Source organism: Populus trichocarpa, chromosome 5 (genome assembly GCF_000002775.5).
Source record: "Populus trichocarpa isolate Nisqually-1 chromosome 5, P.trichocarpa_v4.1, whole genome shotgun sequence".
Classification (NCBI taxonomy): Eukaryota; Viridiplantae; Streptophyta; class Magnoliopsida; order Malpighiales; family Salicaceae; genus Populus; species Populus trichocarpa.
In genome coordinates, this window is record NC_037289.2 from 875,992 (window position 1) to 1,016,032 (window position 140,041).

The 140,041-nt window shown below is 33.8% G+C and overlaps 17 protein-coding genes across 40 annotated transcripts in view; 9 read left to right on the plus strand and 8 right to left on the minus strand.

Moving 5' to 3' along the window:
• Positions 1-9,308: 9,308 nt before the first annotated feature.
• LOC18098553 (chloroplast stem-loop binding protein of 41 kDa b, chloroplastic-like) lies at positions 9,309-12,339 on the minus strand. Its single transcript, XM_052452786.1, has 10 exons — positions 12,090-12,339; positions 11,866-12,000; positions 11,697-11,783; positions 11,485-11,575; positions 11,338-11,392; positions 10,478-10,538; positions 10,181-10,402; positions 9,958-10,074; positions 9,747-9,836; positions 9,309-9,657 (listed from the first exon to the last, which is right to left on the minus strand). The coding sequence occupies exons 1-10, from the start codon at positions 12,192-12,194 to the stop codon at positions 9,478-9,480; spliced, it is 1,143 nt and encodes a 380-aa protein (XP_052308746.1). The 5' UTR covers positions 12,195-12,339; the 3' UTR covers positions 9,309-9,477.
• A 720-nt stretch (positions 12,340-13,059) lies between these two features.
• On the plus strand, positions 13,060-16,605 carry LOC18098554 (Golgi apparatus membrane protein-like protein ECHIDNA). Its single transcript, XM_006382295.3, has 6 exons — positions 13,060-13,168; positions 14,321-14,377; positions 14,473-14,676; positions 14,801-14,860; positions 15,189-15,315; positions 16,233-16,605. Exons 1-6 carry the CDS (start codon positions 13,154-13,156, stop codon positions 16,319-16,321), a joined length of 552 nt encoding a protein of 183 aa, XP_006382357.1. The 5' UTR covers positions 13,060-13,153; the 3' UTR covers positions 16,322-16,605.
• A 10,682-nt stretch (positions 16,606-27,287) lies between these two features.
• On the plus strand, positions 27,288-31,227 carry LOC18098558 (AP-3 complex subunit mu). Of its 2 annotated transcripts, none has more exons than XM_006382299.3 (8): positions 27,288-27,455; positions 27,581-27,680; positions 28,212-28,322; positions 28,418-28,507; positions 29,080-29,327; positions 29,825-30,034; positions 30,268-30,475; positions 30,765-31,227. In XM_006382299.3, the coding sequence occupies exons 1-8, from the start codon at positions 27,421-27,423 to the stop codon at positions 31,008-31,010; spliced, it is 1,248 nt and encodes a 415-aa protein (XP_006382361.2). In that variant the 5' UTR covers positions 27,288-27,420; the 3' UTR covers positions 31,011-31,227. The 2 variants fall into 2 exon arrangements, with proteins under 2 accessions (XP_006382361.2, XP_024456589.2); XM_024600821.2 differs by having other exon boundaries at positions 27,410-27,455; positions 27,581-27,666.
• A 727-nt stretch (positions 31,228-31,954) lies between these two features.
• LOC18098559 (psbP domain-containing protein 1, chloroplastic) lies at positions 31,955-33,852 on the minus strand. The gene is made up of 3 exons (XM_006382300.3): positions 33,605-33,852; positions 32,449-32,883; positions 31,955-32,318 (listed from the first exon to the last, which is right to left on the minus strand). The coding sequence occupies exons 1-3, from the start codon at positions 33,743-33,745 to the stop codon at positions 32,097-32,099; spliced, it is 798 nt and encodes a 265-aa protein (XP_006382362.1). The 5' UTR covers positions 33,746-33,852; the 3' UTR covers positions 31,955-32,096.
• Positions 33,853-36,585: 2,733 nt separating this feature from the next.
• LOC112327625 (alkaline/neutral invertase A, mitochondrial) lies at positions 36,586-41,049 on the plus strand. Its single transcript, XM_024601847.2, has 6 exons — positions 36,586-37,693; positions 38,165-38,324; positions 38,539-38,750; positions 39,507-40,000; positions 40,105-40,153; positions 40,429-41,049. The coding sequence occupies exons 1-6, from the start codon at positions 36,962-36,964 to the stop codon at positions 40,753-40,755; spliced, it is 1,974 nt and encodes a 657-aa protein (XP_024457615.1). The 5' UTR covers positions 36,586-36,961; the 3' UTR covers positions 40,756-41,049.
• Positions 41,050-41,299: 250 nt separating this feature from the next.
• LOC18098560 (putative pentatricopeptide repeat-containing protein At1g56570) lies at positions 41,300-43,860 on the plus strand. The gene is made up of 2 exons (XM_024600341.2): positions 41,300-42,210; positions 42,394-43,860. The coding sequence occupies exons 1-2, from the start codon at positions 41,590-41,592 to the stop codon at positions 43,486-43,488; spliced, it is 1,716 nt and encodes a 571-aa protein (XP_024456109.1). The 5' UTR covers positions 41,300-41,589; the 3' UTR covers positions 43,489-43,860.
• A 377-nt stretch (positions 43,861-44,237) lies between these two features.
• On the minus strand, positions 44,238-48,035 carry LOC18098561 (pentatricopeptide repeat-containing protein At3g62890). 2 transcript variants are annotated; one of them, XM_006382302.3, is made up of 3 exons: positions 45,390-48,035; positions 45,239-45,288; positions 44,238-44,676 (listed from the first exon to the last, which is right to left on the minus strand). In XM_006382302.3, the coding sequence occupies exon 1, from the start codon at positions 47,963-47,965 to the stop codon at positions 45,584-45,586; it is 2,382 nt and encodes a 793-aa protein (XP_006382364.2). In that variant the 5' UTR covers positions 47,966-48,035; the 3' UTR covers positions 44,238-44,676; positions 45,239-45,288; positions 45,390-45,583. The 2 variants fall into 2 exon arrangements, with proteins under 2 accessions (XP_006382364.2, XP_024456108.1); XM_024600340.2 differs by having other exon boundaries at positions 45,239-45,291.
• A 1,056-nt stretch (positions 48,036-49,091) lies between these two features.
• LOC18098562 (protein AGENET DOMAIN (AGD)-CONTAINING P1) lies at positions 49,092-52,414 on the plus strand. 2 transcript variants are annotated; one of them, XM_024601699.2, is made up of 4 exons: positions 49,092-49,728; positions 49,982-50,053; positions 51,454-51,909; positions 52,086-52,414. In XM_024601699.2, the coding sequence occupies exons 1-4, from the start codon at positions 49,240-49,242 to the stop codon at positions 52,098-52,100; spliced, it is 1,032 nt and encodes a 343-aa protein (XP_024457467.2). In that variant the 5' UTR covers positions 49,092-49,239; the 3' UTR covers positions 52,101-52,414. The 2 variants fall into 2 exon arrangements, with proteins under 2 accessions (XP_024457467.2, XP_006382365.3); XM_006382303.3 differs by having other exon boundaries at positions 49,094-49,728; positions 49,985-50,053.
• A 991-nt stretch (positions 52,415-53,405) lies between these two features.
• On the minus strand, positions 53,406-54,277 carry LOC7455188 (uncharacterized). Its single transcript, XM_002307033.4, has one exon. It carries the CDS (start codon positions 54,194-54,196, stop codon positions 53,669-53,671), a length of 528 nt encoding a protein of 175 aa, XP_002307069.2. The 5' UTR covers positions 54,197-54,277; the 3' UTR covers positions 53,406-53,668.
• A 5,720-nt stretch (positions 54,278-59,997) lies between these two features.
• On the minus strand, positions 59,998-66,357 carry LOC112323257 (rhodanese-like domain-containing protein 6). 3 transcript variants are annotated; one of them, XR_008059145.1, is made up of 10 exons: positions 66,042-66,356; positions 65,644-65,805; positions 65,394-65,499; positions 65,007-65,205; positions 64,752-64,833; positions 64,547-64,629; positions 64,243-64,375; positions 63,772-63,934; positions 62,769-63,583; positions 59,998-60,067 (listed from the first exon to the last, which is right to left on the minus strand). XR_008059145.1 is itself a non-coding variant. In XM_052452696.1 (10 exons), the coding sequence occupies exons 1-10, from the start codon at positions 66,237-66,239 to the stop codon at positions 60,129-60,131; spliced, it is 1,878 nt and encodes a 625-aa protein (XP_052308656.1). In that variant the 5' UTR covers positions 66,240-66,357; the 3' UTR covers positions 59,998-60,128. The 3 variants fall into 3 exon arrangements, 2 of the variants coding, with proteins under 2 accessions (XP_052308656.1, XP_024456683.1); XM_052452696.1 differs by having other exon boundaries at positions 59,998-60,151; positions 62,855-63,583; positions 66,042-66,357; XM_024600915.2 differs by lacking the exon at positions 59,998-60,067 and having other exon boundaries at positions 62,721-63,583.
• A 14,846-nt stretch (positions 66,358-81,203) lies between these two features.
• LOC18098541 (receptor-like protein 13) lies at positions 81,204-88,762 on the minus strand. Of its 4 annotated transcripts, XM_024601997.2 has the most exons (10): positions 88,338-88,762; positions 88,047-88,199; positions 87,775-87,921; positions 87,503-87,649; positions 87,216-87,377; positions 85,749-85,907; positions 85,259-85,396; positions 84,764-84,898; positions 84,541-84,687; positions 81,204-83,731 (listed from the first exon to the last, which is right to left on the minus strand). In XM_024601997.2, exons 1-10 carry the CDS (start codon positions 88,696-88,698, stop codon positions 81,507-81,509), a joined length of 3,774 nt encoding a protein of 1,257 aa, XP_024457765.1. In that variant the 5' UTR covers positions 88,699-88,762; the 3' UTR covers positions 81,204-81,506. The 4 variants fall into 4 exon arrangements, with proteins under 4 accessions (XP_024457765.1, XP_024457766.1, XP_052308716.1 ...); XM_024601998.2 differs by lacking the exon at positions 85,749-85,907; XM_052452756.1 differs by lacking the exon at positions 87,775-87,921 and having other exon boundaries at positions 88,338-88,761.
• Positions 88,763-99,096: 10,334 nt separating this feature from the next.
• On the plus strand, positions 99,097-101,725 carry LOC18098568 (uncharacterized). The gene is made up of 4 exons (XM_006382310.3): positions 99,097-99,303; positions 99,752-99,900; positions 101,345-101,452; positions 101,494-101,725. The coding sequence occupies exons 1-3, from the start codon at positions 99,180-99,182 to the stop codon at positions 101,423-101,425; spliced, it is 354 nt and encodes a 117-aa protein (XP_006382372.1). The 5' UTR covers positions 99,097-99,179; the 3' UTR covers positions 101,426-101,452; positions 101,494-101,725.
• A 7,632-nt stretch (positions 101,726-109,357) lies between these two features.
• Positions 109,358-110,957, minus strand: LOC18098569 (transcription factor bHLH149). Its single transcript, XM_006382311.3, has 2 exons — positions 110,601-110,957; positions 109,358-110,134 (listed from the first exon to the last, which is right to left on the minus strand). Exon 2 carries the CDS (start codon positions 110,103-110,105, stop codon positions 109,488-109,490), a length of 618 nt encoding a protein of 205 aa, XP_006382373.1. The 5' UTR covers positions 110,106-110,134; positions 110,601-110,957; the 3' UTR covers positions 109,358-109,487.
• Positions 110,958-120,008: 9,051 nt separating this feature from the next.
• LOC18098570 (pentatricopeptide repeat-containing protein At5g66520) lies at positions 120,009-127,950 on the minus strand. Of its 15 annotated transcripts, XM_052453160.1 has the most exons (7): positions 122,813-127,950; positions 122,667-122,723; positions 122,490-122,586; positions 121,866-122,333; positions 121,391-121,620; positions 120,611-120,715; positions 120,009-120,427 (listed from the first exon to the last, which is right to left on the minus strand). In XM_052453160.1, the coding sequence occupies exon 1, from the start codon at positions 127,936-127,938 to the stop codon at positions 125,941-125,943; it is 1,998 nt and encodes a 665-aa protein (XP_052309120.1). In that variant the 5' UTR covers positions 127,939-127,950; the 3' UTR covers positions 120,009-120,427; positions 120,611-120,715; positions 121,391-121,620; positions 121,866-122,333; positions 122,490-122,586; positions 122,667-122,723; positions 122,813-125,940. The 15 variants fall into 15 exon arrangements, with proteins under 15 accessions (XP_052309120.1, XP_052309122.1, XP_052309117.1 ...); XM_052453162.1 differs by lacking the exon at positions 122,490-122,586; XM_052453157.1 differs by having other exon boundaries at positions 122,490-122,723.
• A 1,244-nt stretch (positions 127,951-129,194) lies between these two features.
• LOC18098572 (B3 domain-containing protein At5g26805) lies at positions 129,195-129,877 on the plus strand. Its single transcript, XM_006382314.2, has one exon. The coding sequence runs from the start codon at positions 129,258-129,260 to the stop codon at positions 129,789-129,791; it is 534 nt and encodes a 177-aa protein (XP_006382376.1). The 5' UTR covers positions 129,195-129,257; the 3' UTR covers positions 129,792-129,877.
• A 2,794-nt stretch (positions 129,878-132,671) lies between these two features.
• Positions 132,672-134,416, plus strand: LOC18098573 (probable pectinesterase 55). The gene is made up of 5 exons (XM_006382315.3): positions 132,672-132,901; positions 133,107-133,266; positions 133,420-133,611; positions 133,918-134,150; positions 134,257-134,416. Exons 1-5 carry the CDS (start codon positions 132,672-132,674, stop codon positions 134,414-134,416), a joined length of 975 nt encoding a protein of 324 aa, XP_006382377.2.
• Positions 134,417-137,045: 2,629 nt separating this feature from the next.
• The window catches only part of LOC18098574 (solute carrier family 40 member 3, chloroplastic), a 5,756-nt gene continuing 2,760 nt past the window's right edge, over positions 137,046-140,041 (plus strand). The window contains exons 1-8 of one of the 2 annotated variants that reach the window (XM_024600332.2): positions 137,046-137,550; positions 138,133-138,346; positions 138,468-138,531; positions 139,049-139,173; positions 139,256-139,345; positions 139,428-139,604; positions 139,710-139,784; positions 139,979-140,041. The exon at positions 139,979-140,041 is cut by the window's right edge and continues 39 nt beyond it. In XM_024600332.2, coding sequence (XP_024456100.2) covers positions 137,402-137,550; positions 138,133-138,346; positions 138,468-138,531; positions 139,049-139,173; positions 139,256-139,345; positions 139,428-139,604; positions 139,710-139,784; positions 139,979-140,041 — 957 coding nt within the window. In that variant the 5' untranslated portion in view covers positions 137,046-137,401. The remainder of the gene's footprint in view (positions 137,551-138,132; positions 138,347-138,467; positions 138,532-139,048; positions 139,174-139,255; positions 139,346-139,427; positions 139,605-139,709; positions 139,785-139,978) is intronic. The other variant, XM_006382317.3, reaches the window with a different exon arrangement.

Here is a 140,041-nt window from a genome sequence, read left to right on the forward strand (position 1 = left end):
AAAATAAGTTTAGAAAAATCATTTTTAGTTATAATTATTTTAATTAAAATATATGTTTGGTTAAAATTATGGCTGAAGTAATTGTTTAACAAAAAATATATTAAAAATATTTTATTAAAATAATGGTTGAAATTGATGTTGATAATAAAATGATGTGAAACAAAATTTAAACTAGCTATGGTGTGTGTATTGATTAAACAAAAAATTTTAAATTTGTGGCGGGGACAAAACAGAGGCTTACCACATAAGCTACATCAGACTGCACTGTAATACCAAATAGATCCTGAAACCTTCAAATAAAAAACTAAAATGAAGACAAGTTGCGGGACTAAATTTTAACACAGAAACCACCAGCATTAAGCTCCCGTACCAGGGTCCATTTAACTGAATGTTAAGTTTGATGCCTAAAATATAGTCTGACGGAATTGTAATTAAAAGCCGCCACATATAGAGGGCTAAAAATGATGAGATTTATAGTTGGAGCACTAAGACGTATTTTGTCTTCTAAAATATCCATCTACGAAACTCATTAGCTTTAGGGGATTTATGATTCTGGTGGTCATGAACACATTGATTTGATTTATTTTGAGGATTCATGTGAGCTGACGTTAAATATTTTTAGGTAATTCACGTGAGTGATCAATCTGCAGGTTGAAGCTTACAGGTTTTGAAGTAGGTAGCACCTCTTTGTTACACATTCTATCGTGTGAACTTGATTAAAGACACTGAGTGCTATGAAGCACCCTTGATTGGCTGCTGCATTGAATCTGATATCTTTATAGCTTCAATATCTTGCTGTTTCCTTGCTCTTTGCTCAGCATTAAAATCTAAGGGAGAAACATTATTTTGACTGTTGGTGCAACAGAGGCAGCTTTCCCTGAGTTATCATTATGAAGATGAAAAGGAAGAATAAACTGCTTTTGTTAGGCCTTTCTGGAGACCTGGGACTCCAGGCCATACTGATGAAGGGTCTAATCCTCCGCTGCCTTGGTCCCAGCATTGAGTCTTGTTCTTCTTCTTTTTTAACTCTTGTTAAGACTGCTTTGGTTGTTGTGTGTTGCTTGTTATGATCAATCCAATGCTACTATCTCATTGTTCGGACTGCTATTGTTCTGTTGCAGCGGTGGAGAGCTGTTGCAGAAGCTTCACTTGCAGTAGTTGTTGATTAGTCCCTAGATCTTTCAGTTTATACTACACTCAAAGAAATATGTGCTGATATATGTGTGACTCTGCCTAAACCTTAATGGCGTATTCCTGACTATATACTTGCGAAATAAAACGAGTTCGAATGTAAAACCTTGCATGTTCTTGGAGGTTTTGATGAATTCGCTGTAAGAGATTTGTTTTAACAATAACATGAAACTTACTCATAATTAAAACAAACCGTGGATGACTCAGAAATTGATCTCATTAAACCCTCGACTCATATTCACCTAATAGAGATTATTCACCTAATTGTATGTGCTTGGTGAAATGGAAGGTAAATTCAAAATGACAGGCAATGGTGTCAATGTGAGCCGTATTTGTTAAATATGAGTGTGTTAGGTTAATGATATGAAATGCGCGCGCGCTAGGATTTAACAAAGAAATCCAAATGACATATGCCATGATATAAATTAAGGGTTTGTCTTCCTATAAATAGGTGGTGAAGAAGTGAAGGAGAGAACTAGCGTGAAGTGGAGAGTGAAGAAGAGGAAAGAAAGAGCTATTATATTAACATTTGAGTTAGCACTCTTGTGTAAGAAAAGTGTTGGTACTTTTATGTAAGGAATATAAGAAATAGATCTCTTGTTTTCTCTGTCTTTCTTCCCCTTTGTCTCCATACTAGAGCTTAGAAGATTTGTAGAAATTTTGAGCTCACAGTACTTTGGTTCGTAGACTCTCACAGAAAGTGTATTATTTGAAAGTAAGGTTGTTAGAATCGCGAGAGATTATTTGCACCAAGTGATAAGCATTCAAATCTTAAGAAGAAAAGGTTTATTTCTTGACAACACCACCATATTTTTGGACTAATATCTTTACCAAGTGTCTAATAAAAAAATTATATTAGTTTATATTTCATACTAATTAATTTCATATATAAGTACTTTAATTTGATTTATAAGAATGCATGCTATGTAATAGTGATCATGTTTTTGTATTAAACTAAACAATTGCATAATTTTTAGGAGCAGAAAAGCCAACATCAGTATGTATCTATTGTACTTGGATTATAAGGAAAGCGTATAGCATACATATATATTTGGATTAGATTAACAGGTTCAAGCCCAATTAGAGGTTTGCTCATGTCTATATGATAAAAACAGGTATAATTTTTTATCTAACTATTATTTTAAGCTCAATCAGTCCTAGTGTTATAATAGGCTGGTTAATTGTAATCAGTTAAGATCGGAAAAACCTTCAAATTAGGTCTAGAAATTTTTTTTATTAGTTTTCTATTTAATTTTGAATTTTAATTTTGGGTTTTCTTTATTTCTAAAATCTGTGTAGAGATTTTGATTTTTCTTTCTTGTTAGGATTGGCTTCAAGCCTATTGTAAAAGAGTTGTAATCCTTTTTGGAAGAGCAGACTACTAGAGAGGAATAATTTGTTAGGATATTGTTATTTAGTGGCAATACCCCACCACTAAGCAAATGGTTGCTCCATTAATGCCACAAATGGTGGCATGCTTTAAGGCTATTGGCCCCTCCATGTTGACCATGAAATGCCTATAAAGGAGGCTATATTTGAGAGCAAAGATGAGAGAGTGCAGAGAGAATTGTAGAGAGTGCAGAGAGTGAGAACGTAAGAGTGGAGAGAAAGAGAGAGCTGCAATGGCAGCAGCCTTGCTGCCATTGCAGCAGCTGCAAGTGCAGCAAAAGAGCTGGGAGTTGAGTTTGAATGAAGTGATCCTCCTCCTCCATATATGTTGTTGTAACCCATTTTTGGGTCCCCCCACAAAAATAAAATTATATAGCCGGATGAAATTAGAAAAATAATAAGAGGTGGGAGCGCTCAGAAAGAATCAGAAAAAATTGATTGAGGAGGTTCAGAAATGCAAGGAGTGAAATTTTACAGTATATATTTGACTGAGGAGAGCCCTGTTGGAAGAGAAAATTTAATTTGAAGAGAAAAGGGCCAAAATTGGATGTTTATGGACTCAATTGGATTTTATTGAAGGTTTATTTGAATTTATAGAGGTTTTGATTGCAAGGAAAATTGAGTTTTAAGTCAATTTAGGCTTTAATTGGAAGAAATTAAAGTTCTGGGGTCAAATTATAATTTTTGAGAGTTGATTTGGTTAAATCAAGGGCTTAATTGCATAAATATTGAAGTTTAAGGGCCAATTAGGGACTTAATTGAAGAAATCCAAAACCAAGGACCACATTGGAAAAGGCGCGCAAGTATAGGGGCTGCAATTAACAAAATCCGGGGGCCAAATTGAAGAAATTGAAAGTTTAATGGTCAAGTAGGGATGAGATTGAACGAAACTGAAAGTCGGAGGACTAAATTGAGAATTGGCAAAGAAATCCCTATTTTTATCAAAAACGGCGCCGTTTTGCATTTAAAAAAAAAAAGAAAAAAGAACCAGTTACTGTTCATTTTCTTCCCCACCAAGCTGCCCGAGTGGCCGACTTCCAGGCGCATTTTCCGGCTCGTCTGGCCTTCAAATCCGACAAAACATGCACCAACATGTTCACCTGAAACCCCTTTATCCCGGAGAATGGTCCGGTCGGGTCGAAAAATTTAGAAACGGCTCCGTTGAGTGGCTCTAAGTGGCCACCTCGGGCAGTTCACAGCCTTGAGCTGCCAAATTTGGCAGCTCGAGGTGCACACTTTGAACCAACGGTTTTGATTCCTCGAGTCGAATCAAGGGCTGAAAATTTTCCCCAATGTAGAAAATATGGCCCTCTTACACCGCCTATAAATAGAATCTCTGTTGAAGACCTGGGAGAGGAGAAAATCGGGTCCAAAGTCAGCCAAAAAACCAGCATTTTCACCCAATTTCTGCAGATTTCTTCCTTTACTTCCAACGCCGGCCTCCACCGCTGCAATCACCGGAAGCACACCGTCATCCTCAGCCACCGACCACCGTCACAGCCAGCCGCCGCGACACCAACACTACCAGGAACAGAGCACTTCCTCTCCACCGCCACCAGGTTTGCCCCCTTCGTCGCTGTACATTTCCTTGCATTTCACTGTTCAAGTGAAATATAATTCACTTGAACAGTGAAATGCTATTTCACTGTTCACTTCAAAAATAATTCAGTGAAATGTTATTTCACTGTTCACGTGAGGCCTGCTGGGTTCAGCCCAGCCACGTGGGCCCAGCTGGGTCCAGCCCAAAAAAACAATAATAATAAAAAATAAAAATTCTTCAAAAATTATTTCAAAGAATTTGTGATTTTTCTGTAATTTTATTACTGTATTTTGGTCAATATCGGTTTGTATTTTTATACTGTAAATATACAAATCCGGTATTAAAATACCCGGTTTTCGTCAACAAAAAAAATGTTTATTAAAAAAAATGTTTTGTTTTCATGCATACGGCCAATACCCTAACATTGTTTTTACGTTTGTTTTATCTAAAAAACAAATATTTGAAGTTTCAAAAATATGTTTTCGCATGGATTTCTTAAACACAACAAAAATCATTTTTCTTGCATTTCTGGATTTTACAACATGTTTGTAAAACTCCAAAGGGTATTGGCCAATATTCCAAAAAATATAAAAATCTTATTTTTGGGGAATTCATCTATTATTCACCACTAATGTTTGGATAAAGAAATCCCTAAAGGACGAATATCCAAAATATTATTGGGGATAATTTGTTATTATTCACCACTAATGTTTGGATAAAGAAATCCCTAAAGGACGAATATCCAAAATATTATTGGGGATAATTTGTTATTATTCACCACTAATGTTTGGATAAAGAAATCCTTAAAGGACGAATATCCAAAATATTATTGGGGATAATTTGTTATTATTCACTGTTAATATTTGGATAAAGAAACCCGGAGTGGTAAATATCCAAAATAATTTTCTAGGAATAATAAATCCGCACACATCCTTGAAAGAAGCTTTGATTATAATCGAGGACATTTCAAATTTTTTTACTCCATGGTTTGCGAGCCTAACAAAAATAGGTTTTTAAAGCACCCTAGATTTCGTTCATCAGAGCAGACTTATCCTAGGAAACTGATGGGATTAGAGAACATCAACACCATGACAGTTATAAGGCAAATCAAACACCAAGCAGCTTACCTTAGGTAGGGCGTACTAGGGGTGCTAAAACCTTCCCTTTACGCAACCAGTCCCTTGCCTTAGAATCTCTGAAAGACCAGTTAGGTTTCCTAGTGACCTTAATACTAGGTGGCGACTCCCTTTTTTCACAACAGAAAGACCCCAACAATCAATCTCTGCTACGAGGACGGGTCGCCGCGACGTCGAGCTCTCGGGAGGGTGCGACATATGTTGTAATCATTTCTCTATATATCTCTAATAATATGGACTCTCCCGTGGATGTAGGCGGTTTTGCCGAACCACGTAAAATATTGTGTCAGTGTGCTTTACCCTCCGTTGAGCAACTATCAGTACACCCCCGGTCCGCGCATGGGGGAGCCGGAATCCCCAACAATTGGTATCAGAGCACATGGTTTAAAGGGGTGTTTGATTTTTGCTCAAAAATGAAAGTTCTCAAAATGGTGTTTTGACTATACCACCGTGTAGAGGAGGCCGAGACGAAGCCACTGGTGAAAACGGCGTCAAAATCAGACGTCGGACATGGCCGCACTCTCCATCACTCTCCGGCAAGGCGTCTGCCCACGCGCGCAGACGCGCCCCACACGTCTTCTTCGCCCGGATGGGCTGACCCTACCCGAATACCAGTTGACCCGACCCACATGGCTGACCCGGATATGAATGACGTCAGCATGACATAATTGTGATGTCAGCATGCACAGTAGGCATGCCAGGGATGACATCAGCCTGATGTAAGTGTGATGTCAGCATGCACAGTAGGCATGCCATGTCATCAGCCACATCATCGACCAGTCAGCAGACACGTCAGCAACGTGGGACCCACGAGCCGAGCCGTTTTGAAGCCGAGCCGAGGGATAAGATTCTGTGCAGCAGAGTCTACGTGCAACCGGATCTGAGATTGAATCTGGGCCGTTCATCAGGCCAGAATTGTTTTGATCAAATCTTAGCCGTCTGAAATGCGATTTGGACGATTTCAGACTTGTTTCCAGCTAATTTGATCGTTCCGGATGCAATGGTACGGTCCGATCGTTGAGATTTGAGACCGAAAGTGGTGGTGGTTAATTAACAAAAGAGATTGCCCGATTAGGAGGCATCTGAAGGTCATAATGGTGGTCGATGGAGATGAAGGTGCACATGTTTGCCCAATTACATGTGCTGAACTGCTAAGTGGGGAGAATTTTAACTGCCTTGAAGGAAGGCGAAATTGGGACACTTTGTACACCCGATCATGTGGACAATTTGAGGTGAAGAGTGGAAATTGACCAAAACCAATCTTGACGAATCTAAGAATTGGTAGTCTTGCCAGATGTTGAGAAATCAGGTATAAAACCAGGATACCCCAGATCACTTGTAAAGGAAAGCCGGGACAAAGCTAGCAAATGGTTGTATATACGGAAAGACAGTACGATGGATAGATATGGCCTAAGAAGTTCTGGCTAGGAGATTGGATTTTAAGCGGGACCAGTGTGACCCCTCCAATCTTTCCTGGGAACTTGCTTAGTGGAAGGATTATCCATACGGTACTATTTTCGTATATATAGCAGTTTGTAATGAAACGGTGGAAGACTAGCAAGACGACGGCACAAGGGAACAGTTGGGTTCCGTATGATCAAGGATATGATGAAGTGGTGATTTCTCCAAAGAAGTTAGATTCGGTGACTGTGATTTCTTGAGGGAGAATTGATGAAGACCCTGATAATGGAAGAGAAATACAGCAAGGGATAAAGATTGGCACCCTATTTTGACTTGGACAGGTGTTGTGACAGGATGAGCTGCTGTCAAACATAAGCAAGGAATAGGGGAAAATCTGGAGAACAGAAATTGCACGAGGGCACACGGAGATTGTGCAGGAGTACTCGTAGGATCCAACGAGGTACTGTAAAGAGACAACAGGTGCAAGGAGAAGAAGTGTTCCTAGATGAAGCTCAGAGCAGAGACTATGTAGAAGTTGTACAACAGGAAGTCTCTTGTGCTCTTGATGAAGACAACAAGTGAAGACCTTTCCAATGCATGCAAGGATGGAAAGAGAGCTGTTGTGTAGGCACCTAATTGAGGGGGTGCAAAAGTCTGTGATAAAAAGCGACCGCCTATGATGAAAGGCGAAGACACCAAAGATAGTTGGTGTAGGTGGAGCTGTCAAGCAGAAAAGCACAGAAGCTCCAAACATAGAAATCGAGGTGGAGGATTGCGAGGAGTATACCGCAAGTTTCTCTTTCTATGTAATCAGTGGCAGTGATCTCCCATGGTCCACATGGTGGTAGAGAATTTTGGAGCCACTTTGAAGCATCTCAGCTGAAGGAGGATGCGACCACCTATGAAAGGTGAAGACACCTTAGATTGGAGGTGTATGAGGGCTGTGATAGGAGCCCCAGTTCAGACCGCCCCATGACAACGGGCGAAGACACCTTAGAGAAGGTGTGAGGGCCGTGATAGGAGCCCCATTTCAGACCGCCGCATGGCGACGAGCGGAGACACCTAAGGAGAAGGTGTGTGGGCCACGATATGAGCCCAGTTCAGAACAACCCCAGAGCCAATGTGATGGCTAGATACAAGTGGACAGGTGTATGGATAACCAATGAAGTGGCTATGATGAGTATGGAGACAAATGCAGGATTGACTTTCATGGATATTGCCCCCATGCTAAAGATCAATGAGCTAGAAGACATTTGCCTTGGACAATAAGTGTGTGACTTGTGGAGCATTAAGACGCGGCTGCTATGAAGAAGCAGAAGGGCATGCGCAGGTTCCGAGAATGAGTTGACTCTTGTCAAGGTGGTGAGCTCGGTAATGGCATTGTAATACTCAGAGTATGAAGATAGATATGGATCAACCTTTATGGGCTGCCCCCATGGTGAAAGGTGGAGAGCTACCTGGACTCTTACGACTAAGAGCGAGAGACTCACGGAGAAGTAAGGCGTGGTTCCTAGGGTGGAACAGAGGGCAGGCGCAACTCCTGGATGAGTAGACTCTTGGAAGAGTGGTGAGCTTGTGATCACATTGAAATACTCAATGATTGTCGCACTTGAGAATATTCGTTTGAGGGGGTGTTGGAAGCCTTGGTGTAAGGCTTGAAAAATCATTCCGGACCGAGCATGGTTGATACGCTTGAAGGGGAATGTTGTGTTGAAGATGCTCTCAGAATGGTAAGCTTGGAAGAACTGCAGAATGCAAACTTGTGCTGAAGAAGCAAGAGGACAATTGTCCACATAAATGGCAAAGGGGGTGATTGTTAGGATATTGCCATTTAGTGGCAATACCCCACCACTAAGCAAGTGGTTGCTCCATTAATGCCACAAATGGTGGCATGCTTTAAGGCTATTGGCCCCTCCATGTTGACCATGAAATGCCTATAAAGGAGGCTATATTTGAGAGCAAAGATGAGAGAGTGCAGAGAGAATTGTAGAGAGTGCAGAGAGTGAGAACGTAAGAGTGGAGAGAAAGAGAGAGCTGCAATAGCAGCAGCCTTGCTGCCATTGCAGCAGCTGCAAGTGCAGCAAAAGAGCTGGGAGTTGAGTTTGAGTGAAGTGATCCTCCTCCTCCATATATGTTGTAATCCTTTCTCTATATATCTCTAATAATATGGACTCTCCCGTGGATGTAGGCGGTTTTGCCGAACCACGTAAAATATTGTGTCAGTGTGCTTTACCCTCCGTTGAGCAACTATCAGTACACCCCCGGGCCGCGCATGGGGGAGCCGGAATCCCCAACATAATTCAGCAATTAAACTATGAATATGATTCTTGTGTTGAGATTCTTTTCTAAAATCTTTGTTCTTTGAATCATAATCTCCTTAGCTTCGGATGTGTCGTTATGCAATGGTCCAACGTTTCTGTTGTTTAACCTTCAGGTAGTCCAATGTTTCTGTTGTTTAAGCTTCCGGTAGTTGAATCTGTTTGAGAATTTCAGGTAATTGATTCTTGCAATCATGGATTATGGTGACATTTGAGGATTCTCAAACCACTAATCAACTTATTAAGAACACATGGAATCTTCTTAGCTTTCACTCTTTATTAATTCCTCGAAGGGAGTGGAAGAAAATTGGCTGGACAAAAACAAAAACAAGATTGAGAATTGGTCCGATTCTCATTTACAAGAAGCCTCTAATGGTAAAATTTGATGAATAATTGTTGAACTAGCGTGTGAATTTTGGAAACAAATAAAATACATAAAGGATGAAAGAAAAAAATTATAACAAAAGGAAAAGCAAAAGGTGAAGAAAATAGGATGAATGATCTAGGCCTGAAGAACAAGGCTCTTGCCTAGAATCAAGTCATCAGTGGAGAAATCAGCCTCTTTCCTGTATGTTCCCGTGCCAAAGTCAAGGTTGTAAGAATCTGCAAGACCTTCCACGAGGTCGAATTCAGGTTCCCATCCAAGAACATGCCTTGCTTTGTCGATCGATGCAAAGAAATGCTGCATGAAACACAAAAGAAATTAGTTTTTAACATGTTTTAATCTACTGATGTTAATTGGTGGTTGCAGCAAATTCTATCAGAAATTACCTGGTCTCGGAATGGAAAAGCCTTTTTTTTCCCGAAGTCGAACTCTTTGGGGTTATAGTGGACGATAACAGGTTCTGGGAACCCAGCAGCCTGAGAGAGAAAAAGATCGGAAGATACAGTCGGATATGTTAATTCAGAGAAAAAGTTACCGAAAGAGCTATAAAACTTCAACTGTCTAGCATATATCCAGCAATACATAATCCAGAATCACCTTTGCACAAGCCCTTGCTAATCCATCAAAAGTGACATACTTCTCTCCTGATATGTTAAATACTTGCTGGCTGGCTTTGTCATTACCAAGAACCTCAACGAAAGCCTTTGCCAAATCCTGGGAATTTCAAACTCATCATGCCAGAAACTTGCTTTCATGTTACTCATGCCAAAGTTGCTTTCAGAAATACTGAGACTCATGATGGAATCAAAGATTTGCTCACCTTTACATGACCAAGTTGGGTTATTTGAATTCCTGAGTTGGGAATTGGAATCGGGCGGCCTGCTTTCAACCGGTGAAAGAACCACTCTTCAACAGGGTTGTAGTTTAAGGGCCCATAGATGTAGACAGGTCTTATAGAAGTCCAGTTAACACCCTTTGATTCTAATAAGCTCTCTGTCTCAAGCTTTCCCTTGTGCCTGCTCTTTGGATCAACTGCATCTTTCTGTAACCAGACATTATATGGTTAGAAGAGATAGTTACCAGAAGATTGAGAAAAAGAAAATGCTACAAGGCATACCTCGCTGTGTGGTAAAAGATCAGATTTGAGGTAAACCCCAGCTGAAGAGCAGTATATGAACCTGAGAATCAACAGAACTTCAGATTATCAAAGACAGCAGCAATTATTGAAAGGCTAGATAGACTGCGGAGTTTCCTGATTTCTTGTAAACTAACCATAATTGATCAAATCTCGCACGCATGATGTTTAAATAGAAAAGGGAAAAGCCATGGTTTAAGCATGTTTCTCGACAACAGTTTCTCTGTTGGATTTCTGCAGAAGAACCGTAATGCGTGCAGCATCGCAACATAAAACAATATTATTAAACCTAGCTTGGCCCACGACCCGGTTCAAGGCATTGATCACGGGTTGACGTAGATGAATTCAAAATAGCATTATTTGAAGTTTTTTGTTTTAAAAAAATAAAATTCCAAACGACATCGTTTTTTTATTTAAAATCAATCTAAGTCTAATCCAGGTTTTAAGCCGTATCGAATGGGTTTGACAATTCAACTCCTATCTGGTTTAATATAAAACCTGACTTATATCATGTTTTAGGTCGATAGGTCACGGATTGACCCATTATGTCAGACCAATTTTAAGGACTCTTCTCTGAAAAACTGCATTTCCTCTGTGTTGCATTAGAGATAAGCTGAATCAACTAATTGCATTGATGAAAAAAAAAAATGTGGTTTTGATTGAGAAGCATGGAAGCTATCAAGATTTGAGGAATTTAATCAACAATAACAAGAATCAAACGCACAACGAAATTCGAAAAAAGTGCCACAGAAACAGCTAAAGGCAAAGCTAACAATGAAATGATCATACACATGGATATTAGAATTATAAACCAAAACATCAATACACTGTTGAGTGCTTACTGTTCTAGCTTTGGCAGAGCATCCAGTATAGGTTCAACTTCAACTGCTTCACGGCCTAAAAATATATCGAAAAGGGAAGATCAGCATCAGATGAATAGAGCAAAATATTGTGCCAGAAAGGGATGCAGTCATAAGACATTTGCATACCATTTATATCATAGATAACATCAAAGCCTTTTGCAGCAAGACTAGTTTTCACAAATTCAAAATCTTTCCTGTCTCCTTTCAAATGCAAGACCTAGAAAATCATGATCAACAATAAAAATTTTAGCCTACTGAGTCCAACACTAGTACTTCATTTCTTTATAGAAATCTAATAAGAAGCAAGAATCTCATACCCATTTGGCTCATATATATACCTTGGAAGAAAAATCAGCATAATCCTGGTCTGATTCACCTGGCAATTGTTGTGTAATTGGTGCTTTACCTCTAGTAAACAAGGTCACCTGCCAAGATTTTAAAGCACCTCTGCAGTTATTCCATTCAAAGAAGTGACAAAATAAGAGAAAATGGTAATAGTAAGTCTACCTGATGACCCTCTTTGACAAGAAGTCTAGACAAAAACACACCAATAAATCTAGTGCCTCCCATTATAAGAATGTTCTTGGAACTTGATGCTGAAACTTGTAATGCTCGCTTTGTCTGCCATGCCCTTCTCTTACACTGCAAGAAAGTACACAACTATTGACACATGGACTAACTATAAGCAAATAAAGAGACGGACTGCCATGCAGAAAGACTGGAAGACAGACCTGGACTTGAGAGTGGAGTCTAGTGCCATTGAAGTCAGAAAGAGAGGAAAGTAGAAGAGATAAAGAAGGCTGAGTTTGTTGCTGCATAGCCACCAACCTAGCCATGTTGTGCTTACCTCTCTAGTCTCAACCACTATCCTCTCTTTGCCTTTTCAAGTATTTTCAAACAGAAATTTGAAAGTTTCTGGCTCTGCTTCATCTTTGTTTTATTTTTCTCATTTTTTTTCTTGGTTTCTAACAATTTAGGATAAGACAATGACCCCATCATCCACCTCACTTTTGCTTATACTTATATCCATATTCCATAGCCTCTCATTCATGCACAACATTACCACCTCCTGTTTCCTCTTTGAGTGAACTATTACTGTTCTTTAGACCCTAGATTCTGAACCTATTTACAACAGTCTTTTTTTGTTTGAAAACGTATAAGTTAGTCCCTAAATTGACTCTTGTTGGGAATTAAAATTATTAAAATTTTTGTAGTTTTTTTTTTAAATTCAAATTGTAACAATGTAAAATTCAAAGTTCTTAGATAGAAATGGAACCAAAGATGTTTTAATAAGACGAGAGTCAACAAGAACTAAGAATTATATTATAGGTTTTTAAAACATGAAGGATTAAGTTGTAATTAGCTTTACAATCCAAGGACTAAATAAATAAGTTACTCTTTCTCTGTAACTTCATAGTCGGCATATTAGTCAGACTAGATCGAGATCTGGCTCGGCTTAAAGCTTAGGTTATTGTCATCGGGTTAACTCAGATGAATTCTTAAATGATGTTTTTTTGAGAAAAAAAAAATTGGATGTCCATTTGAGATTTTTCCAAAACTAATGGTATGAAAAAACTTTCATAAAATATTTTGACTGTTAAAATAAAATGAAGAAGAAGAAAAAAAAGATTTTGGGGTGGATAGAGTAACTTTGTAAGACTAAAAGGACCAATTCATAAATATGAGGAATTAACTCTATACGAATACATTAACAAAAAGGTCCCTAAAAGAAAATTTCTCCTTAAATCAACAAAACCAATAGAAAGCAAAAGAAAAGAAGAAGAGAAGCTCTAAAATGGATCCTAGCCAGGTGAGTCAAGTCGCCGTCTTTCTCTTCAATTTCTCAAAAAAAAAAAAAATTGCTTTCTGTTGAATATAATTATGGGGCTCGATTAATTTTGTAATTTATCCATGAATTTGGACTGCTTATTAGATCTGCTTTTTGGTTGGAGATTTTGAGCTTGGATTGGTTTTTTAGAAATATGATAATCTTTATAATTAATTGGACTATTAAGTACCTATGTGATTGGTTTTGAGTTGTCAAGCCAAGATTTTTTATGGGGAGGCAATGTTAGTCTCATGTGGGTCGGTTTCGAGGAAGAAAAAGGCAATGTCAAGGTGCAATTTTTGTTGCATTTAATGAAAAACAAATTGGGATATTGGGTTTGTTTTTTCATGGTTTATTCGGTTTTATGGAAACCCATTTGGGATTTTTAGCTTGTTTTTGTTGCATTGAATTGTTTTGATTGAAACCTGAATGAGATGTTGCTTCTTCTTCTTTTTCACGTGTTGAATCGTTTTAGTCGCATGGTTGCGATACTGGTTGCTTTTTTTCATTTTAATAGAAGCTGAGTTGGGATTTTGAGCTTTCCTTTTGTTACATTAAGTGATTTTGTTGGAAATCCAAACGAGATGTTGTGCTTGTTTTCAATGTACTGGGTCATGTTGAGCTTGTTTACCATGGTTGCGGTATTTGTTTTCATTGCTTTTAGTCATTTTAATAGATGTTCGATTGGGATTTTGAGTTTGTTTTTAATGCATTAAATCATTTTAATGGAAACCCAGATGAGATATTTAGTATGTTTTCAATCTACTGAATCATTTCAGTAGAAACTCAGTGGCGATGTTGCTTTTGTTTTCCTTGTGTTCATGAAGGATATATAGTATGCAGTAGAGACAATGATTAAGAGATTCAATTTATGCAGACAGTTCAAAGTTTATAGAATATATTTTCTATCTAATTTTTGAATCCTGAGATTCCTTTTGGTGTCTAATGATAAGGAGTGAATTTATGAAGTTTGGAATGAGAGAGTATAGCACTTCTTTAAGCATGTTATCCCTTTGTTGTTTAAGTTCTATTAGATAGGAATAGTGTTAAATATAAGCAGTGGAAATCCTGAATGGCATTTGATTGAATTTTTTTTTTCTGCACGAATAATTTATGTTTAACCCTTCTTGACAGCCCCCTGGTGAAAATTACGCCAATCCAAAGACATGTTTCTTTCATGTTCTCTTCAAGGTATGTGACATATCCAATTTGTGTTTACAAGTTTAGTTCTTTTGATTTAACTTAAATAGAACAAGATAATATTCTTATGTTTCTTTTTTCTGCAGGCAGGAGCTTTGGCATTTTACATACTCTCTGCTCTTTTTTTTAATAGCTTTGTCATTATTTTTGTGGTGACTGTGCTTCTTGCTGCTCTTGATTTTTGGGTGGTCAAGAATGTGAGTGGTCGGATTTTAGTTGGCCTTAGGTGGTGGAATGAGATAAATGATCTGGGTGAGAGTGTGTGGAAATTTGAATCCCTTGACCAAGAGGTCAGTTTCAAAACTCTTGCTTGATTGTATATGTACTCATTGTGCACTGGCCCTTCTCAATTTCACAAGGATGTTTGATATTGAAATTGAATCTCATCCATTTTTATATTTGTTTTGGCATTAGTCATTAGCCCGAATGAACAAGAAAGACTCATGGCTGTTCTGGTGGACTCTTTACATAACAGTAAGTACATAGGATTTGATTTTCTTTTGTTACTGACTAAATCATATCCTCAGCATATCATATTTGTAAAAAAGTTGGGTCTTGGGTGTATACAAGTATGTCAGGAACTAAAGAAATGCAATATAGTTTGCAGCTAATGTTAAGTGAACTGCTCATTTCTATTTTTTAAGATCCTGATTGAAGAATGTCTGTAAATTGATGTGGAATGGTCTTTTTTGGTTGTTGTTTGCACTCCTTCTGATGTTCAAATTCAGATATAAGCTTTTCTTCTGTTTTCCTCTCTTTTCTACATTTGAATGTTATTTATTATTTGCCTTTAACTTTGTAGGCGGTCGCCTGGATTGTGCTTGGAATTTTCTCTCTCATAAGGTTCCAAGCAGATTACTGCCTCATTGTTGGAGTATGTTTGACCCTCAGCATTGCGAACATTGTTGGCTTCACCAAATGTCGCAAAGGTGAGCAAACAACATTTTATTGGTTTTCTGAGATTGTCATTTGCTTAAATGTTGTCCTGGAGACTGTCCATTAGATTGGGGATTCTTCTTATCCATATATTTCCAGTGGTAGGAAGTAGACATGGATAATGAAAACTTAGGTTTCAGTTTGTGTCAAATAAATCAGATTCAGCCTTAAAGGACTATGTTGAGCCTGTGATACATCACGCTATGGTTTGATTAATCAGTAGCGTATTCTATATAAAATGCCATGATAGACAGCAACGCTCTAGTGGGTTCCCACCAAGTAACAGCTCCGCTGCAAAACACAGTACTAGATAAGCCTATCAGTTTCCCAATAAAGACATGGTGATGCCATTGGCCTTGTAAACTGTTCTGGCATGGACGATTCAAAATCAATTAAGTTAAGAGTTTGAGTTGAAAAAGTTTTTAATTCTTTTGCTATTCAGATAATATAACCTCCTTTAATATTCTAGGCAAGTGTGTGAGGGATGAGAAAACAAAACAAGTGGAATGATTGCAGATTCATTGCATTTTTAGTAGTAACCTTACTAATTGCTGCAAGTCTGGATAATTTTACTTTGTACTTGAACTTATACTATAGAATTATTATGCAAACTCTATTGCATTTGCTGCTATAAGTATTTCTCGCAACTTAACTGTCTGCACAACATTGATTAACCTTACTAATTGCTGTAAGTCTGGATAAATTTACTCTGTGCATGTGCTGATACTGTAGAATTTTTATCGCAAACTCTATTTCATTTGCTGCTAAAAGCCTAAAAGTATTCCTCACAACTTAACTGTTTACATAGCATTGATCACTTGGGTCTATTGCCTAATCCTCCTTAGGTCATTCTATTTATTATTTTGATAAATATGAGAAAAGGATGTGAAATTATTCTTCCTTCTTTTAGATGCTAAGAAGCAGTTCCAGCAGTTCGCATCGCAGACCATTGCATCTCGAGTGTCATCTACCATACAGTCAGCATTCAGTGTTGTGTGATTCATTCATTACAGAAGGTGGGCCATATAACCGAAGTCGTGCACTTGTGCAAGAGATGTTGAAAATTGGTGGGGGAAGCATACAGACATGGTGGTGTTGCATCGGTTGATTTTTTGAACTTCCAGTAGGATACAGTTTAGATGTTTTGTTGACCTCTCAGACACCTAATCATTTGTGCAATGAATTAAGAAAAACGATAGTGTTACAGAAATAATTTTGCTGTTGAGTGTAATTATTGCCATGTTTTTAGCTCTCTTCAGTAAAGCAGTCTTAACAGCCTTCAATATCCGCAGCTCGATATCTACAGAAATCAATAGTTCAATAATTGTGTTCGTCTGGGGTTCTGATATGAACTTTTCAGATAAACTCCCCTCGTTTTCTCATCGATCAAGGGAGCTTGCTAGCTAGATTTGAAGACTTTGCCCAACAGTATGCTTATTGGATTTCTCATTGTCATTCGAGCTAGAAAATAGAGAGCCCAAATATGCAAGTGGGGTCTTTAGAATGGTTGTCATATAATTTTATGGCGTAGCGTGGGTCGATGTTTGGCCTCGAGAATATGATTGTGGATTTGGGAATATAATAGGGATTATGGTTTGAAATGTTTTTTTATTTAAAAATATATTAAAATAATATTTTTTATTTTTAAAAAGTTATTTTTAATATTAATATATCAAAATAATTTAAAAATTCTGATTACATTCCTAAATACCCTAGCAAAACAATAAGGTGATGACTTTACTTTACACTGTCTTATAAATTACTATCCTTCAATAATTTTCTTATATATATTTCAACTTCATTTTTATTATTTGACATTTAGTTTAGGAATTTATAGCTTTGTAATTTATTTCAAGTTATTTTTTATGAGTTGATTTAGGTTGTTATTTAATTTGTTTTTTAAGAGGTTATCATGTTATAAGTTTTACATGTTAACTCAGGTTGTCTTTAATTATTTTTTTGTCTTTTCTTAATTGAATTGTTTTGAAAATTCATTATTCTATTTTTGATTTATTAAGAATTGAGTTACATAATTTGTTTAGATTTATTTTCTATATAGTTATGTTGATCTCATGATTTAATTAACTGGATTAACAAGTTAACTGGAGTTAATTCGAGTTCTTTTTTTAATTGATTTTTTTTCAATTTCATCATTCAATATTAGACTATTTAAAAATTATATTTTATAATTTATTTTATATTTTTATGTGGAGTTATTATAGTATTATGATCTTGGTTGTAGATTTAGTATGTATTTGGCTCCGAGGTATGATGTTTTTTTTCAAAGATACAATTTTTTCAAAGTACAAATCACATCTCAAAAAACAAAAAAATACATGCTTTTTAGATAAATTCTAAAAAAAAAAACAACTATACTTTTAAATCAAACACCCCCTTAGCATATCAATCTAAGTAAATTTAATATATTATTATCTTAATATTTTTTAAAATATATTTTCTTGATTTTTTAATAAGATTAAGTTAGTAAACCTTGGTAGCATAGTGAATATCAATAATCCGGTCCGTAGCTTTCTAGTAAGAAATTTGTGAAAAATGTAAATAAATAAAAAGCTACAAAAAGGTGCCCTAAATACGATGCCGACAAACTTGACAAATTGTCTGTTGTGGTTTCGTGGAAGATGGCAAGATGCTGCCGCTGCCATCAATCAATTAATTATTATAGGGACACTCATTCAACTACGCGCAGATATTCCAAAGCACACTTCATTTTATCTTTAACATTTCAGAGCATATTTCTCTTTCTGGTGGCCAATATTTCTTCTTTGATTTCCCAAAGAAAACAAGAAAAAATGGCTGCAGAGTTTCTTTTTACGTTTGCCATGGAGGAGACTTTGACAAGGGTGAGTTCCATAGCTGCTGAAGGGATCAGATTTGCTTGGGGATTGGAGGGACATCTGCAAAAGCTCAACCAGTCCTCAACCATGATCAAAGCTGTGCTCCAAGGTGTAGCCAGAAGGCCAGTAACAGACGAGTCTGTGAATCTTTGGCTGGAGATGCTACAAGATGTAGCTTATGATGTTGAAGATGTTCTAGATGAGTTTGCTTGTGATGTTCTTCGCAAAGACCAGCAGAAGGGAGGGGTACGTGAATTTGTTTCACTCCACAACTCTGTTGCTTTCCGTTTGAATATGGGTCAAAAAGTTAAGAAGATCAATGGAGCCCTGGATGAAATTCAGAAACTTGCAACTGGATATGGGCTTGGAAATACATCTCTACAACATGTAGATAGAGCTCCTGAAATCAGCTGGGACAGAGAGACAGACTCCTCCCTTGACAGCCCAGTAGTTGTGATAGGAAGGGAGGATGATGTCACTAAAGTCATGAAATTGTTGATTGGCTCGATTGATCAACAAGTTCTGTCTGTTGTTTCCACTGTGGGTATGGTAGGTCTTGGAAAGATTAATATAGCAGAAATGGATTGTGAAGAGGTTAAGGAGACAAACGTTTTTTATGTAACAATATGGGTTTGTGTTTCTAATGATTTTATTAAAGTTAGGGTTTTAGGAGAAATGTTGCAAAAGATTGATAAAACTACTGGTGGGTTGAACAATCTTGATGCAGTTGAAAACCTTAAGAAACAGCTGCAAAATAAAACACTTCTTCTAGTACTAGATGATGTGTGGAATGAAGATGCTCAAAAGTGGGATGGTTTGAAGGAGGGATTGTTCAAAATTTATGGCAAGAATGGGAATGTTGTTCTTTTTGTTACAACCCGCAGTGAGGATGTAGCAAGCATGATGGAGACTTCTCTTGGGAGTCAGCACGAGCCGAGGAGACTATCAGATGATCAATGTTGGTCCATTATCAACCGAAATGAGAGTGGGGGTGGAGGAACATCAATAGATTGAGACTTGGAGTCTATTGGAAAAGAGATTGCAAAGAGATGTAGAGGGATTTCATTGCTTGCTAATTTTCTGGGAGGAACTCTGCGCAGAAAGGAGACACAGGAGTGGCAGTCAATTCTAAGCAGTAGAATTTGGGATTCCCTGGATGGAAATAAAGCTTTGTGTGTACTGAAGTTAAGTTTTGATTACTTGTCATCGCCAACATTGAAAAAATATTTTGCGTGCTGTTACATTTTTCCTAAAGATTTTGACATTGAAAAGGAAGAGTTGATTCAACTTTAGACGGGTGAAGGTTTTTTTGGCCATCAAATGGGAGGATGGAAGACATGGGCAACAAGTATTTCAATTACTTGCTTGCAAATTCCTTTTTCCAAGATGTTCAAAGGAATGAGTATAAGATCGTAACAAGTTGCAAGATGCATGATCTTACATTACCGGTCTCAAAATCAAAAACGTTAACTTTGGAGGTTGATTTGGTTGTTGATGGTGCATCTCATATTCGTCATCTAAATCTCATTTCTTGTACAGATGTTGAATTAGCATTTTCAGAGGTTGAAGCTAGAGAATTGCATACTGTTATTGATGTATTAAATCGGTATTGGAAATTCAAAAGCTTGAGAGCTCTGAAATCGCGACAATCTATTGAGTTACCAGATTCAATTTGCAAGATGAAACATTTAAGATATCTTGATGTCTCAAGTACGGAAATCAAAGAGTTACCCGAATCCATCACAAAGCTCTGCTGTTTGGAAACATTAAGGTTCAGTTATTGTTACTCGCTACAAAAGCTTCTTCAAACGTTGTCAATTTTTGTTTTGGGCATGTTAAATAACTATTGTATCTTCATAGCTTAAATTGTATATAATAGTTAAGCTGTTAGGTGAGGTTTTGATATATAATTTATAATTTATATTATTTTTTAATATATTTTTTTAAATGAAAGTATTTTGGGTTTTAAACTTGTATAGATTTATATTATTTTTTGTTTAATTTTTATTAAATAAACAAGGATGGTGAGATTTAAATTTGTAACTACTTAGTTATCAAAACTCTGATATCATATTAAAAAACCATCTTAGCCTAATAGCTTAAGCTGTTAGGTGAAGTTTTAAAATATAATTTATATTATTTTTTAATATATCCTTTTAAATAAAAAGATTTTTGGGCTTAAAATTTACACGAATTTATATTACTTTGTGTTTAATTTTTATCATATAAATAAGGACGGTAAAATTTAAACTTGTATCTGTTTGATTATTAAAGTTTTGATGTTAAAAAATTATTTTAATTTAATAATTTAAATTATTAAATAAAATTTTAAAATAAAATTTATATTATTTTTTAATATACAGATATCATAAAATGAAAGTGATGGGATGTTTGAATGAAGTAAGAGGAGAATTGAAGATAAACGAACTTGAGTATGTGAGAGACAGAAGATGCTGAAAGGGCAAAATTGCGTGAAAACGAATAAACAAATTGGTATTTGAATAGAGTGATGAAAATAACAAGAAGAATGTGCTGACAGGCTTGCAGCCTCATTTAGGCATAAGAAGCTGAACAGTTGAGGGTTATGGTGGTGGAAATTTCCCTTCATGGATGTCTATATTGCCACTCAATAATCTGATGGAGTTGAGATTGAAAGATTGCAGCAAATGAAGACAGCTCCTGACACTAGGACGTTTTCCTTGCCTTAAATCCCTAGATATAAGAAGAATGCCTCGTGTGAAATTTAGGCATTGAGTTCTATAGTAGTAATGGCATTGTAGCAGTACAGTTTCCAACACTAAAAGAATTTACTCTGTTCAATATGGTCTTGAACAGTGGATGGTACCAGGTGAAGAAACTGTTCAAGTTGCTGTAGTATTTCCTTGTCTTGAAAATTTGACCATTGACTAGTTTTACAAGTTGAAAAGTATTTCGGTATTTCATTTTCATCTCTTGTAGAATTTTGAAATTAAATATTGTGATAAATTGAAATATTTATCTAGTGAATTTCATGGCTTAACATCTCTTCAATTTTTAAGGATATGGAATTGTAAAGAGGTGGCATCTATTCCAGGCCTACAACACAGCACAGCTCTATGGCACTGCCCTGATTTGATCTCAATTCCTGGTGATTTTTGAGATTTGAGATGTCCATTGAAAATTTGAGGTTGTAAATTGGGAGCTCTTCCAAGCGGACTATAATATTGTACATCTCTAAAGGAATTGTGGATAGAGAATTGCAGAGAACTTAACCATATTAATGATGATTTTTTAGAAGAACTGTATTTGCTTCGAAGATTAACCATTGAATCATGTGATAAGCTAATCATTGTTCCATATGGCTTACGACAATTGCGTTCTCTTGTTCAGTTAACAATCACTCAGTGTCAGAGTTTGACTCAATTCCCAAAGGATTGCTTCGGCTGCTACATCACTCAACTGAAGGTATTAAGCATCAGAGGTTTTTCAAAGGAGCTGGAGGCTTTTCATGCAGGGGTTATAAATTCAATACAACACTTGAGTAGGTCATTTGAAATCCCAAGGATATATGGATGGGATAAATTGAGTGTACCACGTCAACTTCAACACCTCGCTGCCCTTGAAAAATTATTTGTAGAGAACTTCAGAGGAAAGGAATTTGAGGAAGCTTTGTCAGATTGGTTGGCCAATCTTTCATCTCTTCAATATCTTCAGATTGTGAATTGCAAGAATGTGAAGCATTTAGTAAGTTCAACTCCAAATTAAAGGAATTGTGTATTTGGGGATGCCCTCTTCTTGAGGAAAATTGTAGCAAGGAGTAAGGACAATGACCATTGAATGTTTTTATTTGCATATATGTATAGATTTATGTATTTGTTTGATAACCTATCATTTGTACTCAAACTCTTTTAAAAGAATCGTTCCTTCATGCTTAATTACTGCTATATATTTGTTTGATACATGCATCCATCCATGTGTGTGTGTGTGTGTGTGTGTGTTGAATGCTTTAGGGACAAATATTCCATCTGCAATCTCTTTCATCTGCTTGAAGCAGCTTAATTACTCAACCTGCAAAAGTATCACGGTAATCGTATAAGAGCTGGAGAACAGGACAAAAGAAATGAGAGGCAAAACATTAGAGCAGGCAAGGCAGTCTTAACAAAATATATGAAGTCTCTAGAACAAGGTCAAACAGATCTAAACTCTCTGAAGTATCGAAACATATTGCTTAGTCTAGTTTACTCTTCCTTTCCATCTTCAAAATGCTTAATGGAAGGGATGCTGCCTCTACTGTGCAATCCATGCATGGAATCTGGTTCGTGATGGTTGATTGGCAATGATATGAAGACTAGGGTTTGGGAGCATAGATGGTTGCCTATGAAATCATAAGGTGGAAGGGTATTGTTGATAGATGCAGCTATGCATCAATGAAGGTAAATCAGAAAAAGAAAAGGCCACCTTGTGTAGGAGTTTATAAACACAGATGCAGAAATTCACAGTTCAAGCAAGGTGAGGGGTCTGAACTGATCATCTGCAATTTAGCTCTTGATGAAATTTCATCCCATTATCAAAAAAGAATTCTTATAGTGATTTCCTAGGAACAGTTACGCCTTTTCTACACAAAAATTAAAAAGAAAGACTGAAAAAAACAAAGCAACAAGTCAAGCTATATGAATGACCTAGTCTAACTTGTGGCTCCTAATGGTCTTCACAATGCTTAATGGAGGGATGTTGCCTCTATTGCGCTGGAAGTCACAACCAAGACTGGTTGAACTATTTGCATATGTTGCGATTAATCTCAAATCTTTCAGCTGTTCTTCAAATCTCAGAAGACTCTTAAATGAATCATCTTCCAAATCGTTGATGTATAATTCCTCATTGTCGACTGCTATTATAATTTCACCTTCCTTTGTAAATGCCAATGGGTTCCTGCAGTATCCATTCATACGGATGCTACATAATTGCGTCCAGGATTCTTTCACTCCATATTGCTTCATTTCTGCCACCGTACAAATGAACTCAAGCAATAACAATAAGCACAAAGATTCCCTCTCAAGGAAGCCAAACTAAAAGGATGACCAACAAGATCTTCAGGAGGTTTTGGTGTTGGGGATTCCGGCTCCCCCATGCGCGGACCGGGGGTGTACTGATATTTTTCTATTGGAGGCTTAAGCACACTGACACAATATTTTACGTGGTTCGGCAAAACCGCCTACATCCACGGGAGAGTCCATATTATTAGAGATATATAGAGAAAGGATTACAACATACATGAAGATGGAAGCCTTAAAACATTGCAGCTCTCTCTTTCTCTCCACTCTCTTGCACACACTCACGTTTTCTCACTCTCTCAACCCTCTCATTTTGCTCTCACAAATATGCCTCTTTTATAGGCAAATATGGTCAACATTGGTGGGACAAGGAAGCCTTAAAACATGCCACCATTTGTGGCATTAATGGAGCAACCACTTGCTTAGTAGTGGGGTATTGCCACCAAATAGCAATATCCTAACATTTGGCACTTCCTTAAATCCATCCCTGATCAAATCAAACCGTAATACAGCATGTACGCTAAGAAAATTAGGACGATTGGAGCGATAGAAAACCCAATGTACGGAGCTCCATTCAGTGCATTTCCAAGAATTATTTTTGAAGGAAAAAACTGTGAAGAATGGCTTAAAACCCCTACTCCCCCAAACACACAACTTTATAGTTTATAGTCATTATCAGAATAATCATAGCAGATTCCAAAGTGTTGGCTGTAAGTCATGCTAGTACTACTACAACATGGAAACACCTTGTAATATCCAGAGAATGGATTGAAGAGAAGTAGTTTTCCACTTTCATTATGACTCAGATAAAAGCAACAAACTATCACAGGAAGTAAGTTTCTCAGCACTGGCTAATAGTGATGGCATTAGAGACTCATTGAACTGACATTCAACTGTGACAATTGCGGCGTTGGCATCCGAATCAGAAGTTGCTTCATAGCAGTCTAAAATGGAGCAATGTTCCTTAAACAAGAGAAAAAGCTTTTGGTTCTTGTTATTTATATGGGAGCATATCAAATCAGACCATAACTTGCAAACACAACGAAACCTGTACAAAGACTTGTCTGGTAATCTAGAGAAAATATCCAGTATCACATCATCAGGAATATCTTGCACCATTTTCCCCCATTTGTTCCTTCTCTCCATTGCAAAGTTCCCTGAAGTATCCCTTCAGCATGCCCCTTTCCTCCTTTGAGAAAGCTATATCCCTGGCAGGAAATTAGGTTTTCTAGTTTATACACTATGTTAGACACCTTAACTTTAGAATATGCAAATCTTTCATCTTCTATTTGCACTAGGATTCTTTCAGTTACTTTTCCTAAGTAATGTAGATTTCTACTTCCTATCTACTTGTTAACTTGGAATTAAACCTAAGCTAGCCCTTTTTTTTATTTTCTTTTCTAAGGTATGGTTTTTCTTTTTATTTACATCAATTTTCAATGTGGGATTTACAATTACACAACATGTCAATTTAGCGTGGTATGGTTAAAACTATATTTTTTCTTGACCATAATTTTAAAAGTGTTTACGTTATAATTTTATATATTTTCATTGAAAATTCTCTTGAAATCTACAATTTATAATTTTTCTTTAACTTATTTTTTTTAACCATAACCACATAAGTTACAATAAAGCCAAGCACACACTTGCATCAAATCCTTGGAATTCAAACATTAAAATATTATTGCATGTTTTTAGTTATAGGATTAAATCATTACATATTTGAAACATTTGACTCTATTCTTAATTTGTTTTCTTGGAATATTCTATTATTTGTTTCATTCTAAAATATTTTTAAATAAAAAAAATTTTAGTTTAAAATTTACATAAATCCACAACTATTTATATTTAATTTTTATTAATTAAGTTGATAAGATGAGTTTGGAACTTCAAACTCTTTACCACTTAATTGGCTATTAAAATTGTAATATCATATCAAATAAACATGACGAGAACCAGGCTGGAAGAAGCAAAGGCAGCAACAAAGAACTTCCAACAAAGTCACTGAAGCAGAAATCTAGCAATTGGACTGGAAGAATGCGGAACAATTCTGCAAGGAAGCGTAGAAGAGAAATCTAGAAATAGGAGGCATTCTATGTAGCAGAAACACCTCTGACATCAGCAACTCGGTCAGCCAGGCTTAGTTTTCTGAGTTGATTTCTAAGTTCTGGTTTGTATTAACTATCTTAGATTAGATTAGGATTAACCTTATTAGCTATTTTTGAGCAATTTGAGTCATTATTAGGCTAGGATAAAAAATCTAAATAAATAGCCAAAGGTGTATGAATCAGGCATAAAAAAGTAAAAAATAAAATAACAAGCACCTTTCAGAACTTATCTCTCTCTCTTCTCTTTTTGAGTTTCCACATAATCATATTAACTCAACAACGTAGGCGATTCCAAGAATAATTCTACATTACTCTCTAACAATATATACCTTGAATTGCAAAAACAGTAGAGAAAAATTCGAGTTAACTTCTTTGTTAGACCGACAATCTGACGATCCAATCTTATATGAAATACTGTAAACAACATCGGAGTAGACTTTGTTTGCCTGCACTTTGTGCATCAGGACAGAAGAAGAAGATAAATTATGCCAGTTGCAAGCCTAATAAACAGTCTTAAGTCTTAACAGTTTTTTGTTGCATAATGAAGTAAACCTTGTCAGCATAAATCTAAATCATGAATGTATGGAAGATATTCTTCAGACAACTATTCCTTGTAGATTTTACAGGGAATGAGGCCAACAGCTGCGTAGATACTTGCAGTTCTACCATAGCCACATGAAAAACGATACCGAAAGAAGAGGTCTAGTTATGGGCTTCATCCGACCGAGGTGTGGTTACAGGCTTCATCCGAGGTCTGGTTACAGGCTTCATCCGACAAAATTGAATTCTTCGGCACTGTAGCTGAAAAGTTTCTTGCTGGTTGCCATTGTAACCTCATCATTCTCTCTAAACTCCAGTGGCTTCATAAGGCAGCTGAACTGCAGCTGTGATAATGGTCCATATAGGTTGGCGCCATGTAGTTTGCACACTTGAGCCCAAGATTCTGCCACTCCATATTGCTTCATTTCCCAGAAATGCTTCAGAACTGGTAAAAGCATATGCAGAATGGCAATTTCCCCTCATGGAAGCAAAACTAAGATTGTGTTTGGATAGTGTTACAAGATAGAAAAGACAAAAACATGTTTTGTTGAAGGGAGAAGATAAAAGATATAAAATAAATTTGTTTATTGAACAATTTTGAAATGATTCCTATCCTTTCAAAACAATTTTATTATCTCTATCTCATCTATTTTAAAATAGTAATTAGACGCTACCTAAAAAAATGAAGAACCATGTATATATAATTCAGAAAGTTCCCTTTCTTGATATGCTAGCATCCTTAGAAAGTTAAGGACTCCTTAATTTTGCCATAGAAAACCCAACGCAGAGCTCCATTCCCTGATTAGACTCCATGCCAGTAAACAGTACCGATCCAATCAGGCATATAATTGTTCCTCCATGAATTAGTTTGGAAGGGAAAAAAGAGTTGAAAATGATTATGTCCCTTGTACCTCACATTCACAGATTTATAGTCAGATCAATCATAACGAAGTCCATAACATTTACATAGCTGATTATCATACTCCCTCGACATGGAACTCTTCTGAGAATTGGATTCAAAAGCAATAATCTCTCATTTTCTCGATCTTACAATGACAAAAGCAACCAAATATCACAAGAAGAAATTCAGCTTTGCCAAGTGATGACTGGAATTGTTAATCCTTGAATCAGGACTCAACTTTCACCGTTGCAGAATTGGCCTCACAATAATAAGTTGCTCCATAGCATTGCAGAATGTAAGGAGAAAAAAAAGGCAAAAACGTGTTAGATTAAAAAAATATAAACAGATAAAATAAATTTTTCTTTAAATCTGAAATACTCTTGAATTGAGTTTTTATACTGTAAGGGGATTGTAAGAGGAAAAAAAAACTCCATTCAGAATTTCTAAATACTTAAAGGACCTATGTGAGAAAAAAAGGTTATCGGAGGACCAAAATGATATTTATCTTATAACTAGTAGCCCACTTTGATGTTTGTCCTATTGTTCTTACCGAACTCATCCCTGAAAACCGTCCTCAATAAACTTTTTGCCTGCCACCTCCACTACTCTTCTCCACCTCCATCCTCCGAAGGATTGAGAAAATTATATCGAAGCAAAGAGAGAGATGTTGCAGTGTATATTTCTACTTTCAGATTCTGGGTAAGTCTCAAAATCTCTTCAGAACAAATCTTTCAAATCCCAAAACAGTATAGACTGCATCTTTATCTGATCTGATTAATATCACCAACTGAATTTTGTGTGTTTTGTGTGATATTTTTTGACAGAGAGGTAATGCTAGAGAAACAGTTAACTGGGCATAGAGTAGATAGATCCATTTGTGCTTGGTTTTGGGATCAAATTGTTTCTCAAGGTGATTCCTTTAAGGTACTTTGAAGCTTCGACATTGTTTGTTGGACTTTTTTTGCAATTTTGGAATCTGGGTTTGATTTTAATCTGAATTGTTTTTTAATATTTCATGATTATATTAGCTTTTTTTGGCTTGTGTAGTTTCAAGCTTTGATCTTTTCTGAGTCTGGCTTTTGACAATGTTGTTCAGCTAAGCGTTTCAACTTCGGGGTTTGATTTTGTTCTTATTTTTGTGTAATTGAGTTTATATTAGCTGTTTTTGGGTTTTGCCTGTTCAAGTTTTGATCTTTTTGGGTTTCGTTTGGTACCTTAGTGGCTTTAGGCAAAGCTGTTTGGCTTCATTTTGGAATTTCCAATTCTGGATTGGATTTGAATCTCATTTTCTGTCTATAATTCAGGTTTATGCTAGCTGGTTTTGCTTTATTTATTCTAAAGATTTGAATTTTTTTGCCTCTCATTTGATATTTTGATTTTATTTTAGTTTGTTTCTGTCGTTGATGCTATTCTCATTTGTTGTATCTTTCATTTGCTTTGCTGTTGTTTTGATAGCAACAACCGGTTATTGCATCACCAACACATTACTTGTTCCAAATTGTCCGGGAGGGGATCACTTTTTTAGCTTGCACCCAAGTTGAAATGCCACCTTTGATGGGCATTGAGGTAGATTTTGTTAGCTTATGTGCTTTGTGATTGGATGTGATTATGTATGGGTTGATGGTGTTCAAGTCCTTGACTTTTACCTACTAGATTTTCAGTTCCTTTGCAGAGTAGCTGATGTTCTCTCAGATTATCTAGAAGGGTTGAATGAAGATGTAATAAAGGATAACTTTGTCATTGTGTATGAGGTACTTTTATGAATCATTTTCATTTTTGATCATTATGCTAGTTTCTTTTTGTGAATTATGAGAATAGCATACATACAGTATTTTGGGATTGTGGAAATTATTGGTCTAAAAAGTGGCCATGACTCATGTATAGGATCCAATTACTAGTAACTAAACGTTGTTTCGGGACTTCAGAGAAAGGTCTCAAATCAACCTGATAATATGTTTAAAAATAATAAGTCAGTCTTTCAATACATTGTATCTCTAATTACTTATAATTACACTGGTTTTTCAAGTGACCTTTCCATATTTTATGGTATTAAAACCAAAAGATGATACGTTTCACCTTGTATTAAACAATACAAAAACTGTATTTGCAGCTTGTATGTTTTATGATTTTTACAGAAACAAAAAATCTGTTTAATATATTGACAATAGAAGGTGCTTTTCTTTTGTTATTATTTCATTGGTTGAGATTGAAAGGGATAAATTCAAAATCTAAAAGTTCTCCTTTGGTTCAAGATTTTCCTCCTTTCCCTAGTCTTTTTCCCTATTTTGTGTACACAAACCAACATTTTAATTAAAATTTGCAGCTTTTGGATGAGATGATAGACAATGGCTTCCCCCTGACCACAGAACCTAATATACTGAGGGAGATGATAGCTCCACCAAATATTGTGAGCAAAATGCTGAGTGTTGTGACTGGTAACAGTTCAAATATGAGCGACACTCTTCCAGGTGCTACAGCATCTTGTGTTCCATGGAGAACGACAGACATAAAATATGCTAACAATGAGGTGTATGTTGATCTTGTTGAAGAAATGGATGCAATTATAAATAGGTATTTCTCTATTCTTAAAATTTTCTTAGAACTTAATTGTTTGCATTAGGTACATCTCCCTTCCAATTGGTTATTTGAATTTCTCGGTCTACATGATTATGATTCAACATAGGTAATTTTGTATTTTCCTATAGACACTTTCACAGATGATTTGACTTTCTGAAGAATCTCCAGTACAAATTATTTGCCACTATTACATAACAAATGGGGAATGGGACCATCTCAGTAGTGTGATTAGCTGCCTTGATAGGTTTTTGTATTCAATACAGATCTGCAGTGTCACTTGCCATTATTTGGTGTTGTGCATATTATGTTACTATTTTGATTTTTCACCTTCACGTGAACTATTTTACTTTAGATGCTCTTAGAAAATGCATTTCAAGTTAAAGGTCTATGAAATTTCCTTCTTTGGTTGATATCATTGAATGTCATATATTTATCCTGTGTGGTTTCATACTTATGGCTAAGCAATTTTCTTTTTCAAATGCATTTTTCAGGGATGGGGTCTTGGTAAAGTGTGAGGTTTATGGTGAAGTTCAAGTAAACTCCCATATAACAGGTGTTCCTGACTTGACTCTATCATTTACAAACCCATCTATTATGGATGATGTCAGATTTCATCCATGTGTTCGGTTCCGGCCTTGGGAATCCCATCATATCCTATCATTTGTGCCTCCTGATGGACTATTTAAGCTCATGAGTTACAGGTCCATATTGTGCAGTGCACATCCTAAATGTTTTGGTTCTTTTATTGTCAATGTCAGTTTCTGATCATTTAGTTTACTTATCTGAGGTATTCCTATTATGAAGTATATATGCAAGATAACTACTTGGGGAAGATGTAGAGAGAATATGTATAGTCTTATGCCTCTTGTTAGTCACTTTGTTCACATGTATGCTGTAGTTTTTTCATTTTCAATAACTTTTATCCTTTATTCAGGGTTAAAAAGTTGAAAAGTACCCCAATATATGTAAAGCCACAGATTACATCCGATGATGGGACATGCCGTGTCAATGTGATGGTTGGTATACGAAATGACCCTGGAAAGATGATTGACTCAATAACAGTGCAATTTCAACTGCCTTCGTGTGTTTTGTCAGCTGATCTGACTGCAAATCATGGAGCAGTGACCATCTTCTCAAACAAGGTATCTGTGCTGAACTTGTCTTGATACCTTTAATGTATATCTTTAATGTTTGGTGAGAAAAATTATATTGATACCTTTCGTTATTCAGCGCACACAAAAGAAAAAAGGAAAAACAAGATGCATGTTCCATGTATCTCTGTTTGGAAAGATGACAAAAATGCTAGTTCTGTGCCTCTCTTTTGAACAATTGTTTCATCACATGACAAAAATCGTTCAGGCTGGATTCTTTTTTTCTTTTTTCTGTACATGGCAGAGTTTGATTGTTTAGTTTGTTTACCCGTATTTGCAGATGTGCACTTGGTCAATTGATCGAATACCAAAAGATAGAGCCCCTGCATTATCTGGAACACTGATGCTTGAGACAGGATTAAAGCGGCTTAACGTATTTCCCACATTTCAAGTGGGTTTTAGAATCCAGGGTGTTGCCCTCTCTGGCCTGCAATTAGATAAACTGGATCTCAGGGTTGTACCAAGCCGTCTTTATAAAGGGTTTCGAGCTTTCACAAGATCAGGACTATATGAAGTTAGGTCATAGATTTTGTATTGTATCAAGATTAATTTCCAATTTGTTATGCTACTTGCCATGATTTTGTCATTCTGTATTATAGCATGGATGCCAGTTGATCAATGCAGTTAAGATCATTTGGTAACCTGACAAGATCGTTTGTTTGCTGCTTGACATGATTTTGTGTTGTATCATAACATTTTTAACAAAATCAATTAGAACTGTGATCAAATCATTAACCTCTGAATGTGTTGGCTCTCATTGTCGCAACTTTCACTGTTTCAAGAAGTTGCTTTCCAGTCACAAAAAGTCCCGCAGTGCTCTTGTGGATAAACTCTCAGGGCAATTAACCATTGATTTTGGGGAGTTTCTCATCATCAGAATAGAAACAGAATAATAGAGAATTGAAGTCACAAAAAGGAAAACTCAAACTTATATTGAGTTTGAAAAAAAATATGTTTTAAAGGTTATACATAGTTTTTCAATGCAAGTTTTTCATTATTTTCTAATTTGAACAGTACAGTATTTTTATATATAAACACTTTTTTGCAAAGTAAAAGATTAAAATTATTTTGTTATATTTTCTTATTTAGTTAGTGTCATAAATTATAAGTTTAATGTAAAGTTTTTTTTCTCTGAGTTATAATTTGAATGAAATAAAGTTATTATTCTATAACTAGATTATCACAAATGCAACATATTAAGAAAACTATTATAAATTATAGTTTTGATTTTTTATGAAAAATAGTTGTAATATTGAAGTTTTTTTTATTTTTTCGATGAGAACTCCTTTGTTTTCAATAAATGAACTCGTTTTTTTTTTTTCAATTTTTCATCAGAAAAAGAAAAATTATTTTCTGAACGCATCTTTAATATCCTAGATGGGTAATGCATTCAAGATAGAGGATAGAACATGTCAGCTTGATAACACTGCCAAAAACCAGAGGCCTGGTGCAATGAAGAAAACCTTAATGTAAAACAAAACTGGCATTGGATATTGGATGAACTTTCAAACTGTTACTTCAAAATGAAGATAAAGAAAGCAGCAAAGGCAACAGTGAAAACAGTGAATCCCAACCTACAGAATATTGGATAAATCTATATGAACTCGACTAATTAAACAGCAATCTTATTCACTCTAAAGGAATCCATGACTTTGCGAAGATCATTTTCCTCTTCTACAAATACATTTTCTGGTGTCTGTAACCTTAACTCGTACAGCTGATTGTTTTCAACTCCAAGAACTGACAGGTACCGGCGATCCCATTCCAATCGAACTACTCTTTCCCTAGGCATAACAGCCAGTTCGTTGTTATTTGCGTAGGACTTGATGTTTACCTGATAACATGATGGCCTGGTTAGAAACACTTCTATGAACTCGAAAGGAAAATAATCTTGACCACTATAATCACTCAGCTAAGAAGCTCTGTGATGTATGCAAATGACTTCTTTCTACCTAACAACTCACCTCAACTTGATAATAAAGCTTTCCGTCATCAGCGACTCGAGAGGATGTCGAAAGAATATTTGATTCACGCCTGACGCCAAGTCTAGTAGACATGAACTCTGTCAAATACTGCTTAAGCACCTTCTTTCCAGCTTCTTGTGGAGGGCCCAAGTCTTCAACACTCTTGTACCTGGATGATGAAGGAGACGACAACTCCACTGAGAGATTTTCATCAAGAACAAAAGGGTCTCTGAAGAATATATCAGCTCCAGCACCTCGAACTTGAATCCAGTTCTGAGGGTACTTGAATGAATACCCATCAAATTGATCAATGTATTCCCTGAAGCCAACGGACTGTTGAGCAAATGCAAGGTTGTCGAAACCAAATTCTGAGAACATGTAACTTGACAAGATCAATGCCATTGCATTTCTCCTTGGAACTGCAAAAGCTTTAGTCTGATTATGTTTACATAAAAAATTACGTTGTGAGAAGCAATTTGAAATGGTTCCATGATACAAGACAAAAGGCTGCATATCAGTTCAGAAAATAGGGATACTTATGATCCAAAAAACAAAACATTGAGGGTACAGCAACTTAGAAACCGCATGAATCATTTGGTAACACGAAGTTACTAAATAAGAAGACTAACAGGTACATTGTCATGAGTTAAAAATCCTTTCAGATAGCATGTGTTTGCTAGGTGGGATTCCTAGGACTACAAGATGGGGGTTGCTACAATGCGGAAGGCTTCGAACATCAGCACACGATGCCAATGACCATTGGGCCATTTGATTTGAATCTAGTGGATCCTCTTTCACTATTTCTTCCAAATCCAATGGCCCTATAATGCCCATCAGCATTGTGCCTATACTTCGCAACCATGTTTCTGACTTAATTTCTACAAAACGTAATGATAGAAAAAAGACCATGCCTCTCAAACCATTTTTAGAATAATCCCATAAATTCATATTTCATATCAAGAAGAAGAGCTAAACATTCGACATTTGAAGTCCTAGCTACAAACAGGAATTTAACCATGACAAGCAGACCACATTCACATTTCATATCAAGAAGAAGAGCTAAACATAAACATAAAAAGAAAACAAGAAAAGGAAAGGAAACGTAAAGAAAAGAAAGAAACTGTATGAATGAGAAGGAAAGAAAACACATGCATACCAGTTGGTTGTAATGAGAAATAGAGCTGCAGAAAGTGGGATTTGGTGAGATGGGCATTGAGCACCTGGGCCAAGTAGAGCGAGAAAGAGTTGGATGGGTGAGTTGAAGTGGAGGAGGGAACGAGTCAAGAATTCTTGCCATTTCTTGATGAGTTTGTATTGTAACACACAAACTAGTGAGTGTCAGTGTGCCATGTTGAGAGAAGATAGAAAGGTTGAGGATGAGATGGAGTGGGATCAAAGCATACGTGTTTGAATTTTATTGGGCAAATGAGCTTGCTTCCTTACAAGTAATGTGGTCGCAGTCCGGTATAAATATTTTTAAACGTAGGATTGAAATATAAAAATATAAAAGTTTAATTTTTTTTTTCAACTCAGAATTATTGCATCAATATAAAGTCATAGATATTATACTTTATATGATCATTTTTAATTGTAAAAACAGACTACAAAGAAAAAAAGTTGCGAATTCTTTTTTAATTAGATTAGGAAATGAAATTAGAAATGAAATAGTTTAATATTGAGCATAAATTATACTCAATCCTATGAAGATGTTGCTTTGGGATATTTGATTTGTTTTGTTTATTTTTATAAGTTGTAACAAAGATATAGAATGATAATTTACATGATTTTAATTGAATTGAATGAAGATAGATATATGGATATTTCATAATTTATTTTATTTTTTTAATCAAAATTATGATTGATTTATTTGATGGTTTTGGTGTCCATGTGCATTCGTATATCTATATTATTATTTTTATCATTCATGAAGGTCATTATAAAAAACAAGAACATAATCCAACCATCTCAAAAATATAATTTTTTTATTTTTCATTATTTTTCTTTAATAATTAATTATATTGATAAGATTTTTTTTCTTTTCTAAGTTTTAAACTCGGACCCTCCATTCCCGGATCAACCCGGTTTGGTTTTTAAAACAATGACTTTTGAACACCAAGCATGTGTAAGAATTTTGTTTCTTCAAGTTCTAATTAATCCATGGGCTGCCATGATTTACTTGGTATGGCATTAGATATTGCAATTAAGAAGGAAAATGGCTAATTTTCTATCCCATTAATTACCACTCTCTAATTCAAAACACAATCAAATCATCTAGTAGAGAAGCTAGTGGTAAGAGATTAAGACCAAGAGATTTATTTTCCATTAATTTCAAGTTTGAGTCCTATAATTATTAATATGATAGCCACTGGAGGCTTACATGGTCGTTAACTTTAGAACCCGTAAGATTAGTCGAGGTACGCGCAAATTAGCCTGAAACCCACGTTAATTAAAAAAAAACACAAACTTACTTATTAGACACTTAATGCTAAATTTAAGCTAAACTAACAAGAGAGAGAGAATGAACTTAGCACATCCAATTGTGTCTCCAACACTTACAGCAACCTCACAATTCAACTTCATTATGGTATCTCTCTCCTACAATGGAATTCCTTACCCAACTACACCATCAAAGCAAAGATACACCCACATTGTCAATAGTTAAATTTTCCTTAATTATCTAAAAAAAAATTTAAATAGTTGAATTTTCCTTAATTATATGAAATCAAAATTTCCAGATCAATACTCACTCCAAAAATAGCAAACAAGAAACCCAAAAAAGAAAAGAAAGGTGTAAATTATCCTTCACCCCCTAGCTAGCTACATCATGCAAACTTAAATTAATTGCTTGTGTCATTCAGAAATTTGCTGGTTTTCTTTATAAATCTCAAAATTTTATAAAAGAAATGGATACAAAAGACAGAAATATATCTAATTAATTAAAGTAACGGAAAAAAAACATAAAAAGTACATCTTAATATAGTTTTTAAATGAATTTTTATAAAACATAAAAAAACATGGCTCTTTCATTTTAATTATTTTTATTTTTTATATTCCAAGACCATAATAAAACGTTATCTACTATAGCAAGGTATGTTTAATAAGATAATGGTCAACCAGAGTCAAATGACTAAAGTTATAGATTTTCAAACATAAATAACTAAATTAAAACATCTCATAACATTATAGGGACTAAAAGTAATTTACTCAAGACGAACATTATAGGGACTAAAAGTAATTTACTCAAGATGAAGTGTGTTTGATATTGAAGTTGCTGTTGTGGTTGTGGTTTTAAAAAAGTTGTTTTATAAAAAGTACTTTTAGTTGAGGTTGGTTTGAAAAAATATATGTTTGGTTAAAACTGTGGTTGAAATTGAGGTTGAACAAAAAGTAGTTTAATGTGTTTGGTTAAAAAAATGCTTTTCAAATTGAGGTTATAAAATAATTAAATATATATATATATATATATTAATATTAATGATTTTTAATTTAAATATTGTAAATTTAACTATTGTTATTACATCATGAAATAAATAATATTGATATCAAATATTTTTTATTATTCTATTAAACTATGTGCAATGTCATCACATACGAAATTTAATAACAAAAAATTTAGTTTCGATATATATATATATATATATATATATATATATATATATAAACTGGTTTAAAGTTATTTTTCACTATTGTTAATGAAGAAAAATTTGTCAAAAAAAAATGTTTTGTAACATTTATAAAAACTTGGTTGAACAGAATAGGATTGTGGTTAAAAAAAATGATAAAATGAGTCTAATTTCGGGCACTCTTCTTTATATATATTAATCACAAAATTACAATTTTCAATACTATATTTTTTTAACAGTGGATGAGGCCGTTTGAATTGATTTGCTGGGAGATGAGTAATTAATTATCCAACGGTTTTTTTTTTTAGGAGTTTAAAATTTGTTGACAGTGTTGGTGAATGACAAAAGTTGAGGTTGCTGCAAGCTAGAAGCAGGTATTGCTAGTTTTTTGCTAATCATAGGTTCGGCCACTATAATGATGGGTCCCATCAATTTCAATCTACATTTTAAACATAACCAAATAGATATATATCGCGGTTTGACTGCACCTCAGTTGCTGCCGCATTACCAAACGGCCTGTGATTGTTAGAGGTACTACTGTCATTTCATGACACCTCCTTACTTATTACTCACGATGACCAAGACAAAATCTTACCCTCCTTCACAACCCCCTTTATGAAAATACAGTTTTTTTCTGTTCTCCTCCTTCTCTGAACACCAAAATCTGTTGTCAAAGATCACCAATTTCTCTCTTTTATGTTTCTGTAAGTTCAAATCAAGCAATGATATCCTTTTTATTCATTAAAGTTGCAACCTTTTATTGTTTGTAAATACAAAAGATTCAGACCTTTTTCCTTATTTCATCACAAACAAATCCTTAGCACATTTGTTTATGCTTTTGTTTGGTTCTTGATTCTATCAATACTGTTAGTTTTATTGGAAATTCGACAATGAGACCCTCTTGTAGATTTTTCTTATCTAAGAAGAATCGAGTCTTTTTTAATCTCCATCATAGTCTAACAAGCAATTTATCAGGGAACCAGTTTAATTTTGAGAAAAACAAGCAATTTTTTACCTACCCTTTTAGAATCTTGGGGTCCAGGACCATTTTCAAGGAAGCCCAGAAATCTTTTTGTGCTCCCTATATCAGTTTTGGCCAATCTCGGCTTATAACAGGAGACTTTAGGGGGGCTTCTATTGTTGCTAGTGTTGCATCACAAGTTAGAAAGTTTTCAACATCTGTTGAGACAAGAGTGAATGATAATAATTTTGAGAGAATTTATGTGCAAAATGGGATCGGTATTAAGCCTTTGGTGGTTGAGAGGATTGATAAAGATGAGAATGTTTTAGGGGACGAAGAGTCTAGGATAGGGGTGCTTGTTGATGATTGTGAAAGTGTAAATAGAGAGAATTTGGATGGTGGTCAAGAAGTTGAGATTGTTAGTCCTAAGAGGGAAGAGAGTGAGATAGAAAAGGAGGCATGGAAGTTGTTGAATGATGCTGTTGTTATGTATTGTGGGAGTCCTGTGGGAACTGTGGCCGCGAATGATCCTGGGGATAAGATGCCATTGAATTATGATCAGGTGTTTATTCGTGATTTCGTGCCTTCAGCTCTTGCGTTTTTGCTCAGAGGTGAAGGAGAGATTGTGAAGAATTTCTTGCTTCATACCTTGCAATTGCAGGCAATACTTTATCCTGCTTTTCTATTTTGGTTTGATATATCCTTTCATTGTTTCATTTGATATTTTTCCATTTATATCATTGTTCTATTTTGACCAGTATTAAAATGCCTGGTTAATGTGCACCAAGTTATTAATGAGGATTCGTTTAGAAGTCATGAAATGCACCTATATTCCATATTGACCATTGTTGTTTACAAATTTTAGTATAAATGTCAACCTGGGTAAACTTTCTGATGATGATATGATTATTCAAATGCCATTTAATACTAAATTTTCTGTTTCTCTGGAATTGATTTTTCACCCATTTTATCGGTTATAATTTCTTATGTCTTCTTGTCATCTTTCAGACAGATGTTCCTTTATGGTTTTGTGCCTATTGTTCATATTGGCTTAATCATACTCGTGCATTTATAGCTATGTTTTTATAATTGATGTTCTTGAAAACTCAAGAAATTGTTTTTGTTTTCTTAGAGTTGGGAGAAAACAGTGGACTGCTATAGTCCAGGCCAGGGGCTGATGCCTGCCAGTTTTAAAGTCAGAACGGTGCCTCTTGATGACAGTAAATTTGAAGAAGTTTTAGATCCAGATTTTGGTGAATCAGCTATTGGCCGTGTTGCACCTGTGGATTCTGGTCAGTAAACACCTCTGTGAACATTTTAATTTTAAAAATTGCCATGGTTCTGTATTTTGATTCTAGTAAGGATTTTTATGTGTCCCATATGTTTCATTGTAAATGTCCAACATCTGTAGCCGTAATATATTTCAGGAGACAGCTATTGATCTCAGTAGTTCATTGATTCTTGTTGATTGATAGCATCTGTGTTTCTTCTTTTCTTTTTCATTAGGGTTGTGGTGGATTATTTTGTTGAGGGCATATGGGAAACTCACCGGTGACTATGCCTTACAAGAAAGGGTGGATGTTCAGACTGGCATAAAACTGATCTTGAACTTGTGCTTAACTGATGGGTTTGATATGTTTCCTTCTCTACTAGTCACTGATGGCTCCTGCATGATAGATCGGCGGATGGGTATCCATGGTCACCCCCTTGAGATTCAAGTGAGTTATTTCCTTACATTATCCTTTTGGATGTGTTGGTTGGTAATTTGACTTGGGCTGTTTGTAGTGGTTTGCCGTGTCCTTGTAATATGCTTTTTTGAGTTAATTTCAAGTGATGTGGAGTTCTGCACAGTTGAAAATTTAGGGCTTAGTTCTATATGAGTTTGGAGCATCCCTGCATTGCCCTTAATTGTTACATGTGGAAATGGAGTCTTGCTTATGAAATACTTTCAGGCTTTTCCGCAAATGTAATGATTTAAAGCTTTGTAAAGTGCAGGTGTGAGGTATGCGGGCTTTAATGATATGAAAAACTCAACTCTTGCCTTTTAGTTGTGCTATCAGTCTGTTACATGTTTCTCATTTCTCCAAAGCACTTTTAACCAAGCATCCCTGCACTGCTTTGAATTGTTACATGTGGAAATGGAGTCTTGTTTATGAAAGACTTTCAGACTTTTCCGCAAATGTAATGATTTAAAGATTTATAAAGTGCAGCTGCGAGGTATGCAGGCTTAATGATATGAAAAACTCAACTCTTGCCTTTTGCTGGCGCTGTTAGTCTGTTATATATTTCTCATTTCTCCAAAGCACTTTTAACCATTGCTCTGATGCTGCTTTTTTTTTTTTCTTCTTGTTCATGTATAGAGAATGTTAGTCAGTAACCACCCTGCTATATGTACAAGCTTAGTTCTTTGATTTTTTTTTTTATATGCTTATGCATCTATGGTTTACCTCACAACTACTAGTCTATTTATGCAGGCCTTGTTTTACTCAGCTTTACGATGCTCACGCGAGATGATTGTTGTAAATGATGGATCAAAGAATTTAGTTAGGGCTATCAACAACAGACTCAGTGCTCTGTCATTCCACATTAGAGAATACTATTGGGTAGATATGAACAAGATCAATGTGATATACCGGTATAAAACAGAAGAGTATTCTACAGAAGCCACCAACAAATTCAATATTTATCCTGAACAAATTCCATCATGGCTCATGGACTGGATACCTGAGGAAGGCGGGTATTTGATTGGCAATCTGCAGCCAGCTCACATGGATTTTAGGTTTTTCACTCTTGGAAATCTTTGGTCCGTTATTTCATCTTTGGGTACTCCAAAACATAATGAAGCTATTCTAAATCTGATTGAAGCCAAATGGGATGATCTTGTGGGAAATATGCCTCTTAAGATATGCTACCCTGCTCTAGAGCATGAAGATTGGCGTATAATCACTGGCAGTGACCCAAAGAACACGTGAGTTTCCAAAAATTTTACTTGAGCCTCTGTGCATGTGCATTCGTTGTTCAATTTACAATATCTATCAACTCTAAAATTTCTTTTCTGATTGTGCATTGCAGCCCTTGGTCATATCATAATGGTGGGTCGTGGCCAACACTTCTGTGGCAGGTAAGCTTGACTTCATTTGCAATATGTACGTTTTTCTTAAAAAAAAATTATTTGGGACCAGCAGACACGCATGCAATGCTGATTTATACTAAACAAACCTTCCTGCTAGTTTTGTTGGTTTATGTGATACATGGAATCTAGTTTCTAAAGGTTTCTGGTTGGTCATACTAACGAGAAAAGAGTCATTGGTAGCCCAAAAAACAAAACATCCAAAATTCACCCCTTGAATCACTTAACTGATCTCTGCCCTCTGAATCGTTTCCATTTTGATTCAGTTCACTTTGGCATGCATAAAGATGAACCGAGTTGAACTAGCTCAGAAGGCGATTGCTTTGGCTGAGAAGAGACTTCAAGTTGACCATTGGCCAGAGTATTATGACACCCGAACTGGGAAGTTTATCGGAAAGCAATCCCGTCTCTATCAAACATGGACGGTTGCAGGTTTCTTAACATCAAAAATTCTCTTGGAGAACCCACAGAGGGCGTCCTTATTATTCTGGGATGAGGATTATGAGCTTCTTGAGATATGTGTTTGTGGACTTAACACTAGTGGCCGAAAGAGGTGTTCTCGAGGTGCTGCTAAGTCTCAGATTCTTGTGTAGGATGATGCATAGGCAGAATTTCTGTTACTGTACAGCTAAGCTATTAGGATAGACTGATAAAACAGTGATTTTTAACCACAAAAGGAAGAAGTTATACTAGCAGCAACATCTTCATGCACGACTAGACCATAGTCTCAGTTTAATTATCATGTTAATGAGCCGATTAATTAGCTAAGTTGGTCAGTGCTGTATTTTTCCATTGTTGTATTCTTCCCGTAGTCATATCTAGTTTGTATATTATTACAATGATCTTTACACTCATTTTTAATGTATCAAACTAGGGTTTTCCTGCAACTATTATTACACCTTCACTTTCTTTTCTTTCATTGTACAGTTACACCTCTATAAATTAATACTTTAAAACCATGAAAATTTATTAATTAATCAAGATATTATAATTGAATTTTAAGTTTAAATCTTGAGATCAATATTTAAAATAATTTATTAAAATTTTACTGAGTGTACTAGATTGATACAAGAGTATACCTTCAAAAAAATAAAAAAAGATTTAGTTTTAATGAATACATAAGCTGGTCCGAGAATATCTATTATCATCTAAAAAACAAGTGTTAACTGTTTGCAGCAAAAACTTTGTATGTTGAGGCCATGTCTTTAGGGCCAACAAAAAGATAACAAAAGGTCCTCTGCTTGTCTTGTGAAACTGGGACAAATGCCGGATGTAGTTGCATCACACTTCATGTCTTTGTGATCTGAAAGTAGACATCCCCACACTGTGTATCCCTTCCACACCATATAAAGGCCTGTTCCCTCCATTTTCCATCATGCTTTAAACTATGAACACAAAATACAGACAATGACCATGGACACTTGAACATGATCACCAAAAGACTGCTATCCACCAGTAACTTCCATCCTTTCCCACCTATGATAAAAAACTACCTACAGTGGGCCCAAAACACACCAAAGTACCAATCAAGCACAGCTTTTAAGCCAAAGGGTACCTCCATTCTAGCTACAGACCTCTTAAAATCATATTTTGAAAAGGGCCTAATCAGTCGAGCACGTAACTTGTTTGATGAAATGCCTGAGAGAGATGTTGTTGCATTGACCGCGATGATTTCAGGGTACACGCATTGTAATGAATACACTCAAGCATGGAGTGTTTTTCTTGATATGGTAAAGAATGACAATGTCCCACCAAATGCATTTACAATATCAAGTGTTCTAAAGGCTTGTAAAGGAATGAACAGTGTTTTTTGTGGGGGTTTGGTTCATGGATTGGCTATTAAAAGAAGGTTTGTGGAGGGGTTTATTTATGTAGATAATGCTCTCATGGATATGTATGCTACTTGTGGTGTAACTATGAGGGATGCTTGTGTTGTTTTTCACGATATTAAAGAGAAGAATGTTGTGTCATGGACTACCTTGATTGCTGGTTACACTCACAGAGGTAATGGGAGTCGCGCAGTTCAAGTCTTCCGGGAAATGTCACTGGTAAGTGGATGAAGAAAAGACTCCAAGAATCACAGAAAGACTTGATGTATCAAAAACACTACTTTAACCATTATATAGCACACCATGACGTTGGTTTGTTGAGTAATTTTAACTTTCATGAACTGTTTACTATACATATATAGTGTACTAATATGTGAATTTGTTGCATTTCATGGCTAACAGGAGGGAGCAGAATTGAACCCACATAGCATTTCGATTGCTGTTAGAGCTTGTGCTTCAGTCGGCTCAAATATTCTTGGCCGACAAATACATACGGCAGTGATTAAACATGGATTTGAGTCCGATCTTCCTGTCATGAATTCTATACTTGATATGTATTGTAGGTGTGGTTGTTTATCCGAGGCAAAGGAGTACTTCAATGAGATGAGTGAAAAAGATTTGATCACATGGAATACATTAATAGCTGGGTACGAAAGATCAGATTCTATAGAGCCTCTCTTTATATTTTCACAAATGGAGTCAGAAGGTTTTAGTCCAAATTGCTTCACTTTCACCAGTCTTGTAGCAGCCTGTGCAAACGCAGCAGCTTTGCAATGTGGACAGCAGGTTCATGGAGGAATTTTTCGCAGAGGGCTTGATGGAAATCTGGAATTGGCTAATGCCTTGATTGATATGTATGCAAAGTGTGGCAATATAATTGATTCACAAAAAAATTTTAGTGAAATGTCCTGTACAAATTTAGTCTCCTGGACTTCTATGATGATTGGATATGGGACTCATGGATATGGTAAAGAGGCTGTTGAGTTGTTTGATGAGATGGTCAGGTCAGGCATCAGACCTGATCAGGTAGTGTTTATGGCAGTTCTACATGCATGTAGTCATGCCGGACTAGTTGATCAAGGCTTGAGGTACTTCAACTGTATGTTGGATGATTATCACATCAAGCCAAATCAGGAGATTTATGGGTGTGTTGTAGGTTTGCTGGGCAGAGCTGGAAGAGTTGAGGAGGCCTATCATCTAATAAGAAGCATGCCATTTATGGCTGATGAGTCTGTTTGGGGTGCTCTTCTTGGTGCTTGCAAGGCACATAACCTTTCAAAGTTGGGCAAGTTGGCAGCTAAGAAGGCATTGGCATTGAAACCAAATATGGTTGAGACTTATGTGATGCTGTCAAATATCTATGCTGCAGAAGGAAAATGGGGAGAAGCTGAAAGAATGAGAAAGCTGATGAAGAGAGCAGGCTCTAAAAAAGAGGCCGGTAGGAGTTGGATTGAGATGCATCTAATGATATCCAGGGTTATCGAAAAATCTTGTTAACAAAGCCTCCACACCTCTCCATCTCTCTCTGCCGAATCTCCCTCTCGCACATCTTCTTCCTCCCTCTCTCTCCCTCAGCGTCCCTCTCGCATATTTAAATAGCTGTCCCTGCAAATTTGGCTATCATACAAACAAAAAGATGCCTCATTTTCTTCTTACTAGGAAACATAAAAAGTCATCAATCAACATATATGAAGAAATGAATTTTATTTTCTACAGTGTGAAAAGGTCAGCAGGCAAATGATACACACCTATATCACAGATTGCAAAGGATTTCATGTAGAGCCAGTTTGGTGGTGACCATCTACAGTGCAACTCAAGGACTGATATATTGTTATTGCTGATTAATCTTTTGTTACAATAAGGATCTCATGGTCTGCATCAGATCTTGTCAATAATTGCTTTGAAACCAAGATCAAAGTTCAATCAAAAGAATTCATTAAACAATAGATAAAAGGAAATCATGCAGAATTATTCCATGCTCAACTCAGAAATAATCAGATCCAGATTCCAATGATTTAGCTTCATGCAAAAGACATTGTGAGAAACCTAAAAAAAAATCAAGAAAAGATTTCCAGCATGCATGTCAAAAACACCATCAATTTGGTAACAAATTCAGAGATCAGCACATTTACCTAGTCATGGCATGTTTCTCAGTTGCAAACAGCTACTTCATTCATCAAACTTCCTAGGATGTAAGACTGAAAATTCACATTGATCATCGTGAGAGTAAGGGAAAGACATTAACATGCATTTGAACACAGCCACTGTGCAGCAATCAATATTATCAGCATATCATCATACATTAACTCATTTTTAAATACTACTACAAAGTTTATAGCGATACTTTTTGTTACACAACTCTGTCACGGAATTGTAACCAATTGTGTTGCTTCTTAGCTTACTTTTATAGCAACATCAACACCAAGAAATTAATTACTTTTGTAGCAACAGCAGCAGCAACATTTTAGAAATTTAGACTAATATGCATGCCATGAAAATAGACAGGCCTCCACCAAATCCTCATTCTTAAAATAGAACCATGGCATCACCGAACTCGCCAGCACCCATGGTTTCCATCACCTCATTGGTGGTGAAAGCAGTATAGCTCAAAAATTGAAGAAATAGGACACTTGTGATAAGCCGGTATAAAACACAGAGCCAAACCCCCTGATATATGGAAATCACCTATAAAAAAAAAAACAAATCAAATCCACATACAAACATCACCAAAGGAAAATAGCAAGCTGAACACCAAATATGTACAGAGTCATATATCATATAAAAAAAAACCCCTCAAATATAAGCAAGAACCTTGGTCAGTGCTTTGGCTAGATTCGAGGCAATTTGTGTTGTGTGAAACAAGACGCAAAAAGAAAAGAAAAGGTATTAACAATTAAAAGATAAACTGAAAATTAAATCTCCTAAATTGATGCCAACTTCCAACAAAATTTTAAGGCACAAAATCTAGAATTTGAACCTATTTGCTCCTTCAAAAATAAATATAATTTGGGTTCACGTATCAATTAAATTGAAAAATTCCAACATCTTTGTCAACAGGATGTTCATATTCTTCATTACAGAATGAATTGAATTAAGTGAAAGAGAAATTTAAAGCACCAGTGGAAATGGAAGAATCATGTAAAAAAAAATTACTCAGTCTCGGCCTTTAAAACAAAAGTAAATCAGATCCTTAAAAAATTCAAACAGATTTAAAAAAAAAAACAAAAAGAAAAGAAAGGCATCTTACATTCTTCTATTGGGATTCAAAGAAAGGCACTCTCTTTTCATACTCGTGTTCTGCTGCCATCAATGGAGAAGAGAAAATCCAGAATGTCATTGTGAGAATAAACATAATACAAGCCACAATTCAAACAAAAATGCATAACAAATCAACTAACCAGTTGGAGAATTTAACCAGCCATTGTAGGTTGATGCTTTTTGTAAGGCATGGTTACTGTTTCATTTCAACAGTACCCGGCCTGAGGTCTTATAATTGTATGCCAGGCAGCAACCAGTGAAAAAAATACATGTCTACCATGGTCGGACTGGACAAGCTCAACATGAATAAACACAGAAATTTGTATATTTTTTTCTACCAATAATCCATGCATGAACAAGAACCCTGCTTGAAGTGGTGGAAGCGATGCCGATCCCTCACCACAATTTCACGATTAAAAGCTTTAGAGATCAACTTTGCTGCCGTGTGACAATCATTGCATATTCGCAAATTCTTCACTATCCTTATTGGTGTTGGTGGATCAATAGCAATAAGCCCAAAGGCAATTGCAAGCTTCTCACTGTGTCTAAACAGAGTAGTTTCCTTTTCTTCTTCATCAATATCAAGGGAAACCTCACGTGTATCTGGTGCATAACCTTCCAACTTTAATTTCTTAGCCATTTCATCTAACATATGTTCGATATGTTCATTCTGAGGGTGTGTCTTATCTCCAGCGAGGAACTCGTGAACTCTACCATGTGCTTCAATCATGCTACAACCTGGGGTCTTCACCACCCCATGTTGCCTCATCATTCCCCGAACTTCAAGAACATCAACCCAATTGCCCTTTGAAGCATATATGTTTGAAAGTAACACATTGAACCCATCATGGTCAGGATGAAGTTCTACAAGCTTTCTTCCTATCCTCTCCCCGGTTTCATTGTCACCGTATTTCTTACAAGCTCCAAGCAAGGCACCCCAAGTGGAAACATCTGGTGCCATTGGCATACTCTCAATGAGTTCCTCTGCTTCTTTTAGCATACCTGCACGTCCTAGAAGATCGACCATGCATCCATAATGCTTGATGTTGGGCCCAATCTTGTGCTCCTGAATCATGGAATTAAAATGACGGTGTCCCTCATCCACTAAGCCCATGTGTCTGCAAGCCCCAAGAACTGCTACAAAGGTTATCTCATTAGGTGTTACACCATGTTCCTTCATCTCTGAAAATGTTTTGAGTGACTTGTCCACTAATCCATTCATTGCCAAACCAAGAATGAGAGCGTTCCAAGTAGAAACCCCCTTCTCCTCCAACCCTTTGAAAACCTCCAAAGCATCTTCAACACACCCTAATTTCATATACATGTTTATAAGAGTTGTACCCAAAATGATATTAATCTTTAGCCCGTTCTTCCTTATATAAGCATGAATCCACTTGCCTTGGTCAAGAGCAGCCAGGTGCGTACAAGCTGAGATCACACTAACCAAAATCGTCTCATCTGGCTTTGTTCCTTCAATCTGCATTTCCTGGAACAGAACTAAAGTCTCAGTAAATCTGTCCTGTTGAGCATAACCTGATATCATTGCACTCCATGATACATTATCTTTGTCAGGCATTGAATCGAATAAAGCCCTCGCTTTTTCAATTTCCCCACATTTAACGTAGCCAGATATCATAGAATTCCATGATATTTGATCCAAGCAACAACTCTCACTAAACAACTTTTGAGCAGTAACCACTTCTTCACAACTTGAATACATGTGAATCAACGCATTTTGAAGGTTAACATAAGTCTCAATCCCAACCTTCACAACCAAACCATGTACCAACTTCCCTGTTATAACCACCAACAAGCGAGAACATGCTGAAAGAACACTAAGCACCACGACCTCATCCACCATAATTCCATTAGCATTCATTTCCTTGAACAAAATCAAAGCCTCCTCATACATCTCATTCTGCTCATAACATGAAATCAATGCACTCCACGATACTAAATCCTTCTGTTTCATTTCATTAAACAATTTGCAGGCCTCTTCAACATTACCTTTCTTACCAAACAAAACAATCATCGAATTCGAAGCAATTACATTCCTTTCAGGCATCCTATCATACACATCCTTAGCCTCCTCCACGTTCCCTACCAAAACATACCCTGCCAACATCGAATTCCACGAAACCATGTCCAAAACAGAACTTCCATCAAACACCTTACGTGCATCACTTAAATTCCCACAAACAGCGTACATATTAATCAGAGTGTTCTGTATATAAACATCAGAATCAAAACCCACCTTCAAAACATGATCTTGAATACATTTCCCATCAAACTCAGCTAATCTAATAGAACAAGACTGAAACAATATTGGATAAGTATAATTATCAGCTGCTACATTGCTTTCAAGCATAAACTTATAAACCCATATAGCTTTACAAGGGCTATTTCTTTGCATATAACCCTTCATCATGGTATTACAAATGAACCCATTTGGGTTCTCAATGTGTGAAAATATTTGATATGACTGGTTGATGTTAATGAAAGGTAATTCAGTGGAGAACTTAAGGAGTCTACTAGCTGCAAAACTGTCTTTGAAGAAGCCAGAAAGGATCATTTGCGAGAGGATTTGATTGAATTGCTTGATGTTTTGACATTTTTGCAAGTGGGTTTCTAAGATTGGGAGAGTTAAGGTTGGTTTGAGAGTGAAAGTTGGAATCTTGAAGGGTTTTGAAAGATAGTTTAGTCTGGAAAGTTTCATAGTAACAAAAACTGGAACTTAAAGCACAAAGTGAACTCTCTGTTCTGTCTGAGCTATGAAACAGCAGCTGACATGCTACTTTCTATCTACTTATGTCTCAATGACAGGTCCCTATAGTTTATAACTCTATAAAACTGGACCTTCTTGTTTGGAATAGTACAATTGTATCCTTAATATTTAGATTTTATATCACATTTCATCCCCATCCAAAATACTATTATAATTGGGAAAATGAGTCATCTCTCCATCTACAATACCATTAAAGATGTTAGGAAACCATCTAGATGGTGGCCCAGTAGTAAGAGTTTGGGACCAAGAGGTTTGCTTCCTCTGTGGTTTCAAGTTCGAGCCCTGTGGTTGCTCATATGATGGCCACTGGAAGTTTACATGGTCGTTAACTTCAGGGCCCGTGGGATTAGTCGAGGTGCGCACAAGCTGGTTCGGATACCCACGTTATACTAAAAAAAAAAAAAAGATGTTAGGAGAAAAGAAGAAGAAGATGTTAGAAACTGTAACTTTTGACTTGTGCCTATTGTCTGATATTGCTCTTTCATTTCTCCTGTGATCCTTTAACTTTCGTTTGAGCTATGGATGTGGTATAATATTAGCATGGCTACATGTAAAAGCTTTGGTTTTTCAGCTCTTCATATGCTTGTTCTTCATGGTTTACCTTACTTATATCACACATAGTTTTAAATTAATGCAAGACATATCTTGCATTTTTACTTTTTACAGTATTCTATTTTATGAGTACATATAAATAATATCTATCACTTAATGATGATAAAGGACTGATTAATTTGGAATGTATATTTCTAATTAATTAGATAATTTTAAAGGACTGATTTAGAGATTTCTTTCTTTCCTTAACTTTATGAATTAATAACTCAAAATAACACCAATAAAAAATTATTTAATTTCTTAAAACGAGATAGAGTAATATATAGAATAAGGTCTTAAAATATTTCTAAAAAAGAATTAATTTTAATAAATATGTAAACTAGTTTTAAAATACCATTTATTTTGGAGGAAAAAAATAAATTTAATAAATGCATTTTTATTTTATTATACTTCTTCCCAAATTTCTCATTTGCCCCGTCATTTTATCCTTTTTTATATTCTCCACCCCTAAACTTTTCCTTCCTTCCCTCATTTCCGATTAACTCCAACAGAATCTCTCTATCTCTATCTCTCTCTTTCTCTAGGGCGCCAAAATCCCTAAAAACACTAAATCTGGAATAAACCCTAAACCCGTTACCTAACAAACCACAAAAATGCCGCCAAAATCCACGCCCAAATCAAAACCCAACCAAAACCCACATTTCAAACCAGGCTCAAAAGTAGAAATCATGTCAGAAGAGGAAGGATTCAGAGGCTCCTTCTATACAGGAACAGTAGTGAAGGCAACAAGAACCTCAAAATTCATTGTTGAATATGACAAGCTGTTTGAAGATGAAGAAGGGACAAAACCCTTGCAGGAAACAGTCAATGAGTTCCAAATAAGACCAATAGCCCCAAGAGAGAAGAAGAGGGAGTTCAAGTTTAGTGAAGAAGTTGATGCTTTTCATAACGATGGGTGGTGGGAAGGTGTGATAACTGAGGTGAATGAGGATGGGAATTTTGCTGTGTTTTTTAGGAGTACTAAAGAGCAGATTGAGTTTGGCGAGGAGGATTTGAGGTTGCATAGGGAGTGGGTTAATGGGGCGTGGAAACCAACGTTGGAAGGAGAGGAAGAGGAGGAGGTGAAAGAGAAGGAAAATGAGGTGTTTTTTTTTCTCTTTTTGATAAGTTGCTTTTATGTTAAACTTGGTTAATTTATTTTGTTTTGTGTTGATAATTTATTGTTCTTTTGTTAATGTTGTTGTCTTTTGATAGATTTGTTGTTATTAGGTCAATCTAGGGTAATGTTTTTAGTTTAATTGTCTTAATCTTGGTTAGTGTGTTTGGTTTTTGTTTTGGGTTGGATTCTAAATTTGTGATTGTTTTTTCTTTTGGATTTTTTTTTTTTTTTGAAAGCAGGGTTCTAGAAATAAAAGGAAACTCGTTGAAGAAGAAGTGACGAAAGAGGTGAAAAGGAGGGTTAACAAGGTGGGTTTTGTTTTTGACAAAGTAGTTCTCTTTATGTAAATTTTGGTTAATTCTTTAGATTTGTATGATTATCTTCTTTTTTTTACAATGTTAAATTTGGTTAATGTGTTTCATTGCGAAATTTCACTTTCATAGTTGGTATGTTTGGTTGATGGTTGGTTCTTTCAAAAGAGGATGCAGAGATGTGTGTCTTTGGTTTTTGATAAAGTTGTGTGTGCTAATCTTGGATTACTGATCACAAGTATTTCCGGGGAAAAAAAAGGATATTTCTCGTTCTTTTGCCCCTTGTGAAGGCAGGGTGGTAGGATTGGGAGGATTTTCTTTTACCCTTTTGAAAAATATACATGTTGGTAGTGTTGGAAAATCATTAAGTTGCAAAATCCTTAAATAAGTGAGAAGGGTTTTTTTCTTCTTAAAATTTTTTGCACACAGTACAGCCTGAAGTTTTGTTTGAATGTGGGCGGTCATTCCTTGATGCTTTGCTTGGATATTTACACTTGTATCAATTGGAAGTGTTAAATGGAGAAGGAGTATCCTGGATGTAGAGGTATCGGAGGCTTGTTTTTGCAAAGCAATAAACATGCATAGGCCCAAAGGTGGAAATGAAAAAGAAGAAAGCTCTTCTGGATTTGATAATGTCCATTCGGGTACACTTTCTGGTGCGTGCGTGTGTGTGTAAGTGCATAAAATAAGTGGAAAAACTCTAGAATGAGCTATCACTGGATATGCTGTGCTATATGGATAGTATGTAGAGAGAGTCTGCTTCATAGACACTTAATCAGTTATGACAGGATGGTCACTCGATCTCTGTTTTATTAACTCTTGGTTTCATTAACTTTGTTATATTTTGGTCAAAAGGAGAAAATTTTCCAGCTTTTTCAAATGTTAGAACCATGTCTGATAGAATGCTGTTTTCTCAACACTATCTTAAGTAATTGAACTTCTTTGATAGACTATCCTGGATAAGGAAGCTAAAACAGATGCTTGCAGAATTGAAAGAGAAACTTCAACTCTTATTTTGTGTTGCTGCCTCTGTGTAATTCCTTTGACCTGTTGATGATTGGTATTTTGATGCTATAAAGCTGTATTATCTGGACATATGGAAGTTAGCTTATGATGATAATTGTAAATGTATAATTGGGAAGCTTGAAGCAATTTCCTTTGGCACATGTAGTGCCTTATTGTTGTGTTCTATTTTTATGGCCATGGATTTACAACGAATGCCATTTTTCAAATGGATAGAAAATCTTATGGAACATCCTTTTGTGTAGTAATGTGGTTTGATTGGCTTCAGTCAGTTGCTATTCTGTATCCAACAATCCTTTATTCTGTGTGTTTTGTCTTTTTCTGGGTATGTTCTGCAATTTACCTTTATCAACTTCTCGAATCTGGAATTGCAGAAAGTGCCCGATACAACACAAGAGAAGCCTATTGAATCACCAAAAGATGCAAAGTTTAGCAAGGGAATGCTAGTTGAGGTTAGCAGTGACGAAGATGGTTTTAAAGGTGCTTGGTTTGCTGCAACTATTGTTGAGCCAGTGGGCAAGGACAAGTACCTTATTGAGTACCAAACCTTGAGAACCGAAGATGATAGTGATTTTCTGAGGGAAGAGATTGACACTGTGCACATTAGGCCTCATCCTCCACAAACTATAATTATTGATCGATTCAAGAAGTTGGAAGAAGTTGATGCTCTGTACAATGATGCCTGGTGGGTGGGTGTAGTTTCTAAGGTTAATACTTTCCCAAAGTATTCAGTCTTCTTCAAGGATTCCAATGAGGAATTAGAATTTCAGCACTCTGACTTAAGGCCACATCAAGACTGGATCAATGGCAAATGGGTCACTCCATCAAAGGTACGACTCTCGAACTTCAATTCTAGTCTGTTTCTTTGAAATGTTTACCCCCTCCCACGATAGGAACACCTCACACATGCACTAGAGCGGTTTGGATGATTTTGGGAAGTCTGATATTTCTGGTGCTACTATATAGATAATAACATGTGCTTGTTACCTCCTATGCATTTTCTTAGGCTTTGAAGCTGTGATCGCTGGAGAAAGTAGTAGAGCTTTGTGAGAGAACCTGCCATCTTGCTGTATATATCGCTGTAATTCGTATCAATCTCCATTTCGTGGCCTATGGTAGGAGTAGTAGAATATCTTGAGGTGTCTTGCTCGACAAGGGTTGTAGATTCTGCGGCTGAATTACTGCACTTATATAATCTGGTTCTATTCCATTTTCGAAGATGTCTAGTCCATTATACATGAAACCTCTCTAGTGCAAACCTTAAACTGATGTCATCAAAACATAAAACAACTGTATGCTGATGCCATATGATTCACCATTTGAAGTTTCTCCCTATAGAGCTGAATTCTCTGTTGCTTCGCTGCCCTTGTTTGCTAACGACATTTATTAGCTCTAGGGAGTTCTCTAGTAACTGGTGCTAGCTTGTGGTTCTTAATATCGTTTTGCAATTTGCTATCTTACATGGTCCAACGACATGTGTGACCAGAATCTGGCAACCTTCCGTACCTTTCTGCAATATGTATCCATTGCCCCCTCCTTTTTACTCCTAGTTTTTTATGGTCCTTGGCCAGGGACGGGACTGGGGAGCTTTTATACTTTAACTGCCAGTTAAGTAGACAGTAGCGAAGGATAATCCTCTCATGGTATTTAATTTTATTCATTTATATCTTACCTGGCCTAAATAACTAGAAAACGAGTAATGAGAAAAATAAAATGGAAAACTATTTCCTTAAAAAACTAGAAAAGAAAAATAATACAGAATAAAAAAAATATTTATTCAATCCAAAAAGCTCCCGCACTACAATGCATATAACATTAAAATTGTATATGATTAATATCTTAAAACAGAATGGACAAATATAAAAAGAATAAAATGGACAGATATAAAAGGGATAGAAATATGTTTACTTTGGAAGGCTAACACTTTGATATAAATAACATTGCCTCTGTAACGATTTTAGGATGAGTTTTTATCCTTTTAAAACACAGGAAATACAATAAAATTTATCATTTCTATCCTAACTATCTCTTTCTCTCTTCAGTTTTCAGGAGTAACCGAACACCATTTAAAACACAGGCTGGTTTTGTTCCATGGATATGTAGACTAAGGTTAAGGAATCATAGCCAGGTGCATAGGATTGAAAATGATGCAAGGCGTAAAAGACAAAAAAAAGTGGGATTCCTTCGATGCTTAGACAAAATTTAGGCAAAATGACAAGAAAACAATTAATCTGCATTAAATTCCCGGTTGCCCCCTTTCAAATTTTCTCCCGGCCGACATTTCAAGTGAGAAATTCATAATTATCATCCTTTCAGAATTCTGAGATAAACATCAAACAATGTTCATTCATGATCACATTTCAAGCATAACTTAATCCATTTCACCCTTTCTTATCATGATAAGCTAAGAGAAAACAGACATGTAGACAACTCAAGTGTCTATGCTGTGATCTTGTCTACAACATGACTGAAAAATTAAACTCTAATGTACTTTATTACCAGTAAACACTAGCAAGAGGTAATAATACATTGAAATTGATAGTAATACAGAGCAGATGAAGGCCTTTTTATCACTGAAGACTAAGAACCTTAGGCCTCCTTCACCTCCACGGCTCCATTCACTCCCTTGACATCATCCTTCTTCTCTTCCTTGACATCCTTTGCCGCCGCTGCTGAGGTTGCTGCTTTACCTTTTTCTTCAACCACAAAAGCTGACACAGGGAAAGTCCTGTAGAGCCCAGTAGGAGTCTGGAAAGTGATCTTTCCAGTTGGTGGATCATCCAAATAGATATCACTCAGTGTGACCCAGAGCAAAAGCTCTTTGGTCTTCACACCAGTCAGTTTCTTGATCTTGTTTTGTTCAACATAAGCTGTGACTTCAGTTCCATAGGAAGCGAGCTTGCCAATCTTCTCAAACTTGTGGGTTATGCTCTTCTTTTGCTTGAGCCACACAAACCCTGTCTCCCTCACAATCCCGCACTCTACAATATCGTGCAAGGGCAAAAGACCATTTGGCAAGCCTACTTCTCTGAGCAATTCTTGAGATTTCTCTTTTCCCATTTCATCTCCATAGTAGACCTCAGCTTTGGCTTTGATGTCTTCTTTGACAAGAGACATTTTCCTCAAAAACTTGATGATGTTGTTTTAACGTCTTTGGGAGCTTACCTTGTGAGAGGTGGGTGGTGTAAGAAAACCATGGAAAGTGATTGCCCTAATATAGCATCCAAGTTTGACATTTACCCTTGGTTGCACAAATATTTGCCAAAACACCATTTTGGATGTGGCCCAAATGGGAGTCATTTTCAAGCTCAATGGTTTCTTTCCAATATGAAGGGAATAACTTTCTTCGTTTAATTTTTTCATTTCATTATTACCAAGTTTTTTTAGTTTTTTTTTCTATATAGAGAGTTGTAATATTCTTGGAAAATATATATTCAAAGAAACAAAAATTAAATACTTTAGATATATTCTTACAATTATAGTATTTTTAATCTTGAGTTATATGCTATATATATTTTGCAACCGTTGGCGTCACCCTTCTCGTGAATTAATTAGATGGTGAAGTGTGCTTCTTGGGCCAATCCAAATCCATGAACATTGCAGTTTAGGTGAAGGAGAAGGATTGTCATGCTCCAACAAGACGCTTGCATTTATGAGATGGTTGAAGAATTTATGGCAAAATTAAAGGAGAAACGGTCGGTGGGAGGCAGCTGCCAGTAGAACTGTGACATCTGTATTATAGGTGAGATGGGAAAACTTATTTATTGTCAATGACGTGCGAAATTAATTGAAGGAAGGGGTTAGCAGCACCACATAGCCAAGCGCTCGTTGGTTTTATATATATATATATAAAACTAACACATCATGGGTTTCTTGTTCTGATGGAATTTTGCCACCAAAAAAGGAATACAAAGCTGGAAATAAAAAGGCATCGGTGCAGTTTCCTTAAAAAACATGAAGATTACGTCAATCCATTACTTGCAATTCCAAGCAAAGTTATTAATTCTACCTAACTTATGAACCGTCAAAATAATATATGTTTTTAAAAGATTAATTAGAATCATAGATTAATTTATTTGGTCGAATGAGTTTGATTATATCAACTTTTATTCAATTTTAATTTGAAATTATAACTTTTAAGTTGATTATCTTCTTTAAATTCTGAATTAGTGAGTTCCGAGTTAACTCATCGGATCGGGTTTAATTATCTTAATTCTAAAATTAATGGTGAAAAATGGCCTTGGTGCTTTCTTGTTCATCCATACATGAAGAATACTAAAATGTTTGGAGAAGTAGTCCACGATGGCCCTCCATGAAAAGTAAAATGCTTCGAATAGTCACCTTTACACATGAAGCGACCTTCTGTATAGATCATCTTATTTTTTTAGAGTAAATTTCTAATAATTCCTATTTAAAAAAAATAATTAGTTAATTAATCTTTCTAGTTTAAAAAACCGTTAACATTATAAAAAAAAAAAAACATGAACAAGTCTTTGATTAGACGAAAGTATTATAATTATGTGAATCAATTCACACAAATTACGTTTCACCGCACAAGCACAAACACATAAATCAAAGATAATTTCTCTTTGATTATTTTAGGATCCAACACTTTGTAGGTGTGAAGTTATGACCACCTTCGATAATTTCTCTTTGATTAAACTATATGGTTTAAGAAATTAATTACATCAAGATCTATCCTAAATTGTCCAATCCATCGAACATGATCAAGGGGTTTCATACTTGAAGCAATCCTCTATTAGTAGACTTCGTGGTTAAGAAATTACATTAAGAAGCTATTTGTTTTTACAGATGAAACTGTGTTTTGTGGTTTTTTTATTTATTTTTTATATTTATAGATTATTTTGATGGAATGATATCAAAAATAATTATTTTAAAAAATTAAAAAATTATTTTTATATATTTTTAAATAAAAAATATTTTAAAAATCAATTACTACTGTATTTTAAAAAATTATATCCTAAATTGTCCATTCCATTAAACATGATCAAGCGGTTCTATGAGAACCCTATTTATTTTTATGTTTCAAAAATATTTTTAATGTTTTTATATCATTTTAATATCAATAATAATTTTTAAAAAATAAAAAATATTATTTTAATATATTCTTAAATAAAAAAATACTTTTAAAAAAACCACGTCCATAAATATACCTCTCAGCATTAACGGCAATAGCTAGAAGGATGTCCAAGCACATAATGAGGTAGCAACCACCTTCTATGAAATGTCATAATGGCATCTTGTCATTGCAACAGAGATTTGTGATGGGACTTTACCACTGTTAGCTCAACTAGACTGCTTTGGCCTCAGAGTCGTAACCCAACCTCTTAGTTTGGAGTTGCAATATAACTCATGTTTTATAATTTATAATTTTTTTTATATATATTTTTAGATGATAAATTGATAATAATAACAAAAAGTTTGATAATAAATTTAATTGGCTCCTTCAAATTAAGCCTATAAAATATTGTTTTAATCAATTTTATTATTTTACTCTTTAATTTTGGACTTTTGATTTTATTTTCCTACCAGGATCCCTTTTTTCCTTTTATGTTCGGTCAGCTACAGTTTAAGCTATTATATATTTTTTTTTTTTCCTGGAGAACACTTTGGCAGAATAAATTATTGAGAAACAACAGCAAGACTAGGCTTCTTGTTTTTGAAATTTTTTTGTGATTTTTCCATCATCTTGTTCTCTGATTCCTATTCTAATCAGGCTTGGCCGCATCAGAATGAGTAATAAGAGATGATAATACAAATTGCAGTACATTCATGGAAAAAAGAAGTTGATGTTTCTATCTGTTCATCAAGAAGCAGACTCAATGAAGAGGTGGGGGAGAGATCAGCCCATTGTTAGGAAGTAGGTGAGGAACAGCATAAATATGCAACATAAAGGCGAGGCCTCACACAACCAACAGTACTGATGGAACTCTCTTTCATTTCATTACCAAACAAGAACGAATGTTTTATTATCCCATGGCCACCCCTAAAAACTAAACATGGTATCATCTTTCACATCGATCGGGGGAAAAGAAACGATAAGCATCTGTCAATATATATAAAGTTCTTGGTGTGAACATGACCGTAGCCATTTATTGGGGATTACTTAATAAAATTAATTAACCAGAACAAAATGGCAATAATGGAGCCATAGTTATTGTACCTTACTCGGAGTCTTGCACGGTTCAAGTTACATGTTGAGGGTTTGCTAAGTTAACATATAAATTAATTGATAGGTTAACATGAGTTTATTTCAAAATAAAACACAAGAATAGAGGGTAGGTAAACGAGGGAAAAGGCCTCAGGAATGAGAACCAAGGAGTTGTCCTACCTCTCCAACGTGAAAAAGGATACAGGCCTGGAAATACCTGTGGAGTGAGATGAGGCAATGAGCAATTGTATTGACTCTTCAACTGTTCGAGGGAATTGTCAACCGGAAGCAGCTTTTGTATAACTCTGCTTCCGCACTCCGATCACATCAATGTAGCGAAAGCCCAATGTGTCGGTAAAACGATTTTAGAGTTAGAAATTAGGGCAACAAGACATTGTCTCGTCCCAATGACAATTTTAAGTGGATCACACGAAGCAAATTCCAGATTATTTTGAGCTTCCTTAACCCTTCCATGACTGCGGTTGTTTAGCAAGGACTGTGTGTTCTACTTCTTTTGGCATGGAGCTAGTCAGGAACTAATCCCAGCTCCTGAAAGCTTAGTAAAATTCAAGGATTTTCTATATGAATTACGAAGAGTCTGAATATATTTTTCAGATTTACAATTCCAAACATGTCATTAATGTAACCTGCAAGCTGCAGAGCAACTAGCTTCTTGCATGACGTGTCCTAATGGCTTTCGCAGGAAGGGAAGTACCTATCTGGACAGGACCGTAAAAAATGGATGGGAAGTAGACTCCTGGCTCAATCGTTACAACCTACCAAAGGAAAAATCAATTAAGGTTATTTATTTTTATTAAAGCAGTTTCGTTTTATTTTTAAAAACTTTTCTTTAACATCAACTTAATTTTATCGAATAAATATATCATTAAACTCAATTCATATCAGGTTTAGTGCAGGTTTTCTCAACTTAATTCACTCTACTTTCTTTAGAATTTACCAATCAAGGCATGCAATGAGATTTCTATTTCTTTTTACTAATAAAGAACACTTCAACAATACATCATATAAAAAAAAACACAAGAAGGAAATCATTTCATTGATTCAGACCACGCCCAAAAGTCAAAACACTTCATGTTCACGATCGGTTGCTTGCGTTAATGAAAGAAAGGAGAGAAAACACAAGTCTGAAGCTTCTTTCCATGTGCAGAAATAGACGAGCTACCAACCCAAATAGTTGCATGCTTGGATTATCCCCAGGAGCCTTTGTAGTTTTGCACATCTAGATGGTTGTTTTGATGGTGCTGCGCTTGGGTGGTGAAGGCGTGAAGCTCCGACCTCAAAATGATGCTCAGTTGTTCTCAGCTAACTCTTAACATCCTTTACTGTTCATATTTACTATAACATCTTAGTTCTTAAGCAACTCAAGAAGGGTAGAGACAGTACTGACACTGATTGATTACAACACTTGCTTCGATAGACGATCGTAGCTGGTGTTAGAATTATCATGGACATATATCCATCCCTACTCTGCCTGTCCGACCGACTGGTCGATTCAATAATTTATCAATCTAGATTAGGTTTTATTTTGAATATTTTAAATATTAATTCAGTTAAAATTTAAATGACTAGATAATTGATTCACGATCCATAAGTTAACTCTAATAATTTTCTTTTTCAATTTTCAAAATGGTGTCGAATTAGAATTAATATGGAATGACTTAGTGACCATGAGTTAATCCAAAAATCTAATAAACCGAGCTCTAAACTGGGTCAAATCTCAAGCCGAATCCGATAATTACAGCTGGAAAATGAAAATGTTTATCTATAAATGAGCTTTGTTTGCTACAACATGCAAGTATATATATATAACAAATACACACCCTAACATGCCAACATGGGAAGCAGATGATATTAATCTACGTAATTCCCACAACAATGAAATGCCTGGATGGTTTCATTTTTCTGCTAATAATAGAATTTGAGGCCATCTGACGAGGTTTTAAAAACTTCATGGTAAATTAGGTTTTTCAGTTTGAGCCGGTGAAGTAATTGAGCTTGACCTGGTTTGTTGAATGATGAATTGGCCCATTCTTGGAGTGATTGGGCTTATCATTGGTCTAATGGGTCAATGAGGTGATTTTCACGAGTTTATTGTAAAACAAGTTTTTTATTGGAGTTTCTGGTGGTGAGCGGGCCCAAACAATTCTTTTTTGAAAAAACAAATTTGTGCACCATCACCACCCTGGTCCAATGTTCATCCCAGCCCCTGTTTGATCATCACCAAGGAATTGAGGTTGCTAAGCATATATAATAACACTCATGCATCTATTTTTTGTGTTGAAAATAAAAATTGTCAAGACCAGGTGATAACGAAAATCTAGATTTCAAGTTCATAACGAATAGTTGTGTATTTTCCGAATGCTAACACCAGGTCGGCAAAGCTTCATACTTGTTTGTTTCAAGTATATGACTGTAAATCTCTTCCTGAGAAATGCATTTACAAACCATCAGCTTTGTTGTTTGGCTCATTTGGCTGAAGTAAAGATGTAAGAACCATAATGCTTTAGAATTCCAAACGCAAGCTGAAAGTTTTTATTCCAAAAATCTAAATTTAGGATTTGTTGGTTCTCAGTTTTCATTCTGAAGAACCTGTGTGTTCCTTGTTTGGTCTTCTATGAGGCAGACGAGTGACTGTTTTCCTCTTTGTTATGGTGTATAAATCCTTAATTATCAGTTGTGGGGCTTCAATGGACTTCGAAAGTATTTGTAATAAAAAGATAAATCGTGGAATTGAATTGTATTAGCAAGTGATTGAAGAAAAATGGTGTAATGAGTAATAAGCAAATACGGATCAGGTAATAGCTGAGAAGCCATCTTAAAGTAACAACATTGGTTAACAAAGGATTTTTAATCGCATTACAGAAAGCGTTGAAGGAAGCCTTTGATTTCATCAATGTATGGAGTCCGAGTAGGAATGATGTGACCACAATCATGCTCAATAATAACTGAGCAACCATCTTCAAGTAAGGAAGCAAGTTCTCTGCTTGTTTTATTTGCAATCTGCCTGGGTGGTGAAGGCGTGAAGCTCCGACCTCAAAATGATGCTCGATCAGTGGTTCTCAGCTAACTCTTCACATCCTTTACTGTTATTAAATTCTTTGAGAACGCGGTAAAAATTATATTTTTAAAAAATTTAATTTTTTTATTAAAATTTAATATGTTTTATATATTTTAAATTATTTTAATATTTTAATATTAAAAAATAAAAAAATATTTTTAATATATATTTTAACATAAAAAATTATTTAAAAAACATCGCCAACCATACTAAAAAAAAAAGATAATCTCTCCACAATAACATCTCAGCTTCTTAAGCAACTCAAAAAGGATAGAAACAGTACTGACACTGATTGATTACTAGTCAGTTGAAGGGGCCAAATCATTATTCAATGACAGAGTACTTACAACACTTGCTTCGATGGACGATCATAGCTGGTGTTAGAATTAACATGGGAAGCAGATGATTAATCTAAGTAATTCTCACACCAGCAAAATGCCTGGATGGTTTATTTTTTCTTCTAATAATAGAATTTGAGGTCATTTGATGAGGTTATAAAAACTTCATACTAAATTAGATTTTTCATGAACATAATTATAGGTAACTCGTGGTGAGTAGAGTTACAAGTATCATATATTGAGTGGAAAGGTTGGTGCTTGGTTGTGGTGCCTTGTTGTATTATTAGTGGAGAGTTTGGTCGCTCATGAGTGATTGATGAGAGATGCAGGTGCCCTTCAAGGGTCTGGCAAAAGATTGTAGTTGGTAGAGAAATGTGACATCACATTAACAGTTTGTAAGCTAGTTGAGTAGAGTGTGACTTTGTACTAAATTTCACAAGTCACAATTCTACATTAGAATTCATGTCTAAAAATTTATGTGATACACGATCAAGGCCCAAATATTTTTTGAGATGATTAGAAAAAGAAATAATCCAGGTAGCTCATTTTCAGGCCAGGCCCAAATAATATGGTTTGAAAGTTGTGTTATTTAGGGCCTGGCCCAAGAAACATAGAGGTGGGTGCTTTAGACTTGGCCCAAACAATTTTTTTTAAAAAAGAAAAATGTGTGCACCATCACCATCCTAGCCCATATGTTCATCCCAGCCCCTGTATGATCATCACCAAGGAAATTCAGGTTGCTAAGCATATATAATAACATTCATGCATCTATTTTTTTGTGTTGAAAATAAAAATTGTCAAGACCAGGTCATAACGAAAATCTAGATTTCAAGTTCATAACGAATAGTTGTGTATTTTCCGAATGCTAACACCAGGTCGGCGAAGCTTCATGCTTGTTTTTTTTTCAAGTATTAGACAGTAAATCTCTTCCTGAGAAATGCATATACAACCATCAGCTTTGTTGTTTGGCTCATTTGGCTGAAGTAAAGATATAAAAACCAAAATGCTTTGGAATTCCAAACACAAGCTGAAAGTTTTTATTCCAAAAAATCTAAATTTAGGATTTGGTGGTTCTCATTTTTCATTCACCTGTGTGTTCGTTGTCTGGTCTTCTATGAGACAGACGAGTGATTGTTTCCCTCTGTTTATTTTTTCAAGTATTTCAGTCTGTACGGTGTACAAATCCTAAATTCTCAGTTGAAGGGCTTCAATAGAATTCGAAAATATTTGTAATAAAAAGATGAATCGTGGAATTAAATTGTATTAGCAAGTGTTAAATACTATTATCCTGAAATGTTTAGAAGAGCTTGATTTCTGTCTTTAAATGTGATTTAAATTTTGATGTCCTAACATATTCAAATTCAAGAATCGTTATTGAATTTTTAGTTAACGGTTTTAATTTGTCTTGAATTTCAACTTTCATGACTGAAAATTCACATTTTATTTTTCCTTTTAATAAAAAAGAAAAAGAATTCAAATAAATTATACAAAATTAATCAAAGAGATAGATCTAATCCAAAAGGAGAACATATACTTTGAATTTTACATAGAAGGTTCGAAAACATATTTATTCCGATTCAGAAGGAGAAATGCACTGGAGTACTGATGTACACCATTCATCTGAATTTACATATAGTAATGTTCATCTTTTACCAAAAATAAACCATTTATAGATATTGCCAGGGGATTCGTGCAGATCCAGTATAGTTCCATTTTCGCTATACAAGGATCAAGATCAAATAAGTATTCATTCTCTTTTTGTCGAAAGAGGATATATTTCTAACCTTTCACTAAAATAAAATTAAACACAAATGCTTCATATCTTTGGAGTAAAAGTAAAAAAAGAAAAAATTATCTAAAAAAAATTATTTTAGTATACTTTCAAGAAAAATAATATTTTGAAAAATACCAAAACACATGCCAAAGCTTGAGAAAAAGCCAACACAAACATCATAACATTTCATACAAATACTTTCTTCCCAGAATTGCCAGTTTCTAGTCTATAACACAAATAATTGAAAGCAGAAACTGGACCTTCATATCATGCCAAAATTGATTGAAGAAAAATGGTGTAAAGAGTAATAAGCAAATACGGATCAGGTAATATAGCTGAGAAGCCATCTTAAAGTAACAATATTGGTTAACAAAGGATTTTTAATCGTATTACAGAAAGCGTTGAAGGAAACCTTTGATTTCATCAATGTATGGTGTCCGAGTAGGAATGATGTGACCAAAATCATGCTCAATAATAACTGAGCAACCATCTTCAAATAATGAAGCAAGTTCTCTGCTTGTTTTGTTTGCAATCTGCCTGTCCTTGCCTGGAACACAACCGAATACATGGAGAGAGGGGCAGTTAATCGATCCACTCTCAATCTCCACAAATGGAAGAGCGAACCCAGAACACAAAATTGCAAATCTGAAATCAATGTCACCTTTTAGCCTCCCTTTTTGTGCACAAAGTAAAGCAGCCATCGCTGCTCCTTGTGAAAATCCCAGGATCCCGTCAAATGGCCCATCCCGAGAGAATACTGTCTTTAAATACGATAATGATACATCAAACCCTTCAGTTTGCTGCAGGTACTGGAGGGGATCAAATGGACTATCTGCCTTTTTCCAATCAGTTGCACTGCTTCCTTTGGAATCAGGTGCTATCAACCAGGCAAACTTTCCCCTGCAAGTTTCTGTTGGGGGGAGAATTTGTTGTGATGAAAATGATGATTCATCACTGCACTCTAGTTCCGAGACACATGACTGGTATATGAAAGGCAACTCATGAGGTGCATCAACAAAGACAAGCTCAGCAATGTTTTTAAGTTTCTTGGCTAATGATGCAGTTCTTCCTTTAAAACCAGATGCATTCTGCCGAAACCCATGCAAGCACAAGATTCTTAGCTTTCTTGGAGGCCTAGCACCTGTTTTAATGGATGAACAATTACATTAAGACTGAGAAGTTCTTGGAAGAAAACAAAATGAAAGATGTAACAGGGATAAAAAAAGACAGATGTTCACTATTAGCCAAGATAAATACACCATTGTACTACATGTTATCTTGGTAAACATGGAACCAAAACGATCCAAGTGATAAGGAGACAGACCTTACCCTGTTCCCCATGAAGTTGAGGCGAGAGGATAGTATCTGAGGAAATGGTTTTGAGCTCAACTTGAGGCAATATATCTTGCTGTTCACCATTTTCAGCAACATTTGACTCAATTACCTTTCCATGTTTTTGGCACAGCTCGCAAGCATAAACAGCTTCCTCCTTCTGCCCACCCACAAAAATTAACAAATAAGACCCAACAAAATACAGAAACCTACAAGTGGAATGGAAGCTGAACAAACAGTTCATCAAAACACATACAAATTAGGCAATGATTGTTTTTAGAAGGGAAAATGAAAATCTGAAAAGCTATTATTTTAAGTTTCACTTTTGATAAAAATCGAGAAGCATTGGTTAAGGTTCTTAGAATATTCACTGGACAAGATGGAGCTAGGTAAAGTATGATAGACATGCTTAAATGGTCAGAAATATTAACATTCAATGGCAGAAGGACTCTAGTCATCAAAACTTACCCGGCAGCTATCACAGACCAATACTAGCATTCTACAATATGAGCATCTACATCGTGAAGAGTAATCATCAAAGGATAAGCCACAGAGAAGGCAGGTTCCCAAGATATTTGTATCTGAGCTCCCAACAGAAATCCTACAGCCACAATACAAAATTACTGGGCAAAATCAACACTTCTTTTTCTTTACTTGTTTTCTTTTATTGAACACCAGAAAGTTCAATAAAAGCATGATGTTATCCAATCACCAAAGGATAAGGTAAAAACTTTAAAATCAATAGGGTCGTAATTACTCTGAGCAATCATACCTGTGATCAAAAACAAAATTCTTTCCTTTGAAAAAACCACCATCTGGAAATTGTTCTAAATAACGCTGTATTCCACCAAACAACTGCAACAAAGCCAGCATTGCAAAATATATCAGTATAGCGATCAACAATCAGGACCTAACTTCCTCAGGATCTTATGGTCAAGGTAAGCATAACAATAGCTTCTGCTGGATCCCGAGCTTACCTGAAACACATTCTCAAATCCAGCACCTTTTGACCTAATATAGGCCGATGCCATCTCACACCTGATTCCTCCAGTACAATACCTACACAGCACCCAAACAAAACATACTAAGATTAGAGTGGAAAAATGGGCGTTTGAAGCCATAACTGCACCAGCTTTCAACCATGATAACATGATTTTCCAAATCAGATGGAAAACAGAAAGTGAAGTTCAGGTCAACACCAATAAAAAGTCATTTTTGGAACAAGCACTTACATCAGGACATTCTTTCCTCGCAATTGTTCAGAATTATCATCTATCCAGGATGGCAGATCACTATACTGTCTGATTCCAGGATCTAAAGTGTCCACATTTGGCATGTCAAACTTCCCAATTCTCGTCTCATACAGATTCCTTGCATCTAATAAAACAAGACCTTTATCATCAGCTAGACTTTCTTTATCTACAAGCTTCCCTGAGAAACATAAACAGAATCACCCAACACATAGTTAACCATTACCAGTCATTCCCTCGCATAACAAAACAACAAAACCAAATTTAGAGAACAAAATACTACAAAGAAGAATAAACATAGCCTTAAAACAAAAGCAAACGAAAAAGTAAAGCATGTAATAAAATTTCAAAAAGAAAATCACAACTCACCAGCACTTTGAAGAGCAGAATGGAACTCCACAGCGGACAAATGCCTACCAGCATTTGAAACATCCGGTGCTTTAACAAGAGGATAAGGGCTAAAAGTAACCAATTCCTAGGCACACCAAAATGCATGAAAATGTTAGACCAAGCAAGCAAACGCAAACGCAAATCAAAAGAGAACTTATACTATACCAAATAGCTCAAAACAATGATCTTAATAGAAACCAAAGTTTGATAGAACAAAGATTCATCATACCTTGACAATGCGAATGGAAAGAGAAGTGAAGCCACATTCATGAGCAACCTTGTCATTCAATGGAAAATGACAAGAAGCAAGCTTGAAATCAGTCCCTTCAAATAAACTAATAGCTTTCACAGCTTCAATATGCTTCTCCAATGAAGACAACTTGCCACCAACCTAAACCAATGAAGAAAACAAAAGAAACCCAATATTCTAATAAGCAAAAAGTTCCAAACTTTCCAATTTTTGGACTCAAATAACTAAACCCAAAATCCCAAACAGCAAAAGGTTTCAAACTTTTCAATGAGATTGTGATATGATTGAAGAAAACAAAGGAAACCCAAAATTTTAATAACCAAAATGATTCAAACTTTTGAGATTTAAACTGCAAAAAGTTGGGGTTATTGAGTTACAGTGACATTGACTCCATGGAGAGAGAGGCGGACACGGCCAAGGAGGGAGAGGGAAGTGCAGTTGGAATTGTAGAAGGAGAGGAGGGAGTTGAGATCAGGGATTTCTGTGTATTTGTAGTAAAGCAGGACACCATATTGCTCTTGCTCTTGCTCTTGCTCTTTGCCTTTGCCTTGCTGATTCTCGTTGCTGTCTGCCATGGTTGAGCTCCGCGGGAGAGAGCTACTTCACTTTACAAAGGCCTATAAACTTAAAGCCCTAGTCTTGATTGTAAAAAATGAACCCTCTAATCTTTATTTATTTTTTTCAGATGATAAGATCTTTCTGGCCCATTTAAAATTGCGTCTAGCCCTTCTTTATAATGTCTAATGATGGAGATTAGATCCTCTCCTGAATTTTGTTGTTTCAATCAAAGGGCTTTTGATTTGTACGTGGTTATTAAAACTTGCTCGGCCAGATTAATCCGATAATTCATATACTTGAAATCGAACTCAGATTAGGTTTTTATTTTGAATTGATTTAAAAATTGACTTGATAATTTTTTTTTAATTTTTATTTATATAAATAACAAAACAACTTCATTTTATGATTGATCTAACAAAATCCACAACTCAAACCATGACGGTTGTGCCTCAACGCTTTCCACTTAACAACCCTTTATGCCTCATAAGAGGGGATTGATAAACATGAGCAACAGCTACATGGAAATCATTTCAATGCTACTGCCTCCAAGCTGCAGCAGTTTTTTTCACATTGCATTCATTGCAGCAGGCTCAAACATCTCATCCATTCGAGAGGTAAGTTGAAAAGATGATGCACAATCCATAACAGCTACATTTTCAGTGGCCACATCAGATAAATTTGCTCTAGCTACATCAGAAACCAGCCAGTTCGGAACATGTCTGATGCTCTCAATATATAGGAATTCATCATATATCATTAGCACAAGTCTAATTCCATATCAAGACAATCACGAAGATCACTTTTCCATCAATTTGGCATGCAATTTTACAATTCAACTCGACAAATTCCAAGGTGGAGTCCTAAAGTTTTAACATTTTTTGACAGTTTCCATCGATTACTGAAACCCTATGTGCCAGACCAAAAATTCTGAGCCTTGGCAGCAACGAACATATAGTGTTGAAAATTTCAAAGCAAGTGAAAAAATCTACAAAAAGCTAGAGAGTGCGTTCACCCAAACTTGAAGCCACCTTGAGGAACGCTAGGCTGGTTAGTTCCGAAAGCAAAACCTTGCTGATTTCCATCCCCACCATCTTGGACAATTGGTTCTCCATCTTCTTCCTCAGCCCAGTATCTCTCCAAAATTTTCACTGCTTTCTCATATATCTCATTGTTGTCGTGGGTTTGCAGGATGTCAATCTTTCTCAAGACTGCTCTCTTGACTCAATTCTGCAACAGCTTGCTCAACTCACAGCTCCATTTCGATTTCGTTATATGGGTAGTGGCGTCTCAGGGTCCTGACCAGAAGTAAGGCCACCTCAGAATTTCCAGGTACTTCCTATCAGGACCTTGCTCTGCTGAAGCTTGGTTATGATAGTCTTCACAGCAACGAAGTTAAATGTGGTTTCCTGTATTGTGCTTTCTTCCCGGAATTAGATTATTGGTTGGCCATGGGAGGGATTTTTGGGTGAATATGGAGATGTATGAGGGGCTCGAATTGAAGGTTACAACATCAATGACAGTCTTACTCAATAATGCTTACTGGAAGATGAAGGCAGAGATGAGAAAATGCATGACATGATTCGTGAAATGGCTCTGTGGATAGCTTGCGGGAAGAAGAAGCCAGAGTATTTGGTCGAGGGCAGGACTCAGTTAGTTAAATTATGCACCAGATCTTCATATATTATTGTTAAAAAAAAATATTTGAAATACTTGTTTTTTATCTTCAATTGTTCACTTTTTTTTTTCTTTTCATACGTAAAATCCAATGGGTTTTCTTTTTTATGACATTAGGTGTCAACCTGCAGAGTCTAACAATTGGATGTATTTTGAAATGCGCTGCAAATTAAGTTTCTGAAAAAAATTTATATATTTTTTTTTGTTTAAAATAAATTTTTTTTTATATTTTTAGATTGTTTTGATGTGTTGATCTCAAAAATAATTTTTAAAAAATAAAAAAAACTTTATTTTGATGCATTTCTAAGCAAAAAACACTTTGAACCGTCACCGCTACCACAATCTCAAACAAAGCCTTAGTTGTTAGCAATTTTTTATGACTAAATGTTGTATGTTATTATTGACATAGCACATTAAAACAAACCATGTTTTCAAAAATTTTAAAATTTTTTTTGTTTAAAATGAAATTTTTTTTATGTTTTCAGATCGTTTTAATGTGATGCTATCTAATTTCTAAAAAAAATAAAAAAAAACTTTATTTTAATATATTTTTAATCAAAACATATTTGAACCATCACTACTACTATAATCTCAAACAAAGTTTTTAGTTGTTAGAAATTTTTGATAATTAGATGTTGTATGTTATTATTGAATATTTTAAAGGTGAGATTTATCATAGGATTCATGATAAGTCAAAGTGGCAAACCATATAAATATATTTCGAATCTATAATATAGCAGCTATCACAAGGATATTAAGGACTTATAATGAGGTAACACACATAAAATGAATATTAGTTTTTTGATTAAGGAGGTTTTTCTCGAAGAACATTTCATTGGATAATTTTATGGCGAAGGATTTTTTTTTTATATAAAGGGTTTAGTTGATTTTTTGATAAGTGAGACTTGTATAATTACAAATTAAATATTTTATGTATCTTTATGTAGTTATTATGTTTTTAATTTTTAAAGATTTTGACTCGTAAATAACCCATCATCTTTCACTCTCTCTCTATATATATATATATATATATATTAAAACTAAATAGAACTATTTATGTTGATATTTGTAAGCAGGTAAGGTTTTTTAATTAATAAAAAAGTTCCAAGTTTTTTAATTAATATATATAGTATATTATTAAAACTAAATTGAATTCCACTTTAAATAATTTGATTTGAAGTAATTTTTTATTATGATCTAATTTAGTATTGATCAAAACCACCAGTTTCTTATCAGGTTAATACTTTGGTCGTTCTAATTACAAACTCTACTCTAATTGGATTTTAAATCAACTCATCAAATTAAACCGGATATGACAAACTTGGTTTATTGTAATTTTAGTTTTTTTCTTTCTCTCATGGTAAACCAAGACACATCATATTATTGGCCTATAAAATTATGAAATTACTCGACTTTAGTTTCTTGCTATATATTTATATTTCTGTGTAATTTGGAATTGAGTTCTAAACAATATTTCATAAAATATTAAATTTTTTTATTTTTTTATCATTTTAATATATTTATGATAAAAATAATTTTTAAATAAAAAATACTTTAAAAAATAATTTTAATTCATAATTTGGTTGCTTTGTCACTAATAAATGAACAAAGAAAAAACAGAGAGAGATTTGAAAGGCCAGCTTATCGTTTAGCAAATTCTTGGCTTTAATTAATGCGGGTTCCCAATAAATGTCGACATAATTTTATAGCTCCCCTTAATCAGTAAGCAACTGCTCGTTGATGTCATGATGCGGATATTTCAAATTTTCAATCATATAATAAGTTTGAAAAAAATATCAACCACGTCAGCAAATCCTTAATAAGAGAGAAGGCATTTGATTTCCATTAAATATTATACTTATAAAATGTTTTTTCATAAGATATATTATTACAAAACAAATTTTGTGATATTTAAAAAGTAATAATATAAAATTAAAATATCTATGCAATAAAAAATAATAATTGAGACGACGATGACAAGCATAATAACAGTAATAATAAGATTAATAATGAATGCTGAAAAACATTATAAATTGAATTTTTTTAATAAAAAAATTGTCATTATTAGATTTTAATTCATAATTTGTATTTTACACATTTTTTATAATCACGATACACGTGGTATATAGATTGAGACTTCCCTTATTTACATGATATGTTGCGTTTCAAACTACAATTTAAATGAAATTTTTGATTAAAAACATTTAATATACAGCGAGATATCATACTCCAACTACCAGTCCCAAACTAATATTTAGATATCTACTCTTTTTCCTAATATTCAAATCTCAGTCACCATAAGATGCACCGAATCTCTATCATCCCATTTCATAATCAAATATTTCTCTAATTGTCTTGTAGTATCTGTCAAGAAAGCCAGATCAGATTTTCCCGCCACTCTACTGAGAAGCTGTCAGCCATTGAAATGAAGAAATTTGTTCTCTTCTTATGGATCAAAATTCAAATCTCGTTCCCTTCTATGCTTCCAAATATTTCCCTCCGACGCAAAATTTCAAATCGATACGAGCGTTTTTGTCTCTTGCCCATCCACACAATAGTAATTTTGTTTCATTATCAGTGGAAAATTACTCAATTTCATTAGTCAAAAGGATTTAGTAAATCCCATTGGGCCTACAGGGTGGAAAAATCCTATGAATCCTCAATCACAGCCGAAAACCCTTTTTTTTTTTTTTTTTTCCAAAGGTGATTCACTTTTTGGCAGATTGTTCTTTCAATTAGGCCCTGCTAAAACGTTTCCTTACTTTATTTGTAACCCCCTTTCTTTTACTTTATTTTCATTTTCATCCTTGTATTTTTCCAGGTTGATTCCGTTTATTTCGCTCTATCGTCTCAATCATGCATGTGGGGGACAATTAAGGGTAGACGAGTGTTAGGTCTGTTTGCTTCCATCTATCTTTTGATATTTTCAGATCAATTAATTTATATATGTTTATATTAAGTTAAAATCCCCATTCTTGTTAATATTATCCAAATTTAAAATATGCAAGTGAGAATATATACTAATAGTATTTCAATATAATTATTGAAAATTAATTATGTTATAAATATCGTGACTTGACTTGGATGATTAATGTTTTTTATGTTGTTAATATAAGTGTTAGTCTAATATCATGTTTGTCTATGCGGCAAATATTATATTTAAACTATGGTTTAAAATTAAAGGTATTATTTTAATTACTTTTCATTTGAATTGTAATTTGAAACTCGATAAACAAATAGTTTCTAAATCAAGGATGGTATAAATAATATTTTATTTGACAAAAACTAAAAAAAATCAAAACTAAAAAGGGCAATATATTTTTTGGATTTTTGTGAATAAACCAATATAGATAGAAATGATTGTTAAAAAATTCGATCAAAAAGAGAATTAACCATATAGAACCAAAAAAAAAAAAAAACTCATCAATATGAACTTCTCACATAGACTAAGGTCAAATTAAATATTTTTGGGTCCTACCAAAAACCTATCTCAAATAAACATGAACACATCATTACAACCATAAAAACCCCACAGCCTCCTAGCATCATACACGCAAAAACTCACTCTCCCCCTTCTCTTTAAAGAAAACAAACCTCTCTACTCTAGACTTGGAGAGAGAGAGAGAGGACAGTGGTAATGGCGGGGAGGTGGTCGACGTCAACATTCCGACAATGGCTAGGTCTTGACGTAGCTTACACCACTTCTTCTATCTGGGCATCTTCCATCTCCGTCCTCCGGTGGCCGTCACAGTTAAGAACAACGACGAACCCATCAAGGTGGTGGGCCCCACCGAGGATGATGAGGTGGCCGGAGCTGGACTTCTCGATCTTGGACGATGTGGTTTGGAGCTTGGTCACTGCTTTTGAGTCAGTAGCTCTTGTCTCCATGTTGGCTTTCTTTTTTCTCTTCTGTGGCTGCACCGTCTAGGAAAGAAAGAAAGGAAGGAAGTTCTGTCTAGTCTTGAAGAAGTTTCTACAATGTTCCTGGTGGTATGTTGCCGGAGAATGACGTCATCCGGGGAGGAGTTTGGTGGTCGAGTTAACAATTCTGTGGTTGTTGGCCTGGCTAAGCACGTGAGTCACGTGCACTTTGGGGTTGATATTTTTTTTCACTCTTTTTTATTTTATTTTAATTGATTATGGGTTAGCCAATAGGGGGTGGCCACGTTAGTGGGTTAAGGGTGATGTTGTTGAAGAATGAAGAGCTTAACTTTTTAGTCCCTGGTAAAAAGGAAGCTTTTTGTTTTGACCCTTTTTGTTTTTGTTGTTGGCATTGTTATTTTGTGCCTTCTTTTGTTCTTGAGATCTTTTTTGAGTTGGTAATGTTAATGGTTACATGGAGCATTAAATTATTTCAATTTTGGGTACTTGATTTATCAAAAAAAAAAAAAATATATTGGGTGCTTTAATAGTTATATTTAAATAGTTTTTGTTTAGAAAGGAGTAAATTTATTGATTTTTTAAATGTTCTTTAACGAGAATGTTAAAATCATTAAAAAAAATCTAATTTATAGTTTTCTCCATCTATAAATTTGAAAATATTTGGTTAATTAACTTATACTAAGTTTTGTATATATATTCTTTAAAACTTGAAAAAACTATAATTTATAGTTTTTTTAAATTATAACTATAAAACTATTACAACACATGCTATTTTTTGTTTTTTTACTAATATGAGTGTTTGAACCAGTTTGTACATACCTCAATTAATTTTACAAACCTTTTAAAATTTAGCTATAAATTATTACACTTTATATTTCTAATTGCATTCTAAGTTTAGCTAGAATTAAGCCTAGAACGGACTGGAAATAGTGAGACAGTGACCTAAAAGAAACAAAGAAATTAAGTGGATTACGGAATCTAGACAGCTTTGGGTAAAAAAAAGAAGGAAAGAAAAGAAAAGAATGCTGCTAATATATCTTTATTATAAAAACAGACACCTTTAAGACATTCCATATATGCTCATCATATCCATTGAGCTTCTTCTGCTTTCCTAAACTTTATTCCGACGGATCATACACTTTGATCATTTGTCAATTTAAAGATGGAATCAACCTATCTATGGATTGCAAATTGTCTGCCATTTCCATCTACTTAGATTCTCTTCTTTGCCCACAACTCATCTGCTTATTAAAACTAATCTGGCCTAATAGATAAACTCGGTAATCCATCAATCGAGAGCACAATTCAGGCCAGATTTTATTTTAAATCCAGGTGAAATCTAAGATTTTTTTATTTAAAACAATGTTGTTTTATTTACTTTTTATTTTTTAATATATTGTTCAAAATAAAATAGTTTTATTTTAAAAAATAACCAAAAATTAACTCGCGTTCATATTAGCTTTTTATTACCATCAGAACTCAAACCAGTTCTGATAACTATATTTTATAAAGGGAAGTTGTTCTACAGATCTCGACCCCAACAATCATGTTTCAAGAAAGACCCCAACCACCTCAACGTGGAAGCTCACATATTTGACAGAGTATTTATATCCTTGTCAATGTCCATCTACTCCCATGGCCACTAACCCATGTTTGTTGGCTAAATCTCCAGCAGGTAGGTGCCATGATGCAACTGTGGTCTTAATTGATCATGCATGGCACTCGTCATCGGGCTGTTGAATCCATTGGTTTGCCTCGATCTATGCTAATCTGCGCTCTATCTAACAATTCAATCATGGTTTTGTTAGATAAAAGTCATGATCAGAACTAGAAATGCCCTGTTTTCCTCTGTTTTTCGCAAAATCTTGCGATTTTTTGTATTGGTTAGAAACAGACAAATCTAGACATAAGACTATATCTTCATATGTGCTTTTGCGGTTGAAAGAGTCTTCTTGTAAATGAAATATAAATTTTATTATGTTTTTTTTTTATTAAAAAAAACCTTGCTTAGCCGGTCAAGTCATCACCAGTTACGAGTCTGTGAGCTAAACTGATGAGCAGATTTCTCTCCCTGGAAAGTTAGGGCGTGTTAAATTTTCTATCACGCCTCATATTTAACAAAATTACTACAGTTTTTCAGATGGCTAGAACAAAATAAAAAACAAAAAAGAAGAAGCTGTTGATCTCATGATTTGCATCACAAAAAAAGAAAAGAAAAAACCTCATCCACGTTCATCTGCCAGAGAGATCCGGGAAACTTCCAGGCCAATAAAAGTATTTTACTATACGCTATCATCATATTCACAAGTTGGATGATAGAAATGACACAATATTCTTCTCTGTTTTTTTTTTTTTTTTTTAAGATAAAAGTATTCTGTTGAGATATAATCATAATCAGCACATGTTTAGTAGTGGTAAGCACACGGCTATGTAATGATAATCCAATGTTTTCATGATAACTAGTAGTTTAAGGATGATAGTGTAGGAATTTGTTTTAATAAAACATGTTCAATTGATACATTTGGGGCTAAATTTAAAATGAAATTCATTCACTTTTAGAGTTAAAATTTTGCTGGAAATTATTGATAAAAAATGTTTATTAACATAGAACATTAAAATGATTAAAGTAATTAAATTATGAATAAATAAAAAATTAATCTAAAAAACCCCTTAGTTTAAATGTTTTTATGAAACCCAAAATCCTCTATCCTACACGCATGCTCAACTTTACTTGGGCATAGCCCCAAACTCGCTAACCTATTATAGATTTAGATTTGAGTTTATTATAAAATAAATCTTTGACCTATAAAGAATAATTTTTTGTCAGCCCATAAAAAAATTTTGATCAATTTCTTCAGTAACCTGAACAATTTTTAGACATTTTTTCTTAGCTTAAAAACATCAAAATCACCACTATTTGTTAACATGAAGGTCCTTGTTATTTTCCATACAATATGGACATGTTAGTTTTCCATGTGTGCTCTAACCAGAAACCATTTTATACATAGAAAAATCATTGATTCTCCACAAGAAAGTGCCTTTATCTGAAAATTTTGTTTTCTCAATACATTATATATCAATGCCCTGGATGACAACAACTAGTTCAACTCATTAATCAGTGGACAAAGCCAAACATCTATATTCCGACACAGATTATTAGGACCGAATATGAATATAGAAAAAAATATGAACTCCGGCCTCATATACATCCCCAATGGAAAATTATAAACCATGAGTATCACCAACCAATAAAAATAAAAAGCAGCAAATGATTCGAATGGATTGAATTCATCTGTACATAACCCAAGAAGCACGTTCATTGATTCCATTGAAAACTAAAAATGCACCCTATTAAAATGTTTTCAGGATTCACCATCAGAATGATGCACTATCACTTCATCCACTGCATTATGTGAATGATACCATGTCACGTGCTCAACAATTTTTGGTGACATAAATAACCCTTGCAGTCTAAGTGTGATTAAGAAGTATCTAAGTTTTCTATGTGCGACAAAAGTCCTTCCCTACCAGTTCTGAATTTATATATGAGCATGCCCACATGTTTTGCACTTAATCAACTCTGCATTTTTTAAGGTAATACAATATGTAAAAGTTTGGACACATGTCAATTTTATGGTATCCTAGGCCGATGAGTTTGTCAATTTCTCTAAATCCCAAACTATCGTCAAAGTCTTTCAAAAGATAAAAAAACCTGGTCTTGTTTGCATTATGTTCTTCATTTATGATTGAACATTAACTAGCATAACCCTGATTCATTTTCATCGTATCTATAACCAAAGTCCTATAAGGATTACTATTGCTATATATAATTTCATGCATGTTGCTAGAACTAGAAGTTGACCCAATCATCCTTTCTATAATGGTCTCATGAGGAACATATGATTCTTTGTGTGTAAACCAACACAAATATCTCTTCACGAATCCTTTTTGTAGAAGATGCATCGTTACAATATCTGAATCAAGAAACTTTTTATTTTTACATCTCGTACATAGACATCTAATATTGCTTTCATTAATATTTCTCGGATTAAATAGTGCACAATTAATAAAACCCTAAACCCTATTACAACAATCCATTCTACGCAGCCCTTTAGGTGAATCTTGATACATCCATAAATGATCATCCATTACTTATGTCAAACCTATATAGAATATTGATGACAACATGTATTAATTAATTATGTAAACTAAATAAACAACAAAATATTGGTTTAACTCAAACTTATTTTTAATATTTCCTTGAATTTGATGAATTTATTTTTTCTTTCCAGAATACATATAACAGCCAGTTGAAGAAGAGATACAAGGATGATCCTTCGACCCGTCCAAATCTTGATCTGGATTTGTGGTTATAGGCAGGATTGTTTGGTAGACCCGATATAAATTGGGTGTATGAACTCTTTAACACTACGACCGATAACTTGTAGACGACCCATAGTGTTTTGATCGTTGGATGCTCACATTCAATTCTGACCACTCAAACTCTCAAGCTCGTTGTGATGTTATACCAACGAATACATGCTCAAATAACTCATCTTAATAAAAAAATGTGAATGATTCATTGCTAATTATAAAGAACTTCATTGATTGGTAATGAAGATGATATCATAAATGGGTGGTACATGCACACCTTTTAATTGGCCCCACGATCCCGATGACGACTAGCCTCCTTCTCCTCCAATGCTGCCTCTATTTTAGATTTATTGTATTTGAACGTATAAATATTTAAATTTGTAATACATATTTGATTTTTATATTATTTTAATTATTTTTCTACTTATATATATATATATATATATATATATATATATATATATATATATATATATATATATATATATATATATATATATATATATATATATAATACCACTGACGGGGTTACTGAAGGAACAACTCCGTCTGTATATTTAGAGAGAGTTGGAAAATAATTACTGCAAATATCACTTCTACGGTTAACTCACTAATAGAATTACAAATGGTATTCTGTTGGCGATGTTATATTTATTGATGGATAAATAAAAACACTGATGATATTACATACGATTTTCTTGTCGATGATATGTTAAGTTTACCGATAAAGATATCGATAGAATGTAGTGAATAATTTTTTTATGTGCTTTTATCGTCTGTAAATTCATCAATATATTTATTACTGACAAATAATAAATTACAGATGAGAGTTTTTCTGACAGATTGTTTCCATCCATTAGCCCATTGGTAATATACACACCGACAAATTATGAGTGTAAATACTGAAAAAAAATTTATTCAGTAAAACTATTAAATTTGATAGTAGATTGTGTTCGGTTAATGTTTTAGGACATAAGTGACAAGTATGAGAGAGAGAGAGAGAGAGAGAGAGAGACGCAAAATAAAAAGTCTACGTAGGAAAATTCAACTCTAAAACCATGTCTTCAAAAAGTCTGTCTCTATCTTTTAGAATTCAAAATAATAACTAAAAGCTACATGACATAGCGTGATAAATAAGCAACAAATTAATCAACCTGTCCAAAGTGTCGCACGTGATTGTCCTCTCGGGTGGTATCGGGAAATGGGGTAGAAAAGGATTTTTTGTCTTTTATTAGTGGAGAGAGGGAATGAAAATCACCACTTAGTATTTTTGTCACTAGTAACAATAACTGGTCTCAGAGATCGGACACGAGGACTGGTTGCTTAAAAGAAAGATATTAGCACCTCTAATACACTCTACCTAAGGTAAGCTGCATTGCTTATTGTGTAATGTATACTAAGGTGTTGTTGTGTTTTCTAATTGTTGGTCTATCAAAGGTTTAAGAAAAATCCTTTTCAGTAAGGAGATCATTATTTTATCAGATAAAACCTAACTATTCTAAAGTTAAAAAAAAAAAGAACTACTTCTTATTTAATTTTAAGAATATGTCTTACGTACGTATATGTTTAAAATCCCAGATATTAAAAGAAAACAAAATAATGTTTTTTAATATTTTTAAAATATTGGTCTAGTTCTCATGGCTTTAATAAACTGGTTTTTAAAATTCAAAATGCATGTTAATACATATTTTTTGAATTTTTTGTTGTATGAAAATATGATATGAAAATTTCTTATAAACTTAAGAGACTTAACCGTATGCATGAAAACAAGATATTTTTTTTTATATATATATATATATATATATTTGTAATATTTCAGAGAAAACCAGATATTTTAATACTGGATTTGTATCTTTATAGTATAAAAATATAAACCAATATTAATACAAAATGGTAGAAAAATACATGAGAAAATCACAAATTTTTTTGAAAGGATTTTTGGATTTTTTTGTTGTTTTTTATATATAATATAATATATAATTATAATTATAATTATAATTATATATTAAAATATATTAGGATGGGCTTAGCCCAATTATATGGGTTGAGCCCACCCTGGTTAGGCCGAGTCTGACTTAAAAGGAATTAGCGCAAAGTCGACCTAAAAAGCAACTAGGCTGAGGTTAGCCTAGCAGAGTTGGGCCAATATCGGCTCGAATTAGGGGTTGGGCCGATTTCAGCCCAATATACTCTATACTGAGGGGGATTAGGTTGGACCCGACCCAAATGTTTTGGTCTAGGCAGGCATTGGTCCGACCTAGGAATAATGACTCTCCACTATTCACATGTTATGTGAACATTGGAGAGTGAATTATAATTCACTCTCCACTGTTCATTAGTAGAACAATGAAGATTGGGGGGGAGAAGAAGAAGAAGAATGAGAAGGAGAAGGAGAGGGGGAAGCGGACCTGCGATGGCTTACGGTGATGCTGGTGGCGGTGAGGAGGAAGAATAGCGGTGTTTTGCGGTGGTGATGCAGCTAACAGTAAGAGAAATAGAGAGAGAAAGACTGCTTTTCTTCTCTCCTTCTCTGTTTTTTTCGCTTGCTGTTTTTCCTTTTCTTTGTTGTTCCTTTTTGTTTTTTTCTATTTTTCTAGTCTGTTTTCCTTTCTTTTCCTTTCTATGTTTCCCCCTGTTTTTCTTTTTCCGTCCCTCTTTTGTTCTCTCTCCTATTTTTCTCCTCCTTTCCTCTCTTGTCTCTTGGTATTTATAAGGGGGGAAAGGGGGAGAGAGATCTACTACCTTTGTCCAATAATGACGCAGGGATAGGGTGGCCAGACGGTCATTAGATAGCTACCCGCAGGGCTTGTCCCCTCTGTTTTTTCATCTGGTAGTAGGCCATGGTTGTGGGTCTTATTGGTTTTTGGAAGAGAGGGAGAGTGGCGCTGCAGGGGAAGTAAGGGAACAATCTTCTTCTTCCCTTGCTTGTAGTGTGTCCAGGGGAAGGAGAAGATGTACAGTGCCGTACAAAATGACACCATTTTCTCTCTGTTTTTTAATGTGAATAGTGAATGAAGCGACGTCGTTTTGAACGAAACTCGTCGTTTCATTTAAAAGAAAATGGCGTTAGAAACCTTTTGTTTCCAAATCAGTCCTTAATTTTGAATTTGTTCAATCAAGCCCTCAATTGAGATTTTGATTTTAAGAATCAATTCAATTACATCCCTGCCAAATTCAAAAGCTAGCCCTGAAGTTGACTGCTCTTTTCACTTTGGTTCTTGGTTTTGAATTTGTGCATTTTGACCCTCAATTGATCAACAAACTTCCAATTTCTTCAATTTAGCCCCTGATTTGGTTAATTCCATCCCCTATATTTACGTGCCTTTTCTAGTTTGGTCCTTAGTTTTGGTTTTCTTCAATCAAGTCCTTAAGTGCCATCAAACTTCAATGTTTATGCAATTAAGCCCTTGATTTGATCAAATTAACTCTTAAAAATTGTAATATGACCCCCAAACTTTAATTTCTTCAAATTAAAGGCAAAATTGACTTAAAAATCAATTTTTCTTGCAATTTAACCTTTCATAAACTCAATTAATCTTTCAACAAAATCTAATTGAGTATTTAAACATCTGATTTTAAACTTTTATTCCTCCAATTGAATTGAAAACATATTGTTCAATTTCAATTTTTACATTTTTGAACTTCCACAACTAATCTTTGATCATTTTTTGGGCGTCCCTATATCTTTGTTTTACTTCTATATATTTTTGTTTTCTTCTGATAATTTTTTTATTTCTTTGCATTTTTTCTTTTTTGTGTGAGGATAAAAAAATGAGAAGCAACATAAAATATAACAGAGATCCATTCCCTTCTCAACTAAGTTAGCTTTCTCAACTCCCTGACTAACTCATAATCTTCATTCACTTCAACACTTCCCCATTTCTGCTGGCTCGTCAATCTTCTTATTCCTGTTGGAACTCTCATTCTATGAGAGTCTGGGAAGAACGATGATGACTGGAAACTGTGTCGATAGTTACGGAGCTGGCAAAGACATGTCAATTGTGTGATCCCAGCAGGAAAAGAAGATACAAGACTCCCTTTCAAATCAAGTATTTCCAAGTACTTGAGCTTCCTTATGGACTCTGGAAGCTCACTTATCATGGTCCATCTCAAACTTAAGTATCTCAAATGAATCATTTCAACCAATTCAGGTAGGAAGCTGGAAAGGAGAGCTCAATCTAAATTCAATACTCTCAACAGCTTGGTTTATATTTTGCTACAGTAGGAAGCTTATTCACGTTATCTATTCTTCACTAAATAATACTAACTGATTCTCTTAACTGAGAAACAAGACTAACAACTACTAACAACATTCTAACCATTTCATTCTCTAATCTTTTGACATGTGGCAGGACTAGAGCCTTTGATATCTTTATATTCCCCCTCAATTGCAGGCTTGCAGGAGCCAAGTATAAGATTGGAACAGGTAATTTGTATCATCAAGCTTGACTGTCACAGTAGTATAAATCATAAGAAGCAAACAGGTAATAGAAGATTGAACAATCTGAAATTGAAAAGTAGTCACCATTTTAAAATGAAACATTCAAAATTCTTAATTTTTCTAACAATCTTTTCGTTTCCTTATACCACTACTGGCCAAATTGAATTTCATGAGGCGTGAATGAATTAGGGTTCTCTTATAGCCTTGAAATTATAGAGGAATAAAGAAAAAAAACTCTCAGAAAAATTACAATTAAATAATCTAATCTTAAAACAATACTCCAATTGTTGATGTAAAAGTTTAAAACCGATTTAATTAAAAGAATTCAAAATTAAGTGCAAAATGGGCTTGAAAGAGACCCAACAGGAGAGAAAAATCTGAAATAAACTCTTGATGTTCAAAATAGCCCACAAGTAAGGCTTAAATAGCTAGGGCTCAGAAAATTGCCAAAATAGATAAATATTGATTATTCAATAAACAAATAAAATATTGCCTTGTTTTAAGTTTAGACTTATGTTCTTTCAGCAAACAAAATTTTTGCTTTACCACATTCATTCGGTTCTATCAATTATTTTTTTAATTGAGAAAATACGATACTGTAAACTATTACTATTGTGAATAAATTCCATATTATTAGGGATATAGTAATCACAAGAAGCCAAGAAATATTGGTTGGTTGCTCAACAAAATTAAGACAACAAAGAAACAAACAATTACTGATACAAACACAAGAACAAACACAAGTCACATCAAAACAGAAAGGCTAAGCAACAAGAACACTTCCACAGAACACTTCTCACAGGCAAATTGCTAAACATGCAGTGAGCAACCATTGATTTGGAATGCGACTGCTTCTCCACAGAGGATTACAACAAATTCAGAAAGCCGCCCACACGCTCCTGATAAGATCCAATCACCTTCTGAATCTGGACAACTTGGGAAAGTTAATAGCCAGAAAGCAGCAGCAAGTGTCAATGCATTCTTCAATGAAGTAAAACCACCTGCGTCGCCAATGCGGATTTATGCACAGTACTGCTGCAATTGTCAACACCACAATTATGTAACACACACCAAAGCTGGCATAGAAACTGTCCATGTCTATGAAGCCACCATCTCCATTGAAATCGTTAGGCACTCTCGCTGATGGTGATTCTGTTTTGTCGCAACTGTTTTGCAATGGAGGTCCACAAAGAAGAGGATTCCCCTTATAACTGCTCTCATCAAAGGTAGCAAATTGATTTTTCATCTCCGGTGTTCTTCCTGACAAATTATTGTACGACACGTTGAAAACTTCTAGAAAGGTCAGTTCAACGAGTTGTGCAGGAATTCTCCCATTCAAATTGTTGTGAGAAAGATCCAAGCTCTCTATCTGCTTCAGATTGAAGAAGGATGAAGGGATCAATCCAGTGAGATTATTTTGTGACAGATTTAGAGAATATATCCCACTTAAGTTTCCCCATTCTGTTGGAATTTCTCCATTGAATCTGTTACAAGAAAGATCCATAACAGACATGTAACGAAGGATATCGCCTTCGTAAGTGTAGAAATTTTTCTTTGCTGTAAGCTCTACAGATATTTTTACACTGATCTCTGCCCATAAAATATTGTCATAAAGAGAAAATCCTCTTCCCCCTATGGATGCAAATATTTCTTCCCCGCTTCCATAATCCGATCCCGTACGAGGGGCATCTAAAGTTTTTTCATCCGATGCCGTAAAATTTAAATTTCTCAAACATGAGGGTAACAGACCAGAAAAATTATTTTCTGAAAGATCCAATATGCTTAATTTCCTTAACTTGCATAACTGATGAGGAAGTTTCCCATTGAATTGATTAGATTTGAGAACAAAAATGCTCAATTCCGAAAGGGTATCAATCCAATTTGGAATGGGCCCAGTTAAGTTGTTATCGCCGAGATCTAATGTCGCCAACGAAGAGAGATTATAAAAATCAAATGGCAGTGGACCGCTCAATCTATTTCCGTATAGGTGGACATAGCGTAAATCTAATGCATTGAAGCCCAACGGTAATGACCCAGACAGATTGTTTTCAGAAAGATCTAAAAATTCAAGCCCAGAAGAATTGAAATATTCTATTGGAATGGTACCTTCAAAATGATTTCTGGACAAGTCAATTCCCTGCAAGCTGTTTAGTGAAGAGTTCCCTATTCCCCTTGGAAGCATGCCTGACAGAATATTGTTACTGATATCAAACCACAAAAATGATGATGCAAGAGAAAAGGTATCAGATACTTGTCCAGCAAGTTTGTTTCCATCGAGAAAGAGGTAAAGTAGGCCAGTCATGTTGAACACAGAGAGTGGTAATCGCCCTTTGAAATTGTTATTGGACAACTTTAAGAACCACAACGAGGAGCCTACTGTTGGAAAATTATGCTCAAGCAGTTCACAAGACATGTGATTGTTGGAAAGATCCAAGTATCCGAGAGAGCTCATATTCCCAAAACAAGGAGGAATGCAACCTGTGAGGCTGTTGTTAGCCATCATGAAGTTCTTCAAACGTGGAAAAATCGAACATATGTTCCTTGCAATTTGACCATGTATGCTGTTGCCAGACATATCTACTGTCTGAAGGTTGGGTGTTGGATGTTGTGGCAGCTGCAAAGGACCTATAAATGAGGTGTCTCTCAAATATAGTCGATTTAACTTTGTATTATTCTCAAACAGCCAAGATGGGAAAGGTTCTCCAACGAATTTGTTATGGGATAGATCAACAACCACAAGATCATATTGGCTCTGGAGGAAGTTTGGAAATCCAGCCTCGTGTGGTTTTGAAGTACAGTTTGAAGCACTAAAGAAAAGAAGCTGGAACTTTGGAACTAAAGGCTGAAAACTGGGTGCAGGTATTAGCTCATTGTTATCGCATGCAAAGAACTTGAGGTTGGAGAGGTTCATAAATGAACCAAATGATTTTGGAACTTGAAAGTGGTTATATGAAACTGAGAGGTATTCAAGCTGCGGAAGATGGGAAAGGTGACTAAGGGCAATATTCCCCTCCAATTGGTTGTCAGATAAATCCAAGGATCGTAGAGATGATAGATTTCCCAAACAAGGAGGGAGCACGCCCTTTAGATTGTTTCGTGAGAGAAATAGATGTTCAAGATTCTTCAGTTCACACCAGCCTGCAGAATATATCAATATGTTCATGTTAATTAATTAGGGAATAGGAATATATCAATTATGTACTATTTATTGAGAGATCTATTCAACAATACAAGTTTATTAGTGATTTAATTTACTTTGGGGAGGCAGGGTGCCATTTAGCATATATACTAGCTTTCCAGAGACAAAATTATTTCGTAGAAAACTTCTTGTTATGGTGCATTCTTAATATCAGACAATAGTTATAATTATGCGGTCCCATTTTGATGAAAATAGTTATAATCTTTTATCCGATCGGTTATATCAAACTGATATTTTAACAATGTTCTATAGCCAGGTTTTGTTCTCTAATTAGGCCTAGAAATTTTTGTGCCTATACGATGAAAATAGTGGTGGTACAGAGTAGCCATTCCTTTCAATATTGACTTAAATTAGTATCCTTGAGAGAAAGGGTCTTGAGGGATGGTTGTATGCCTTAATTAAGTTGTTAAGAGGAGAATGATTCTGTTATTTCTTGCGTGCGTAATCCTCCTACCATTATTTATATATATATATATATATATATATATATATATACACTTCCCCACATGCATTTCACGGTTTATTCTGTTGTTAACTAACTCTAACCGATTCTTAACAACTTCTAACACGTGTCCATGCATCTGCCAGCTACCCTAAATTTAAGTCTGAGAAATTTTAGAGATTGAGAAACTCCAGATTTTATCCTTTTCTATACGTAACATTAGTTGGATAAAACACAAATTAATATGTAATGAACAACTGTTATTTGGATTTCAATACTCTTATAATTGTTCTTTTGTAGAATTACCTTCAGCAGGTAGGGTGCTACTGAAGTCAACTCCGGCCAAGGATAGGACTTTAAGAGTAGACAAGTGTCCTATGTTCCTCAGAAAGCTTGCTGGGAGATAAGAATAATATAGGAACACTTCTTCAAGGCTAGACGAATTAGACAACCCTGGGGAACAGATCAGATAAATCCATTAATATATTATAAATATCATATTGTTTTAGGCACCAAAACTGTCACTGACCTTTCCCAAAGTGTTTAAATTTACTATAACTTGCATATAAGGTCTTGAGGGATGGCAACGCTCCCAATGACTCTATCAAAATGCTTTCCTTGAAGTCAGTGTATTCCAGATTCAAGGTTTCTAAATTCCTTAAACCTGTGATAGAGAGAACAATCAATAATAATGATTTACAATATTTAAATAATTTATAATGTTAGAGTTAATATACAAGACATAGCTTAATTTTTTAAATTAAAATAATTTTTGATGTGATATTAAAATTTTATTAATTAAATATTCACCTTCATTTATTTTAAAAATAAATAATGAAATTGAACAAAAGTTAATAGCATGTATATGTACGTAAGTTTCAAATTATTTCACTCGATAAAGAATTAATTATATAAAGCCTTTTTAAGGCTTCATCCAAACAATTACTTGAGGGTTAATACACATGTAATTATTAAACCTTACTAGGGAATGTTATCTTAAGGTAGGAATGATTTACAACTTTACCATAGAGACCAGTTGATCCTGTGAACATGTTGCCTGATAGATCTAGAGATTTGAGAGTTGAAAATCCACTGAGAGATGATAAAATGCTGTTGTTAAATTTATTGAAACCCAGATAAAGTTCCTCCAAATTCCTTAAACCTGTGATAGAGAGAACAATTAATCAATAATAATTATTTACAATAATTATACAATTTATAATGTTAGAGTTAATATACAAGACATAGCTTAAGTTTTTAAATTAAAATAATTTTTAATATGATATTAAAATTTTATTAATTAAATATTCACCTTCATTTATTTTAAAAATAAATTAAGAAATTGAACAAAAGTTAATAGCGTGTATATGTAAGTTTCAAATTATTTCACTCGTTAAAGAATTAATTATATAAAGCCTTTTTAAGGCTTCATCCAAACAATTACTTAAGGGTTAATACACATCTAATTATTAAGCCTGAATGCCATCTGAGATAGGAATGATTTACAACTCTACCTTTGAGACCAATTGTTCCTGTGAACTTATTGTTTGATAGATGTAGAGATTTGAGAGTTGAAAAACCACTGAGAGATGATAAAATACTGTCGTTAAATTTATTGTCACTTAAATGAAGTTCCTCCAAATTCCTCAACCCCGAAGCTAGCACTTGAAAACCTGAAAGAAAATTGTCAGAAGGATAGAGTGGAAGTATCCATTTTGTGTATTGTAAAAATGAATAATAGCCGTTCTTCTCCTCAGAAGTATCCGAAGTTCCAAAAATACATGTAGGGTTTAGGGTTTCATATTGCTTCTCCATGGGTCTTTGGCCTTTGGATCATATTACTTGCAAATTGAAATCCAATATAAATTAATTCTTAAAAAGGCCTGGATCATATTGCTTCTCCATGGGTCTTTGGCCTTTGGACTTTTATTTTCATCGAATTAAAAAAAATCAAAAGAAACGAGCATGATACAATCTTACATTTTTTTTCCTCGTCATAATTTAAGCTTCAGTTCTAATTTAAACCAGATAGTTTTGGTCAGTGCTATGCCACAAGCTGGGTTTTTTTTATTTAAATAAATATTAAAAGATAAAATTAAAAAAATATTAAGTTAAAAAAAAATCAAGCAATTATAATTGAATCTTTTAAATCTAGATTAATCTCCTGAACTCACAGCACGTGAAGTTTTAAATCCAAATTTATTTTAAAAAAAACATCAAATTAAAAAAAATTATAATAAAAATTAATAATTAGCCGCCTAACACTCCTTTACAGATTACCCAGATTGCATGGAACAGCTCACATGCTAAAACGTGTGTCAATTATTTTTTAAAAATAATATTTATATTTATAAAAGTACTAAATTGCTACTGTATCAACGTTATCATATAAAAAAAAAATACAAAAACGCCCTGGTTAGGAAATCCAAATATCTGTCATTTTACGACATCATGCCCCCGAAAACAAGTCTATATCAACCCCTCAAAAGATATCTTCAACATCAAGCTAGGTACTGATTTTATGCCTTAATTAAGATTGCGTTTTTTGGTCAAGAAGGATAGAGTGGAAGTATCCATTTTGTGTATTGTTAACTAACAGAATGAAGCAGAGAGGAATGATTCTGTTATTTCTTGCGTGCGTAATCCAACACGTGCATATATACTTCCCCACGATTTATTATATTGTTAACTAACTCTAACAGACTCTTAACAACTTCTAACACGTGTCCATGCATCTGCCAGCTACGCTACCCTAATTAATCTGCACTAACAGTGACCATAATAACAGCTGTAACAATATATACCTTTAATCATCCTAATTGTCAAAAAGTAATTTCTAATCATCCTAATTTTGATCTCTTCCGGTCTTATTAGAAAAACAATTTATAGATATAAATCTTTAGAGATGAAATTAATGCTATCATTAATTACTAAGTAGATATAAATTAAGTCCTCAATTTTCTTAAGAGAATGCAACTTACTATTGATACCAGTAGATGATCCTGTCAGCTGATTCCTTGATAGATTTAAATACTTGAGGGATGAAAACCCAGTTAGAGATGAAAAGATGCTATCATTGCATTGATTGTAACTCAGGTCAAGGTTCTCCAGCCTTTTCAACCTTGATGACAAGACTTTGAGACCTGCATGATGTTTCTCAAAATTAAGCATATTGGAAGGAAATAAACGCATAGAAGCTAAATCATATGACAAGGAGAAAAGAAAATGTTTCAAAGCTAAATAATTAAACGGTCACCATAGAAGCTACCTGATCCTGTCACCTCATTGTATGACAGATCCAAAGACTTGAGAGATGAAAACCCACTTAGAGATGAAAAAATGCTATCGTTGCATTGATTGTCACTCAGGTCAAGGTTCTCCAGCCTTTTCAACCTTGATGACAAGACTTTGAGACCTGCATGATGTTTCTCAAAATTAAGCATATTGGAAGGAAATAAACGCATAGAAGCTAAATCATATGACAAGGAGAAAAGAAAATGTTTCAAAGCTAAATAATTAAACGGTCACCATAGAAGCTACCTGATCCTGTCACCTCATTGAATGACAGATCCAAAGACTTGATAGATGAAAACCCAGTTATAGATGAAAAGATGCTGTCGTTGCATTGATTCCCACTCAGGTCAAGGTTCTCCAGCCTTTTCAACCTTGATGACAAGACTTTGAGACCTGCATGATGTTTCTCAAAATTAAGCATATTGGAAGGAAATAAACGCATAGAAGCTAAATCATATGACAAGGAGAAAAGAAAATGTTTCAAAGCTAAATAATTAAACGGTCACCATAGAAGCTACCTGACCCTGTCAGCTGATTGGCTGACAGATCCAAAGACTTGAGAGCGGAAAGCCCATTGAAGCATGATAAAATGCCTTTATCATTATTAAATCGGTTCAGACTTAGGTCAAGTACCTCCAGTTTCCTCAGTTTTGATGATAGGACTTCGAAGCCTGGAAGAGAAACACATCAAAGCAAGATAATTGACATTAAACACCAGCTAGCCACTTCATCAGCGTAATCTCAGTATAAGATTCACACAATGATATGAATTTATTTTATGATTACAAGAACAGAAGCATTGAACCGACCTTGATTCTCAGAGCAACCAACCAGTCCATTATAACCCAAATCAAGACTTTGCAGTTCCTTAAAAGGCAGAAACAAAGATGCGTTGAGAACCCAACCCAAACTCTGATCCCTTGCTTCAAAAAGAGAGAGTCGGATCACTCGCCTTGTAGTGTTATCACACTCGATCCTAGGCCACTCACAACAATTACTACTGTACTCCACCCAATCTCTCATGTAAATGCTGTTTGGGTCGATCAAAGGTTTGATCTCTAAGAGACCAATTCTCTCTTCCTCCAAACACCCATAACAACGACCACACCAGTCGCCAACCAAAGTCAATAATGCTAGCAACATCCAAGCCCCCATTTTTTTCATCATCATCTTAGATAGATAATTCTAGGAAGTACTACGTAGAATATTGTTGTTTGTTATGTCATATGTGCATTCGGGCAACCATAGAGGTCTTATTTATACTACGTTTGACATGTAAATTCTGTTCAATTTAAATCAACTTTTCAATAAATAGTGAATGTTAATGAGCACAGTAGCGAGAACTAAGCAGTGTTATGTGTATTTGGGACTGTGAATACTGTACACTTTGGCTCTCTTCATACAGTCAATTGACTTTGACACATAGTAAAAATGAAAAAAAAATTACTCCGTGGATTTGTGATTAAACTACAATACTAAATATACCAACTCTGTGGATTTGTGATTAAACTTGGAAAAAAACTACAGTACTAAAAAAGCCATATGTGGATTTGTGATTAAGAAAATTCATTTTATTTTTTATTTTTGGACATATTAGGTTCCAGTACTAGATGCACCAAGTCAATGTGAGTGGTTGTCTGTTTTTCTTATTTATGAGGATCCAATAGATGCATGCATCAAGTCTAGGGCTCCACAATCACTGTCAGTGACAGTTAATTCCTCCAACTTGTTGCTTAAACTACTTTGCTTTTTCTTCATATATTGAGACATGGAAAGTCATGTGTTCTGAACAATTGATTTGATCTTGTGGAATACAAAAATTTCTTCCTCAACTTTTTTCATGGAATGAAGTGATTTCCCGGTAGCTTCATCATCCACTTGCACTTCTTTTTCTCCGTAGACTTGTGAAGTCGGTCAAGATTCCCAATGAACTACCTGTTAGGCTGATTTACTTCCATATTAATTATTGTTTGAATATTCTTAATCTGAATGATATTAGTCCATTCAAAACAAATTCATTTTCTTTTTTATAAATATATTTATATAACTACGAAAGAAGAAAAATATGCATTGATTAAAATATTATTGATGTGTTTGAATGAAGAAAGTTAGGGCAGAGATGACCATCATAGACACTGTATGGGCCAATAAAATTGAAAACGAAAGACAATATCAATGGCTTGCCAAAAAAAAAAAAGTTTTATGTTAAATTTATCTGTATGTTAAATTACTTGATTAACTAAACTTAATCCTGTAATATTGAATTATTTGATGAAAACATTATCTAAAACATGATTAATTGACATATTTAAAGTCAAATAAAAAACAAACCCCGCTTACTTTTAATATTAAAAATTGTTTTCCAACATAAACTCTTTAACTTAAAAATTTAACATAATTAAAATAAATTGTGATTACCGTTTGAGCAATTGTTTGATCTTGGGCCCTACAATTATTTTCATTAGTCTGTTAATGTTTTTCTTCAAGCTTGTGGAACGGGGTGTTCCTCCAACTTGTTGTGTAAGCTACTTTGCTTTTTTCTGCGTAGACTTGGGAAGTCATTTGTTCGAACATCTGATTTTCTGACTAGTCTCTTAAATCTCATCATCCACTAGCACTTGTGTTTCTTCTTCGTAGACCTGTGAAGTCAAGATTCCCCATTATCCACCGCATCAATCTCTATCCCATCAAAATGAATTTGGTCCAAGAAAAAAATATCTGATATTTGTGATTTACTCCTGGTTTTATAAATTAGAAAGTGTAAACTGTAAAACCCAACCATGAAGATATCTACATGCATGTAAGACAGTTTCTATATATATAAGAAAGAAGGAAGAAGGAAGAAAATGCGAGTGTGTTTGTTTTTTAAGTAGTTTTTATGGTTGTGATTTTTAAAAAAATAAGTTTAAAAAAAATACAGTTGTGGTTAGTTGAATTTAAATACGTGTTTAGTAAAAATTATGGTTGAAGTTTATGTATAGCAAAAAACATGTATAAAATATTTGGTGAAAGTGTAGTTGCAGTTGCTTTTCAGAGTGTTTTTTACTTGGAAATGCATCAAAATAATATTTTTTTTTATTTTTAAAAAATTATTTTTGATATCAGCGCATCAAAATGATCTGAAAACACCAAAAATATATCAATTTAAAGCAAAGAAAAAAAATAAAAAAATCAATTTTTTTCAAAAGCGCTTTTGAATCGCAAAAACAAACAAGGTTTTACGAAACTCGGTTAAAAAAACATGTAAAAATCGCTTCACAAAAACTGTGTTTAAAACTCAATTTTTTAGTGGGCCCCGCAGTACAAAACACAATTTGATTTGTTACCAAATAACTTGCTGCGTTTGTTTTACCGCAAACGCAAAAGCTGGCGAAAACAAACGCAGGTGTGTTTGGTATTGTGGTAACTTTTATGGTTGTGGTTTGAAAAACATTGTTTTTATAAAAAATACTTTTAGTTGAGGTTGGTTTGGAAAAATATATGTTTGGTTAAAACTATGGTTGAAATTGAGGTTGAACAAAAAGTAGTTTAATGTGTTTGGTCAAGAATGCTTTTCAAATTGAGGTTATAAAATAACTAAAAAAGACATGTTAATATTGATGGTTTTTAATTGAAATATTGTTGATTTAACTACTGCTATTACATCATGAAATAAACAATACTTTATATAAAGTATTTTTTATTGTTTCATTAAACTATTTGCAATTCTATCACGTACGAAAACCATCTGACAAGGACTACAGTTTCCATAACTTCTTGACCGTGCAACAATATTAGGTAAAATATCATCAGGAATAAAATTGGGATTGTAATCAAATTCTGTAAATGCTACGTCATCATAAGATCTTCTAATGTAATTATGTAGTGTCCTTGAATAATGTTAAACACTAGTTTTTTGAATAAAACACAATAGCTGAGAAATTTTGTTGGATTTTTTTTATTTTACGGGGTTGGACCTAATCTAATACATTTAGGTTTGAGCCGGAACCATCCAGCCCAAAACAGTGGAGAGTGAATTCACTCTTTACTATTCACATGAACATGAATAGTGGAGGCTCAACTTTGCAAAGCATAAAAATTGTGTTTTTGTTAAACATGAGTCACAACCGCAATTTATAGTGGGTCCCACCAAAACAAAACTCTATTTTTAATTTAACTAAACATTAATATCTTTGGCTGATTATCAATTTGAAAAAACAAGAAAAAATAAAATCATTTGTATTGCCCTCACAAACATTATCGCAGCATCTCTAGACTTCTTGCTCCTTAGCTTCAGTTCTTCTACATTGGCTTTTTTCTTCTCACAATGATTCTGAATATAGTCTTTTTCATGATAATACAGCATTTTCTATCACTATAATCCACTCTAGGTCTAAAATTTGATCTAGAGTTACTTCTACCAGAATTATTTTCTTATACTATTTTTCTAACACGAAAATCATATATATATATATATATATATATATATATATATATATTAGAGAAACCTTTACAATTAATGTCGTATTATAATTGACATTATTTTCTACTTCTAAAATCTTAATTATCATTATATAGATAAATCATTTTTTTTCCCCTCCCTCCCTCCCTCCATAAAGTTATCATTTAACTCCACTTTCGAGATTAAGTCTTAAACTTCTTTAGATTTTTTCCTCCCCTTGAAATTGTTATGAACATAAGTAAAAGAGATGAAAACTCCTTTACCCACGTATCGAGCATACCCTATATAGTTACATAACACTAGTTAAATCTTGACATACCATTTCAAGTTAATTAATGGCTAGGATTTTGTTTTGTGGATTTTTTTTATGAAATTGAATATCATATCAATAAACAAATAGCAAGTAAAAATGTAACTACTAAAATAAATAGCGTATAAAAAAGAAAATATTTAGAGTTGGAAATAAATCTTAATTTTTAGCATTCTCATTCTCTCTCATCTGCTGATTGTAAAATGAGAAATAGTATACTGAAAATAATTTTTTTTTTGTATGTAAAAAAATTATTATATGTGAAGCTGGTATAAAGTCAGTATCACTTATTCTGTAGCAATAAATACATCCTAAGCATGTAAAATAAGAGAGAGAGAGGGAGTCAAACCAGATCGAACATATTAATTTGAAAAAATTAAAGTTCAGAGGTCAAAATATAATTTTTAAGAGTTGATTTGGTCAAATCAAGGGCTTAATTGCATAAATATTAAAGTTTGATGGTCATTTAAGGATTTGATTGAAGAAATCAAGAATCAATGACCAAACTAGAAAAGACACATAAATAGAGGAACTGAAATTGTCCGAATCAGCCACTAAATTAAAAAAATTGAAAGTTTGTTGATCAGTTGAAAGTTAAAATTGCATAAATTCAAGACCAAGGACTAAAGTGAAAACATTGGCCAACATCAGGGCTGAAATTAGAATTTGACAAGGATATAATTGAATTGATTTTTAAAATCAAAATTGCAATTGAGGATTTGATTGAACAAATAAAACATTGAGGATTGATTTGGAAATTGAAACATTTTGGTGCTATTTCCTTTTAAGTAAAACGGCTCGTTTTGACCACATCATCACCGTTTCATACACTATTCAAAAAAAGAAAAGAAAACAGAGGCCGCCTCATGCCACCTTACCCTGCACTTGGACAGGATAGGGTGGCTACCTCTCCCCTGCACTTATAAATAACAGAAGCTGGGGACGTTTTAGAGGAGGAATGGTTTTGGGGAGGCAAATGAGACAGAGGCAGAGACGAAAAAACAGGAGGGGGGAATTTTGAGAGTTGGAAGAAAAACAGGGGAGAACAGAGGAGGGGAAGAGAAGAGGAAAGAAAAAAAAGAAAAAAGAAGAACCAGGAGGGAAGAAACAGAAAAGAGACGAGGGAGTGGAAATAATATAAATAAAAGCAGAAGAGGGAAAGAAAAAAAGGAGACCCGTGTGTCTCTGCACAGTGGAGGAGAAAGGCAGCAAGCACCGCCTGTCGCCACTAGCTCCGCCGCGACTACCACAGGCCGCTCGCCGTGTTCCACGGCATGACCACCACCGTGACAGCTAGCTACGACCAGGTTGCCCCCCCCAACTTTCTCTTCTCCCCTTCTGTTTTCCCCCTACTTCAGGCCGCGCCTGCATGCAGAATTCATTCTGCATACAGGAAGGAGGGACGGGGGGGAATAATTAACCCACCGTCGTGGGCCGGGTCAGTTATGGCCCAGCCCGAATATATGGACTGGTATAGGCCCAGACCTTAAAAAAGAAAAAAAGATTTGATGGGACGGTATCGGCTCAACACAACCCATCTCAGCTGGGTCGGCCTAGTTAACCCCCCCAATATATATATATATATATATATATATATATATATATAAACAAAAAAAAAACAAAAATCCAAAAAATTCCAAAAATCCTTTCAATTTTTTTTTTGATTTTCTCGTGTATTTTTATACCAATTTTGATTAATATTAATTTGTATTTTTATACTATAAATATACAAATCCGGTATGAAAATACCCCGTTTTCTCTAAAATGTTGTAAAAAATTATATAGAAAAAAATGAATTTTTTTTTTGTTTGGCCAAGTCTCTAAAAAATATAAAAATTTTCATATCAAGTTTTCATACAAAACAAAAATTAAAAAAATATGTCTTAGCATGCATTTGGATTTTAATAACCAGCTTATTAAAGTTGTGAGAACTAGGCTAATATTTCAAAAATTTCAAAAAAAATATTTTGTTTTCTTTTAACATCTGGGATTACGAACTTATACGTAAAACATATGTCTAATAAAAGTTAGTTCTTTTATTGACATTAGAACGGTAAGGTTTTACCCGATAAGATAAGGATCTTCTTACAGAAGAAATTTTTTTTTAAACCTTAGACAGACCAATAATTATAATTTTTTTTTGTTTGGCTAAGTCTCTAAAAAATATAAAAATTTTCATATCAAGTTTTCATACAAAACAAAAATTAAAAAAAATATGTCTTAGCATGCATTTGGACTTTAATAACCAGCTTATTAAAGTCGTGAGAACTAGGCTAATATTTCAAAAATTTCAAAAAAAATATTTTGTTTTCTTTTAATATCTGAGATTACGAACTTATACGTAAGACGCATTTATAATAAAAGTTAGTTCTTTTATTGACATTAGAACGGTTAGGTTTTACCCGATAAGATAAGGATCTTCTTACAGAGGAGAAATTTTTTTAAACCTTAGACAAACCAATAATTAGAAAGCATGATAATACCTTAATTTATATCAGATAATTAAGTAATGCAACTTATCTTAAGTAGGGACGTATTTGAGGTGTTAATATCTTTTCTTTACGCAACCAGTACTCGGGCCGGATGTTTTAGACCAATTAGAGTTTCTTGTGATCAAAATATTAGGTGACGACTCTCATTCCCTCTATACACTGATAAAAGACAAGAATTTCTTGTCTTCTTTATTTTCCCAATTACCTGGATAAACATTTAAAAGAATAAATGATCACCGCAACGCCGCATATTTGCTCCACAACTTTCTAACATTCTCAAAATTGCATCAAGAAGCATTAATGGCCGTAGAAAATGTTACTATAGACCATGAAGAAGCTGTCGATTTTGTAAGGAAGATGCAAAAGCACATCAACAAGGATCTTTTGATGACTTTATGTGCATACAGAAACAAGTGCAGACTATCCTGATTGCAGACATCAACAAGATGTAGTTGAGCTGTTTGCAGACTATCCTGATTTGCTGGAGGGGTTTCATAGATTTTTGTCAATTTCTGATGTGATAGCTGATTTGGAAAGCAAATTGCAGATTCTAAAGATATATACAAACTTGAGTTGTGATCAAATTGAGTCATTGGTTTTATATATAATATTTTTCTCTGAACTGAAATCTTACAGTGTGTTTGCTTGATTTAGTTTTGCATGTTAACTCATGGTGGTAAGGTAATGTTTAAGAGTGTAGTAGTAGTTATGTTTTAAAATATTTAATTTTTGCTTAAAAATAATAATTTTTTTATTTTTAAAAAATTATTTTTGCTTACAATACATCAAAATGATTAAAAAAAAAAAATTTCAAGGCAAAAAAAAATTCAAAAAATCATGAAACTTTGATGAGCCTTATAGAAATCATCTTCAATATTTCCTGAGTTCATGCTGGTGGCTTTTGAAGCTGGAAGTTCCTTGAAGGCTTTTATTCTTCTGCTTTTATACCTTTTTATTTGTTTGGTTGGTGAAGAAATGAGGCTTAAGATTATGGTTTCTTAAGTTTGGTTGGAATCAAGGCAGAGTGTTTTAGAATTGGAAGAGCTGTCTTGCCTCTGTTCTTTTTGGAGGATGCTGGCAACGAAGGATTTGATAGGGTAATGAGATCATGTGGGACAAAAATAGGAGTGAGTGATTTTTCCTAGAGTAATGTTTGATGGATTTTTGAGACATTACTCGGAAATTGAGGTTGTTAATGTTGAAAGAGAATTAAAAGTTGGTTGGTGAGTATTTTGTCAGTTTAATGGAGACAAAAATGACAAGTGATCAGTTTTATTCTCAACCACATTCAGATTCGTAACGAGGAACAAAAGAAACATGGTGACATTGGCTTTGGTTGCCTCGACAAGTCTTTTGATCAACACAAATTCTCTATTCTATGTTGATAAAGTAATTTTTTTTTTTTACCAGACATACTTTTTTTTTTGGTGGGATCAGGCAATTTACTTGGTGAGTGAAGCTGAGAAGAAAATATGGCAAATCCTGCCAAGGAAGAAATATCCAAACCACTGATCTTCCACGATGAAAGATTGGCTTTCAGGCCAAGTCCAATAGCTACATCAGCTATGTTCATATGATTTCCATTTGGATTCATTATTTTCCTTATTAGATCCCTTCTTGGCATGCTGTTACCTTACAAGTTGTTCATCGCCATACTATCCCTAACAGGAACGAGAGGCATCATAGTGAAACAAAAATCCTTTACTCCACAACTTAATTCTGAAGGCAAGTCAAGGGGCACACTCTACTTTTGCAATCACAGAACTCTCTTTAATCCAATCTGGATTAAATCACTCGCTATCAAGAAACCTCTCACTGCAGTCACATATAGCGTAAGCATGATTTCTGAGCTATTTTCACCAATCAAGACTGTCTAACTAACCAGAAATAGAGAAAAGACTTCGAGCTAGTACAGGACTTGCTGAGCCAAGGTGATCTTGTGATATGTCCTGAAGGAACTACTTGTAGGGAGCCTTATCTACTTAGGTTTAGCCCCATGTTTGCAGAGCTAACCGATAATACAGTTCATATGGCCACTAATACTCAAGTTAGCATGTTCTATGCAACTACTTACAGCTAGCGGTTTTAAATGCATGGTCCCTCTATTCCTGTTGATGAATCCTGTTGTAAGTTTCACTATCAAAACTTTTGAGAGGCGGCAAAAATCATCAACATGTCAGCACGGTAAGAAATCAAAGTTGGAGGTAGCATCATGTTCAAGCACAGATTGCCAAAGCCTTGGGTTTTGAATGCACTATAGCTTGTCAGGAAAGACAAGTACATTTTCTTGGCAGACAATGGAGTAATTTAACAGGAATAAAGACCACCACTTCTTGCCACATATTTTTGTCATGAACTTAATTTGTTTTACGTAGTCATTGTTCTAGATTGTGATCGAGGAATTGCACTTGAAGTATTATAGTGTTTCAGCTACTTGCATTTAAGAGGAAAATTTATATTTTTTCCAACCTTCATAGAGAATTAGTACTGTAAAAAGGCAACGAGGGATTAAATCTTTTGTTTTTACCATCAATTAGATTGAATCGAACTAAACTAGTAGGGGGAAGTCATATAAACGTTACATTAATATGTTAAAGCCATTATTGTTAAGAATCTCCATTAAAACATGAAATTAAAATATAAAAATTATCCAAGAAAACAATCAATTTTGTAAATGTATATCATGGACTATGTGATAAGTATTATTGTTAAGAATCTTTATATCATAATTATATTATTATTAAAAGGATAGGTCAAATTCGAATTATGAATTATCAATTCACACTTAATTAATAATCTAAAATGCAGGTCATTACCACATCTAGTAAATAATTCAGATCTGATTTCCAAGTCATCGACATACACCTGAATTTGATCATTTTTTTAAAACATTGTAAAAAAAAATTTGATATATATCCCAAGTCTTGGGCATGGTTATAAGCTAGAACCGATTTAATTACTATGTCATCTATTATAACATGATAACATGGAATAACAATAATGGCAAACCATCATAGATAACAAAATCATGAAACTTAACTGATTAATATATAAAATCTTAAAAAAGTTTACGAAAGAAAATTCAATCTCCAAAACCATATCTTCTTCAAAAAATCTGTCTTTGTCTCTTAGAATTCGAAATACTAACGAAAAGCTACGTGACTTACTGTGATAAATAAGCAACAAACTGATCAAGAAGGAGGCTCTTCGTGAATTTTTGCTGCCATATCATGAAGGAAGATCAATAAAAGGCTTGCTGCATGCCGCCGCCACAAAGCCTAAGAACATGGTGGATAGTGGAGTTCTTCTGGATGTTGTAATCTGACAGGGTTTTTCCTTCCTCTAATTGCTTTCCACAATATATGAGACGTTGGTTCTCAGGACGGATGCCTAATTCCTTCTCATAGATTTTTGCTTTCAAGTCTTCGATTGTCTCGGAGCTTTCAACATCAAGGGTGATGGTTTTGAGTCTCAGGGTTCTCACAAATATCTGCATAGTTTTCTCAAGAAACAAACAACGAAAGAAACCTAGCTTGTTTAGGGATTAAAGAGAACAAGATTTTGATAAGAGCAAAGGATTGATTGACGAAGATAATTTATAAGAGAGTTGTGGATTAATATTGAGTAGTAGAGTTCTATTAGAAGTTAGCAAGTTAGATAAATCCTGATAACACTTAACTAACAATTTTATTTTAGAATAAATTACTATTTAATCTTTTAATTTTAGTAAAAAACTAGTTAATCATTTTAGCTTATAAAATTTCATATTCAATCCTCTGTTTTAATTGTTAGTTTTCCATAACAATTTAGTATTTCTTTTTTTATATATTCGCTGCCCACATATATTAAAAGATAGAAATATATTTAGTTAAGAAAATTGAAACAAAGAAAATAATTGTTATAAGATAATTTTAGAATAAATTTTTATACTTTTAAAATATAAAATATAGAAAGACATCTATTTTCATATTTTCATTGTTTCTATTTACTATTTCAAAACAGTAATCAATTAAGTGATGCTACCGGTTAATAAACAAAGTTATCACTGTGTTAAAACCTAAAAAATCCATAGTAGCCTTACACAGAGATTCAAAAGATATTAATGGCATGAATGCATATAATCACAAAAAGAATAATTTCAGTTCCAACACAACAAGCAATCTCTACAAATGGGTTATCTAGATTCTTCGAAACTAAAAGGACTAATTTATAATATTAGAAAATGAATGGGGACTATAATATAATTTGACACGGATTGTTATCATAAATGACATACCGTCTATGACCTCCTAATGTCCCCATGACCAGTCGTTTCTAAACTTACAAGTTACAGCACATCAAAACACTAGACAACGTGGCCACTCTGCTAAAACCCAAAAACCCCATAGCAGGCAGCAGCTTTGCGGAGATGGCAATGGCATGGAGGCAAATATTCACAAACACTAAAAGGGCTTTTTCAATCCCACCAGAACGAGCGGTTTCTACACCTGGGCTCTCTAGATTCTTCTCCAAATCCTCCTCTCCTTACCTCGGTGACATTTTCGTTTGAGTTCTTTCTTTTTGTGTAATCGTTAACTAAGTTCATGTTCTTCAATTAATTTCTTAATCTATTTTAGTTGTTTGGATCGAAAATGGGAATAGATTGGTGGGTTTTGCTTTAATTTTCATGTCTCCCTTTTGTTGCTCATAAAGTTTTCATTTTTTATGGCGTGCATGTGTAAAATGAAGAAAATTTGATTTTCATGTAAATAGTAACTGGAAAAGGATATTTCTTTTTGTATGATTTTCTGTAAGAGATTAAAATGGATTTGAGTTTTGAAAGATTGAATCTTTGGTGGATGCATTGTTTTTCATTGTTGGAACAATGATGTTCTTACAGATTTTCTGTTGTAAGTTTCTTTTTCTTTGATTTTAATCTTTGCAAATAATAAGAGGCTGAGCTTGAAGAATGTTGTTACTTTTTTGTTATTTTTGTTGCAGTGAAAGTTGGAATTCCAGAGTTTCTAAATGGAATAGGGAAAGGAGTTGAAGCCCATGTAACCAAGCTTGAATCTGAAATTGGTGACTTTCACAAACTTCTTGTTACTCGGACTTTGAAGCTCAAAAAACTAGGCATCCCTTGTCAACAAGTAATTATTCTTAATCCCCAACTCAATTTGCATGAGTTTTTTTTTAAAAAAAAAAAATCATGCATGTTTGTGTTTGTTTAGATTCTAACAATGTGGAGTTATTGCAAGTTGAGTGATGAAATTGGTTATTGTAAACATCTATTAAATTCTTTTAGTCGTAGTTTTAATGGAATTGTTGCTAGCTCAAAGAATCCTTGATGTTATAGCTCTTTCAGGTTATTCATCTTGTGGACTCTTTTTGATGATGCTCTACTTCTTTTGTATTAATTTCAAAATATTATTTCTACATAATATCAGATGTGTTGTTTAAACAATGACTCTTACCTTTTAATGGTTCTTGTTTGATTATGCTGAGTATTCACTAACTTGTTCAATTTTCTGCAATATTTGGGAAAAGAATTATGAGGATAGGCAAAGGAATATCTGTGAAAATCTTTGCTATACAGGTGCAAGTTAGCATAACGAGATGGGTGATCGTAGAGTGCTTAATGTGTAGGAATATTTTGATATCCTCCAAGGAAAGTTTGCATCTATGGGACTTTAGATGAAGTGGTCATACAATGATGAATGGTGATTCCCTATGAGTCGGTGAACCGGAATTTGGAAATAATTTTCCTGCCTCTACCTTCTTTTTCAATTTTTTTTTGTCATGCATCCAATGGTTGCAAAATTGTGGTGTCACTATGTTACCTTCCTCGAGATTATATCATGCAGTGTATACTCCACTATGCAGCTGTACTATTCTACAGTATCATTTGACTCCACTAAGCCACAAACTGAACTGGTTAAGGTTGGCTGCACGGGTTCATTTGTGTTCAAAACTGTTAAACAGTAAAAAGAATAACTGAGTCCCTTTTTTGAAATGTGGGGTTGCTTTCAAATCAAAAGTTTTTGTTGTCAAGTGTTATCTTTGTATAATAAGCTACTTTGCTGTAAAGTGTTTGGTTTTGGTTGCCAGTTAGGTTGGCTAAGAACAAAATTTGGTCAGCATGCGTCAGTTCTATTATCAAAGTTCTAAGCAAATTCTCCTTCCTAGTTTCCTATGACTGGCTAATAGCTTTGATGTTTTCTTTACGTTGCCTCCAAAGCTAAAAAAATTGAGTGGCTTGTGTAGTTTTTGAAAGCATAATATACTGGATTCCTTCTTTTTTAATTAAGATTTGCAAATGAAGGTTGGAATTAAAAGTTACTTTCATGAGACTAGAATTGTTTAAATTTGATGCCCTTTATATATATATATAATGGACAAACTATTATTAAAATTTTAATTGCTGTTTCAGCAACTAGTTAACTTTGTATTGCTATTGATTCTCAAATTTAATGTCCCGAATGCATAATTGAGAGGCTTGTATTTTCAACTTCAAAGTATTTTTTGAGAATCACTCCAAATCAAAGTCCTTAGAGTCATGAATTAAAACATCAACTTCTGATTTTTGTTTCGCAGAGGAAGCTGATATTGAAATATGCTCACAAGTATAGGGTGGGACTGTGGAGGCCTAGAGCTCAACCTGTGAAAGCCAGTTAGATTTTGGAGTCATTGGAGGATTACAAGGTGTATCCAGTTAGATTTTGGAGTCATTGGAGGATTACAAGGTGTATCTACACCAAAGCAGGGCTGATGAACATTCTTGCATGCAATTATGGTTTGGAAGAGTTTCAGGCTGCATGATATGTTAAATCTTTTTTTGTGGTTTGGTATAAAGTTTATGCTAGCCCAGAATGTGTTGAATTGGTTTGAAGCAAAACAGCTTGTTAGATATTATGTAGCATCGAGGGTGTCACTCTATAGATACTTGGCAATTTAAGAATCAAATTTCCATTACAATTCTATGCATTTGCCAGCATCATATTTCCATAACATTTCTATACATTTGCCAGCATCGTCTTTTACTGAATCAAAAATTTATGTTCCAACGAAGCTTGCCAGTTTTTCCTGCACATGAAATGGCCTGACAACTGAACTGGGCGACTCAAAACCTGTCTCCAACCCTTATAGATCATTATCCTGTCTCTTGCCTTGCTTATGAAATAGTTCGAGCATGTAAAAAATAAAAAATAAAAATTTAAAATAAAAATATTTTTTAAAAAATGCTTTTGTACTTGGGCTGATATCACAAAGGCCGGCCGCACATACCTGGACGTGATAGGTTACTTTTCTAAGACCTACACCTTTTCAAAGGGGTAGCAGGGGCTTTGGAATCACACTCTAAAGATAAGGTAACAACTTAATCTTTTTTATTATATTATTAATGATGAAGATTTTCTTGGAAAGATAACAACTTAATATTTTTATTAAATAATTAATGATATTTGACAATATAATGCTATGGCAGCTATAACTTCCTGCCTGAAGTAAAATACAAACAACACAATCAAAAAAAATTTAAAAAAAAAAAGCTTTTATTGAATGAGACTCCAATATTATCACCACTGCAAATTGATGTATATTATATTCTAAGTTAAGCAAGTCTATTTCTTACCATGCTTTTCCTTTGCATTACATCTTCATCCTAACTCATTCTCATTACATTAATGCAAATCTAACCATTTCATCATGGAAAAATTGCTTCAAAAAACAATCATTTTTAATGTTACTTAAGTCTAATATCATGTAGTTGTTTTATATATTTAATTAATCGCAAGCAAAACCATGTTGCCAAGATTATAATTAGTTGCATATAAACCATGTTGACCTAATTAAATCACCAAAAGGAAAGAATAACCATAGCTTGAACCCCAGAATGGGGGTAGACTGTGTGGTCACTGGTGAAGCTACAGTGGAGGGAGAGGTCCTTATCCCCAGCCTGCAAACATGGAGATGCAAGTGCGTGGAATAACCATTGCAACACAAATTCCAAACCCAACAATATTCTGGATGTTGAGAGTCAACTTGATTCTTGCAAAAATAAAGGAAGACATGTTTGCTTTTTTGTTGTGATTATTTATTTTATTTGAACAACAATTTGCTAACTGCCAAGAACGTTTGTTCTTTTTCACTGTTTAGGGTCCAACACAACCCAACACACCTAGTGATGTCGGGTCCTTTGTTTGTCTGAAGGTTGGACCTTGCCAACTCAAAAGTGATTCTTTTGTCTTGTCGTTTATCTACTTTGATTGCTTTCTAAAATTTTATTGAAGCAGTTTGTTTTTTTATTTTAAAAATATTTTTTTAAAAAAATAAATTTAAATTTTATTTATTTTAAATTAATATTTTTTTAGTATTTTTCAAATCATTTTGATATACTGATGTCAAAAATTATTTTTATAAAATAAAAAATATTATTTTAATGTATTTCCGAGTGAAAAACACTTTGAAAAATAACCGCAATTATATTTTCAAATATTCTCTAAGAGTAAAATTTAGTGGATTAGAAAAATTATAATATTGAGCTATAAATTTGGGGTAAATTGGGTAGTGACAAAGCTTTTTCCCCTAAATTTTAGATCATAAGAGATGGTTTAGCGATTGAATTTCAAGAGATGGCTTTAGTGCATGGTAAAATTTGGAATCTAGGTTTAATATTTCTCAACATCCTCATGTGACCATCATTAAATACATAATTTTTAAACTCGATTCAAAGATTAATCTAAAGTAAATTTTAGATCATAGATTTGATATGTTAGCTAAAGTCAACTTGATTTTTTTATTTTATGAAAAATAAAAATGATATTATTGAAATTCTTAAAAGAAAAAGGTTAATAGTTTTTAACCGGATTTTAACTTGGTTTTTTCCGAGGTCACCAGATTGTAAGCCAACTCAAGTTTTGAGTAAATCACACCAAATTAATTCTCTATATATTTTTATTGAAATCTAACCTGACTTAGATTTTAAATCAACCTATCAAGTTCGGATAGGTTTTCAAACAAGAATGTTTTCTTTCCTTTTCCATGAAGGAGTAAATGACCACATATATATCCTTTGGTTTAGAGTTAAAAGTATATTCAAGAAAAATAATTTAGGTTTAGATTAGTTCTTTAATTGTTAAGAAAAGATACACTAATAATTCGGTTGAACACGAATTTATAATGAAAGCTCACTTGTAAAATCCTAACCCTTAACCCTCCCTCCATAATAATAATAATAATAATAATAATAATAATTTATACATCTTAGCTAGAAAAACAAAAGAAAAAGACAGGTTATCCAATCCTAATTTTTTGTAATGTCTTTTAATCAGAATTATGATTGAGTGCTCTATCAAATTTTAGGTTAGATTTGATTGAGTGTTCTACCAAATGTAGGTAAGATTTTTATAATTTTATGGATAAGACATGTTAGTCTATAATCTCCTCACTAAGTCGTGTCAAAAAAGTTGGATTAAATTAGCTTCGCTAACTATTGATGCACATGCAATGTTGGCATTTCATAAAAGTCATGTGAATGACAATTATACACAGAGATGTCGAATTATTGTTGATCTCGATGGAAAACTTCCCTCACAAAAGGAAACAAAATTATTGAAGCGAAAGAGAAGTGAAAAACAAAAGAGAAAGTTGGTCAAGCTAATTAATTATCCAAATTGATATTTGACAAAAACAAATACATATATAAATGAGAAACATCAAAAGCTTATCAATTAAATTTCTTAACTCCCATTTGGGAAAAGAAAAGGAAAAACCTCCATATTCTTAATTTCTTATCATATATATCAGGTTCTTTCATTCAAAAATTATTAAATCAAGTTTACTTGGAACTAGAGTTGATAATTTAACTTGAGTTGACATGGATTAATAAAAAACAATATTCTTTCAATTAAAACATAAAAGTTAAAACAATATTATCTAAAGAAATAAAAAAATAAAATAAACTAAGTAATTATAGTTATTAGAACCAATGCAACGCCTTGGGTTTAGAGAGCGTTTGTAAACGCGGACCAACTTCTAAAAAATTCAATTTTGTTTTTGTTAAAAATTAATTTTTTTTATGTTTTGGATCGTTTTGATGTGCTGATCTTAAAAATAATTTTTTAAAAAATAAAAAAAACATCACTTTGATGCATTTCAAAATGAAAAATACTTTAAAAAGCAACCACAACCACACTATTTCAAAACATCATTATTTGGTATTGTTTTGAATTTTTTAAAGTAAAACACTGTTGAGAATAATAAAAAATTAAAATGATATTATTTTGAATATAAATATTTTAAAAATATTTGAAGTTAACTCGGTTGATCCTTACTAGAATTTATCCCGGTCAATTTTAAATTATAAATTAACCTGAATAGTAACTTAAATTTAATTGAGTTAACTCTCAATTTGATTTAAAAATAATATGAGTTGTATTTTCACGGATGAGGTCAATTGAATAGCCTTGTGTGTAACAATTAAGGGTTACATTATGCTCCATGAGCAATCTCCATTTCAAAAACTTATGTGAGCTAGTCTACCACCAATGGCTGGGAGGCACAAGGTTCTCGAGTCTAGCTAGGGCCTAGTGCCATTACCAGAAATTCTTGGAAACATTGCTTTGGTGGTCACAATAATGTTGATTGATTTTGCAACATGTTGAAATTCATGATGGAATCAATCCACAATTTTAATCTATGATAGGTCCTTTCTAGACCCCATCACCCCTATCCTAAGCATTAATGGTTTTGCAGCATGAATAAGCCCTCGTATGTATAATGTTGCCTTATATGGTATGTAAAGATTATCTAAAGAAAAGACATGGGGAGGAAAAATCAGTCTTCTTAATTTTCAATGCATGACTTCAATGTGAAGAGGCTATTTGGTGAAGGCCTTAAAGATTGAAGATCCTTTCCTATCCAAGTCAATTGACTAACAATGTGAAGCTTCTTCTCTTCTATTTCCCAGTACCTTGCCAGAGGCGGAGAGCGATAAATGCAACAACCTGAACACCAAGAACAGCATAAATGCGGGCTTGATTTTCTTCACCTAATCATACCAGAAATGTAGATATTAAAAGAGAATTATGAGCGTTCAAAACAATTCATTCAAAATCTATGCTACTCTTCAGTACGAATTGCTCTATGATCCGATGTTAGTCAATATATAGCTATTACAATGTCAATTATTCCTGCAAACCATGCCGACAGATTGATTAACACCTTACAATATTGTGGGCATATGCAAGTCAGATTACGTTCAAAAAATACATGCCAGGTGACAATGATATATAATGCTTCCGTAGCATCTATTGGAATGTAGTAGTAACCTATTTATTAGGTCACAAAATTTATGGCACCATCCCCATCTTTAATCAAACACAATTTAACCACCTCACACACGAAGGTAGCAAGGGAAATATTTTACCAGTTCTGTGAAGTTGAGCAATACTAGAAAGCTTTACTTAGAAGGGGCATAATCCTTTTTAGAAACACTTCCCTTTGTGTTTCCATGATATTTAAAGCACACGTAAGAATTAAAATTCAGTCTAGGTCAAGCTTCAAGTCGTATATTACCCATTAGATGAAACAATATTTAACAACCATGATCCAAATGAGCTGAATCACCTAAATCACTTGTTTTTTTTCCCTTTCTCTTATTTTTTCTCTCTTCCCCTCACTTAGTTCAAGCTTCAAGTAGTATATTACCCATTAATTTTTCAATATATTTTTTTTTCTCAAAGAACAGCATAAATGAGCTGAATCACCTAATTTTTCTGTATAATGTTTTCCCTTAATCTTGACAAGTTGGAAATTGGGATTGAGTTTTCAAAAGCATGAGATTTCTTTTATTGTCTTAATATTGTATTTAAACATACCAAACACTCATTTTTCATTCATTTGAAACCTACCGATTAGTTACTTAATTAAAAATCGACTTTCTTGTTAACATAACTACAATTTCAAACACAAGTACACTATATTTGACAATTTGTTGCTGGATATACTTTTGGGCTAACTATAATCTAAAAATTCTTTGATTTTTTATTTTTTAAACTTGCTTTATATTTTAAATTGTGAGAAAAACTTGGATTAAATAAAAGCTACAATTTATAAAAAAATTAAATTTATTTTTACAAATTATAACCGCAAAAATTACTATAATATCAAACACTTGTAATCATAATCTTTATACACGATGTTGATGATGTTGATGAATAAAAAAGCAATCCAAAAGGAAGAAAACAATATGTTAATAAATGAAGGCACATGGATACATGTGAGAATTTGTGGGTATAACATATAATTGAATAAAAACACGGGTAATTGGTGATTTGTTTTGCAACAAGGCAGTCTACAAAAGAAGAGCAAGAGCAAGATATTGCATGTGGTCCTTAGTCAATAATTCAATCTTCTTCATCATGACAATTTAGCTCCTTAATCCCATTTGGCATATGCATCCACATGTTTCTATTGAAATCGACAACTGCGTTTTAGCCTTAGCACACGTGTTAGCCCTTAAATGAGAAAGTGATGTGCCTAAAGGAGAACCCAACAAGGGTAGGGTGTGGTCTAGTCGACCCTGCCTTAGACCATAATATTGTCTTTCTTCTTACCACGATGTGGGTGTCAAAACCTAATCCCAATTGTTGCTTCGTGAGCAAGAGATACGGTTTTTTTTTTTTAAAAAAAAAAAGAAAAAATCTTATATAAATGTGTGTGATATAAGATTTTTTTTTTAAGTGGTTTTTTTTTACCTTTTAAGCCAGCAATGCGCATTATTTTAAAACCAATTTACATGACAATCAAGATAAAATCTTATATATATGTGTGTGATTTTTTTTTAAAATATTTTAAGAATAAAATAATCTTAATATTCAAGCTGAAGATGAGTAGCTAAGAGAGGGGATTTTTGGGTTCGGAAAAGGGCAGGGTTTTCCTTTACAAGAAGTAGTGTTCGTATATCACATGCAAGCTGAACTCATTGGTGGAAGTGGGGGCGAGGAGGGTCGGTAGCACTTGACAATGTGTAGTAGTGTAGGACCATTTAGGCACATGATATGAGCTTTTTTTCTTTTTGTGTGATGGTCATTAGCTAGTGACTATAGACCTCTTTGGCCTATTCTATGAACTTTCTTGGTTCGTGGGGTTAATTATCATTCTATCCCCACTATTTCCCCATTTTATGCGATTTCGTATCTCACAAATATCCACTCCTGCCATGTCATAAGAATTTATCTCCAGGCCCAGATCTTACCTTATTTAAGATCTATGTTCTTAGGTTAATTTACAAGTTGGATCCAACCATATCCAACCTCATTTAAGATCTAGGTTGTAAGTTATTATATTAATCTATGAGATAGAGATTGTTTTGATGGAAAAAAAAATTAACTCGGCTGTATCAATTTTTAAAATAATTTGAATCATGTTTTAGATTAACAGATTATCGAGTCGATTCATAGAATTATACTAGATTTTCATGGAAACTTATCTTTATTATAATTATCTTACCTGGTCTGAATTTAATTCGATTTAAAATCTATGTTATTAAATTGTTAGATTAATCTAAAAATTATTTGATTAATTTTAAAATGATATTATTTTTTTAAAAAAATTAAAAATAATTTTTAGAACTGAGTTAACTGAATCCAATAACATTTGAAATGAAACTTGAACCAAGTTAGATTCCCAGCCTGTTTTCTGTTGCTCCAAAGCTTCCATGGTAGAATCTTCTACAGGACTGTGCTAGGTTTAATAGCTATGATCTCTGTAATATATATTACAAATTGCTATATTTCTTTTAATTTTATAATATTATCCATGATGGTGTATCTCCTATATTTTTTCACGCCTGGTAAAATTAAATCCATTTTAAACAAGTAACTGAGAATTTAACTCTCACTTGGAATTCAAGATTTCATCCAAATATATTGCTAATTATTCAATTATACAAGTAATTTAATTTATATGTATCCTCTCATTTACTTTTAATTATATATCTTGTATAAATGTGAAACTCATTGGATTTCTCAATTAAGAACAGATCCTTCTCTTGAACATGAAGGTTGAGGAATAGTATTTTGTTTTATGGTAAGATGGGGAATTTATTTTATTTTTTTTTTGGAAAAGGGTTTTTACTTAATGCAATTTCATAGCATATTTTTACCTAAATTTAACATGTTTAGAAATAACTTTTATTTCTGTTACAAATCTAAATTACTTTTTTCCAAGTTGAAATTCCAAATTTGATTATTTGATTGTTGAATCATTCAAATATTGTTCCCTCTAATTTGATTATTTGATTGTTGTTCTATTCAAACCTTGCCATAAAAAAATATATAAAAAAATACCTAAATTCTTAAAACCTTTTGCCTAAACAAAGTATTCTAATTGGGCCACTTAACTTTATTAAATTTTCCCAACAATTTTTTCTTTCTTTCTTTTAACGTTCCTTTTAATTTAAAAAAAAAACTAAAAAATTAGCTGGAAATATTCTCTTTTTGAACAACTATACAACTATATTTAACTAAAAAAGGAAAGCAAAGCTCAAAAAATAAAGGAAAAAAATAAAAAATAAAAAATAAAAAGTAATAAAAAAAAATCCATGTCTACAATAACATCAAGGACTAATATTAATAGAAAAAAAGAGACAAATTAAAAATCTTTAAAAAAACAAAAAATAATAATTATAATTGACACCTGGCATAACGAACACTCTAATATATTTGACTTCTCGCTCTCAACTTGACAAGCCGCCATCAACTCCCGCGCCACCGCCTACTTCGCCGCCAGCGGCGGTGAGAATTTCACTTAGAGTGGTCATAACCTTAATTTGCATCTCCAAAGCCGCAATATAATCACTCGCTTCCTCTAAAAGATTCACAAACGAAACTTTCCGGCAACCAGGTACTAGCCGGCTCAAAACCTTCACTTTCTTCTCCACCGCCGGTAACTTCCTCCTCTTCTCTCTCTCCTGTAACCGACGATCACTGTTTAATTTCTGTTTCTTCACCTTCCTCACTCTCAACAACCGCGCGCGTTTCGCGAGAATCGCGCGGCTCCACTGAGTTCTTCCTCTAGCAGCCACCGCGAGGACTCTGTTAGCGGTTTCTCGGACTTCTCGAGTCCTCTTCCCAGGATGAGAAGATGTCCGGCTTGACCGACGGAGAGCTTCAAGAAGCTTCGACGAATAGATCCGCCGCTCTGCTTCAGTTCGCCACCTCACTGTTAGCTGGTTTTTGCTGTCATTTTGAATGTGACTCTCTGTCGTTTCATGAGTCAATTTTCTCCGTTTCTTTCTTCGTTGGTTTTGTTCTTGTTGGGATGACATGTCGCAATTTAATTGGTTGCTTGCCATAAAAAAATTTAATACCTCTTATTTTGTGCCTGAAATGCAATAATATAGCAAAATATAAGTAATTATTTTAAGCTAAGGAATTTATTTTTTTTTTGTATACAAAAGGTGGCCAAAATTCAAGAAATGGGTAGACAAAAAAAAAAAACAAACAAGGATTTATATAAGCTAATGTATTGTACTATGTTGCAAAAATAGGAGTTGTGGTGGTGATGAGTGGTGGTGGGGTGGTGGCAAAAATTCAAGAGTTGGGTACACCAAAAATTCAAAAATCAAGAATTTGTGAAAGCTAATGTATTGTACTATGTTGCAAGAGAATATATATATATAGTGGTGGTGAGTATCGGTGGTGATGGGTGGTGGGTGATGGTAGTGATGGTGGGTGGTTGTCAAAATTCAAGAATTGGGTGCATCAAAAATTAAAAAAATCAAGAATTTGTATAAGCTAATGTCATTTTCTATGTCGCAAAAGAATACATATATATAAAACAATATTACCTTTCAAGAAAATAACGGTGGTAGGCGGCGGCGAGTGGTGAATGATGGTGGTGGTGGTGTTCTATTGGGTTGGGGGAGGTGGGATGAAAGGAAATATATGCCACTGAGTGGTGTTTGTTGCAAAAGGATATAAAGCAAATCAAATTAATACCTTTCGAAGGGAATAAAGATTGTGACAATAGAGTTTTGGGTTATCGGGGAAGAAAAGAAGGAATGGGTTTAGCAGCAGTGGCAGTTGCAGTGGCGGTGGTGGTGGTGGTGGTGGTGGTGAGAGAGAGAAGAAGGAAGAGGGTGGAAGGAGAGGAAATGAGGGGAGAAGGTGGGATGGGGGAAACTTATAAAAGCATGTCACGGGAAACTATGCGGCCTTTCCTTAATCGCATTAATTGGATTACCTTTCCTTTAGAGCTCCAAGGTTCCATCTAACTATTTTTCTTTTAATTTATTCTTCTTATTATTATTACTTTTTTCTTTCTTTCTCATTCCTTATCACTTTACTTATTTTTCATTTACTTTTACTATTCATATTTATATACGTTTTGCTCTTTTTTTTTTATTTTCTAAATTCGAATAATAAAATTAGCATTTAGAAAAACATACTCTTGAATGCAATAAAAGTTTATCAGAGAAGCATTCTTGATTTTTTTTGACGATTGATTGATACATAAATTGATTTGAGAATATTTTTAATTATAAAAAAATAACTGTAATTGTCAATGGAGTGTCCGGCTTGATTTGACCCGTGATATTAATTATGAACTGCCCTAATTTGATTTATATGGTTATCAGGGAGAACGTACTTGTCTTTGTTATTTTTTTTATATCATAGTATTAGCTTTGGAATTAGTTAAGAAATAATTAATCTATGGAGTCCATTTATGGGTTAAAGTCTTGATGTTCACAGGAGTTATATACTTGATTGCCTATACAATATGATACATGTTCTTCTGTAAATTTTGTCAAAAAATAAAAATAAAAATCATGAAGTGCCCTAACTTGATTTACATGGTTATTAGGGAGAATGTACTTGTTTTTTTAATTTTTTTTTATATCATAGTAGTAGCTTTTGTTATTAATTAGTTATAATTAAAATAATTAATCTATGGAGTTCATTCATGGTTTAAAGTCTTATTTTTCACGAGAGATAGACTTGATTGCATGTTGTTTTGCAAATTTTGTCAAAAAATTAAAAACCTAACCTTTTGACTTAATATATTTTCAATATATGCATTTAGTCAATTCGCTCTGGATGATTTGCTTGATATCATCCATCATCCCAACTTAATTTAGTTGCAGCACATTGATTACATTGATTTGAGGTATATATTATTAAATAGATAGTGATGAATTTAAGTTTAGCGAGCACAAAACCCTTAATAGTCCAAAACAATAGGTTCAAATTCTTAAGTTCAATATTCTCACAGTAATTTTTAAAAAAAATTTCACATATCTCTCAATATTTTATTTTAATTTAATACATATTATTTTAAATGAAATACAACACAAAATATCATAGAAATAAAATGACTTTTCAATTCTTTTTTTACACAAAAAAATAAGATTTATGGGCAATAAATATCTCAAAACTTCTTCAAACTTAGGTTTACAATCTTTTTATTCTCAATATTTCTAGTATATATATTTTCAAAGTCTATCTCTCTAAAATATTATTGTATTTTTTTCATTTAAAAAAATACTTAAGCATTTGAGAGTCTCAAAAACTATAAAAAAATAAAATTTTGCATGTACTAGCCACCAGCCACCATAGATCAAGCATCAAGTACAAGCCACCAACCATCTTAACTAGAAAAAATAAATTAGATTGCTAGACTAAGAGATTAACCAACACATAAGCCTTACTTATAAACTACTTAAATTTTTTTGGGATTTCATCAGGTAGGATCACTCAAAGTTGGGATGAGTTAATAATAATAAATAATTAATTTTTATTGGGTGAATTCAAATGAACATGTCTATTTAGATATTGTTTGTTTAAGTTTTTGCTTATATGTTTTGGGTCGAAAAAAACATGTAAAATAATGTTTCTTAATTTACTTTAAAAAATAAAAATAGACAAACATGCTCTTAATTTTTAGACAACTCTAAAATTTAAGCTTCTCATCATTTAGCTTGGAATTAACCTCCTTGAATGTTAATTATCACTTCCATTGGCCTTACACCACCAAATAGTCAACAAGAATTTGAAGTTAGTTTAGAATCCAAATTGGAGAAGCCAAGTTGATTTATATTAATTAATATTATTCTTTCTAACCACATACTTTTAGTGTTTTCGGCATGAAATTAATTAATGTAGCAATAAACACTATGCATGAAAAGGAATATTTTGAAATTGAACATGTTAGAATAAAGTTACCCCAGTGATTCAATTGGCTTAGAAAAAAATAGGGAATTAATTCATATTACTGGCTTCAAATTTTTTCAACAAGTTAAATGTGTAAAACAAGATCAATTGCATTCAAGCTTTGAATTTCTTCTAGAAACAAGATAGAGTGCGACTTGGCTTGATCATCAGTTCAACTTAGGAGCATATTTTTGATGATTTCTATTATAATAAATGAGAGACATTCTTCTGGATATATATATATATATATATATATATAGTGACTGCGTCATGCATGAGGACATTCAACTTTGATTGATTAAACTATATTAATGTTAGTGGACAACAATCTAAAATCTAATTATGTTAAATTGTTGTGGGACAAAAATGAAAAAAATAATATTTTGTCTATTTTATTTTAATTTGTATTATTTTCTATACGAAGATAAAAAAATATTAATTACTGTCAAAATTAATTAAGTACTCTAAACTTTGCTTGTCCAAGCAAACAAGAATCTAAACATCAATATTTTACACAACCAAAATCTTAATTATTTTCATCTCTATTTATGGATAAAAAAGGGAAGTATATATTAATCTTGGCGTGTGGTTTCAATCATCGTAATTTATAATAACTTGCTTACAAATTAAGACAGATGAATTTTGATGTATATTAGTGTAATTAGGTCAACTAAAATGGATAGAGCCTTGTTTTGGGTGCAATGTAATCATTTTATTAAGGTACTTTAGCAAGCGTTTGGTGCTTCTGGTTTTCCACGTCAACCATGACTGCAGGTGGAACATCTTTCGCTAATTAATCATCTTTTTCGCTAATTAATCAACTTATGTATTTTAATGTTCTTATTATAGACACTATATAGTTTCAAACGAGCAAGTTGAGTTAAAGATTTTACTCAGTGGTAATAGACTCCTGGCTGTTCACCAAATAATACAAAGTCATTAATGTTAAATTAATCATTTTCTTTCTTCTTCTTCCCTGACAGATCGAGAGTCTATGTTTATGTGTAATCATGCACTCGAGAATATCTCCTAAATAGATATGAGTGTTGTTATTGTTTTTATATATATATACCTATGATTATGATTATCTTTATTTGTTAGAATCATCAATTTCAAATAAATTAAATAAATAAAAAATAATTAAGTAATACATGAAGTAAACATGAAACATCCATCATAAAATTCTAGGTTTTCTAGATATAACTTAAACTCAACTATCAAATTAGTACGATAATAGAGATATTAAAACTCAACTACTGAATAAAAATCCTAAGTTCAATCCATACAACAAATCTCAAACATTAAATTAAACAATAAATGAATAATATATAGATTAAATACACTCAGTGTAGCAGGCAAGCGGTAGAAAGTTCATACTTTGTAGATTTTATGTTAACAGATTCTTCCTCATGATTTAATTTTTGAAATTGACTGCTCACCAATGAATAACTTTCAAGAATGTGTCTATGGTATAAAAAAAGAAGAAGCATAGAATAAATAAATAATCAATAAATAAGTAATATATAGAAAGTAAAAAATAGTCATCCACCATAAAATTTAAGTATTTTAAATGTAACTCAATTTCAACCATCAAATTTAATACTCCCTCACTTTTAAAATACCTCAGATCTGCAGATGTGATAGATCCAAACGTGCGTGTAATTATTTAAATGCTACTGTTATTTGAAACGAAAGTGTTCATAAATGGAGTTAATTAGTAGCCTAAAAAAATAGAGAAAGGGATCATACATATTTATGAGAAATATAATTTTAACCATAATCTCGTAAATTCTCAATATTCCACTCTTCAACTGAAGATCCATCCTTGTAGGCTATAACTGTACTTTGACTGGGATCGATTAAAGCTTGTCACTGTTCATGAAAAGTAGACACGATCTACTAGGGTTCATGAAAGAGAGATTCAATTTTCATTTTCCATTCTACAACCTATAAATTTCACGATACTTTCACATATTTACCTATACAGGGATGCATGTCATGATCTAGCTTTTTATATAAAACGAAAAGAAAAATATCGTAGAAGCATCTGCCTCCCTTATCTTTACTTGCAAGGCCGTTAAACTGTGGGGATAAACTATATATTATACTACTGTGCTAGCCATCCTAGAATAAATTATTTCTTTTCCACTTTTCTTTATGGGTTTATTATTGTTAAATTGATTGATGATGTGAAATTTTTTAATGGGATAACAAAGCAAGGTGTTGGCTTCCACTTGGTGGTTATGTTGTGGGGCTAAAAGAATTTTGTTTTTATTCTCAGCAATGATTAGTGGGTGTGATGCTCATAAATAGAAAATAAAAGAAGAAGAAAAGGAAAGCATGGTGTTGTTTTCATGGCACTTTCTTCTATTTTATTGTCCTCTCTTTATTTTATTTATTTTTTCTTTTGTAAGGTTTCTTCTACACAACTCACCTTCAAGTGCCGTGGACAAGTTTGATCCACGTTGCCGCCAATTAGTCCATTGTTCTTGATATGCAGCCTGAAATTGGATCAATATTCCATTTCTCTTTTGTTGTCTAATTGTAATTGATGATCAATCCCCATTCTTCCTTGTTTCCTTCGTCATACAACTCCAATATCCACGACTGCGATTGAAACTGCGATTTAAAATCATGAGTTGGATAACAAAGTCTTATATATGAATAATACTTATAGTACTCTTGAAAAACAAAAAACAATAAACTTCAATTTGTTTTTTTAGTATATTTATATTTTATCTATTAGATAAAAAATTTGATTAACCAACCAGTATATCCAACACTGTTTATTATTTAATATAAAAATAATATATATCAAAGTCGGGTCAAACAATATTTATTACCCAATAAATATGAATTTTAGATATCCATACTCAGCAAAAACATTAACTATTTTGAAAAATTCATACATTCATCTATCAATTTAGGGTTTTAATTGAAACCTGTATTCTGGAAACAAGTATTAGTATCTGTCATATGTCATGGGGGAGGAAGAGATACCATGAAAGCAGAAGAGAAGGGCTATATATGCAAATAGAGCCTTTAATTATGTTACCATTTAAGCAATTCAAGGGTCATAAAAAAAAAAGACAATTAACATGCAATAGACTGGTGATGTAATGGGTCACAGAACGGGAAAAAAAAAAAAAAAAAGTCTTGAGAGAATCAGTATAGCCCCATTACTTGTGACATGCCAGAGAGATTGCCTCCTTCAACGAGACAGGCTTGAATGTCATCAATGAAGAATCAATATAAAATGGAATTTAATAATATTAAAAAAATCTTCCACGAATCACTTGAACCACGGCTAAGGTCTTTCATCGAATATTAAAATATATACTACAAATTCTTATTACTCCCAATCTCTCTATCTAAGTTCAGTTTCTTTACCACCAATTATAGCCAATTAAATGAAAATTACTGGGCAAATTCTATGTGGCCCAGAAGTTTATTTTTTCAGTAATGTAATTAATTTGATGTAAATCTTATGATATTGGCCTTTACCAAAGCAGAGCAAGTGCCCCAAATGAAACAAGTTCTTAAGAATCTAGCAATGGTCTTCAAGTTTTTAAAGTTATCTTATAGACAAGAGGAGGGCATGTAGTAGACAAAATTAAACAAGGTCAGTTTTGTTTTCTGCCATGAGGATTTTCTGCACAGCATCATAGATTTACATGTTTCTGCTGTTGGAATTGATTTAAAAACTAGGGTTACTTGTACAGTCGCAAAACCTGAAGTTATCTCAGTCATAAAATGAGATTTTTTTACTTTAAAGCATGATCATACAAGATTTGGCCTAACTGGATTATCAAAGCTGTTATCTATTAGATTTGCCCTAATAATTGGTCATATCTGTTCATTGGGTACTTGTCTAACTATTTATGTTCTCACTTATCCATATCTTAACCACTTCCTACGGATCATCCAATTAGGGTTTAGTTTAGTGCTGTCAACAAATTAAAGTATTTTTAATTTAGGTTTTAATAGCTGGATTTTTTGGGGTTTGTAAATCCTATGACTATACCAGACAAACAACGTTGATTAATGTTGGTTCATTGTTCCCTAACATGGGATTTTAAATTAAGTAATAATAAATTCTTGTCATTTGCTCTAAAATCATGGTTTCTTCTTTCATTGGCCATTGTTTATTAGTATTTGGATTTGACAAAGCAACCCACATCTTTTTTTTAGTCACAGAACCGACTGTTGTAAACTGTTAGGTTGACTCTCATGCCTACTTTTGAGTTTTTACATGTTTTATTTATTTATTTATTTATGAAAGCATGATTCTGAATTTGGATGATCTATTTAAATCTTGTTTAAAAAAAAAACAATTCGTACACGAAATTAAATTGATCAAGGAACGCCTTGATTGTTAAAACGAAAAACGAAATTATTATTCTATCATATATTTAACTTCTTAAACATAATTTATAAGAAATAAAATGTTCATGAATCTCATAGTATTCTCTGGGAAAAGATTACCACATGATTGTAAAATATAAAAAAAAACAAAAAGAGATCGCTTTTAGATGATAATTTTTTAAAAAAATTCTTGATATCAGAAATTGTTATTTACTAGTTTAATTAGTATAATAAATTGGTTTTTTTATTTATAAATAGCATATATTTAAAATCCAGCTTTGCCCATTACTCGAACCAAGACTCAGGTTAATTTAAAAAAAACATTACTTGGGTTAATTAATTAAGTCATATGTTAGTTTATTAATCTATTCGATTGACTATGTTTCATGCAAGTCATTTATTACTTGAAACTCAACATAAATTAGATGCTGAATAAGCTGGTCAGGTCGCTGCTGGAGTGGTCTGATTTAATTAATATCACTGATAAGGATAAAATGTTTGTGTTAAGGATAAACATGAGATTAGGATGGATTAACGCGTTTTAGGCAGGCAGCTTGGACTGCAATTAATACTGTGTTTAAAACCTTAATTATTGGCTATACACACATTGATCCTTGTCACATGATACATGATTAGGGGCTAACTAAAGGTACTTTCTATCCATTAATAAATTTCTTTGCTAGGCATAATATACATAGGAGGCTAATCTTCTCTTTGCCGACAGTGAAATTTTAAAGAATAAAATACTACGCAGGTTCAAATAATTGACTGCACCGGCATCATTTAGCCAATCAAACGTGCACGAGTGCTTGCCTTGATGGACAATCAATCTTCTGTTTATGTCAAAACATTATAATTATGTTGATGGTAATTAAATTAATTAATTAATTAGTAATGAAATGATGACATAGAAATTCATCACTTAGGTCAGTACCTTAAGCTAAGCAACTACATGTGACAAATTATCAATATTGATCACAAAGTGGCGTCTGATCATAGGAAAAAAAACTAAAAATATGGGAGTCAAATTCACCATGAAACTATGTTTGATTAATATTTCAAGATAGATGTGACATGTATATAAAAAATAAAATCATATTTTAGTTAAAGAGACGAAGATAATAATATAAAAATAAAATTGTTTTTAAAATAATTTTAAAGTATTTCAAAACAAAATTAACAAGAAAATATATCTTAAATGCCACTAAAATCTAAATAATTAATATAAGAATTTGAGTTCTATCTAGCTAGTAAGTAACGTTAGGTTATCATAATTTATTTTTCAATAATAAGATCAAAGTACGTATTCACTATTAAGATCTTATGTATACACTAATTGAAAGTTCAATTACGATAAAATTCGTACCTTATTTCTCAAACTCAAAATCTAATAATAACAAAACGCAATGAAAAGAAGAAGAAGCTCAAACCCATAAATAGGACAACCACTAGGATTAATATCACACTTGTGTAAATTGATAATTTGAGTGCACATGTGAACAAGATTTGTCAACGGGATCCAGCGATATATGGGGGCCACATAAAACTTAAAGGGGGCAATCGCAACAGGCCGTGACTCCCGTAGCAGTACCACGTCCAGTTCATGCAGCTGTTGCTTCGATTCTACCATCCGAGGAGAGATCCTTCCTTGGATTGTTTACTCCATGCCATCGTCACTTTTAAGGAAATGAAACCACGACAAATCATGACCACAGCAAGTGTTTATCATTGGGTAGCTCTCACGGTTCAGTTCAAAAAGATGAGTTTTAAAATAGTTTTAAATTATAGCTTTTTCTTGAAGATTCCTAATGAATTTTAGTTTGGAAATATAATTTATATAATTAATTAATATATTTTTTTAAATAAAAACTTTTTAAACTTAAAATTTACAAGTGCTCGCACTACCTTGTGTTTAAAATTTATCAAATAAAATGGAGTTGATGAAATTCAAACTCAATAAGACTATGATATCATATCAAAAGACCATCTCACTAAAAAACTTAAGTAGTTATATGATGCTCCAAGATATTACTTATATATATAATTCTTTAACATAGGACTTGAAATTTATATAAACCTACCCTATCTTATATTTAACTTTTATTAGTTAAAATAAAAATAATAAAATTTAAATTTATAATTATTTAATCAATAAAACTTTGATATCAATAACTTCAACTCACCACACCGCTAATAAAGATATCACAAGGGAGTGACAGTTTTGAAGCATCAAATGGAAATATCTATGATTCCCTATATTTCAAACTTCTGCACAGATATTTAAAACGTTGACACTGTACAAGTAATAACTGTTTTGAACATGTATCTTTGAAATAAATGGAATATAAACCAATGGTGTAAGTATCTGATGCAGAAAAACTTTGACCTTTTCCTGTCTCCCTTGATTAAGACATCAATTTAAGCATTTCGTTGAAGCAAATACAAATCCTAAGTCAACTTTAAGATCAGATAAAGAGTGAAGTTGCTAAATCCGTGCAATGAAACAGAAATGTTTAGGCATTAACGTGCTTGATTTTTATACTTAACCCACCAAGTCCAAGAAAGCAATCTATAAAGAAGAGGCCAGGGAAGATTGTAGGAAATCAGAAATGGATAAAATATGCCATGGTTTCTAGAATAATTAGCGTTACTTAAAGGGAGGCTGCAAGGGAGAACAGCTGTGAAGGTTGGAAAAAGAAACTCAATAAAAAAAGCAATGATATCTGTTCTCTACATCGATGTTCTCTCTTCCAAAATGTCAAACATTTACATGTGACAATCCATTGACATCTTCGAATCCAATGAAAATGTCATTTTCTTTGATTTACTGAGATAAACTGCTTCATCCAATCAACTTCCATGTTTCATGGAAAATATATCACAAAATTGTACCAAAAAAATCTTACAATGCATGTGCATGAGAATGCTGTCAGCTGGTAACTGGTAGCTGCAAGTTGTTCGGTGAAGATTTGGGCTTCACAAGATATGCAAGTGTGATTTCTGATGGGGTAGACCAGTAGAGTCTGAAACTTCTTCTTGGAATGGTATCTCAGACAAGTGATTGATATAAGCAGACCACATCTTGCTTACAATAGTGAGCCTGAAAAATGAATCAAACTGATTATTTCTTGGTGAAAAACTAACAGGAAATTGTAAGCTTAGCATGGAGTTTTTCTAAATGGAATTTCCTTAAAAATGTATCGTTGGAACACAAAATATATATCCGCTAACCTTTGTGTTTTGCTATCAAACTGAACTACACAGCAAAAAAATAAAGGCATACCCTGCTATTCTTCCTATTGAAGAAGAGGCAGTGGATCTTCTGAAATCAAGGCTTGCAGTTCCTTCTGAACCTAGATAACTCACCTTCAAGAGGGATCGATCAGCACTGCATTTTTGGGTTCAGTTTCAACAACGAATTTATTGCGTGCTTCCAGCAGTTGAGTTCACAAAGGAGAAGATTATTGACATAGATGGAAACAACACAAGAACAACAACAGGTACAAGCAACATAGAATTCTACTAAATAGAGTTATTACACAAAAACTCTAATTCAAATTTTTATTATTAAATAGGTTTATAACTCCTTAAATAAACCTAAAAATATCAACCTAGACAAACTAAATAACCTGAAAAAAAAAAATCCTAAACAAACTAAGAAATCTATAATAAAGAGGAAAAATAACAAAACTAGCCTGGACAACCCCTTCTAGGCCTAATTTGAGGATCATTTGCAACAAAAAACTGATCCCCTATAGAATTGGGCTAGTAGATTCTCCTGGTAAAATTTAAGCACGATTCAATTGTTAGATTGAAAGTTAGGGGTCTTTTTTGTTAGGTTGATCACCCTACATGACCTAAGCTTTTTCCTTTTTCTTGGACTTAAACCTATCCCATCATTCCATAAACATCCCTGCATGGCTATCCACCAAGCCCAATTATGATGGATCCACAACTTACTGATCGGAACCACATGCATCAATTATGATATGCAACAAAAGTGAAAAAATAAAGGATGAAACATGGTAAGGAACAATATTAACGAGGTTGGATCTTAGGAGACCTTTGAGAAATGGTACTCTTCAGGTAATGATATTTTGAGACAGGTTGCCCTCACTGGATGAACCACCATCAACTTCAATTGTCTCTGTGTCAGCTGATGATTGATTCCTGTGACGCTTCAAGGATTCGGATTTACTCCTTTCAGCTCCAAAGTTTGAAGTTCAGCTTGTTCCATGTTCAAGTCCAGATACCTGATTAGACTGTTGTTCGTATCAGCTACAATAAGTCTCCCTGCAAGTAACCAAATAAAGTTTTCAAACCAAGTTAATTGAAAGGAAACTTCAAGATTTTTTATGCAGCCAAGAAAATGCAGGAGCTTGTTTCAAATTCTCAAAAGCATCAGTTGACACAATAGCATCAAACCTGATAAAAAAGATTTAACAAAATAATCAGAACAGAAACCTTCCAATTCTTTATTCATAAAAAGGGAATCGTCTCTCAATTAAAAGTAGACTTTTGGATTAACTGTCTATTACCCACTTATTTGTTAGGATCGATTTGATCTTCGCCCAGAGGCTGAATACAATATTTTAACTTGGTTTGGACACTTGGCTGCATCCACAGAGAAGCCAATATTATTAGGTATAGAGAAAGCTACAACTACACAACAACGGAGGAGAAAGAAACTCAACTCAACTCCACTCCCATCTCTCTCACTCAGCTTGCCACTACAAGCTGCTGCCAAGGCAGCTCTCTCTAGCTCTCTGTTTCTCCTCTCAATTGGCTCTACTTTGCTCATACATATGGTGCCAATTTATAGTTGAAAATGGGGGAACACGCATCCCATTTTCATCCATGATTTCTCCCAAAAAATCACCACAAATCCTCCTTTGATTTGCAGCCATGATTTTAGCCCTTTGTTAACTCCTTTCTTCAAGCCTTGTCTCCATCCCATCAAAGCTAGGATTGTGTGAGTTTGTCTCCACACTCAACATTATACAATTCTGAAATGTAATTATTATTCAGCATTACATATTCCATGGTAAAGTACTGAGCATTTCAGTGACTATCAGCTAAATGTAAAAATGGAATTTGGAATTGTAAAACTATTCGAAGAGCTAGAGAAACGGGCAAATGGGACAAACAATAGGTAAGCTTACATTGATACTGGTAAGCCAGCAGCAGCTAAATTAGCATCCACTTTGATACGTGATCAGCATTAGATGCAATAGCAACTTTCAGGCCTTTGTTTTTACACTGTCATACAGGAGGCACTATGCTAATGTAGCCTCAACACAATCTCATTATTCAAATTCTGGATTGTTGCAGTTTCATACCTGAGTGATGAGTTCAAGGGCACCTGGAAATCCAATTCCGGGATTCGGTTTTGCATACTGCAATGTGTGAAAGGACTTTGGGCATCACAAAACAAACTCACACTGCATTACAAACTCGGATATATAATCTTTCACACTAATCAAACCTTATCTAGATATATCTCACAGAACCATTTCTTTTCCGCCTCGATCAGGACCGAATCCCTTAACACCCTTTACATTTGCAACACCTCGTAGGTAGTTTGCTTCACTAATACATTGAATAAACTCAGCAGTAAAACTGCAGCTCCTTCCCATCAAATTTCCATCTCAAACAATCAAATTTCTGTCACTCAAACACCAAATTCCAGAAAATAAAAACAGAACCATTGACAACATTATACAACAAGTCCTCTAAATATCAAATGACATCATTTGGATTCTTTTCAAGAAACAAAAAAGAATTGCTAACATTGAAATTCTCGCTAATTGAAACCAAATATCCAATCACTTATTATCTAACAAGAAATAATCACTGTATCAAAGCACAAAATCTCAAACTGAAGAACCAAATATATATTACCCGTGCCCATGAATGGCACAAAATCCTCCACTGTAACTTCAACTCCCATCTCAGCAAAAATATCAACACCTGCCATTCTTAAAGGCTCTTCACTATTGAACAACACTCCATCCATATCAAAAGGCACAGCAGATACCTTACCCCACTCAGTTCATTTTACTTCAGTTTCATTCTTATGCTCCACCTTCATACGTGCCTTCACTACCATTTTTCTATTAAAGAATAAATTTTTTGACCTCCATTGAAAAAGTTGGTAGAGTTTGAGATGGGTTCTGACCCTTTTGGATTATAAGTGAAGGAAGAGAGATTTAGCCCATCTGGGGTTTGATGCAGAAGAAGGGGATAGTAGTTTCATGGTCATGACTTGGCCTTCTCTTTTTTTTTTTTTTAATATTTTTGGTAGTTAAACTGATCTTGATTTTGAGTGGCATGTACTAGGTGGTCTGTTTTATTTTAATAGTTATACTGGATTTTGTTTGGACAAAATTGGTCCATGATATTGTATATATTGACAAATTGGTCATTTTTGGAGTTAATTATCGTGAAGGGAAATTTGGGGGCAATTGAGAGAGGAGAATGAGTTTTGGTTTAAGCCTTTTTTTTAGTTGTGGAGAAATGGTTTTGATTATTATTTTTAGTTTATTTGCGGGGCATTGAATAATGAGGTGCCTTTTGTATTATCGAAGTTTTTGTCGTTAAAAAAATAGATTAAGAGGATTTTTACATATAAAATAAATAAAAAAACATGTTCCCATGAATGAAAAACAAATTATGTTAATTTTTACAAAATTAAGATTTGAAACATAATTTTATACAAGACACAGTGTAAAGACATGTTATTTAACTAACCAAATAATTTTTTTATATAATTAAAAAAATAAAAAGTATCACCGTACCAAACAGAAACTACCACAAGATAATCTCATTTTGTGACGACTCTGTTTTAATGGTATGGATTAAGGACTGATTAAGAGGTTCATGCTAGGGTTAGCCCAGTACTTATTTGGTGACTTGGGTTGTAGCCTAGGATGATCATAGATAGCCCAAAACAGGTCCACTTCAGTTTGAGAACCTGATTTCTCTAAATTTACAGAAGCAAAGGTCAATTTTCAGCTCCATATTACCCATCAGATTACTTATCCTAGCAATCAGATCAACTTTATGACCCCATAATTACAATTTACCTAGAGCATATGCAGGCTGCATGCTTTCATTTTTCAAATTCTTAATGATCTTAATGTTTTGCCATCAACCAATAATCATGCTACTGCTAGCTAGTAAATACACAGTTCAGTAAACTGTGTTTTTTGGTGCTGCACTTAATAGTAGAGCCCTACAATGCAAACTCCAATAAGGCCAGAATATTGTGAATTTGTAATCACTCCATTACTTCATTATACTTATAGTGCTCACATTTTAATCCTAGTTTCCCACTAATCATGATTATGCAAAAGCTGTTTTTCTTCTATATATTTGCTTCCTTGAAGCAATGTTAATCAACCACTGATCAAACTAGAAAGGAATACAAGGACTCGTCAGAAAGACCTTTTTTTAGTTAATTTCAGTTTAAAATAAATTATTTTTTAATCTTAATACTTTGCATACTTAGATAATCCCAGGTTGATGATGAAGTCGACTGTTGTCATGTTTGTGCCAGGGCTGACATTCTTGCATCTTCAAGTTGATGCTAAGAGGCTTGTTTTGAAGGAGATCAATGCAGAAAAAACTGATAATCAGCATTTGTCTAATGTGCAGTAGGGTGATGCTGGAACTGATATTAAGCCAAATAATCAACAAGGAAAAGCAAGCACCTATGGTTATCCTGTGACAGGCTCAGTGCGAGCGGTGGAGACCAAGAATGATAATGCAACTAGCAGTCCTTCTACTAGTAACAACAATGGCAGTCCTGATGATGAGACCAACAGCAGTTATGGAAACTATGGAAATCCTTCTGGATCATCTACTGAAACTCACCATGCCTTTACCAATGATTGTCAGCCTAAGAAAGGCTGTTGATCAATTATGAACCAAAGCAATGCAATTATAGCATATAGTGTGGATTAGGCACTCTGAAGATTAAGATGCGCAGTCCACACAGCTAAGTACTTTTATGGTATTGAACTGCGGAGTGCTCATGTTACTCTTTCATTGTATTTACATGTCATGGTTGTCTTGCCTTTAGGCTGATGCTTTTGTGCTTAATACTATATTTGAATAAAAGCCATGACAAGTGTGCTTGGTGTGATATAGTTCAAGCTTTCAAGGATTGATAAAGAACAGCTTGAAAAAATGAAAATGCATCTAAGCACTTGGTCAAACCTGGAGGTTCAATAGGCCTCCTGCAAGCAAATTCCTGCACTATAACCAGTATACTAGATTTTAAATTATGCAGCAGTAACATTCATTCTCCTAAACTTGCTGACAAATTGAGAAGAAAATATTCTGGTTGTAGCAAGTTACTTTTCTATCAAAATGTGAGTGTTTCAATGCAATCATCATATCCAAGAATGCTACTCAATATGTTAAAATTTGGTGGGCTTGATTAAAAAACTTGAGAATAGTAATCTTTTCTGAACCTGTATCGGGATTATGGAACTGCTACCTCCATTTACAACTATGACAGCTAACTTCCCTCTTTGGATCACAACTTCTGTTCTGGACATGCTTCCTATCCTCATTGATGCTCGAAGAATGCTTCTGACATTTCATAACTCACCAAAAATCCTTGCATGAACATGTCCCAGTCTTGAAATGATGGTAGCGAGCGCGGTCCCTCACGATTATCTCCCGATCATAGACTTGAGAGATTAGCTTGAAGGCAGAATGACAGTCCTCACACATCCTTAAATTCTTCACTACATGGATAGTTGTTCCTGGTTTCGTGTTAATCAATCCGAAAGCAATTGCAAGTTTTTCACTGTGGTACTGCAGTTCAGCTTCCTTCTCTTCCTCTTCAATATCAAATAAAACTTGAGAGGTATTTGGTGAAAAACCTTCCATCTTTAGCCTCTTAATCATATTTTTCAACATCAAATAGATATTCTTCATTTGCGGATGCGATCCATCTCCCATTTTGAATTCATGGACAACACCATCAAAGTCAATCATGCTAATTCCGGTGCTGGTCTTGACTCCTCTTTCCTTCATTAGTTTCCTCACATTTGCTACATCATCCCATCTCCCAGCCCTTGCATAGATGTTTGATAACAGAGCATATCTACCACTATTTTGAGGTTCCAATTCTAGTAAAATCTTCCCTACTCTCTCACCTAATTCTACATCTCCATGTTTCCTACAAGCCCCTAAAAGTGCTCCCCAAACAGCAGCACTGGGTTCCATTGGCATTGAATACATAACCTCTTCTGCCTCTCCTAAGAGCCCTGCTCTTCCTAGGAGATCAACTACACACCCATAATGCTCCATCCCAGGCTCTATACCATACACTTCCTCCATGGAATTAAAAATCCTTAAACCCTCATCTACCATTCCTGAATGAGCACAAGCACTTAGGACACCCAAAAGAGTTATCCCATTTGGCCTAAACTTCTGTTTTTGCATCTTAAAGAAAAGCTCAATTGCATCCTCTGCTCTACCATGCATACCTAGCCCACAAATCATAGCATTCCAAGTGAAAACCTCTTTCTTTTCCATCTTCTCAAAAACATCCCATGCCATATCAAGCCTCCCGCATTTCGCATACATATCCACCAAAGCAGTACCCAAAACAGCATCAAATGAGTTTGAATTATTATTCACATAAGCATGAATCCATCTTCCTTGATCAAGAGCCCCCAAATTAGCACAAGCAGCTAGCACACTAGACAAAACAAATTTCCTAGGCCTAATTTCCTCTCTTTGCATCACATTAAAAACCTCCAAAGCTTCCTTGTAATACCCTCCTTTGATATAACCATCAATCATAGCACTCCAAGAAATCTCATTCTTTTCTTTCATCTCATTAAACAACTCTCTTGCTTCTTCAATCATGCCACATTTTGCCATACCACTGACCATCACATTCCAAGAGCCAACATTCTTATCCTCCATGCTCCAAAACAATTCCTTAGCTGCTTCCACCTCTCCACACTTCAAGTACCCATCAATCATTGCGTTAAAGCAAATAACATCTGAGTTCCCATCCTCGCCTAGCATTCTCCTTGCCCCCTCTACTTCACCAAAACTTCCATACATCTGGATCCCAGCACTTCTTATATGCACATCTCCACTAAGTCCTTGTTTGATCACATGAGCATGCACCTGCACCCCTTCTTCAGCTGCTTCTGCAGCCGTGCAAGCCTTAAACAATGTCGGATAAGTAAACTTATTAGGCCTTGCATGTGCAGCCATCATGTTGTAATAACACCATATGGCCTTACATGGCTCATTGTTCTGCAAACAACCTTTGATGATAATGTTAAACACAAAAACATTAGGGTTTGGGACATATTCAAAGACCTTTAAGGCAAAATTCAAGTTGCTAAAATGAGGATTTGCATAACATTTCACTAAGGTACCAGATACATAGTGGTCTTGAAAATGGCCTGTCCTTAATGCCACAGCATGGACTTGCTTGAGATGATGAAGTGAAGTGCTGCTTTTGGTGTTCAAGAGATCTAAGATTGTTTTCTGGGAAAGTTGGGATGTGAATTTGTTTTCTGTTGAGAAGTCTTTGGAAGCAAGATGATAGGGAAGATTTGTGGTTGTGGACATAGTTTCTTTGCCATCTACGAGTGGCCAGGGGCAAAATATATAATATTATAAGACAGCAAGGCACAATAATTCAGTAATTTTAGCCCAGGCCTGAAAATTCACCAACAAAAGCCCAGGCCTGAAAAGTATTATAACAAATATTAAGGTAACAAATATCGAATGGGCTTTTAGTGGTCCTATCTGAAAAGGCTAATGGCCCTATATTTTCACAAAATAAGGTCCAATATACATTGTAAAATAATTGTCCTTAATAAAAAAAAATTAAATATATTAAAAAGATAGTTTGATAACGTTTAGGATATGATCCCGAGTTTACTCTACACATCATCAAGCGGAGCAAGTAATTTATTAATTTGTTGTAAGGAATTAATCTTTAATTTAACTGAATAATTACTCTATAATTAAAGATAGATAAAATAATAATAATAATAATAATTAAAATCTTATTTTCTAGATTAAGATATTTTTATCATCTTGAATATGATTTTTTCTTTGTATTGTTTATTTATGAAATAACTAGAGATATTTACTCTAAAAATAATATAAATTTTTTTCTTAGTTTAATTTGGATGATAAATGTGTATATTTCACACGTTATTATCCAAGATTTGAATCTAATAAAAATTTATAAATAAATATTTATGGTAAGTTTATTAATTCTGCTATGAATAGTTTATTTAAAACAATATTAAATACGAACTCGCAAACAATGTAGTTAATTCTACTTCTCCTTCTCCAAAACATGGATTTAGTTTCATTAATAAAATCCAAATTAATTAAGATGTGCACAAATATTTTTATATTTCATATTTCAGAATCATTTTTTTTATTAAAAAAAATTATTATTTAAAACACAATAAATAGACTTCTTTTATGCAACAAATTACATAGTCCAACTACAAAATATATAGAACTCTTAATAAAATAAAATAAAATAAAATACACATAATATTTGGTAAGTAGTTTACCATAATTAATGCTAGGAGCAAGAAATTGTGGATTCCGGATCCTAAAAATTAAGAGCTTGCCAATTACGTAATTATCTTAATCTTCACACATTAAAAGAGAAAGACTTTAGAGTTCCCGTCCTACTATACCACTATTACCTACAATACGTCTTTGATTATGATTTGAACATCAATATTAATGTCCCACAAGATCACTAATTCATCAATATTAATCATAACAACACAAGTACCCAAATACTATAAATAAATAAGAAAATCCATTGCAAGCCTCAGAAACTAGGGCTTCCCTTTATTTTTAAAGAGATAAAAATACTTGTCCCCTCGCAGAGACATACTCGATTATTTTTTGCAATGGAAAAAACTAGGTATTACCACTTCCTCCTCACAAAATCCGAAGAGGAGGAGCGACAAAAGGTACATGGTGCTGGTCCTTGGCCCCTGAATTTTGATGTGGTAGAAATAAGGAAAAATAGCTGTGGTGATCATCATCCCCTTGGAACCTTGCCGCTTTTTCCATGGAAGCTCAAAGTCGAATTACCACTCAATCAAATAGGAGGCTATGGTCCTATTGAGCTAAGTGCTGGACAGGTTTTTGACCATGTTCTTAAGTATTGGGATGCAGGAACTGTGTCCCAATTGATTAGTCATGAACAAGAACAAATCCCTATCGTTGTGCAAGATTTGGATTCCGGCGTGAAGCATGATATATATCTGGTCAGGTCGAAGGAAGGCGGCGTTGGTGGTGAAGAAAAATACAAGATTCATCTTCACTGGAAGAAGAAGAATGTCAAGAAGCAAGGTGACAAGGATACTTTGTCAATTGGCATGTATTGGAATATTAGTTCTTCTTGTTTATGTTTATCTGTTTTGGATGGTCCATGTTGATGTCCATTATTAGGTTAATTAATTAGCTAATTAATTTCTGTAAGTAGGTCGAAAACCTACTCATGAATTTAAGATATATATCTATTCCCAACTATTGGCTATGCCTCTTTTTTTTTTCTTTCTCTTTTTGTGTTGTGTCCATGTCTACAATTATAGTTGTTCTATGATATATTAGGGTTGTGTTTGATATGATTTTCGTAAATTGAATTTTTTTTTTAACTTTTAAGTACTCATAGGGATAATTAATTAACTCAAAATGTTACACGTCTAAATTGATTTGTTTTTTGTAAATAATTAACTAATTAATTAACTGTTGGAGGGAGGGCTATACTGGTTTAATTCTGATCTCTATAAATCTGTGTCTTTTGTTTCAATGTTTTAGGGTTCTTCGTTTTAGCAGTGTTGCTTACGGTTTTTCCTTCTATATACTGCTCTATTATGCAGTTTGCCTCTTGTTTTTCACATTTTCTGTTGGTTTATTAGAAGAATTAGTAAAAAAGTAATTACAATGTTATAAGCTTAAAATATCGGGAGATGTGATATTGGCATATGATGTCATCAATTTCTCGGTGTATCTCGGCGTATCAGCAGGCAACCTCTGGATTCCACGCACGAATATCGATTTTTAAATTACACTCGAAGATCTAAATAATTCATATTTAGTTCTGCGTGATTTCAATAAATAAAAAAAATTGGGTATTCTTCACATCTAAGGGTTTTTTTTAAAAAAAAAAAACTATATAAGAGATTTAATTGAAAGATATAAGTAGAAATACAGTCCAATTCATATAATATAAATATTTTATCTTGAGGCAGATTGGTTTTTTTCCTTCTTAGTTTACGATTAGCAAGAAATATTAGTTAAGATCTTAATCTTCAACTTATAATACACTCTTTCATTTGATTTAAATAAAAATAAATAAAAAACAAATATATTGTAAGAAATTTTCACTCAATTTTTTTATTCTTTTTTTTTTAAATGTATTAAGATCATCTTAATGCAATTTTCCATGTAATACACAAATAAAAAATAAATACATGTCCTTTTTTGGAAAAAAAAATCTTTATTAATATTGAAATATTTGTATACATATAACAATAAATGATTTGTTTTGTTATTACAAGTTGGGAAAAATAAAAATTGGCCGGTCCGTATGAAAAAATATGGATATGATAGATAGATAATAAGTTGTGCATCATTTTAAGTGCCGTTGGGAGGATAAACTCATCCATATGATAGCGTGATTACCACTACAAAATAGAGTGTTAGTAACAATTGTTCGATATTTAATACTAATATTTTAAATAAAATGTCGCCATTACAAGCACATATGTTAGCGAATAAGTCAACGTTAACATAGTTTTAAAAAGGAGTGAAGCTGGGAAGTCTATTGGTTAACATGACAGAAAGATCAGAAAAAAAAGGTCAAGCTAGTAAGTTAGAAAATTATGGTTGTTTTTTAAAATATTTTTTATTTATAAATATATTAAAATAATTTTTTTTATTTTTTAAAAATTATTTTTAATATTAAGATATTAAAATATCTAAAAATATTAAAAAAATATTAATTAAAAATAAAAAAATTTTAAAAATTTAAATTTTTTAAAAATATTTTTAAAATATAAAAACAAACAAAATCGCAAACAGAACCCAGAAGAGTGCATAGGCAGATCGGTATGGCTCATGGCTGTCTTTTTACTGGTTTGAAAGGGAAAGTGTTACAGGGTGAAATGCAAGACAAAACAATATACATTCAATCCAGTTAAAACCATTCCTTTTGAGGATTTTGCCTTGTTCTCACAAAATTATAAAGGCACTTCAACCCTTTTTTCGCAAGTCTGGTACCATGTTGTTGGACCTTTTTTGTTTCCTATTCTGTTCTTTTTTGTACTTTTTTATGTAAAAACTGTATCTTGTCATGTGGCCATCCTCTAATTGACTAGCATGAGTTTTTTTAATAAATCTTTTGACATTTATTATAAAAAAAAAATAGAAGGATTAAAATTTTTCTTACCGGATGTTTACATCAAGATTTCTAGATTAATTAAGGATTTATGCAGCATTTCACACTGCATTGTTATTTCAGATTTCTGGACCAGAAGCTTGATCATATCATGATTGGACACTAAAAATTTGTGTGTACGTATCCATATTTGCCTCGTATTAAAAATTCCGAATTAAAGCCTGATTGGCTTTTTGAGAAAAGAGAGAACGTTATTGGTGTTTCATGAAATTTTTTAAGATGTGTATCAAGTTTTGTGGATACAAATGGATTAGTTCTATAAATTATATGATTTAAGTTTAACTGATATCAAATTTGTAATATAAATATCTTGTACATCTGGTGCTCTCTGACTAGAAGAAAGCTTAACATGTTGATTTAAAGATTTAGATGTTGTTTGGAAATGTGAGGTTATAAAAATTTTTTTTTTTTAATATTTTTAGATCGTTTTGATGTGCTGATTTTAAAAATAATTTTTTAAAAATAAAAAATTATCATTTTGATATATTTTTAAATGAAAATATTTTGAACCGAAACCATAATTTTAAACAAATGCTTAATCAACCTTTACTAGCTACTTAGAGAACCTCCTAGGCATGAAAATTTGATTTAATTTGATTTAGAATTAGCGAGCAGTGTCTAAACCTACTTAATTAATTGACAATTTCCGAATTTTGGTAAAAAATAAGCAGAATATAATTATTGTCCACAGGTGATTTTCCTTTCTATAAAATGGCAACCTCATTTATGATTTTCAAATGGAAATCAAAGCGAGAATATAGCTATAATTATATGCTCATAATAGTCCCCTTATTCATCAATTTCAACTATATATATTCCGCAAGAATATAAAGCTCCTCATTCAATTTCACAAAAGATGGAGCATCCACTATTTATCATCCTTGTCACCTTGTTTATCATCACTTCTCGTGGGATCTCCCAAGTTAGTGACTGCAAGCCTGGGAATAATGGGTCAAAAGTTGCAATTACCATAGTTGTTGATCAATCCGGCATGGGAAATTTTAGAGCGATTCAAGAAGCCATTGATTCCATCCCAGCAAACAATGATCAATGGATCAAAGTTCAAATTAATCCTGGCACCTACACGTAAAAAGCTCTTTCTCTGCAATCTTTTCTTAACTTCATTAGCATGTGCTAGCTCTTCTTCTTGAACCTTGCTTTCTTCATCCATGTTAACACACACACACTAGCAATATAATCAAGTATATATGTAGTTGGTTTTATTTTATTCTTTTTAATTTCTTCATGAAAAGAAAAGTAATCTCATGGATTATGGTGTAATCATGTGCAGAGAACAAGTAGCCATTCCAATTGACAAGCCATGTATTTTTCTTGAAGGACAAGATAGCAGCCTCACAACGATTACTTATGATGCACATGAAAGAACTGATCTTAGCGCTACTTTTGCCTCACGACCAACCAATATTGTTGCAAAGGGTATAACCTTCAAGGTAATAGTTTCAGCTTTTCCAATTCATCATACACTAGCAATATCGTTTTCACTAATTAATAATAAAATTTGTGTTTATGATTGATCATTGCTTGTTTACCGACTAATTAATAATAAAACTGATGAAATCATTGCTTGTTTACCGACGAGGCAGAATTCATTTAACCTCGGTGCAGTTCCGGCGGTTTCAGCAGTAATTTATGGAGATAAGACTGCTTTCTATAATTGTGCTTTTCTAGGGTTTCAAGATACAATATGGGATGCCCTAGGCCGCCATTACTTCTCTAATTGCTACATTGAAGGAGCAGTAGATTTTATATTTGGTGTTGGCAAATCTTTTTATGAGGTAAGTTTTGCCAAGGAATAATCTTTATTTATGTATGGAATTTCATTTTTCCTTTTCGAGAAGGAATCTCAACAACAAAATCATCTCATTTATAGTTCAACTAATCCTTAAGTGCTCCTCTGCCGCATAACACAAGAAAATGTATCGAACTAAAATCATAAGTCACATAATACTTCAAAAGGATATATATATATATATATATATATATATATATATATATATATATATATATATATATACTTGATTAGATATTGAAGAAATTAAATCGAACCATAAAATAATGTGTCTGATGGATGATTCATGCAGGGTTGCTCAATAAATGTCACTGGTGATGGTTTTATAACAGCTCAAGGTCGAGAATTTCCTTTTGAGACTAATGGTTTCGTATTTAGTAATTGCACTGTCACCGGACTTCAAGGTTTTCAAGCTTACCTTGGGAGAGCTTATAGACCATATGCAACAGTGATATTTCAAAGCACGTTTTTATCTGAAGTGGTTCGGCCCCTTGGCTGGGATGCTTGGCAATATCCAGGACAGGAGTAAGTTATTGATTTTGCACTTATTTAATAATTAATCAATTAAGATTTCTAAAGAAGAATCCACATATGTATTCTCTGATTTGGTGTTACTGCTAATTTTTTCTAGGAGTAATTTCACCTTTGCGGAGATTGATTGTAAGGGACCAGGATCAGATACTTCAAAGCGTGTTCCATGGGAAAAGAAACTCGATGGAAGTCAGCTCGAGAAATTTTCAAAATCATCCTTCATCGACCGAGATGGATGGCTTGCCAAACTGCCATTATGATCATGAATACGTACGGGCCTATTGTTCTTGGCATTTGTCTTTCTAATTGAGCCCACCTTAATCTTCACACATCCATGTATCTAGCTTGCAAGAGAGAGCAAGCAACTTATTTATTTGATTAATTTATAATTTAATTAGTCCATGTATGTTTTATTTTACAAGTTAGTCCTTTTGTTTTTTAATTGACTGTTAATTCTTTTTGAAAATTTTAAACTTCCCCTTTTCAAATGTACTTCTATTTTTTATTTATACTAGTTAAAATTAGAGATTTCTTTATAAATAAAAGATATTTTTTAAAAAAACTTTTGATTTTGTTAGTTAAAAGGAAATTAAAGCTTGAGGTCTATTTTTAAGCTTGACTTTCATAAAGCTTTTGATTCTGTTATCTGAGAATATACATATAGATGAGGTTATGGCTTGCATGGTTTTTGGCTCTCGTTGGAGAGGATGGATATGTCAATGCATTTTGAATGCTAAGGTTTCTACTCCTGTGAATGGCTTTCTTAGTGATGAATTTTTGGAAAGGGATCTGTGGCATTGTTGCCGAGGGACGTAGGATCGATCTGAAAGAAATGTTGTGATTTGAGGTTTAGTTTTTTAATTAATATTAATGTTTTGACTAATTTACGTATATTTAGATTATTTTTACGGATGTTTATGTTAATGTTGTGATTTGAGCTTTCTTAAAGAAAAAAGAATGTGTTTGTTTTAAATAAAAGAGATTTTTTTTTTTGGAAAATGTTTTCAAAATAAATATTGAAAGATTAGTAAATGGAAAAGATTTATATATATAAACCTCTCAATATTTTCTAATTTAAAGAAAAATTTAATATTTTAACACCGCCATTTTTAAAACACATTTCTTGAAGAAAAAACTATATATTATTATCTTTAACACCGCCCGCTTCCTTTATCTTAGTGCCATTTACAATTAACAATAGAGAATAATATTCTTTTAAAAGAGAAAAAAACCTTAATAACATGTCTAAATAGTATAAAATAATTTATATGAAAATATTTATCACAAAACAAACACTTACTTAGAAAAACTATTAAATTAAATTTTGTTTCAAATTTTCTTCACCAAATAAACCTACCACAAAAGAAAGCCACTAATTCCCTATAGTAGGATTGAAAATAATCAGTAAAATTATCCTTCCTTAACCCCATCATCAGCTCAAAAGGATCACACTTTAATTTATCTAAAAAATCACGAAATATAATATATAGCCTTCTAATTAGTTGGATCAAGACCAGAGGAGCACATTAATGCTCCTAAACATGGCTTAATCTCTATACGTGGAGATTTTCAACAACATCCTTCATCGACCAAATCTATTTTTAGTGAGACAATTCTTCAGGTATTTTTGCTCTCTTTTAGAGGGCAGGGCTCAGTATGCTACGGTCTTGGTGAGACAAGCTTTTACATATAGAACATGGTCCATATTTAATTACAACCCAATTGGGCAATAAAACACATTTTAATAAGATGACCTATATCAAAGATTCAAAATAGCCCATAACAACAGTATGTACACATATGATTAGCGCTCCACAGTCAAAATTATAATTATAAAATCTGGGTCAACCTAGTTAATTTTAGACCTGAAATATCTTGGATTAAAAAAAAAAAAAAAAAACCTATCTAACTTATTTAAAAACTAGGTTAATTTGATTAACTAAGTCTGACTTGGGTCTATTAGTTTAAATAATATTCTTTGATTTTTCTTTAATAATTATTTGGGATTCAATTCTCTTAACTTTAACTCGGGTCTTTATCTTTTTTTTTTTAATCGAGGAAACCTCACTTTCTGGAAAGCGTACTTTGTGGATCCAGGTGAGCGAGTAAAACCCCGACTGTCCTAAGCTCTTACAAGAGGTGCACGCCCTGACTCGAACTCGAGACCTGCTGTGCAGATCTCAAGCCTTTTGCCATCACGCTATGCCCCTTGAGGACAACTCGGGTCTTATCCCTATCAAGTTTTATAACTATATACTCAAATTTCAAAAATTTCATAGTTGCCACTTTTTTTTCTTGCTAACATGCTATTTGTAACTTATTCTCCTCTATAATTGAATTTAATTATAAGTTTACATTTGAATTCAATTTATAAATAAATTGAATTTATATATTTGAAAAGGATAAATTTTAATTTATTTTATTTTTTATATTACCTTTGTCATCTTCAATTTATTCTTTTAAAGGGGTTTTTTTTTTAAGTAATGGATAGATGAGTATTTAAAAAAAATAATTAATTTTAATATTAATTTCTCCTATTTAAATCATAAAGATAGACCTCTAACTCATTTTTATATTATTTTTTAAAATTAAATTTCATTTAAAATTCAATTTTTAACCCATAATATAATCATAAATATAAAAATTCATTAAAACTTTTGGAATTAAATTCAATTAAACGAAGGTTGCTGTAATATTGCGATTTGGTCTTGATTCTCAAAGTCCTTAATTTTTGTGAAACTTTGAATGGCAGCATGGCAAATTCTAGTTGGCAGCTAAGAGCCCACCAAAACCTAGCCCACAGAAACTTCTAAAATAAAATAATAATAATAATTAAAAAAAAAAAAACCCAAAAGCAATAGTGAGCGAGTCATCAAAACTAGCAGCCACACAAGCAAGCAAAGCAAGCAGCATGCAAACTCCCACTTGAAGTTGAACTGTCCGCCTGTATTACAAAACCAAGCCACCATAGTCCACATAGATAAGGTTGTTCTTTCACCTAATCCCATCAAAAAACCTTTCATCCTTAGGAATCCCATATCAAAAAGACCACATTTTTACTCTCTGATTATCAAAACTTGACACCTTTATTTCTCTCATGAAACCAAACCCAATAAAATTTAGCCAAAAGGGTCCTTGAATTTTGAATTTCTTCGAGGCTGCATGAGTATTCAAGACTTGTACAGTACTAATTGTTTTTTCTTCAAGTTTGTTAACTTGAATTTGTTAAAGTTGAAGTCTTTGTCATGGCTATGGTCACAGTTTCACAGTCTTTCAATTTTCATGGATTCTTTGTTAGAAAAGCCTCTTTATTGCCATCATCTGCTTCGAGAGTTCGCTATAGCATCAATGATCGAAGATGGTTGAATTTAGATTCAGCTTCAAGTTCTTGCAGGTAGTTTTGTTTATTAGATATTTGGATTTTGTTTGGTGTGCTTGGTTGTTGAGTAAGTGAAGGAAATGAGAGAATTTGGGTATATTGAGGATTAATTATTGATTCTTGGGAGTTTTGCTCATCTGGGTTTTGGAGATTTAGTCGGTTTTTGGCTTGTAATTTTTCCTGGAAATGGTGAAATTTGAAAGTTGTGTAGTGTTTGGTTGCTGATAAAATGCAAATGAGGAAAGGGAAATATTGGATATCAGTTTGTATATTGCTGTGCGTAATTCTGTTATTGATTTAACTTGAATTGAATTGTTACATTTTGAAACCGGAAGAACTTAACAATTGGGCTGCTTTAAGTTCTTTTTCTAAGCAATTGTTAAGAAAAAGTTTTCTTTCTTCTGGACCTATATTTAGCTGCTTATAACATCTGGTTCTAAATTTTTATGCCTTTATATATATATTTTCTCGATGTCTCTATAAGCCCAGCTGATAGGAATAATTCTGAGAATTTAGAAACCTGCACAAATTTTGCTTGAATCAGCTGGAAAATCAAGTGTTTGATGAATGTTCTAATAAGCAAATTAAATATTGCAGGTTCAGGAATTTAAATTCAAGGTGCTCAATAACAAATACTGACTTGCACTTGAGCGATGTTCTCACTGAGGATGAGGCACCACAAGATTTATCGGCTGCCGAGTGTGACTGTTCAACCCCCATTGTTCATCTCAAAACTGATATCCTTGAGAGTGAATCTCTTAGCTTACTAGCTGAGACAACTTATGTGGATAGTGTTTTGACAGCGTTGCCTGTATGTCTGTTGGCTTTTTTGTTCCTTTGTTATTTGATTCTTAAGTTGAGATCCCTCTCCATATTATGATTGTCAAGTATCAGCATATTATTCTCTCATTGCTCTGTTGTTTTTGTCCTAGGTTTTATCAGAGGAGGAGCAGAATGCCCTTGCAGCAACTCCAGCCCATCCAGTTGGATTGTATGGTAAGTTTAAGGTTCTTCTGCCTCTACATAACTAAGCACTGTTGTTAGCTTGAAAGATGTTAATGTGCTTAGAGTCAAACTATGTGTTACATTCTCCCTAATCATATTTGTGCCCTCAGTTTCCTGTGTCATGTGCCACTGGTGCTTTCTGAAATGATGTTGACGTGTTCCTTTGTGTCATGCAGATTGGAGATCCCAGTCTCTTAGGTTGAAATCAGATTTTGATCCTATAATTTTTTTTGTTTAAGAAAAATAAAAGTTTTTTTTTAATCAGCATCTAGGTGATTCTATATTGGAACCTAATGGTGGAAGACCATTAATTTGCCTGATATTGCAGCTTTACTGCTCAGAAGGTGTTTTGTTTCTCTGGTCTGCTCGTGTCCTTATAATAGTTCTTCACCTTTTATCAAAATCATTGGCTGTGTTTTGCATGATGATGCTTTTTTTGTCCTGTTAAAATAGAAATACATCCAGTTGATGTAAGATCATCATAACATGAAAGACTTGTGTGTTGCAGCACTTTATGCTAGTTCTCTAGCTGGAAATTTAGTGGAACAGCTGTGGAATTTTGCTTGGCCTTCTGCTATTGCGTTGCTTCATCCTAGCCTTCTACCAGTGGCGGTCATGTGTTTCTTCAGTAAGGTTGTGATTTTGCAATACATTAAACTGGATTCCTTTATTTGTAGCTTCAGGAATACTTTCTAACTGGCAATGTGTTTAACAGCTTGCCATAATTGTTGGTGGCCCTTTGGTTGGCAAACTCATGGATTATTCTCCCAGAGTACCTGCATATATGGGTTTAAATGTTGTCCAGGTAATTTTTATAACACCATAAATCCTAGCTGGATATAGACTATCTCTTGCAGTTCTTTTCTTTATTATTCTGTTTATGTCAGGCAGCTGCACAGTTGTTATCTGCAACAATGATAATTCATGCACATACTGTTTCTCCTACTTCTGTGTCATCTGTTCTTCTCCGTCCATGGTTTATCGTACTTGTGTTAGCGGGGGCTGTCGAGAGGCTATGTGGAGTAGCTACAGGGGTTGCTGTGGAGCGTGATTGGGTCATACTGGTATTGTCTTTCTGTGCAGTCATTATTGCCAGATTCTTTAATGGTTATTGTTTCAATCTCCTGGAAACTTTAGCAATCTCTAATGCAGTGTCCTTGTGTGTACAGTTAGCAGGAATGAATAGGCCTATTGCACTCGCACAAGCAAATGCTGTTCTTAATCGAATTGATCTTATCTGTGAGGTGTGCATGGACTTGTATAAGTATGACAATAGTATAGTTTCTCAATACATATGCCATGAACTGCATGTACCTGTAAATCAGTTCACTTCCATTGTTACTTCAGACATATAACATAAAATCAATTTGAACTTTCATAATAGGTATCAATTATGAAAATTTACTACTAGTAGATCTCTCATTACACATGATTGCAGATAGCTGGAGCATCAGTATTTGGAATTCTTCTCTCCAAATATGAGCCAGTGACTTGCTTGAAG

Coding starts and splice junctions, on each gene's coding strand:
- LOC18098572 (XM_006382314.2), top strand. CDS start 129,258: ATGGAAAAAACTAGGTATTACCACTTCCTCCTCACAAAATCCGAAGAG.
- LOC18098559 (XM_006382300.3), bottom strand. CDS start 33,745: ATGGCAAGAATTCTTGACTCGTTCCCTCCTCCACTTCAACTCACCCAT. Junction 32,884..33,604: donor TTTCTCATTACAACCAACTG/GTATGCATGTGT, acceptor AAACATAATCAG/ACTAAAGCTTTTGCAGTTCC. Junction 32,319..32,448: donor AGCTTTATTATCAAGTTGAG/GTGAGTTGTTAG, acceptor TCATGTTATCAG/GTAAACATCAAGTCCTACGC.
- LOC18098561 (XM_006382302.3), bottom strand. CDS start 47,965: ATGAAACTTTCCAGACTAAACTATCTTTCAAAACCCTTCAAGATTCCA.
- LOC112323257 (XM_052452696.1), bottom strand. CDS start 66,239: ATGGCAGACAGCAACGAGAATCAGCAAGGCAAAGGCAAAGAGCAAGAG. Junction 65,206..65,393: donor TTCTGCTCTTCAAAGTGCTG/GTGAGTTGTGAT, acceptor TATGTTTCTCAG/GGAAGCTTGTAGATAAAGAA. Junction 63,584..63,771: donor TCAACTTCATGGGGAACAGG/GTAAGGTCTGTC, acceptor CCATTAAAACAG/GTGCTAGGCCTCCAAGAAAG.
- LOC7455188 (XM_002307033.4), bottom strand. CDS start 54,196: ATGTCTCTTGTCAAAGAAGACATCAAAGCCAAAGCTGAGGTCTACTAT.
- LOC112327625 (XM_024601847.2), top strand. CDS start 36,962: ATGAGACCCTCTTGTAGATTTTTCTTATCTAAGAAGAATCGAGTCTTT. Junction 37,694..38,164: donor TTCATACCTTGCAATTGCAG/GCAATACTTTAT, acceptor TTGTTTTCTTAG/AGTTGGGAGAAAACAGTGGA. Junction 38,325..38,538: donor TGTTGCACCTGTGGATTCTG/GTCAGTAAACAC, acceptor CTTTTTCATTAG/GGTTGTGGTGGATTATTTTG.
- LOC18098569 (XM_006382311.3), bottom strand. CDS start 110,105: ATGGCAAGCAACCAATTAAATTGCGACATGTCATCCCAACAAGAACAA.
- LOC18098558 (XM_006382299.3), top strand. CDS start 27,421: ATGTTGCAGTGTATATTTCTACTTTCAGATTCTGG. Junction 27,681..28,211: donor CTCAAGGTGATTCCTTTAAG/GTACTTTGAAGC, acceptor TTGTTTTGATAG/CAACAACCGGTTATTGCATC. Junction 30,035..30,267: donor TTTAAGCTCATGAGTTACAG/GTCCATATTGTG, acceptor TCCTTTATTCAG/GGTTAAAAAGTTGAAAAGTA.
- LOC18098573 (XM_006382315.3), top strand. CDS start 132,672: ATGGAGCATCCACTATTTATCATCCTTGTCACCTTGTTTATCATCACT. Junction 133,612..133,917: donor TTGGCAAATCTTTTTATGAG/GTAAGTTTTGCC, acceptor TGATTCATGCAG/GGTTGCTCAATAAATGTCAC. Junction 134,151..134,256: donor TGGCAATATCCAGGACAGGA/GTAAGTTATTGA, acceptor AATTTTTTCTAG/GAGTAATTTCACCTTTGCGG.
- LOC18098570 (XM_024601796.2), bottom strand. CDS start 127,938: ATGTCCACAACCACAAATCTTCCCTATCATCTTGCTTCCAAAGACTTC.
- LOC18098562 (XM_024601699.2), top strand. CDS start 49,240: ATGCCGCCAAAATCCACGCCCAAATCAAAACCCAACCAAAACCCACAT. Junction 49,729..49,981: donor TGAAAGAGAAGGAAAATGAG/GTGTTTTTTTTT, acceptor TTTTTTTGAAAG/CAGGGTTCTAGAAATAAAAG. Junction 50,054..51,453: donor TGAAAAGGAGGGTTAACAAG/GTGGGTTTTGTT, acceptor CTGGAATTGCAG/AAAGTGCCCGATACAACACA.
- LOC18098541 (XM_024601997.2), bottom strand. CDS start 88,698: ATGATGATGAAAAAAATGGGGGCTTGGATGTTGCTAGCATTATTGACT. Junction 87,650..87,774: donor CAATGAGGTGACAGGATCAG/GTAGCTTCTATG, acceptor AACATCATGCAG/GTCTCAAAGTCTTGTCATCA. Junction 84,899..85,258: donor AGGATCAACTGGTCTCTATG/GTAAAGTTGTAA, acceptor TCTCTATCACAG/GTTTAAGGAATTTAGAAACC.
- LOC18098560 (XM_024600341.2), top strand. CDS start 41,590: ATGATCACCAAAAGACTGCTATCCACCAGTAACTTCCATCCTTTCCCA. Junction 42,211..42,393: donor TCTTCCGGGAAATGTCACTG/GTAAGTGGATGA, acceptor CATGGCTAACAG/GAGGGAGCAGAATTGAACCC.
- LOC18098554 (XM_006382295.3), top strand. Junction 14,677..14,800: donor TTGAATCCCTTGACCAAGAG/GTCAGTTTCAAA, acceptor TTTTGGCATTAG/TCATTAGCCCGAATGAACAA. Junction 15,316..16,232: donor CTTCACCAAATGTCGCAAAG/GTGAGCAAACAA, acceptor TCCTTCTTTTAG/ATGCTAAGAAGCAGTTCCAG.
- LOC18098553 (XM_052452786.1), bottom strand. CDS start 12,194: ATGGCTAGGTTGGTGGCTATGCAGCAACAAACTCAGCCTTCTTTATCT. Junction 12,001..12,089: donor GACTCCACTCTCAAGTCCAG/GTCTGTCTTCCA, acceptor ACTTTCTTGCAG/TGTAAGAGAAGGGCATGGCA. Junction 11,784..11,865: donor TTGTCAAAGAGGGTCATCAG/GTAGACTTACTA, acceptor AAATCTTGGCAG/GTGACCTTGTTTACTAGAGG.
- LOC18098568 (XM_006382310.3), top strand. CDS start 99,180: ATGGCAATGGCATGGAGGCAAATATTCACAAACACTAAAAGGGCTTTT. Junction 99,304..99,751: donor ATCCTCCTCTCCTTACCTCG/GTGACATTTTCG, acceptor TTTTTGTTGCAG/TGAAAGTTGGAATTCCAGAG. Junction 99,901..101,344: donor TAGGCATCCCTTGTCAACAA/GTAATTATTCTT, acceptor TTTGTTTCGCAG/AGGAAGCTGATATTGAAATA.